Source organism: Mytilus trossulus, chromosome 2 (assembly GCF_036588685.1).
Source record: "Mytilus trossulus isolate FHL-02 chromosome 2, PNRI_Mtr1.1.1.hap1, whole genome shotgun sequence".
Classification (NCBI taxonomy): Eukaryota; Metazoa; Mollusca; class Bivalvia; order Mytilida; family Mytilidae; genus Mytilus; species Mytilus trossulus.
In genome coordinates, this window is record NC_086374.1 from 28,549,366 (window position 1) to 28,693,544 (window position 144,179).

The following is a 144,179-nucleotide window of genomic DNA, read 5'->3' on the forward strand; positions in this document are numbered from 1 at the left end:
GAAAAAACATTAAAGGTCAAAGAACGGTCTTCAACATGGACCCTTGGCGCATACCGAACAGCAAGCGATAAAGGGTAAAATAATCTGACTAGTGTAAATTCATCATTAAAACAGGCCGAAAGTCAAAATTCTATAATGAGAAACGAGATACTTATGAACCACATAAACAAACGACAACTACTGAACATCAGATTCCTGACTTATATATACGAGAGGTGAAGTCCTATATAAATCAAATCAAATAGCATATGACCTCAGGGGCATTATTTACTATTTCTATTTACTTTTCCTGATGTTTTTTTACTATGATCTACTATCAATGTGCCACCCAATAAAGCGGGTTTAAACGTTTTAATAGCGACCAACCTTCACCCTTACCCGAACTAATAGTGTAACATCAAAACAGAGAAAGAAGTCCCGAATATATATTTTTTTTAAGGTTTATAGGTTTAATACTATTACAATCGAGGGAGGGTCCAATAAAAGAGGAGTCTCATTGTCCATAATTGTATAATTTCTGGCGACCGTAGAGAGTAAATTTGTTTATTTTGAGATTTCATACACGAAATTGTAGTAATAATTCTGAAAAAGAGGGTGAACGTTTTCTGTGTATCCCAATACTACAACTGAAAAACTTTCCGGGTTTTTCTAATTCGCAATTACCTTTTCAATTAATTGATGCATGTCGTTATCAAAATGTTTTTTTTTAATTTGTTTTAAATTATATATACGTACATGTATACAGTGTTTTTTTGTGATTCTTTGGTACGGATTAAAATCTTGTATGCCATTTATATTTTTTGGGGGGAATTTCTATAAAAATACTGAAATATATGATTGCCAATGAAGGAGACAACTATCTAGCAGACTTAATTCAAATGCAGAGGGTATAATTAAGCAATTAAAGGTCACCGTAACAATGCAGTCTTCCATTCATCAGCGGTAGCGATGAAGTGAAAACATATATATATATATATAGGGTAAATGAAAGTAAAGTCAGTTTATAGCACAAATACTATGGAAATATAACATTGTGTGGCTCTTGATATTAAAAGTTTAAGGTAAGTGCAGAGGAGCATGTGCTATATGTACGGTATATCACAAATTTCATGTTTTAAAATATCGATGAAATTGAAGCTAACATCGCTTTTTATGAATAAAAGCGATGTCGTGGGTAATTAAGGTATATACGTAAATAAGGCAGCAACTAATAAACGACAGAAATAAACAAAATCAGCTATTTTTGGGTTAATTTGGAACGGTTCAAATCTGAATTCGAACCACAAGGGCTGAATGGGATATAGAAATATGATCATCCGTGTAGTTTGGCTTTGCGGGGAAATACGCAGCCAAGTCAGTTAGGAATGGGGACCATCACATTCTTATGTATGATGTTTACCACGCTTATGCACCTTAAGGGCATACGATACGGTTTTGATCCCGTATTTACAGTTTGATGACAATTTCCATATACACGACCGACACTCGTCTAACCGAGAGATTGGTCGGTTAATCTATATTGAGTATGCGGCTATATCGGCGGGTTGTCTGTTAATCGGGTTGGCTAACGTCTGTTAATCATGTGTTATCGAGAAAATCATTGAAAGTTCAGCATGTTTCATTGTACAACTTTTTTTAGATATATGTTGATCGTAAAAATCATTTATGTCTAACAAAACAATATAATGTACTGAATCCAGTGGTGTAATTATTATTTTTGTAGCTTCGATGTACGATCTATATTTAAAATGAAAAGGCGTGTTACTCCTCAATAAATTTAAACACATTTAACACACACAAAATGTACACAAAATGACACGTTGGTTAAATTTAATTGCATGTAATATTTTAAACATCGAATAAAGACAGGCATTATGTGTGTTAACTATATTGATATCATTGTGTGAAAAATGATCAAAAATCTACGCGAAAATCTGTATTTTGGTGACATAAATCAATCTTTATTTAAAACCTTGTCTGTTTATGGGTCGGATGTATAAAACCCGGTCTGTTAATTGGTCTGTTAAGAGTTATGAATGGCAATAAAAGAATATTGTTATTGCTATATTGGGTGTTATCGGATCAAATGGGTAGTAAGTAGTAGGGTGCCCAGTATCGAAAAAGACGTCTAGTTAACGAGTTTAAGTTAACGGATAACATACGGCTATATTAATATGCAAACGATTGGAAAATCATTATATTTTTTAATCATGAATGTCGTCGTATGCTGCCGTGGTCACGTTTTTCAAAATTTTGTGGCTTCTTAGGGTACCCACAGATACCTCATCATACAGACCATCTTCAACACGAAAAATAAATTTATTGCTTTCTATTTTATTTGTTCAAATGATACTCATCATTTAGCTTAAAAATTAAATTTATCATATAATTAAAGATGAAAAGATTTATATAATTTAAAAATAAGTATTTCATGATTTTAGTATGGCTATTTTTTTAGTTAAATTTACCACATTTTGAACAAAAGAAAATTTATTACGTGTTACTTTCACGGAATTTTTACTCTGATTACATCAATAACACATGGTTCATATGTGTGCCAAATATCTTTTGTGTAATGTTAATCGATGAGAAGAGAATAGAAATTTAAAACACAAATTTAGTGATAATTCTGCCTTGTTTCAAACACGCCTTTTCTCGTGCCGTTAATCGTTTTGTAGCTTACACTACCAGGTCATTAAGGTTCATCATAAGGAATTGAAAAATATGGCCGTTTTTACACCTCAAAAATTACTATGAGTACAGACAAACTGGTACATCTAGGAAAGTTTTAAGGCATGGCAGGAACTAGATATATAAAAGTTATATGAAGTCTACGTTTCAGAAAATTAAAAACTTACCTGCATTTTGATGTGCATTTTTTTCCAGTCTGCAGAAGATAGCAAAATAAACAAACACCCGAGTTTCATTTGATACGGCCCACTCAGTTACACAGTTTAAACCTGTTAAAACACCTATTGTTTACAGGTGTCTATTGTCCATCTATTGTCCATTTAAATCAATATTACTCACAACATTGATTATATGAGGGGAGCTTCTCAATCGTTTTCACTACTTAGTTAATTTTTGCACCTTCTGCAGGAACGAAAAAAAATGGATAGCAAAATCTAGAAAAGTTTATAATTTTCTGAAACATAAAATGCATTTAAAATTTATATATCTAGTTCCTGCCATCCCTTAAAACTGTTGCAGGTGTATAGGTTAGTCTGTACTCAGAGTAAAATTTGGGGTGTAAATACGGCCATTTTAGCCAAAAGGTTATGATGAACCTTAATTAACTAGGATAATTTTCACTAATTTAATTTCCATTTTTTGCTTGTCGTATGGTCGAATTGTATATTTGGAATATATATATCTTTTATTAGCCTCCCTAAGGAGAGATAGTGATATCAATACAATATTATAGCATAACACAATATATACAAATTTGAATCGAAAAAAATAAAAAAAATAAATACATAAATGAAAAATAAAAAATAGTAATAATAATAATTGAAACTACTTTCAACTTAATTCACATTGTAAATTCGGATTGAGAAGGAAAAAAAAACCAAAAAAACAAAAAAACAAAAAAAAACACACACAAAACTTTGAACTTAATTCATATTGTCAATTAGGAATGAGAAAATGTTTTGCAAAATCTGTAAACATATTTGACACATAAAAATTGAAAACGTTTTTTCTGCTGACAGTCTAGTTCAAATTCGGTTTCGCATGAGAGCAAAATGTAACAGAAATCTTCGTCATTTAAGGATCCAAGAAAGGCACTGAAAGTTATTGGATTTAAGCATAGAAGCTCGCACCAGAATTCATCCCGAATGTCGGATAAATAGTCACATGACGAAATTGCGTGAATACACGGGTCGGTGAAAAGTTTACCACATTTATCGCATAAAATACTATCACTGTTTGTATTGTGGACCAAACAACACAGGGATACTATGTAATTTGCCTGTTTACGCAAATACGGAAAGTCTAATGCAACTGTCCATGCAGGATGAGGCTGAAATACTTTATGTATCTTCTTGAAAATGTTAAAGTCACTATCTATATTTATACGTTGTTGCCATTCGTTAAGTTCATATTCAAAAATAGATCTGTGAACTATTCGCTTCCATATACGCTGGGACGGAAAATTTCCGCTATCCATAAACTTTGTTAAATAGTCTGATAAATGGTATTTGTAGAGTATATCCACACAGTCCTTTGAAAAATCCGATGCACAGTTAGTGTACTCTTGATTGAAGTACTTGAGTTCAAAAAGTTTACGTACGAGAATACGAAATGAAATCGCTCTTTGTGGTAAATTACAAATTCGTCCGAAGAACAGTAACTTTCGTTCATTAATAAAACTGTCTAGGTTTAACCAACCAATGAGAGAAAGGCACATATCAGTTCTTGTCCGTCTAGGTAATCCTTGAATGAACTTGCAAACATAGTGATGCGTCCGTTCTAACATAAGTGTTTCTGTTTTAGACAGCTTGCCCCAGATCTCGCATCCGTAAAGAGCTTTTGGGTAGCATACTTGGCGAATAATCTTTGCACATACTATAGGGTTGAGAACAGCAGGGTGAATACCAGAGCGAATCACAGACGCAGTGGTTGCTCTTAATGTTCGACACGCTTTCAGTGTACGATCCATTGTTTTCATTGAAGTGTCTAGTGAAATGCCAACATGTGTTGCACTTTTAACTGATAGAATAGGTTCGTTGTATAAGAATATATCTGGACCTGTTAGTTTTTTGCCGAATTGAAGCAGTTTGCTTTTCGTGGGTGAAAAGGAGAAGCTCCATGATTCGCTGTATTGTTCACAAATTGATACCATTTTCTGAACGGATTCGTGATTTGTGGCAATGAGAGAAATGTCATCTGCCTGGACGGGAGAACTACTATTAATGTCATATAAGAATGCTCCTTTGTTGCTAGATTCAAGTTCATTAATCAAATCGTTAATAAAGATCAGATATAACTTTGCAGACAACGCACTACCTTGGCGCACACCACGGTTTAGTTTAAACCATTTCGAAAGTTTTCCACCAGACAGAATAGCACTTGATAAATCTGTGTACATGTTATCTAATAGTAGCCATAATTTTCCGGTCGCACCATATTCAAAGAGTTTAATACGTAATCCATCAGGAGGTACTGTGTCAAATGCTTTAGTGCTGTCTAATAAAACAACTATAACTGTTCCGTTCTTTTTTATATGATGAATAGTTACTTCATTAAGATTGAATGAAGCGTTTAAACTAGACAAGAGTTTTTGGTAAGCTACCTGTTGGACATTCGGGAAGTCAGTACGCAATAAGGTAAGTAGCAAGTCGACCATCTTCTCGAAGATCTTTGTGACACTCGGCACTAACGAGATGCCTCTGTATGAGTTTGTATCTGTTTTTGACTTGTTTCCACCTTTATAAAGAAGTATTATCATACTCTTTCTCCAGTCCTGACTTGGTACAGGCGTAACACTGTATAATAGTTATGTTTTGGCATTTAGCTTTTAGTCTCACCCACATTCTCTCATTTACTGGTTCCCATTCCATCAGGCTCTTCTTTGATGTGTTTGAAAGCATTATTGCAACTCTTTTAGTGTGGTAATCATTTTCATTTGGGTTTCCTGAGTATAGAATCTCCTCACCCGTTACCTGTGTCAAAACTCCACTTTGGTTCCATCTTGCCTCACTTATGCCAAGTATGTTTATATCATAGTATCTCATCTCCTTTGCTATCTGAGCACATTTTCCACATTCATACAATGTGCGTACATTCCATTGCGCAACTTTGGTGACTTTTTTGGGCGAAAACAGTGGTATCGGTTTATTAGACGTCATTCTCTGCATCACTGGCGGTCAGTTGCATTAAAAACAACTTCTGCTCCAACCCTAGAAGGGCAAGCATGTATATCGACTGTATTAGTTTCTGTAATCAACTTTTTTTTACAGGGCAAGGTGATTAGCCTGACAGGAGGGCCAGGGATTTATTAATAAAGGTTTCCTTCCTCTAGATAAGCTGCTAACCAAAGCTTATGACTCCCATTTAGCCATTGGTTTTGTATCAAGTTGTCCTTCTCTTAGATGAACTGCTTTAACAGAGCTATGATCCTCATCTGACCAACTATTTACCCATAGCTGGGGCAAGGTTGATGAGTGCTAGGGCATATCCACACGCCGGTGGGCCTACACACTGCATCTCTGGGGCCCTTGCTGCTCCGAGATCCTCTACAATTATGCCTAGGGTACTATACCCTAGTTACCGTGTGGTGTCGCGTGGAGGCATTGCAGAAGTCTTGAATAGTGCAGAGGCTATGTACTGGCAGAAGACTTACTCACTCGGCTTTCTTTTTCACCTGCAAGCAGGCTAGCCAGCGGTGATATAAAGCCTATGGCTCTACCACACTAGACGCATGCACAATCCTGTGGTACAACCACCAGCACACGTGTAAACTTGTAGGGTACATTATTGTACCAGGAGGACAAGTTTGTTCCTGACCCAGGACAAATTTGTAATAGTACAAATTTGTAAGAGTACAAATTTGTACCAGTGTATATATTATATTTGTGTAGAATAGTTTATAGATAGTTTATTTAAGATTGCAAAGGGCAGTTGTACATATTTTGGTTCATTGACGTTGATATATGAATAAAGACTGTTTGTTATACATTTTGTAAATAGAGCAATTTTGGATCCAGTATCAAACTGGTAACGGACACATTCTAAATTGGAATAGACACGCTTACCCGGTGTACACGTTACACTGAAATGAAATAATTTAGACCTGTTTTGTATCAAATATTCAACCAATAAGATGTTGCCCACTAAGGAGAACCATTTAAAACAAAACGTTACCGACCAAATAATATGCCATATATAGAAGTAACGTCAATCAGTGTAACTTGTGAGGGTGGAACTAAGGTTTTCCCCTTACCGGATACTTTATTCTTACATCAGAACTTGAACATGTCAGAGCATTCCAGGCGGCACATGCAGATTTTAGGTTGATTTTTTTTTATCATGTATCAATTTTGATTTGATTGATTATGCATCTTTGTCATGTTTATCAGACTAAACAATTCCAATTGAACATTACTGCAAATGATTACTGCTTTTAAATGTTGAAAAGAGGCGAAAGATACAACCAAAGGAGAATAAAAACTCAGATGTCGAAAACAGTCAATGCCATAGCAAACCAGATGATCCACAGGGCGCAGCTTTATACGACCGCAGAGGTCGAACCCTGAACGGTTGGGACAAGTATGGACACAACATTCAAGTTGGATGCAGCTCTGAATTTGGATTGTGATTAAATAGTTGACACAGCATAGGTTTCTGACACAGAATGAATGTGGTATAATGACCTAATGGGGGGGGGGGGGGGGGGGGGGGGGGGGGCTTTCAGCAATTTACTTTGCTGCTGAATATTAATTCTCTCAAATAAAAAATATTTGAAGAAATTTTCTTTTCTTTTTGAATTCTGAAATCTGAAATGAGAAAAAAAAATGACCCCCACCCCATTTTTTTTTCTCACTTCCCCCTTTCCTTTATTCCAAAAATGATATTAACTCAAATTTCAATGGAATTTGCAAAAGAGGGACGAAATATACCAAAGGGACAGTCAAACTCATAAATCTAAAACAAATTGACGACGCCATGGCTAAAAATGAAGAAAAAAAAAGACAAACAATAGTACACATGACACAACATAGAAAACTAAAGAATAAACAACACGAACCACACCTAAAACTAGGGGTGATCTCAGGTGCTCCGGAAGGGTAAGCAGATCCTGCTCCACATGTGGCACCCGTCGTGTTGCTTATGTGATAACAAATCCGATAAATAGTCTAATTCGGTAGGTCACATTCATGAAAGGGAAAGGGATTGTAGTTACGACGTAAGGAACATATCCGATATCATTTGTGAAACGGTTATTCCATAACGGTCATACAACTCGTGATGACGTTATAAAAGGACATAACTCAAGAACTGTAAAAGTGAAGCTGCAAAAAAAATGAACTTAAACTGAGTTTAGAGGTAATAAGCATTATATAGACATTTCATTAAATTTAGTTTAGACAAACAGAAACTAAAAAAATCTTCATTTTTTCCACTTGTAAAGGGGCATAACCCTAGAATGATAATCAAAGTGCTTGTAATCACTGAGGTAGCAGGTACCAGTTTTGGTGTACCAGAACATGTGTCCCACGCAGAAATTTTGTTATAGTAAAGCATTGAGGTATATAATTGCATCATGTGGACTAAAAAAATAATTGAATGTAAATTCTAGGCTAGTATACTACACAAGTAAGTAGTTGCATACACAGGTTTGGGATTTCCTTCACACATGGGTCCAATCAGATGTCAAAATTGTGGTCTCCTCACTTGACGGCATCCAATCAAAGTAGAGAAAATATTCATTTTTTTGTAAACAAAAATATCTTGAGATTTTGATGGTAAGGATAGGTTCGGACAAGGCTCTAATTCACTAAATATCCTTTATCTCTTGAATTTTGCCTAAAATTCTTGTCGGCTTTTAGCAGGATTCTGCAGGTGAGCAATAGATTGGTATCAGAGCATCACATTTTTTGCCTTATTTACAATGCATTTATAAATTTTTAAATCTCCATGCTGGACAGACACCCACATTTAAAGGTTTTCTATATATTTACATAAGCACGCACACATCTTGGTTCCTTGAAACCATACATTTTATTTGTATATAAGCTTGAATGAATTTTCAAGAAAATAAAATCATAAATCCATGAAATTCTAAAGATTTATTGTAAAATAACTGGTTTCTGCCACCTGAATGTTAAAGATTGCTTTAATTTATCAGTTGGTAGTAAATTGAATATTGCATTGTATTGTATATAGCATTGATTTAAGTTGATTCAACTTCCATTCTGGACAAAGAAAGATAACTCCAATTTTTAAAGAAGATTATATAAAGCATTGGTTTTTAGGTTATTCAACAACCATTCTGGACAAAAAGATAACTCCAATTTATTGACTTGAAACTACAAAAATGCTTGTTTTTGACCCCTTTTTGGCCCTTCGTTCTTCGACTGATTGCCCCATAACCCTTTAAATATATCTCAACCTTCTACTTATGGTATTAAACATTGTGGTACAATTTCAGAATAATTGAAATACTTATACACAACTTATTGTTCTGACACTAGATAAATGCTATTGTTTTGCCCTTTGGGCCCCTTATTCCTAAACCTTACGGACCATAACACCCAAAATCAATTCCATGCTTCCTTGTGTGGTTATAAACATTGTGTTAAAATTTTATTGATTTCTGATTACTCAAACTAAATTTCCGGAAACCGTCCGTCTTCGGACGACGACGCCTACGTGATACCAATAAAAAACGAATAAACAACAGTACTTACACAAAACAAAAAAAAAACAAAAAAAAAACTGAGCAACACGAACCCCACAAAAAACGGGGATAATTTCAGGTGCTCTAGAAGGGTAGTCAAATTGTAAGAAGGCAGGCATTTGTTTGTCTGTTGCAGACTGAAACAAACAAATCTTATTAACATTTTTAGAAAGCTACTGACCTGTGCGTTGCTATAGGCTTGATTTTCTACACATTTCTTTGTTTGGTTATATTGCGTATTACTAGAAGGTGGCACTGTCGCTGTTGGCAATACGAGAACTGAATGGAGAGCACGATGAATATGTGGATAATTCTGTTTCGCTTCCAATAAGATATTGTCGGCAATCTCAGTATGGCCATTCTTCTTAAGTGCATCAACAAAACTGACAAAACTCCGAGTGCTTCTGCTTCCAACGATATCCACCAATTTATCAACAGCTTCGGTGTTTGTCTTTTGTGTGATAGTAATTGACTCTCTGTCAAATTGTGTCAGACCCCAAACCTCGCGATAAATTGCTGTAGCATTTACATTGTTACGAAGGGTAACAAAAAATTTCTGTAATATTTTCTTGGTATCTTCCGACATGATGACTTTCGTTTTCACTCATAAAATTATTTATGACGTAAGATGTATGACTGGTTTAAAACTAAAAATATACACATGGGTTTCCAGGCTATTTTTAGGTTATAAATTCCAAAAATTCTATAAATAGCGAGTATTTGTTATAAATAAATATAAGAAGAGTGCCAATGCAGGCGCGGATCCAGAGGGGGGTTCCGGGGGTTGGACCCCCTTTTTTTTGACGATCCATAGGCGGACTTAGGGGGGGGGGGGGCAGCCCCCCTTTTTGGGAAAAAAATTGGTTGCTTATATAGAATCACTGAAGCGTGACTGGAGCGGGCCCCCTCTTAGGTCAGTCAGTGGATCCCCACAAAATTTCTGGCGGATTAAATCAAATCAAATCAAATATTTTATTGTCATATAAACTTTACAGTTTGTGACCAACATATATTAATACAATAAACACAATAAACATATATACATACATATTAAACACACAAAATATGAACAGCATTAAAATTTATAACAACAAACAAGTTGTTAAGAGTCCCCTGCCCTCAGTTCTAATGACTTTTTCAAGAAGGATCCTAACTTATTTGTTTGTAAAGGCGATGATGGATTTAGTAAGTAATGAATTTTTTCTTCTTCATTTAAATTATTAAAGTTATTATTTTCTGCACATATGTGATGAAAAAGTCATTTCTTAGAGGATCAATGCATTTGAATGGGGACATGTAATTGGACCCCCCCCCCTTTTGTCCTGGGTTAGGAACCCCCTTTTTAAAATGGCTGGATGCGCCCCTGCAATGAGACATCTCTTTATATCCAAGACACAATTTGGAAAAGAAAAAACATTAAAGGTCAAAGAACGGTCTTCAACATGGACCCTTGGCGCATACCGAACAGCAAGCGATAAAGGGTAAAATAATCTGACTAGTGTAAATTCATCATTAAAACAGGCCGAAAGTCAAAATTCTATAATGAGAAACGAGATACTTATGAACCACATAAACAAACGACAACTACTGAACATCAGATTCCTGACTTATATATACGAGAGGTGAAGTCCTATATAAATCAAATCAAATAGCATATGACCTCAGGGGCATTATTTACTATTTCTATTTACTTTTCCTGATGTTTTTTTACTATGATCTACTATCAATGTGCCACCCAATAAAGCGGGTTTAAACGTTTTAATAGCGACCAACCTTCACCCTTACCCGAACTAATAGTGTAACATCAAAACAGAGAAAGAAGTCCCGAATATATATTTTTTTTAAGGTTTATAGGTTTAATACTATTACAATCGAGGGAGGGTCCAATAAAAGAGGAGTCTCATTGTCCATAATTGTATAATTTCTGGCGACCGTAGAGAGTAAATTTGTTTATTTTGAGATTTCATACACGAAATTGTAGTAATAATTCTGAAAAAGAGGGTGAACGTTTTCTGTGTATCCCAATACTACAACTGAAAAACTTTCCGGGTTTTTCTAATTCGCAATTACCTTTTCAATTAATTGATGCATGTCGTTATCAAAATGTTTTTTTTTAATTTGTTTTAAATTATATATACGTACATGTATACAGTGTTTTTTTGTGATTCTTTGGTACGGATTAAAATCTTGTATGCCATTTATATTTTTTGGGGGGAATTTCTATAAAAATACTGAAATATATGATTGCCAATGAAGGAGACAACTATCTAGCAGACTTAATTCAAATGCAGAGGGTATAATTAAGCAATTAAAGGTCACCGTAACAATGCAGTCTTCCATTCATCAGCGGTAGCGATGAAGTGAAAACATATATATATATATATAGGGTAAATGAAAGTAAAGTCAGTTTATAGCACAAATACTATGGAAATATAACATTGTGTGGCTCTTGATATTAAAAGTTTAAGGTAAGTGCAGAGGAGCATGTGCTATATGTACGGTATATCACAAATTTCATGTTTTAAAATATCGATGAAATTGAAGCTAACATCGCTTTTTATGAATAAAAGCGATGTCGTGGGTAATTAAGGTATATACGTAAATAAGGCAGCAACTAATAAACGACAGAAATAAACAAAATCAGCTATTTTTGGGTTAATTTGGAACGGTTCAAATCTGAATTCGAACCACAAGGGCTGAATGGGATATAGAAATATGATCATCCGTGTAGTTTGGCTTTGCGGGGAAATACGCAGCCAAGTCAGTTAGGAATGGGGACCATCACATTCTTATGTATGATGTTTACCACGCTTATGCACCTTAAGGGCATACGATACGGTTTTGATCCCGTATTTACAGTTTGATGACAATTTCCATATACACGACCGACACTCGTCTAACCGAGAGATTGGTCGGTTAATCTATATTGAGTATGCGGCTATATCGGCGGGTTGTCTGTTAATCGGGTTGGCTAACGTCTGTTAATCATGTGTTATCGAGAAAATCATTGAAAGTTCAGCATGTTTCATTGTACAACTTTTTTTAGATATATGTTGATCGTAAAAATCATTTATGTCTAACAAAACAATATAATGTACTGAATCCAGTGGTGTAATTATTATTTTTGTAGCTTCGATGTACGATCTATATTTAAAATGAAAAGGCGTGTTACTCCTCAATAAATTTAAACACATTTAACACACACAAAATGTACACAAAATGACACGTTGGTTAAATTTAATTGCATGTAATATTTTAAACATCGAATAAAGACAGGCATTATGTGTGTTAACTATATTGATATCATTGTGTGAAAAATGATCAAAAATCTACGCGAAAATCTGTATTTTGGTGACATAAATCAATCTTTATTTAAAACCTTGTCTGTTTATGGGTCGGATGTATAAAACCCGGTCTGTTAATTGGTCTGTTAAGAGTTATGAATGGCAATAAAAGAATATTGTTATTGCTATATTGGGTGTTATCGGATCAAATGGGTAGTAAGTAGTAGGGTGCCCAGTATCGAAAAAGACGTCTAGTTAACGAGTTTAAGTTAACGGATAACATACGGCTATATTAATATGCAAACGATTGGAAAATCATTATATTTTTTAATCATGAATGTCGTCGTATGCTGCCGTGGTCACGTTTTTCAAAATTTTGTGGCTTCTTAGGGTACCCACAGATACCTCATCATACAGACCATCTTCAACACGAAAAATAAATTTATTGCTTTCTATTTTATTTGTTCAAATGATACTCATCATTTAGCTTAAAAATTAAATTTATCATATAATTAAAGATGAAAAGATTTATATAATTTAAAAATAAGTATTTCATGATTTTAGTATGGCTATTTTTTTAGTTAAATTTACCACATTTTGAACAAAAGAAAATTTATTACGTGTTACTTTCACGGAATTTTTACTCTGATTACATCAATAACACATGGTTCATATGTGTGCCAAATATCTTTTGTGTAATGTTAATCGATGAGAAGAGAATAGAAATTTAAAACACAAATTTAGTGATAATTCTGCCTTGTTTCAAACACGCCTTTTCTCGTGCCGTTAATCGTTTTGTAGCTTACACTACCAGGTCATTAAGGTTCATCATAAGGAATTGAAAAATATGGCCGTTTTTACACCTCAAAAATTACTATGAGTACAGACAAACTGGTACATCTAGGAAAGTTTTAAGGCATGGCAGGAACTAGATATATAAAAGTTATATGAAGTCTACGTTTCAGAAAATTAAAAACTTACCTGCATTTTGATGTGCATTTTTTTCCAGTCTGCAGAAGATAGCAAAATAAACAAACACCCGAGTTTCATTTGATACGGCCCACTCAGTTACACAGTTTAAACCTGTTAAAACACCTATTGTTTACAGGTGTCTATTGTCCATCTATTGTCCATTTAAATCAATATTACTCACAACATTGATTATATGAGGGGAGCTTCTCAATCGTTTTCACTACTTAGTTAATTTTTGCACCTTCTGCAGGAACGAAAAAAAATGGATAGCAAAATCTAGAAAAGTTTATAATTTTCTGAAACATAAAATGCATTTAAAATTTATATATCTAGTTCCTGCCATCCCTTAAAACTGTTGCAGGTGTATAGGTTAGTCTGTACTCAGAGTAAAATTTGGGGTGTAAATACGGCCATTTTAGCCAAAAGGTTATGATGAACCTTAATTAACTAGGATAATTTTCACTAATTTAATTTCCATTTTTTGCTTGTCGTATGGTCGAATTGTATATTTGGAATAGTCCAGTTAGTTTGTAGATCGTTGTTTTGTAATTGGAAATATTTTTTGTTGGTTTTCATAACTTTAATTGTTTTTTTTTTATTGATAGTTTTGATATTATTGTAATATACAAATCAAATCCTTCGATCACGTTTCGGACCCGGAATATGACACACATTTACAGTCCTGTTAAACTAAGCTAATCAAACCATAAGCGAAGTAAGGTCAAGTAAGAATGAAATACAGTGGCGGATCCAGAAATTATCATAAGTGGGGGCCCACTGACTGACCTAAGAGGGGGCCCGCTCCAGTGATATAAGCAACTAATTTTTTTTCCAAAAAAGGGAGGACCGGCCCCCCTGCCCCCCCCCCCCCCCCCCTAAATCCGCCTCTGAAATACAATGGGATAAGTGTGTTATATGTCAAGGTTCTTTTACTGAATTGCTTATTAATAATCGAGTAATAAGCACAAACAAAATAGCTTTATCGAGGCTATGGGAGCACGGAAATATTTGAGTTTATTGCCTGATGCATCAGACCTAGACCATTTTCGTACTGATGATTACAAAATGTTGTAGCATCATTCTTGCTACAAATCTTACACTAGCAGACACAACTGAAGTTTTTTTTTTTTTAAAGCTGAATGAAGTTCTTGATCGTCTGTTAAAGTGTTTATAAATAAAGGAAGATGTGGTGTGAGTGCCAATGAGACAACTCTCCGTGCAAATAACAATTTAAAAAAGTAAACCATTATAGGTCAATGTACGGCCTTCAACACGGAGCCTTGGCTCACACCGAACAACAAGCTATCAAGAGCCCCAAAATTACTAGTGTAAAACCATTCAAACGGAAAAAAACAACGGTCTAATCGATATAAAAAACGAGAAACGAGAAACACGTCTAAATTACATAAACAATTGACAACTACTGTAAACCTGTCTACGAAATATGTAAAAGTCTCGGGTTTGCCATCTGTAATTTTCTACCACATTTGCTGTTACATGATGCAATACAACGGTATTGGACCCTGCTTAGGATCAGTAAGCGCACTGTGTTTTAGTCTTGAAGGACAGCCCAGATGATTTTACCGATTTGTCAAACCTTTCTTATTGTGACATCGCTGAACCTATAGATGCAGATCGATGATCGTGTTGTCAGGTTGAATGATCTCAAGTCAAACTAAAAATAGATCACTGCGACCTAAATAATTTGAGCGTAAATTTGGCTACAATTTAAAATTTCTCCCTCGTCAAACTTCCACCTTGTGAATCTACTTTTAAACAATATGTAATAAGAGTTTCACTCCAGACGCAAATTGTATGTCTTCCCGTGTAGCAGAACTACACCTTAGCATTCCCCTCTTCAAAATGGGCAATGACTTGTTCCTTTCTATCTCGGAGGTCATATGTCATCCGAATTTCTGCAAGATTTAGTTTCTACTTGTAAGGGGAATTCTGTGTTTTCAAAGGGTTGCATTTTCATTGATCAAAATCTATCATGTATATAAGAATGCCCGTGTCAGGCAAATGACATATGTCGTGATGGCGTCCGTAAAATTTACGAAGAGATGATTTCAATTTTACCATTTGGAACTCTTGATTTAATAGCTTCCTTGTGAGCAACAACACAATCTAAATCAAATTGACTAATTTAGATTTTCAGTGCGTGCTTGCATTTTCTATCATGATTTTCTTGATATAGTGTTGTTGCCAATCTAATTGAAATATTGATCTCTGATTACGTTATACTGCATATGAGCAATCTAATTGAAATATTGATCTCTGATTACGTTATACTGCATATGATATCTCATATGCAGTATAACGTAATCAGAGATCAATATTTCAATTAGATTGGCAACAACACTATATCAAGAAAATCATGATAGAAAATGCAAGCACATGCATGAATATCGTATTAATTGGGAGATATATACACCGTATGTAGATGCTGCTGGAATGTTGCTACTTAGAAATGGAAAGTTCACAATTGGAAAGCTGGAATCATCTCTTTTGTCGTAAAGTTTGTTTTCAATCGACCCTCATTGTCAATCTCTAGATGCAAGTCAAGATATGAGGCCGTCTTAACTGTATCTGTTGTATCTTTTCTCTCTAGTTCAATGGTAAAGATGCGTTCCACATATAGTCACCAAATTTAGGATTATCTAGTGAAAGAACATGATCTATTTAGCGAAAAGTCGAGTTAAAGGATATTGCTAACCTCTTATATCTCTTCCTAAAAAGTTCCTGTATGAAATCAGCCTCATAAAAGTAAACAAACAAGTCGACAAGAAGAGGGACAAAATTCGTTCCCATTGGAATGCCGATAACCTGTTGAAAAACACGTCCTCCGAACGTAACAAATATGTTGTCAATGAAGAAATCAAGCATCTCGATAATGTCAGTTTCTGAGAATGTTTTGTTTGAATCAGAGTGATCCTTCACAAAGATTGGAAACGTAATGTTTTGCTGTATATTTATCATGTTGAATGTGGTGAGACTTTAATAAACTATTGAATCTGAATCTGAATCTTGACATGAATGAACTCGCCTGAAACCACACTGAACTATATGTACCAATTTTTATTAGTATTCAAAAATTCATATAACATGCATGTTTCTCAAATTTTTTAGATAGGGTTTTAAAATATAGATTGGACGATAATTTGAGAGATCATCTGTTGGTCCTCCTTATGTATAGCATATTCTCTAGCATGTTTCTTTTCTTTTTTTTTAGAGTTTGATGTAATAATCTTTTGTTTTTTAGAAAAGTTATTGATGGTAATATTATCACTGCACTTGGGACCAATTCCATCTAAACCTTAGTAATATTAATGTGTTGTAGTAGTGTACAAACGTCTCCCACAGAAATGAGGTTAAATTAACATTTTCGTTTTTTCCCCCAATTATTTCTCAGAAAAATTTTGCAGTATATAACTCCATATCTGAAGATTGAAAAATATCATCTATTTTTGGATTTGATTCCAAAGTTCTGTACTATTTTTTGAACTAGTCTATCGCGTATTGATTATATTCCTTTTTTTTGCATTAAATATAAATGACGTTGTTTTATTTCGCCACTTTTTAAAGTTTATCCAATCTTTTTTTGAATGACATATATATTTCTGTATCGGATGAAAAGCGGTATACTAAATTGCCTTTATTTAGCTGTACAAAATAATCATTTCTGTGACTTACACTCCTTTACGATAGATATTTAGCTAACCTGCAATCAATTCAATGTTCATGCTTAATATATCATGTACTGTGACAGTGTTACAACTCTAGATTCTACTGACTAGGAAAGGTAACACTTAGCCATCAAAAGCTGAATTGTTAGATAAGTCAATGTGGCTGCGGGGTCTAGAGTGTTGGACACAGTGCAGGCGGTGTTGTCTTGATATTCTAATAGCATAAGTTCGATTCCCGGCGTAGGAAGAACACAAATATGCTTGAGCAAATTGAGATATCCAACAGGGTTGTGCTGATATTTATAGTAGTTGTATATAAGTAAAATACAGTAAATTGCACGTGAATATTTTTGAGTCAAATTGTTCTATTGGTTAAGCCAATAATGTTTTTATGATCATTTTATGAGTCCTGCATTCAGATTTTATATGACAAGGTTTCACAGAATGAAATAACGTGTTGGATTTGATGTAAATATATGTCGATTATGAATTAGGGGTAATGTGTGTTCTTTTAATTAGAAACCATGCGCTAAATCAAGACTGCAGACGTATTTGGCGCCATTTGATGCGTCGAGCGCTTCTAAAATCCGTGGTAATGGGTATGCGTCTTTTCTGGTCTTTAAATTTAGGAGTCCGAAATCTACACAGTCACACATATATGCTTACTATGCCATTTTTCTTTGAGATGATGACTACATGTGCAAGCATATGTACTGGAAGACTCTTGTAAAAAACCCATCTTGAGTGCATTTTGAAGGTATTCTAACTCGCACTTCCGACCACTGGTTTGGCGGAATACGTGTGTGTGTGTGGAATAATAACTAGTATGTTATCAATATCAGCAACGAAAGATGGTGACATATCATACCTTTGCTATATTGAATGCAACCTGAGGGCCTTAGGTTATACTTGAGGGCCTTAGGATAATATGGGATTCCTTGTAGTAAAAGATCAAAGCGAATATACACTAAAACAGAGAAAAAGAAAAGTACTTGCAATTGGTGTAACAGGCTAGCTCCAATATCGTAGTTTCAAAAGTGTGAAAGTTATATGCGACGATATAGAATTTTTACCGAAAAACTGGGGAAAATTTAGGCCCTTTTTGAAGAAATGTATGAAAACGATAACCGATAACCGTAGGAAAGATAAGAATACAAACTCGTAATTCAACAATTATTCCAGCAGACAGTGTACAGTAATAGAGGCACAAACGAAACTAGCATCAAGCACAGGCGCTTGGGTCTATGATACAGATTTTTTTTTTTTTTTTTTTATTAAAATATTCAATTTTCTATATCTATAATACATATCTATCACTTCTGTGCATGTTTCACCTAGTTTCGAGTGATTTAAACGACCCAGAGAAAATACCCAATTTTACTATCCATAATAAGATATGTATTATAAATATAGAAAATTGAATATTTTAATAAAAAACAAAAAACAAAAACAAAATCTGTATCATAGACCCAAGCGCCTGTGGCATCAAGGGGACAAAAATTGTAGATTGTATAGTGGAAGAAAAAAACGGATTATAACTTTCATGACAAGTTTAGTTAATAAGTTCCTAACCAACACTGCATTCGGCAATTAGGTCTCAATGTAACAATAGATAATGAATAATAGAGATGGGTATTTTTTAACATATACCAAAGGAAACTTCGTGCAAAGCATTATTATTTATAGTAACAGTTTCAACTCACTCGTTTTTCTATGATGTGCTAGCAGGCGCGGATCCAGAAAAGGGGGGGGGGGTCCGGGGTTGGAAGCCCCCTTTTTTTTGGACGATCAATGCATTTGAATGGGGACATGTAATTGGAATCCCTCCTTTGACTGGGTTAGGAACCCCCCTTTTTAAAATGGCTGGATCCGCACCTGGCTAGTATCTATTGTTTAGAAAAGTCCTAAACAACCTTAAAATTCCGAAACACCTCGTGCTGAGTCACTACAGTGAAGTCAAGCGCACCCTAGAAGGTGTACTTGAATTGGTCCATATCTATATTTATTTTCACCAATATCTTAATTTATAAACAGCTAGTAGATTTATGTTTTCTATTTGATTTTTTATTTCACATGTTTCAATTCTATGCATTGCATATGCTATTGTTTATAATGATATTGTTCGTATGATATATAACTTATAAGCCCATTGTTTGATCTTATATATATATAACGTTATATATAATGGTTATTCTATACAGGCACTGTCTCAGGAAACAAAATCCTATATACCTTAAAGAAAAACAATGCTATATACGGTATATAGCCTGAGGATTTTTTTCTATGACAAGTGCCTGTGTGATTCGACAAATTATGTCTCTGGTATAAGAATACTTTATTAATCCAATTATAAATGTCGCCTTTGCCCACGGATGCAATGGGCTTCATAAGTGTTTATATGTCTCGGATTATAGTATACCTCCGGTGGGACAAAAATATGGAGGGTTGATTCGTATAGAAAGCTTGAGAAGAGAAAGGCCCGAAGCGTTAAAATTTTGTTTTAACATTACAACACGTGGACCGGATGTTTACAATAGGATGTTAAAAAGGGTTGTCATGAAAGGGTAGATAACCGTATACTAAACAAATTTCCTTTGTCCAGTGATCAGATTGTTTTTTAAGCTAAGAAAACGAATGCTTATGTTTTCTTCTTTTCAATGTCATAAGATATGAAAATCTACAGTAGAGTTTTCTCAAATACAAAGAACTAATGAATAAATTGTATTCTAACAGGACCACTCAGGTGTAATTATCCAATGAAATGCCTAATAGCAAGTCACGTGAGATACGACACACATTCTTGAGGACACCGATAATACACAACCGAACGCTTGTAAAATTATGTAAAATTCCTACTGTTTGACAATTAATGCAAAGGTGCATTTCGAGTTATTGTAAGACAATTTATTTGACAATATTTGAGCGTGAATTTCATTGAGAAATGTCATCACAAGGTTCTCAGAGAGGACGGCTAAATTTGTCACCCTCTGCGATGCCATCCATGATGAGACCTATGAAAGCAGTGAAGCCGTTCACGTTGAAAGGCAGTCCTACAAGAAAAAGTCCAGTTTGTTCGCCAACACCGATTGCAATTGGTCATCGGAATTCACCTGAACGAAAGTCGCCTATATCGCCTAGTTTTAAAGGTGAGGGAATTGTAAGCCGGCAGAGGTTCTATAGCGTCTTGAAAACTGGCACCTTGCCAAAATTAATAGTTTTACTATTTTATTTAGATTTAAAAATTTATTATACCAGTCTTCTGTTTGAAAAAGATAGTTCAAACAATTTGAATTACCAGTGTAAGAGATTGGATAACCATTTGGTATTGCTTTGAGTTTGGAAAAGGGGGGTGAAGGGATATGTAAGGCAAAAAAGTGTCCCATGAAATTGTGTCCTCTAGAACATTATTTCACAGTTCAGCTGTGAAATTTTGTTCATGGGACAAAATATCACATTTGTAAACCATAAAATAGTGTCTCCCGTAGTGAAAAATTGTCCCTAGTACTTGCACATAATTTCATGGATGTTTTATAAAATTATGTCACAAAGGACAATATTTCATAGTGTAGCTATTTTTTTCTGTCCCTATAGAAGGGAAATAATTTAGAAATCATTGAAATGTTTTTATCAATTAGTTTAACCATAATCAAAATTTAATTAAAGACAACACAGATGTGAACAAAAATGGAAAGTGATGAATATGAACAGCTGTATAACATTATGATTATGTGTCTGATGGTCAATACCCTCCAGAATTTGAAAATAATGATAGATCATTCAGAAGGAAGGCAAAGCAGTTTCAAATTAAAAACAATGAAATGTATTATTTACATGTTGACAAAAAACACAAGAGCAAACATTTAAACTTGTAATTCATAAGGACAAATTAAAACAAGTGTTGTATCTATGTCACAATGAGAGTGGATGTCATCTTGGGGTTAACAAGACCTGTACTTAGATATGCCAGAATTGATGCCTGTGATGAATATGTGACATTATTGATCATTAAAAAGGATAATTCAAAGATGTTGAAACAATTCATAGATTCCTATTGCTTATTTAAATACAAATGTCAATTTAGTCTTATTATTTTTTGTTAAATACATTTTTTGGTATTAGACAAGACTTTTATGCAATATGGACATGATTTCACTATGAAAACATATCCAAAGAAGGTCACAATGGTATCTCTTGTCAATGGACACTTTTACATAGAGGTGGACAATATTTTATAATGAAATTATGTCCTGGACCAAATTTCATAGATCATATCTGTGAAATTTTGTCCATGGGACATAATTTCATGAGGGACACTATTTAATCCTACAGATACACCTTATCGCTTATCCCATCTGACCTGGCCGCTTGAACTTTTGACGTTAACAACAATCACTTTTCCATTGTGGCTTCAGATATTTTTTTTATGATGTCAAAGTTTTACTGGAACCTGTGTGATTTTCAGTTATGGCGGACAAATACACCTTATCGCTATTTGTCCGCCATTACTGGATATCACACAGGTTCCCCTAAAATTTTGACGTCATAAAACAAAACATCTGACGCCACAATGGAAAAGTGATTGTTGTATGCGTCAAAAGGTCAAGGGCCAGGTTGTCCGGACAAGTAGTCTAATAGCGATAACGCGTATTGGAATCCATGCGCTCCCATTCTAGTTAGCCCCTTTCAGATTTGCACCCATTTATAAAGGTTTTGTGTTGAATTAGTTTTGCTTTAATAGTTAATGATTGCTATAAAAATTAAAAAAATAGTTTTTTTGTTGTTTTAAAATATTGTGACATTCTAATTTTTTGCTTTAGTGAATTATTTTAAATTGGACGAATGTATTATGATTATTGACATGTCTGTGATGATTAAAGACCAAGTCATTTGCTTCAGTTCAAGACTTGTAATGTCAAGGAATATAAGTTTCTTCATAGTACAAGTTCCAAAAGGAATAAATATTCTGGAATATTATTTCCACAGGAATAAATATTACACTATATGTTTCTAATGGAATAAATAGTGTAGAATATTTGTTCAAACAGGAAAAGGTATTATGACATTATTTATACATTTAATAACGTTTGTAGTGGAACTTTTGTCAGGCGGAACAAATACTGTAAACCAACTTATTTTCGCGGAGACTTAATTTCGTGTTTTACCTTTTTTATACCATTTGATTTTCTGAAGTTCAATAAGGAAATATTCAAGTATTAAATATTTGCGACGATTAATATTCACGTTATTTTTCTACTCGCGAAAGTCACAAAAAAAAAGTTGGTTTACAGTAAAAGAGACAGAAGACTGCAAATGACTATCTAACTTGTCACAAGCTGTTAAATGATTTATCTTCCATTTTTTTAATATAAATCTTCATTGAAAGGGTGTCGGAGGGGTCCTGGTCCTGAAATCCTGGGCTTAAAAACATGAAATCTCATGGTCCTGAATTTTAAGAAATTTAAATAGAAACATACGGAAATTGGAAAAAAGAGTTCACATATCCCGAGAGGATCAATCCAGAAATCCTGAGCTTAAACACACCCAATCCTGGAGTCCCGATAACAGCCCCCCCTTTTCATTGTTTTACTGCTACCAAGCTAACTGCTTGTATTTTACTTTACACCAACACATAACAATAATACCAAAATACTTTATAAATTTATATCAATAAAGGGTAATCTTAAATAAACTAATCATATATTTCATTTAAAAAATTTACAAAAAATATATAGGGGAGGTTCTAGGTGCCCAAAATCACAATTGCTCCCATTCTCTTTCGCCCCACACTGGAATGACTGGCTCTATTTTGTGTTTTTCATTATAAATAAGTTTTTCATTTCCTTTCTCAGTTGTTAACTCACCAAACGCATATTTCCATGATTTCTACAAAACACAGAACACCTTTGAATTTTGTGGCATCATAAGCGTGCAAGAGTTATCCCCTTAACAAATAGAAAAATTACAGAAGTTTTCATTTCTCAAGTTTGCCTCAATGAAATGTTATGAAAGTTATACACAAGGCTTTTTACCACAAAACACAGGTCAACTTCAAGTTTTCATGACGTCACTTTTACAGTTTTCGTTTCTCTAACTTAAATAAAATTGAGACAGGAAATGGGGAATGTGTCAAAGCGACAACAACCCGACCATAGAGCAGACAACAACTGAAGGCCAACAATGGGTCTTCATTGAGCGAAAATTCCCGCACCCGTAGGTGTCCTTCAGATGGCCACTAAAAAATATGTAAATTAGTACAGTGATAATGGACGTCATACTAAACCAGTCTTCATGAAGAACTTTTAAATCTACAGGCCTGCTTTTTGTGGTTAGATTCTGTTGGCCTGTAGATATGATTTTTACAGCCCGTGAGCAATTTTACTAGCATGGGCTGCCACTCAGCATGAAGACTGCTAAACTCCAATTTATACACAAGAAACCAAAATTAAAAATCATACAAGACTAACAAAGCCTAGAGGCTCCTGGTTTGGGACCGGCGCAAAATTGCAGCGGAGTAAAACATGTTTATGAGATCTCAACCCTCCCCTATGCCAATGTAGAAAAGTAAACGCATAACAATATGTACATGTACATTAAAATTCAGTTCAAGAGAAGTCTTGAGTCCGATGTCAAAAGATGTAACAAAAGAAAATAAATAAAATGGTAATAATACATAAATAACAATAGACTACTAGCAGTTAACTGTCATGTCAGCCTCAGACCTCAATTAAACTGATTGAAAGATTATGTCTTCATCATATTAAGTTTGTCTCAACTTAATGTTATGAAAGATATAAATTGTACATAATGCTGAAAATGTACATTTTTTATTAGCATGAAACACAGATCAAGTACAAATTTGGGTAGCGTCACTTTTACAGTTGAGTTATGTCCCTTAATAATGTTACAATGTATATGGACCATAATTTGGTATTCGGCCTTTGGTTTCTTTTTGTATCCTTTTTTATAAGTTCTAAAATTTTAACTTTTATTTTGTGGATTGTGTTGGTGTTAGAATAGTATGAATGGAACAATTGAGTTTTTCGAGAAAAAATTTATACATTTTGTTTCACCGTTTACGTGACAGGAAACCAAACAGGAAACCAATCTTTATTTTCTTTATTTTGCACAATATAATTCAAAAGGCATAAATAAACACCATTACTAGTGTTACTTGCTTCATGTTAATATTTAAAATCTATTTTTCAATGTTATATTAAATTTTTTTTTAAACGTAACAGGAAACCATAAGAAACCGAAAGCATTTTTTTAGTTTTATTTTATTGCAAAAATCTTATTTTATTGCAAAATCTGCTTAAAATAATCTGAACAGTATACTTTTTCTTAAAATCCATCTTAAATGTAACAGTATTATAAAACTCCTAAATATGTGCTTGTTTTGAAAACAATTAGTACAATTTATTCAGAATTTTCCATATTTTCTTCATTGATACAGGATACCATAATCGTTGTATCTTGATGTTTTGGCCAAAAAAATATATTTATATTTGGTTTTGAAATTCCAATTATATATAATTTATTCCAAATCATTGGCAATGTAAAATTCGTTAAATCCAGTAAAGAAAAAAACTTTTAACTTGGAATTAAAATCTTTAAAATAGGCACCATGTGATATTTGTGACCTGTACACTATCTGCATGGTTTCCACATTTTAACCTACTTTAGTGGGCTAAAATCAATAAAGTACTTCCTTTCAAGTCATGCCTGGTAAAAGTTTACTTTTCCTTTGACAAGTTTATTGCTCTTCTGAAAAGTGTTTGCAGAACATGAATAAAAAAAAATAATAAAAAATTGTGACAAAGTTACCAACTTTGTACATTCCAAGTGTAACGGTATATTAACATGCATTTTTCATTTAATTATCTTTATATACCTAAAATATCCAGTAATATTTACTGCTGAAGCAAAATCAATCCAACGAACATCGGCACCATGATAAGAGACGTAATTTCGATTGAATTTTCCAAGGACCCTTTACATCGTTATTGGGAAACGTAGTGTGTTTAAAAGTCGGTCAAATCTGAAATCGATTTTGTCAAGTCATTGGGCATTTATTTTCACACAAGATCGTATGTAACATTATGCACATAGGAAAAATAATAGACCCCCGGCGCAATCTCTTTGAAAATTGTATTTTCCTTTTTTAAACAAGTCGAAACAAGTCTACAGTAACAGATTATGTTTGCTAACATCCCGTTGGAAACAAAAACAATGTTTAGAACTAGTATATCGTATGTCCGGCTGTAAGGGTGTGATCACATGTTAGTCACATGTTTCACGTATGACCGGAAATGATTAGAACTTAAGGACAAAAACAATTTTAATAAATAACTGGACTAATTATTACGAAGATCAAAACAAGAATGTAAATCATCTCTGATTTACCTGTTTGAACATCTCACGAGAGTTCATATTTGCATATTGTTTTTAAGAATTCTATTACAACAAAGCAGATTACATCATCTAAAATTTGCGCTACGAAATCGGACACAAAAGTCAGGCCACTGTTCTTACATCTGCTACATAAATACTTATAGTTCTCGGCATTTTCTTCTGACTATTCTTATTGGTCGATGTTCTTTGTTATTTGAAAGCAAAAGTTACGAATTTGCAGGTGACGATTATCTATAAATCAGTCAGCGTTATGCTCTTCGGAAGCAAAAAGTAACGCGAGAAACGACACAAAAATACAGTTGTAGAATCTTTAAAATTTGTATATTTCAATTTTTTTTCTAGGGAAGAGTAGCATACACTTGTATGTTGATAAAGATAATGGCATCTTTAGATGTAGTTACAACTTTTCTTACAGTAATTCACAATCACTTTTCTATAGTTATAGGAAACGAGCCCAATAGCAAATTATGGTCCATATGCAAGTTGGGGTATCATCTGTGTCAGATATTCATGGACATATTATGACATTCCATATTTAGTATTATTTTTAAACTGGAAAAAATTAATTCCCCTTTTACAGTATACACCATAAGAGTGAACAAGCTGAAATGTCTCACCTGCTTATTTATTAATCATAACTAAATATTTTAAAATTATAAGGTCAAAGTCAAATGACCCCTACTAGACAGTCTTTATAATCTTACAATAATTCCATTCACCTAATTTACCTTTAGTTGCCTTCTTGCTTCATGTAAATGATAAGAAAACTTAAATCAAATGAACCATGAAAATGAGGCCAAGGTCAGATGAATCCTCTAAGACTGGTACATTGTACATACACCTTACAATCATTTCATCAATAATATAAGGTTTACCTGTAGCTACTGCTTAAAGTATTTCATTAACTGATGAAACCTTGAAAACTAATTATCATTGACTTATGAAAATAAGGTCAAAGTCATTAGTCAATTTTGTAAAAAGTATAAATTGTGATTTTAAACTCTATTCACATTCATATAATTGTAGTAGAGAAACCCCGTGCAGTGAGAAGTAATGGAAGCCCATCATTAAGAAGAGCTGGATCATTGGAAGCTATTTACAATTCATATCTAAGTGGTAAATGGCCAACTCCAGAAGTTTTATCACATTTTATGGTGGATCAGACTACCCAGGTACAATGTACTAAAAAAACACAATATACTGTTGTAATAGTTAAGTTATTGATGTTACTTTTGTATAATATATGATTAATGATGATGTTTCTTGGTGATTTTGATTTAAATGTACCAATTGCAAGTCATCATTAAGTTTGTTCATGTCATTTCAAAATAGCCAAAAAATTAAAGTTTTGAATCTATTATTGTGACACATTTTTAAAAGAGGGACGAAAGATACCAAAGGGACAGTCAAACTCATAAATCTAAAACAAACTGACAACGCCATGGCTAAAAATGAAAAAGACAAACAGACAAACAATAGTACACATGACACAACATAGAAAACCAAAGAATAAACAACACGAACCCAACCAAAAACTAGGGGTGATCTCAGGTGCTTCGGAAGGGTAAGCAGATCCTGCTCCACATGTGTTGCTTATGTGATATCAAATCAGATAAATAGTCTAATTTGGTAGGTCACATTCATGAAAGGGAAGGGGATTGTAGTTACTATGTAAGGAACATATCCGATATCATTTGTGAAACGGTTATTCCATAACGGTCAACCAACTCGTGATGGCGTCCGTAAAATTTACGAAGGGATGATTTCAACTTAACCATTTGAAACTCTTGGTTTAATAGCTTCCTTGTGAGCAGCAACCCTCTATCAAGAAAATCATGATAGGAAATGGAAGCACAGGAATATCGTATCAATTGGGAGATATATACCCTGTATGCAGGTGCTGCTGGAATGTTGCTACTTAGAAATGGAAAGTTCACAATCGGAAAGCTGAAATCATCTCTTTTGTCGTAATGTTTTGTTTTCAACCGACCCTCATTGTCAATTTCTAGATGCAAGTCAAGATATGAAGCCGACTTAACTGTATCTGTAGTATCCTTTATCTCTAGTTCAATGGGATAGATGCTTTCCACATAGTCACCAAATTTTGACATAACTGATTATTTATTATACATCCCTAATTTGGTTTAAAAAACTTGAAATTTCAGGGATTTGACAAAATCACTATTACAAATATTTCTTGTTCATTGTCACATTAAACATATAAATATTAAGATAGATAATAATTGTTTTTTTACAGACTCCCGACGATTGGGAAATAAACAGTCAGCAGAAAACAAAGAAGAAAAAGAAAAGCCATGGACGATCTGCATCATTTGGACAAGGAGATCATGTTGCTAATGCTAAAAATATTCATGTAAATATTTTAGAACATGTTTACAAGAAACTCAATAGGGCCTTAAAGTATACCTGTGTTTCTCAGAACCTTGCATATCCTAATTTGACCATATGCTCCTGCCTGATATTTTTTATGCCCCACCTACGATAGTAGGGGGCATTATGTTTTCTGGTCTGTGCATCCGTCCTTCCGTCTGTCCCGCTTCAGATTAAAGTTTTTGGTCAGGGTAGTTTTTGATGAAGTTGAAGTCCAATCGACTTCAAACTTAGTATGCATGTTCCCTATGATATGATCGTTCTAATTTTAATGCCAAATTAGAGTTTGTACCCAAATGTCACAGTCCACTGAACATGGAAAATGATAGTGCGAGTGGGGCATTCATGTACTGGGGACACAAGTTTCTATCTGATTTAAATTTTTTTGTTTGTTTGTAAAAAAGCGTATAGTACTATTAATATTGTCTACATTTATGTATTCTAATTTCTTTACAGTATATTAAGCATAGGTTACAGAAGACTAAAGAAGGAAGTAGACAAAATGGAAAACAAAGTCCAGTCCCAGGAAATCATCAGGCATTATCATCAACAGCTCCAGCAGCCTTGCAGGGCTTACAGAGGGCATCTAAACCACAGGGCATTCCTAATCACATTCCTAAGTCTAGTAATCTGTCTAGATATCAACGTAACAGTGTAGAAGGATTGAATACAGTGAGTTTTGACGTAAACATGGAAAAAATACCTCATTGATTATGATATCAAGCTAAACAAAACATAACACTTGACTACATGTACTGAATTCAATTAAAGTAAACATGGCATAGATTCATAAATAGGAGGCAACATATAATGCATGCAATCAGAACTCTGAAATGCTATGTTCTTCCTCCTGTCAATACTTATGTTTTGGCAGTGCACAATGTCATATTTTCCTATACTATTTAAGACGACTGTACACTAAATCCATTGGATGTGTACTGATCGGTAATTTAAAGTTGGGGGTATAAATGAATATTCCTATGAGGCCAAGAAAAAAAAGACCCGTGTTTCCGTTAACCCGACCGACCCTGATTTTTAGCCCCGACCCTAACTTTTTTATTGGATCTTCAAAAAAAATTTAAAAAAAATGTATCAACCGACCCTGTTTTTGACACAGGCTTCTGATAGATGACATAATATTTTTTCTCTCTTGCTTCTTCTTGCATAGAAAGCCAGTAAAATTTTTTATTAATGTCAAAAGGTATTCCAAATAGGTTAAAATCCAAGAAATTTGCACAACAGGTGCTTCAAAAACATTGCAAATGGCACACTTCTGGTTTTTGAAACCAATTACGGATCTGGACTTGGAAAAACCATGATAATTTTCCGGATTTTATTTACGATGTCAAAAAAAAAAAAAAAAAAAAAAAAAAAAAAAATCCGACCTACCCACCCTATTTTTCAAAATGATGTTATCGGAAACACATGTCTTTTTTTTTTTAGGCCTGAACGAAATACAACTATGAACAGAGCAAGATATCTCTAAATGGCTGCCAATGATTAATGCAATGAAATGTTTGATTTTAACTTTCCACTTCAAAATGTATGCACTCATTACCCTTTTACTTTTCTTTCACAGTTAATCTGAATTATAAAGAGGGATTTCTTACCAAAACATGGACTTTGCAATAAATGAATAAGCAAATTAAAAAATGAATTAGCAGGGGTAATTTAAACCATTATTAAATGTATTACAGGAGATAGAGAAGCTAGTACTACACAGCAGAGAAGAAGAATTGGACAGGGTATGCTCCCCTGATACATTGAATTTGATATCTATACTGGTAGGCAAATCATCATCACGAATCATCTGCATCATCAATCCACCAAATGTGTTTACAGCAGTATACAATATTGATTTTACAAATATTTCCTAACTTGGTCATTTCTTCATTGATTTCATGCTCCTTTAAAAGCTGTAAACACAAATATTTCATTCATTAGCAGAAATGTGGTGAAGGTTTGTTTGATTTTCACATGCACATGTTTTACTCACATACATTATTTTCATATCATTTTACACTCATTTGTTGTTGGCAACAATTTTAGTTGAATTGTAGTTGAAAGTGAAGATAGTTTAAACTAGTACACATGTACGCATATTTCATGTATTTATAAATACCTTAATCTTAAGGTCATTTCAAGTATTTCATTGAGAATTATCTCTGCATATGTTTTTTTAATATAATATTTATTTTGATCTGCGATTTCAATTTTTCTTTTTACATCTTTAAATAAGTTGCAGTGATAATTGTTAAACACTTTTTCAAAACAAATATGATTAAAAACATAATACTTATACTGACAGCAGATTTTACTTTGTACAATGACAAAGAATGTATAATTAAATATTTCTTTTTGTAATTTATACAGTCACAGTATGCATATGATATTCCTGATGGACATAAAGCTCCCTGTCCTGAACTTGTAAACAGAGGTAGTAGTACCAGAAGTATAGATACCCAGACACCAGGCACAGGAAATCTCAGCGACAACAGTTCTGGTAGTAGATCTCATTCAGTTAGTCCGGCCATTCCAATAATTCCAGGTCATATGGATTCATCCCGTCCATCTAGTGAATCTTCACCAAGGCGTCCATCTAGTGATTCTTCACCTAGACGCCCATCCAGTGAATATTCACCAAGAGAAATGGAAAAGGGTAATTATTGCAAAAAGTTTTTTTATATATTAATTGATTATCTTGGTTTCCAAAGAGGCAAGATATTGTTGTTTTCATCATCAATCCAAGTCCATTTCATCAAAAATACATGATGTTGATAACTAGTTATTTTTGGTTACCATTTGCATTTGCTTACATTCATTTAAAAACTGCATGAAGGAAAAGAGCTGATCAAGTGCATGGAAATTAGAATACTTCAGTGACTGAAATTTTACAAGGTCTATGATGTGTATAATTTATATATCATATATTTATCAAGAAGTAGTATTTATAAGTGGTATTCGAACTTCGACTTTATAAGCATTGTAATATCTCATTTTCAGGAAGAACTTGCAACTCTTGCCATTATATTGTTCAATAATATTTTTCTAATCAGTCTTATAAGACCTTGATTATTTATATTTTTTTCACTTATTTGTATGTTTAGTAACACAGCATCCTCTGAATATACATGTATGTTTTGATTTACTTCTGAATAGCAGTCATCTATATATAACACATTTGATTGTCAGCTTTCTATAATTGTTTCTACAGTGGAAGGATGTGAATCTCCTGATAGTTTACAAAAGAAAATATCTAGTCCAGGACCAAATAATTCCTACTTGTTTGTAAGAGAGCCACCAGATGGCTGTGAAAAGGTCAAAGTTATTGATGAAGATACGTGAGTACCAAGCATTTACAGTGTTTTATTCTCAGATATTGTAAAGAATTGGCAAAACTATATATATTCAACTTTTTACATTTAAGTTAATTTAATGGATTTTATTGTATTGTTTGTTAAAAAAAACATTTTCAAGAAGCATGTCTTCACAAAAATGCAAAATTCCAAGAGCAAGATACAAGACTTAGGTCAGAATCAGTAGACTTGGGGTGTGAAACTTTTTTGCAAAGTGCATATCCCTAACTGGAGCATTGATGGAATGACACACCATAAGAACAAACTGAAAATCAGTTGGAAAGTCCTTGACTCATAAGATTGGCATCAAACACAGAAGACAAAATACACCAAGAAGCGATCTAAGAGTACTCCAGTTCAAAGACAGTTACAGCAAATTAGACTAAAATGTCCATTAGTACATATCTGAAAGAATTTTTTAGACTATATACACTCTGAGGAAAGCATGACCCTGTACAATGCCAAAACAGAAGTATTGACAACTTCTAAATGTATATAAATCTTCTGCTAATACAAAAATATCTTCTTTATTTTCAGGAAAAGTCATCCGACCATTAAAGAACCATTGTTGTATTGTCCAATCAAGCCATCACAATTTATTTTAAAGCCAAGTGTTGATTCAGCATTTTGTCCATTACGCAAGATGTACACACCAGAAGTTACTATTAAATCTCAGGGAACACAGAGCACCCAGACGTCTACCTCTGTTAGCCAATGAAATCAGTGCTCAATTCCTGTTTCAACTTTCAATTCTTCATTTAAAAACAAAATAATGAATTTATTATAAATCATATGTAGGAATTGTATCAATGTGATTTTTGTTTCACCAAAGAAAATCAATTAGGAGGATTTGTTTTGTTATAAACTTCCTTACGAATTTAAGTTGAATACATGTGACAAAATTTTCCATCAAGTGCTTTTGTTAAACCTCAGGTGTATTTTGATAAGAATCTAAAGATGGAGTTTATTATAACTTTTTTCTTCTTTGAAATAGAATTATAAATAGTAGCATAGATAGTGCTAATTAATTGCATTTTATCATAAATTTTCCATTTGTTCACTTATAAGAAATTATTTTAAGTACATATACATGTGTAAAAAGGACTAGTTTTTTGTTAGTAAGTAATATTAAAAGATAAGTTTAAAGAAATAAGAAGAAGGTTTCAATTGTATTATAGTTTATTTAATTACACTAGATCATTTTTAGAATGTTCACGGTAGTAAAGAAAGCTTCCATTATTTCTTTTTAAACATTATTTATTGCAATAATATTTTTACACATCTGCTTTGATAAAATAAATGTTTTTCCTTATATTATTGAAGAATATATAGATTTTTGCCATCAAATAATATAATTGAAATATGAATAAAAATGTGAATATTTGTTATTATTTGACATTTTAGTGTACACATAATGAATCATGGCTGTAAATCATTAATATTTTGACATACAAGTTATTAAATAGGTCAGTCAAATGTGTCTCGTTGTAACCGTCCACTTATGTTAAATATTTTATATACATCTCTTAATACTAGTGATATGTTTGATCTATGCTGTTAGTCAAAACACAAACAGAAATGTACATGTCAAATATTTGTTCTTTATTATAAATAAGTGTATTTTCTACATTAGAAACTCATAATCTATTTGTATTGCTGACATCTCTGAATGGATAATGCTTTAATTCATTAAGATGGAAATTTTGTTTGCTTAAAATAGGCTTTATTTATTTTTCATACTTCAGAGTCATAGATATAAAAAAAAAATTGATCTGATAGTTAACTTTATAATTTTACCTATTCTAACAGTGTCAGCTGTCTTATTTAAGGCTTATCCTAACAATTTAAATGTATGATTTTGATTTAAGTGAAATATTTCTTACAGGCAGCTATCAAGTTAAGATAGCCATGACAATATCTCTTCCCAATCTTATACCAAACTTTTATCGTTTATGGTGGGTGCATAAACAAGCTGTATTAGTTTACTATTGATTTACTATTGTTTACACTATGCATTCCTGAAAACACTTGTGCTTTTCACAAAATTCAAATATAAAAGATCAAACTTCAATGTTTTTTTTAGAATGAAATCAAGTATTTAGAAAAACAAATAATACACTTATTCTAAATGTATTTCAATGAAAAAGAATTATAATTGTAAAGAGATGTCTTTAAATCAGTCTTTAAATATCTTGACAAGCATAAATAATGTTTAAGGTGAATGTATTTTAGAACAGTATTGTTTTAAAAGATTGTTACTATATTTCCATTCCTGCCATTTATCAAATGAATATAATTGTTTCTTCAGGGATCATGCTTGTTCATGTATCAAGTAGGGCTGTAGAATCTCATAGATGAAAAAGACATTGTCATTACAGATAATTACTATAGTGGTTTAAGGGACGTCTGATGTCTATTTTGATTCTTTATAAATGGACTTTAAAAGATATTTAAGGCATAAAGATGGATTCTAAATAGAACAAAGTTTAAGTGATACAAGCACATTTGGCAAGTTTTCTTTACCTGATAAGTTTATTTTGGGAGAACTTATTTAGTCTATAGAATCAAAAGTGAATCATTTGTCCATCAAATTGTTTTAATGAACATGAGGCCCATAAGTTATAATTTTCAAATTTTGGCTCACTTTACAATTATTAAGTAACACAGTTATACAAAACAGTTTTGTTAAATCATTATTAAAACTTTACATTGAAAGATAGTACACAAAAGAAAAACTATCAATGCTTACATCAGTTTTGACTTTGTCTTCTTCATCCAATTTAGTTGTGTTCAGTTCAGTATTGTACATTGCACTAGTCTCTCTGTTTTCCATCCAATATTTTTTTCTGACGCCCATTTTGTATATTTTTATGAACAATATGTAACTATTTTTTCTTATATCCCCTTGTGCCATAACAGTGATGACATATCTCTGTTGTAGTAGATGTTGGTTATTAATATTTGAGTATTTGTATATGATAATGCACAAAACTGAATTATTAAAATCTTAATTAAGAAGACAGAATCAGAAAAAAAAGGAACTCACTTGCAGGAAATTCTATGGCATTTTGAAGCATATTTTTACATTTTGTATTCATCTCTTCTTCATTTTCATTCATTTAAAATTCCCACCTTGCTATTACATGTATCTAATGTAATATATTTAGTACTTGCAATATATTGTGATTTAGTGAGAAAATTCTATTTTAACAAAAGTTTGCAGTTTTTGCTTTAATTTACTAAATAAATTTGTTTTGTTAAAATAACAGTAAAAACCTTGGATAACTGGAAGGGATCTGTTTAAATTTATCTGAGATTTGAGTCATTCAAGTTGCTACATACATGTTTTCCTGTTTCAAATATTTTTTACCATGTATTGTCAACTTTGTATGTTATTGTTTAAAGATACAAAGATACTTTATATTGCATAAATACTAGTAAATAATAGTTTCAAAGTGACTATAGAAAATTAGCTTGTCTGAATTTTTTTTTTGTACTTCATGTAGATGTCGTAGATGATTTTTAATACATATATTCAGAGGTCTTAGAACAAGTTTTCATTTCAGTAAATTTCTGTTTCCAAAATTTTTGCAAGACGCTGCAGTTCAGGGATTTCATGTTGGCTAGGGTTTTCTAATTTAAAATTTCAAAATGTACTTGAGGTTACAGAGATTTGGAAATAACTCAGTAAGACTCATATAAGTTTAAAATCATTTCAAATTTTTTTTTAACAGGAATACTAAATCCCTATGATTTTAACCACAGAAGAAGGTTCCATTGTGTTATTGAAAGAATCCATGCTGCAGCTACAGCTTTCATTACAGCATAGCCAATTATAAAATAGTAAATTAACCTTGTACTTCAAAACGATACAGTAATTTGACTCAGTAGGCAAAATTGTACAATAGATTGAAAAGTTTTCGAAACAAAGAAGCTACTGTATTCTTAATCCGTAAACATGCAAATATTAAATAACCCTTTATATATTTAAACTATTAAAAAAATCATCAATTTAAGTTTGGATTTTGTTGTAAAGATCTATATAAATAAAAGTCCATAGTGATACCTGGATAACCTTCTGTATCAACAGGCCATCAATATTAGTCCTCAGGCAATCCAAATGTATATAGTATATGGTACATTTTTGCCTTGTATTATTATTCTCTATTAAGTACTACAAACTTGTCCCTGTATGTTCTATTGTAATTTTAATGTAATAAGTTGCAAGAATCCCTTTACTTTGGTGATTTTTATGTGTTTCTTCTGTTTAGTGATTAATTTATCTATTTATTTATAACAAAATGGCATGATATTTGGTAGTGCTATGTGAAGCTGCCTTTCTATTTATATATAGACTTTTCATGTTGAATTTTCCAGTAACACAGAAAGTATGTATTCCTGACCATTTATTTGTGTGCTAAGCAAACATCTGTTTAATGGAATACCAAAGGTTGTAAGACAAGAGTGATTTTGTGTTACTAGATAATTCAATTGGAAATTGATAGTTTATCATAAATGCTTATTGTAAGATGTTTACCATTAATGCTTATTGTACAATGTCACTTAAATTAAATATTGTAATTGCTCTTTTCTTTCAGGTTAGGATTTTTTTTTAAATAACATTATCCCTGGAGAAGGACATTAAGCATGTACGATAAACTTTAAAGATAGTTTGTGTCTATTTATTTGTTAAAGATTTGTTAAGACTGATACTGTACATAGTTATGTTGTATATTTTGTTTGAAAAAGAATAAATTGTTATCTTTTCTAAATCAGACTTGTTTATTTTATAAACTGTTTAGGATTGTGGTTGAATATTGTTTTAAAAAATCATGTTCTTATGTAGACATTTGCATAGTTGCCACCAGTCCTTGTGTCTGGCAAAAGAATAAAACAATCTCAGTTCTTGGATTTTAAATAAGGAATGACTAATATTTATTCTGTCTATGAAGAAATAACATAAAAAATTTGGTGCACACTGAATAACGTGCGTAGCGAGTTATTTAACAGTGTGCACCACATTTTTTTTGTTATTTCGAATGGACAGAAAAAATATTACAGTCATTTCTTTCTAAATTCCATTTTAAACCATAGAAAACCATGAAAAAGCGTTGATGATTTCATGGTCACATGACTAAATGATATCTTTGGGCTGATAACAAAATAACGTCAGCCAATCAGAAGATGCGTTACATCCGCAATTAAATTATTGAAACTTGTAGAACATATACATATGGAAATTCATACCTGTTTACCAAAAACTGATAATGCATGAACATGCATTGCATTTCTGTTCCCCAAAGAAAAATGTGCAAGAACTCTTTTTGACAGGTCAGTTTTCTAGTTTATACCACTAACTGTGAAAGTGCTTTTAGTCATTAGGTACCTTTTTTCATTGTTTTTGTGGATGGTTTTAATTGTCATAGGAAAATCATTGGAAAATAAATATAATTTTATGTTGACCAGGCAAGGCGCAAACAAGACTACATTATAGCCCATAATTTCTCAGCTTAATTAGAATGTCAAATTACACCAAACATTGCAAGATTGAAATATGGAAGCTTCTGCACATATAATCTGTATTTGGTTTGAGAGAGATGGGTACTTCATTCAACGAGGTATCTTTGTATTTTATAAGTACAATGCAGACAAGTTAACTTTGGTTCTTATTTGGGTGAAAGATTTTTTCCTCTGAAACATGGATATACTGCAACAAACTTCAACCCCTGAATTAAAGGCTCCTGACTTTGGACAGGAAATGCAGAATGTGGTGGGGTAAACTAATTAGATGGCCCCAAACACTCTTGAACTTGGGATAGTAGTGCAACAGCACTAAACAAGAATATACTTTACAAAAATAAACAAAAACATATTGATAAAGAGCAACAAACAACAACCACTCAATTACAGGCAAATATAGAATGTGGAAGGGTTAAACTGGTTTATAAACATATGTACAGCTCAATAAAGCTATTTTTTTAACATCTATAAAGCTTATTTATAGATATTCTGTGCACCCCAAAATAGTTCATCTATCAGTGTTTAGATAATGTGAATCTTTAAATTCCAACTATTAAATGCCTTTTTAGCTCACCTTGCCCAAAGGGCCAAGTGAGCTTTTCTCATCCCTCCCTGTCATTAACTTTTACCAAAATTTTCTCTGAAACTACTGGGCCAATATTTAACCAAACTTGGCCACAATCATCATTGGAATATCTAGTTCAAAAAAAATGTGTTAGTAACCTGGGCAACCAACCAAGATGACCACCATGGCTAAAAATAGAACATAGGGGTAAAATGTAGATTTTGGCTTATAACTCTGAAATCAAAGCTTTTAGAGCAAATCTGACGCAGGTAAAAGTTGATCAAGTGAAGATCTATCTGCCCTTAAATTTTCAGATGAATCGAACAACTGGTTGTTGGGTTGCTGCCCCTGAATTCTTAATTTTAAGGAAATTTGCCAGTTTTTGGTTATCTTGAATACTATTATAGATAGAGATAAACTGTAAACAGCAATAATGTTCAGCAAAGTAAGATCTACAAATAAGTCAACAAGACCAAAATGGTCAGTGGACCCTTTAAGGATTTATTGTCCTTTATAGTCATTTTTACCAATTTTTCGTAAATTACAAAAATCTACTCCTCTGAAACTACTGGGCCTAATTTAAACAAACCTAGCCACAATAATTATTAGGGTATGTATCTTGTTTAAAAATGTGTGCGGTGACCCAGCCAACCAATCAAGATGGTCGCCATGGCTAGATAGAGATAAACTGTGAACAGCAATAATGTTCAGCAAAGTAAGATCTACAAATAAGTCAACATGACATAAATGTTCAGTTGACCCCTTAAGGAGTTATTGCCCTTTACAGTCAATGTTTAACAATTTTCATTACTTTGGTAAAGTGTAAATTTTTACAAAATATTTTTCTATGTAACTAAAGGGCCAGGTTTATTATAGATAGAGAAAATTTTATGTTGCAAGAATGTTCAGTAAAGAAAGATGTACAAACACATCACCATCACCAAAACACAATTTTGTCATGAATCAATCTGTTTCCTTTGCATGTATGCCAAGGTGAGCGACACAGGCTCTTAAGAGCCTCTAGTTGTAGTAACAAACACTCTGTATGTTTTCAGCAATGAAAAAAATTACCAATAAAATGATATTTGAGTCGAGGCCTGCAACTTTTGTCGCAGAAAGCTTGACATACAGATAGTGATCTGGAGCAGCCTTTTTAGCTATCTTTTCAAAAGCGTTATATTTTAGAAGGTGGAAGACCTTGATGCATAATACTTTGTATGTAAATGCCTCATGTTACAAAGTTTCCGTCTGTCACATGTCGATTGTCCATGACCTCATTTTCAAGGTTCAGTGACTACTTGAGAAAAAAGTTCATTTTTTTGTGATGTTTATTTCTCTCTTATCATTTTCATGGTTCAGTGGTGGTAGTTAAGTTTTTGGGTGTTGATCTGTTGTTTTTTTTTAAAACTATATGCAATAGGTCTACTATATTTGGTATATGGAATGATTGTAAGATGTACATGTCTAGCAGGCAGGTATCATCTGACCGTGACCTAGTTTTTAATGGTTCAGTGGTCAAAGTGAAGATTTTTAGTTTTTCATGGTTCATTGCTCAGTGTTAAGTTATTGTGTTTTGATCTTTTTTATTTAAACTATAAGCAATAGGTCAACCATATTTGTTGTTTGAAGAATTGTAAGCTGTTCATGTCCGCCTGGCATAGTTCATCTGACTGTGACCTCATTTTCATGGTTCATTGGTCAATGGTAAGTTTTCTTGGTTTAGTCTGTTTCTTAGAAACTATAAGCCATAAGTCAACTATATTTAGTGTATTGAATGATTGCAAGGTGAACATGTATTTCTTTTTTGGTTTATATGACTAGATCTCATTTTCTTGGATCATGTTAAGTTTATGTGATAGTTGAAGTAAATCTTTATATTTCGGACCATCAACATAATATTAATGATTAGTAAAGATGGTGAAACATAGTGTGTGCACAAAAAAACATATCTTGAAACTATAAATTTATTTTATCATTCATATCAATATTAAATTAATAATTTTGTTGTTGCAATATAAAACTAAATATTAATAAAAGTAAAAAACTATAAATATACAACAAATCACATATATAACAGGTGGGTTTAGATTTTTGGAATGCAAAATACAACATTGAACAATAAACTAACATAATTAATCACTAAATTATAAATTATGTCTGACTTTTCGAGATATTTTGATCCTTTTGGACAGCAAACACCGGTAAAAGTTATCTACAGTACTCTTTGACATTGGTCTCTATTAATTTATATCACATTACTTTTGTTTTGTTAAGTTTGCTCTTTTGAAGAGTATTTTTCACTGTCCTATGTGATGTGTAACATCAGTTGATTGCCTGATTACATTGCATGTATTGAAGGCACATAATGCATTAATTATAACATTCTCCATTGATCAAGACTTTTGTGGTCTGCGACTTGACAGAGGTAAATGAGTTCGTTCTCGTATCTGTTCCAGTTCAGCAGTATGATTATGGTGGTCCTTTAAGCCTTGTTCCATACGTCTCTGTGACCTTATTAAAATCTCAGTTGAAAAGGATTGTAGAGACTCTAAAAGTTAACAAGCAAGCTTTAGTTCTGTTACAAATATTTGGTAAATATAAATAGCTAGTAGTGTTGCCCTACCACATTAAGCTGTAATGACAATTATTATTGATCACTTTTTTTGTTTTGTTTACTTTTGACTGATGAACAATGAAAATGAGGTCAAGGTCAGAAAAATCTGAGATGAACAGGAACACCTTAACAATCATTCCATATGTCAAATAAAGTATATACTGTTTTACCTACTGAAATAATATGAAACAGGTGCAACCTGTGTAAGTGGATGAAGTTTGTATTATTTTCGTAGTTTGTATTGATTTCATAAATCAAGCTCATTTCATCTTACTTTTATTTGTCCTGATGTTGCACTGTAGGTTAAGGAGAGGGACACTTGCTTACCGATTTAACCTGCCACATTCTGTAAGTGAGGAGCCTGTTCACATTGACATTTGTTGTGTTATATCTTATTTGTTTTGTAAAATAAATCAGGTCTTGTGTTCTCTTGTTTGCATTGTTTTACATTTGTCTTTTCTGAGATTTTTATAGCTAGCTATGCTACAATAGTTTTGCTCATTGTTAAAGGCCAGACAGTGACCTATAAATGCAAAGTTCTGTGTCATTCTGTCTCTGAATACTAAATATCACATTAACATGTGCTGTTATTGTGGACTTATATAAAGCGTTATACATACAGTCAACATGCTGCTACCTCTGGTGAAAAATTATGAATGGAACTATAAGCCCTTAAATATCATATCAAATAAAATCAATCAACCCATATGCATGTTATAATCAATTCCTTTCATTAAACAGAATTATACATTTTTAGAATATATACCTTTCTCTTGAGGCTTTTTATTTGATGACACTAATTCTTCTTCCTCTACTTCTTCTTCTTCCTCTTCATCACTACTGGCCTCTAATCCTACTTCTCTTTTCTCTTTAGCTGAAATTTCCACTTCATCAAGTTGTCTCAGATTAACCAGTTCTTGAATCATTCTTCCTCTGAAACAAAGTTTTCAAAAGTTGTTCAAATGTAAAGTTATAAATCATGCATATAAAACTTCAAGATATTACTTCCTGAGAATATAGAAAACATTAACAAGTTGTTCTTTCATTGCAAACACCATTCTATCTTGAAAGTGGTTAATTCTATTCTTTAGAACAATATGATAACAAATAATCTATTAGTAGAATAAAGAATGGAAGCAAGGAATGTGTCTAAGAGACAACCCAACAGAAAAGCAGAAAATAGCACAAGCCACCAATGGGTCTTCAATACAACCTCAGAATCCAACAGCAAGAAAATCCCCAGAGTCTGGTACAGCTAGCCCCTTACCAATAGGGATGGGGGTAATTGCAATCTCTAATTGTAACTGATTGTCATAATTGATTTTATTTTTTCGAGTAATCCACAGTAATCTGTAAATAACAACATTGTGATATTTCAATATCTAATTGTACTTCTGTATAAAACTATAAGCATTAAAATTTAGCGATTATAACATGAGATGAAAATATAAGAATTGAAAGCTTCCTATTGTAATTCTATAGGGAAGTAAAAGCGTTGATCATGCAATCATTTTAATAATGAATCTGTGCTTCCTACGAAATGCTCTTCATGCAGTCAACCCTTTAACACCCCAACAAGAGGCTGTCAGCTTGACAGCAAACTGAATAATCCTGCAAGAAAATAACATTTGCAAATCTGGACCCCCATACCAAATCAAGTAAACAGTTTTATGGAAATAAACTGTGTCCATGCTAATTAACACATCTACATACCAAGTATCATCAACCTACCACCAATTGATCTCCTTAAACTATAACCTAATCACAATACACTATTGCTGCTGCTGCCAAAAACAACACCCAAGTATCGCTTTTTCTACCTTGAATGGTACAATGTATTATTATTAAATTTATTTCTTTATGATAAATTTCAAAGAAGGATCAAATGACAAGCTAATTACTTCGCTTAGTTTTTTTTATAAATTCCTTTATCTGTTCTACTTAGCATTCCAAATTCCCTAGTGAAAATATAGCTATTGTATTTTAAAAATATTTGACATTTTCACAAAAAAAGTCTTACAATTAATGTAACTTGTAAGTTTGTATAACTTATGATAACCATTGATGCTTCTTGTGAACAGAGCTACATAGAATTATAGAATTAAAGCTTTGGTAGCTTGCTGCTAAATCCTGTAAATTGTTCTGTATGTGTATTTGATGTACTTTGTATTCGTTATTATTCATGGGGTACTAATTTTCTTGCATTTTGAAACCAACAAGTTTAAATTGTTCAACAAAGTATAAATTTTACCTGTGATCAGGATGATTGCAACATGGATTCCCTTTTAAATTCAGAATAATCAGACTCTGTGGAAATTCATCTGTAGAAAATAAAACAGATGATATACAATGTATTCAATACATATGGAACACTGATATGCCACATATCAAATGTCAGATAAATGATATTTTTTTTATTTCTATTTAGTGAACGTTTTGATAGAGGCTTTAATAGCCTGATACTAGTAATAAACATTCTATACAACCATTATCTTGTAAGATGATAGTGTGAAAATAGACAAACACATATAAAACAATCATATAAATCCATATGACAAAAAACTTCTGTCATCAAAGTAACATTAGGGCTTTTTGTGCCTAAAGCCTTTGGCAAATATATGTACCATGCACGGTTATGCATGATCATTTACAATGATATAAAGTTAAATGTAGAATAATCAATTGCATCCTAAACCTTGTATGTAAAAATTTCAAATTTGACAATCCCATTATCTCAACAATCTTTTTAAAATCTTTAAATAACCATCTTTTATATTCTGAAATTACTCAAAACAAATATTAAAATATAGTACACGTATCAGCTTTTGAGCAAAGACATTACACATATTTCAAAATGTATGTCGATGGACAAAATATTAACAGTTTTGACTGACTGGTACAGAATGAAGTATTTTGAGTATTAAGGCAAAAATCCAAAATATAGATAACCTGATATTGAAACTTGTAAGTACCTATGTCAAAATTCTGCTGTGAGACACAGTTATGAGACAAATCCAAGAAATGTAGTTTTGGTAAACAGTTGAGATTTTCAACCCTCCTAATTCTGTTATCAGCAAGTGTCAAAAATGTCAGATTCTTCAGACATTCGAGATTCTCTATCTTTTCTATCAGGTTCTGTAAAAAAACCAATGAGATTTCTGAACTCCACATATTTTCCTTTTGCACTAATATTTTTTTTCCAATTATGTTTTTTTTTCATAAAAAACTGCTAGGCAATTCAGTGTGGCTTAAAAGAGATTGACCAGAAAACCAAAATTTACCCCAATTTTCTTTTTTCTCTTTCCCAGGAACATTTATATCCGCTTTACAAGGAAATGATTGAATTTATAATATCTTCCTAAAAAACTGATCTTAAGAGATATATTAAAGTTTTCCATTTCATTATTTTTTCACAACTTTGTTTTTGAATTGTTTTTGAATGCGATATGCCACCTTAATTTAAAGTCTTCGTTGAAATTAATATTAATTTTAACTGAAATATTTAAAGTCTATGATAGAAGTGCAGGGGTATAATGTTTTCTGGCCTGTGAGTCAGACTTTCCTTTAATCTCTTATAATAAGTCTGTACAGATTCGGGTCAATGTAATGTCAAATCAAAATATAGTTATACAATGTATATTACATGAAAGAAACAGAAAAATGTTATGGTCATCAAGACAACCAATAATGAAATCAACAATTTTCCAAACATAGGTCACTGAATGTTACAACAAGTTAAGTCAAAATGAAATAGACATTTTACAATAGATGTTTAAATCTGTTAGTTAGGATAATAAACAAAATCCTCCAGGATTGCAATTGTACAAGTCAATAACAATAGGCTGTTTTACTTATATGATATAAGATATGATGACAAGAATTTTAAAGCAATCTACTTCTACGGTCAGTACTATTTACCACTTGCAGATAGAGGTTGGTGACTTTTGGTCCCAGGAGTTCAAAGCTATCAATTTTACCAATATTTGCTCTGTCTAATCTAATGCGTGATATTGCGTTCAGTTCTTGCAATCTATAATATACAATGTATAGCACAATTAATATTTACCTGGAAAACTGAATAGAAAACATACATTATAATCTATACTACACTGAAAATATTTTAACACATCATAATAATTTATTATTCGTCAAATGTAAGTTTCTGTTGTGTTCACTTGAACTTAATACCTGTAAGTATGCTGCAGTTGTCTTAAAACCTTGGGAAAATGATGATACACAAAGACACAACATCCTAGATTACTAGGATTGTTTTTTTTCTAAATTGTATAAGTTTCCAAATTTACAAACATCCAGTTTACTATTATTTTCTGTAGAAAAAAGCACTTGAAATGTTTAATGGTTTTCTTTTTAAGAAATAAGCCACAAGTCTTGGACTAATCTATGAATAAAAGAAATATTGCTATGGGAGACAACTTCTAAAAAATTATGTTCAAGTTAAGGGAGATTTAATTTCAATTAAGGTGGCTCGGGTGTCTTCCTCCATCTTGGATTTTAAATAAGCAGATATCTTTGGTCTATATATTTGATGAAATGTGCAAATTTTGAGAGTTGTATGTAAATTATGTAAAAGACTTTTGATATAAATATAGAAAATTGTGTGTTTTAACATAACTTCAGTTGTAATTTTGTAAAAACGCCTTGTTTGTGTTTGATTAGATTTTTTCAAACTTTGCTAAATAAGGGGAGATAACTCCGATAAAGTAAATTTTACAATAGAAAGTGTTATGAATTTACCTATTTTGATATGTAGCAAGAAAACAAGTTCGGTGACCCCATTTTTTCTTTTGCTTATTTGAAAGCATGTTATAAGAGCAATATTCTCACATTTTATCTTAAAGTTCTTATAGTACGTTTTCGTTTTATCACACAAATTTTAATTTTCCATGAATAATCTATACAAAATCTGACAATTTTGCGCAACCTGTAGCGTGAAAAAAAGTCCGGTGACCCATACTTTTTAATACAGTTTTGAAAAAAGCATGATAAAAGCTTTATCTTGACAAGTTATCAAAAAATTCTGTCAGTTTTAATTAAGACGCCCCAGCCACCTTAAGCTGGATATTACTGCAATTTTTCTAAATACATTTTACAAATACAAATTTGATGAATACATGTATGTATTAAATTCTCTTTCTTTTTATAATTGTGTTTTTCTTCAATTAATGTTTCTTTTTCCAGTTTTCAACTCTGCCCTTTTTGCGAGGAAAATAAGAAAAACATATATAAAATATAAATTTTAGTGTCTACTGAATTCTAATAAAAGTCAAAACCACCTTTTACCAAGTCATGGACTTTAATTTGTGTAAGTTTCACCATCACTTATCATGCTCATACTGTTACTCATAAATTACATTATTTCTAAAGCACTCAACTTACACTTGATCATGATCATTTTCATCATACCCCAATGGTAAGTTTCTCTTAGCTATCAAATGGAATGTTAATCTGACTGGCTTTGGTTCCTCTAAAAATATAATAACAATGCAAATATAAACAATTGTTTAAGATAATAACTTTATAATGGTATACATTCAAATAATAAGTTATCTAATATAATAAAATACTGTGTAGATTAATCAAACCAAGGACGTATAACTAACAACTAAAATACATCAGATACCCAGATAAACGGGTACCACGATTTCCTGAGAACTACGAGAACAACATAATATCCCGAAAACAAGATTATATATCCCGAGAACACGATTTTTTATGGTGTTATATGTGTTTTTTGCTTAAATAAGTGTAACAGCATACAATGATTAAGGTTTATGGCGTTCATAATTAATAAAAGTACACGCAATCTTCAGAAAATAGATTTGTATGAGGCAAATTCCTTATTCCTTAAAACAATATGGCGGACGTTATATTTTGTCAGTTTTTATATGAATTTTTAACATTTTTTTTTAATAAAATCTATTCTTTCAGTACATTATTGATACTTTTCTTTTCTGTCAGTTCTTCTAAGATCTTCTAATACTTTGATTTTCTTAAGTTGTCTACCTTAAGAATGTCCGCCATATTGTGTTCAACAAGGATTTTGCATACAAGACATAGAAATCGAATTTTTGACCTAAAATTGCATTTTTATTGAATAAAAACGAGTATTATCTCTTATTAGTATTCTTTATTATTGTAAAAAGTAGTAAAAACACTATAAAAACACCTATAACACAATTAAAAATCTTGTTCTCGGGATACATAATCTTGTTTTCGGGATATTATGTTGTTCTCGTAGTTCTCGGGAAATCGTGGTAGGTATCAGGTCCGTTCGCGCCCAATATACTTTCGCACCCTACACGTTCGCACCTCGCACGTTCGCACCCAAGGTCCGTTCGCACTCTACACGTTTGCGCCCAATTTTAATTCAAATTCCAGTTGAATAATTGGAAAATCATGATTGTTGTTTTTAATTGCTTTCGTGTAGATACTGAATGTATTTATAGCTTGGTATGAGTAAAAGATTGAAGATTTTAAATAAAAAACACAAAAGATAATTGTTTTTTACAGCTTGGTCCCTTTGATCTGAAACAATGAAACAATAAAATATATATGTCTCTGATAAAATATTAAAATATAGCAATACACTGTTATAACCAAAACATGATCAAATATGATAAAATTTATTCAACACACAAAAAAAAAACAACGTCAGAATCTCACTTCATTTTGAAACAAGTCAATGAAACAAAGTTATACATGTAGCAATACACTAACCAAAACATGATTTAGAGTTATTCAACACAAAATCAAACGTTGACAGATTCCCATTTTATTTAGAAAGGAATATTTTTTTTAACAATACACTATCCAAAACATAATTAGGATTTATTCAACACAATAAAAAAATGCTGTCTAACTTTATTTTGAGACAACGAAAAATTATACTTATAAGAATAGAACTGGCCAAATCTTGATTACAAGTTATTAAACCAAAACCAATTAAAATTGGGCGCGAACATGTAGGGTGCGAACGAACTATGGGTGCGAACATGTGGGGTGCGAAAGTGAAAGGGGGCGAACATGAAAGGGTGCGAACATGAATGGGCGCGAACGGACCCGGATTCATCGTGGTACCGCAGATAAACTTAATTTGTTGTTTACATTGTTGTCAAGTGCATTCTGAGTTTTTCTTTTCAAATTATATGTATTCCTTGTGTATTTTTCGACGATTTTGAATATTAAAAAGTTTACTATAAGACTATATACTTAAAAGATTACGTAAAAGATGATATAAGAAAAATCTTTAAACCTAATTTAACTTCTGTGTCTTCAAAATCGTCGATTTCGTTCTCAATCATTTTTATTTTCTAATTTACGAACCGGTTCCGGACAGACACTGACTGGTCTTAATTCAGGACAATAATACGAATGTTTGCTCGACGACTTACGGTGATCAAGAGAGTTTTACAGGCTGTCAATACTGGTACATATCAATTCATTAATTAACCATTATACATTGAATTTTACATTAAACATTTATGCTTATCATACATGTTAAACAGTTAAAAAACACAAAACACACTATAGTATGGTCATGATATGGTACTGGTATAAATATTAACAAGAGATATCTAGTACACATGCCTGGTTCAAGTGTTTAGTATATTCTTTGATCATTTTACATTGTACCAAACTATGTTGTGAATTTAATGTCAAATAATAACTTCCTGCAAAAGCCGGTTAGTGTTAAGGTGGAGTTTTATTTTTCAGTTGTTATAATGACTTAGCTAACTTGTTATGACGACTAAGATAACTTGTTATAACAACTTAGCTTAACTTTCTCATCAAAACATCACAGTGAACTTGTTTTAACAACTTAGCTTACTTATGTAAACAAATTAGGTAACTCGTTTAAACAACTTATCTAACTTGTTATAATGACTTAGCTAATCTAACTTCTTATAACAATTTAACTAACACGTTATAACAAATTAACTAATTGTTTAAACAACTAAGTTACCTAGTTAAACCAACTTAGTTAACTGGTTTAAACAACTAAGCTAAGTCGTTACAACAAGTTAGCTAAGTTGTTATAACGAGTTAGATTAGCTAAGTCGTAATAACAAGTTAGCTAAGTCCTTGAGTACCTCAAATTATTTTTATAACTGTAGGATATTTATATTAAATGGGCCTGAAATGTTGCTGCACAAATAAAGTCCTGAAGTACCTTAAATTATTTTCATAACTGTGTGTATAACCATAGATGTAATCCTTTTTCGACTTACATTAGCTTCAAATTGAATAAAATTTTAAGTGATTTATCAAAATGTACTCATTGTGAATGGTCATATTCTCAAATAATCATCTGTTTCTTTCAAATTTTGGAAAGATTTTTTTTTTCATTCCTCTTAAGTCAGTTGATTTTTTATAGTTATAAAGAAAATGTATATTTAAGTGTCATGCACCAAAAATTACTATTTATGTCAATTGGCAAGATTTAACTGTTATTTGTCATGCAGGTATCCCCCATCACTACCCGTACTCTTATATATGAATATTTCAGCATAAAAAGAATAAGACATTTGTCTCAGAAACTTCAAGCCAGCACTTCCTGTGCATGGTGTTATACTGTGTGACACCATTTCAGATTCATTACTCATTAATATTCTGTCTACCAAATATTCTAAACATAATACTTAATAGAAATTTGTTTTCTGGCTTCATGTCAACATGCTATACCATGTGCCATGGTTTAAGATTCATCCCTCATAAGCTTCCTATTTAAATTTTGTCACATTTTTCTAGGGATTACAAATCACAGCTTCCTGCAATTTGGTAGATGGCTTCATGTCAGCCTGCTTTACCATGTGACTTGGTTTTGTATTCATTGCTCATCATCTTATATTTGCCAAATACCTTTACATTCTTAAAATTATAGTCATGTATGAAATTTTTATCACATATTTCTAGGGAACTACAAATAAAACCTTCCTGAAATTTGTAAAGTGAGGCTTTATCATGTTTATCTGAACATGATTTAGTGGTTGATTGGTTTTACAGAAAAAATATAGATTCAACTTCCTTTTTAAACGAATATATTTTGAAGCAGGGGTATCATTAGTAAGCACTTGCTCACATTTCTAACTGTTTATTCTGTTCAGAACAAATTGCCATCATTTGTATACTTATATAATATATATTATGTTTTACATGTAATTATTCAGAATCTGTAAGATTTTGTCACAGTAGACCACAGCTTACCCAGTTTACAGACATGAAGATTCAGTTACTTCCTGCCCTTGAGGATAACTACATGTATCTACTTATTGACGAAGAAACAAAACAATGTGCTGCTGTTGATCCGGTAGAACCAGAAAAGGTAAACTTTAAAAATCAGCAGAATTTTGATTAAGATGGATTTAGCTGTTATTTATAGGTCCTTTTTTGGTCATAAAGCTCCTCGACTGTTTATGTTCTCACATATCCATGGCTTTTAAAATATCAAAATATTCAGCTTTGAGGGTTGCTGATGAAGGTAAATCCAAGAAAGCACCATAGAGGCATACAATTGTTTTAATATTACCGGTACTTTGTTTTAGCATTAATTTAAATTTATATTCAACACATGCATGTTAAAGGATTAGAACTTTAGAATTTTCACTAGTGAGACAAATGTGATAGTCTCCTTTATATACCATAGCACAGGGTACTAACACATTCTTAATTGGTAAAAAAAAAACCACCAAAAATTCACCCCCCTGTGACTCACTGGCTTCTGATTTAATACAGACATTAAGTATTACAGGAAACTTGGTGAACATTTGATAATTAAAACATGTTTTCTGTTACCTAAGTTTCAAAAGACATTAAATTAAGGTAGCTACATTTCATTTTGAAATAATGTACTTCTCTAAAATGTATATAAATAATGTATGATATTGCAGGTACTAAAGGCAGTGGAGGATGCGGGTGTTACTCTTACCAGTGTGCTTACAACACATCATCATTGGTAAGATTTAGTTTGTTTATGTTTTTTAACTGAGAAGCAGATTACTTTTAGTAGTTATTGCATATTTTTGTTGTTGGTTTGTTTTTGGTAGGAGTGTGTTGTCAATTATTAGCAAGTTTTTACCGATAGTAATTACAGTTGATGTGTTCTAATGAAATGAGAGTAAAAACATTGTTTTATCTCAGAATAAGTCTGCCATCCTCAATCACAGACTGAATAACACTTAAGGGGTTTACCCAACACTTTGACTAAAATAGATTTGGCTCGTTTAATTTTCATAATGTTTTGATAAGATATATATATATTTACTTTGACATGTTTACAAAAATATGAAAATTTCTAGAAATTTGAACTGTCAAACTAACAGGAGTAATTTTGTTGGCTCTATAGCAGTTCAAAAGCTAGATGTCTCCACATTAATAGCAGTTGATTAAAACAATCAGCTGACTTTTAAGAGATTATAAACTCCCTTAGGTATTCTGTACCCCCTTAAAGGACTTTTTTAATTTGAATTCTAATAATAGTCGTCTATCAATCATCACTCTATCTATACAGATGACTTCAAGCTAAATTAGGTTAATATGATTGTTTCCCCTGTGTTTGGTAAAAAAAAAATGAAATTGTACATGTAATAATTTTTTTTGGACTACCACTTAATTAGTTAAATTCAATATGAAATTTTTTTTTGACTCCATGCTGCATTTTTCTCTCAAAGATTGACAGGGCAATGATGACTCTTAAAGTGTTGAAATGTTGCTTGGTATAGGCAGTTGTATATCTTCTTGCCTTATTCTAGTCTCTATGGAGTATATCAAAAGAATTTTACCTGTGTGAAACATTATGAGAAATTTGAGATATGCTCATTTACTTATTAATAGGGATCATGCAGGTGGAAATGAAAAGTTTATAGATTTGACGAAGAAAAGAGGACTGAATGTGAAAGTGTTTGGTGGAGATGACAGGATAGGTGCCCTTTCTAATAAAGTTAAACATGGAGACAAATTCAAGGTATTAATAAGTGAACGATAAGTACAAATTACGTTAGAAAGGGAAAATTAAAAAAAACAAAATTGTTGCCCTTCCTGCAATGAAAATCAACAAAGTGTGATACTCTATTTTGTTTCTTTTTCCATAAATTTTTGAGACATTGATAACTTTGTTTAACCTTAATTCAAAGTTACAAACTTGGACAGATTTAAAAAAAAAAACACATTATATTTCACTTTTATACTGGCAGTTGCAATATTAGTAGGTAGAACCCATTTTAAAAATAACTTTAATAAATGTTTTAGACACTAGTTGTGTGGGTACTTTGCTGGTATAATTATTTATTGCTAATTTATACCTAATTATACAAAAAGTATATACTTTATTTTCAGATAGGCAGTTTAGACATTGAGTGTCTATTTACACCATGTCATACATCAGGCCATATTTGTTACTATGTAACCAGTTCAAAGGGAGACCAGCCAGCAGTATTTACTGGTTAGAAAGTCTTATATTGTTAAAAGCTTTGAACCAATAATATGAATTGAGATCACATGGCTTTAAATGGCTAAGACAGAATAAAAAGTAGGATTTCTCTATCTATGCTCTTTCAAAATGCAAACTCTTCAGTTTTTATCTACAATCAACATTTTTTTTGTCAATTAGAATAGAATAAACTTCTGTTTGACACATTCCCCATTTCCATTCTCAATTTTATTCTTATGAAGTGTATTTTACTCCACAGTAGTTTTCAAGCTTAACAAACTCTTATATATATTTGTAGAGAATGAAATGGAAATATGAATTTCTTGCTTCTATGCAAATTAAGAAACTGCCAAAAACACTTTTATGGGGTTTCTCATCACCTATGTCTTCCTGGTCTCAGCTATAGTTCATAATTTTAACTTGTGACTTGACTGTCACTGGTTATTTTCACATATTAAAATTCTTTAAAAATTCTGACACATTTGCAAATTATTTATTTCATCACATCAAATGTACAACTGGTCACAAATTTTACTAAACTACTAAAGAAGATGATAGATCACATTCATCAATGTTTGTAGTAAATGGAATAGATAAATTTATATATAGATTAAATTTGAATTTATATGAAAGGAAGGGTAGTTGGTAGTTTTTTAATTCATCTTAAAATTTAAACTTTAATCTTTTGGTTCTTTCCTAATTTAAATGGAAAATTCTCTGTATAATATACTTTCTACTAAGATGAGTTTTCATGACGTTTCAAAGAGTGTAAGACAACACAATCTCTGGTTCGTATTAAATCAGTTTTATATTAAAAGGGGGAGATAATCTGAAGTTATCAGATTATCTCCCATTGAAACAGATAATAAAATGACACACAACAATTAGTTCACTACTACTTTTACCAGAATGATTCCAGTTAATAATTTTTGTTTATTGTAATTTTATTTTCTATGAAGAAAGATATACTCCTTACCAAGTTATGAATTCTTTTTTTGCAAATATTGTAGGTGACACATTATTCATGGCTGGATGTGGCAAATTCTTTGAAGGAAGTCCAGCTCAAATGTACAAAGCTTTGGTAGAAATTCTGGCAAAGTTACCACTGAACACAGTATGTTAAATTAGTGAAAATAAATACACAGAATGATTTCATACTTACAGTATGTTTAATTAGCTTGTCATTCATATCTATGCAACAACCCCTTTAACTTACTTTGCATCTATTTCATTATAATTTATAAATTACACATAAGTCTAGTTACTATACAGTATAGTTGTGGCTAAGAAAAGAATGAATATTTTGCTGTATTAAGGTCAACATCTTGTATACTATAACATTTCCTCAATTGTTGAACCCTTCTTCATGTTCTTGAAGCATTGATAAATAGAAGTTGGTAATTTGTCTTTCTTGGATTCTGTCTTATTTACATATACCCACATTTCTTTTTATTCATACATGATCTTCTATTCATAAGCAGTTGTGCATTTCTTCATGGATATTATTTTTAAATATCACAAAGCAATTTGACATGATGAGTTTTGCTACAAGGAATTGGAATGTATTTTTTGCTTTCACTAACTTGCATAGCTACTTATACCAGATGTTGCTTCTTAATACAGCAATATTCTTGTTTATTTGTTATTGTGATTGTTAAATATACAAGATATATTTTTAAACAAGGCTGCATGCATACAATAATGCTTTCAATATCTATCTTTATTTTTGCAACACCTATCCTGTTGCAGTGTTCTTGAAAATAAAAACATCACAAAGATGTCTGAATTATAAACAATAACCAACATTCATTACAGAGAGTATTTTGTGGTCATGAGTACACAGTAAACAATCTGAAGTTTGCTGCACATGTAGAGCCTTCTAGTGATGAAGTAAAGACGAAATTAGCATGGGCAACTGTAAGTTTATCTGCTTACATTTTATGTCGATGCATTGTACTAGATTAAGTTTTATAAATTTTATACAGTTTATATTCTTAGACTTTATTAAGAGGAATGCCTAATGCCCGTGTCACACTGTCCCGATATTTACGCCGATGGCAACATGATTATGGAAATTTTCAAAATCGGGACTGATATTATCCAGATCAGGCTATTTGTAGTGCCATCTTTGACCATTGTAGAACCATCAGCCACTTTTTCTAGCCTTCGGGGACAACTTCTGGAAGGGTTCTAAATTTTTTAACATGTTAAAAAATCCCTGATGGTGCGTCCGATGTTGAGGGTTCGTATTGAGTTCGTATCACCATCCTCACCATCGTAATATCACCGGGAATGCATCTTTGAACATCCTATTGTATTCGTGTTTCCATCGTTTCCATCGGGCAGTTTTGACATTACAAGGGCAACACGACTTCGTGAAGTCCGCGTTATCCCGTCGTGTTGCCATCGAATAAAAGTACGAAGGCGACAAGATGGAACTACAACGGCAATAAATCCAGCTAAATGTAAGTTAATTTTCGCGCTAAAATACATTTAAAGTGCCATGCGCAATATGCGCTGGCCAGTCTAATATGACAGTTAAGAAAGACGTTCACAAAACATGGAGCTCATATCATATGATTCTATGAGAACAAGGAAGGCATTGTTTCTATTAATTCAAATGGAACAAGAAGAGCAGCTATTTCAGGCTCAGGATTTACTTTTACAAGAAAAATATTATTTTTTGTCAATTTTTTATATCAAGTGTCATAATGAAAATCATAAACACGCCTTGTACACCAACACTGCATGAACACATATATAGGGAAACCAACTTTTTCTTCATTATTCTGATTTTTTATGTATCGTCGGAGTTGTTGTCACACGAATGTTTACTCCATAACCACTTTGTTTTCTATATGTCATGTTTTGCCGCATTTGTTGCTTTCCCCACATCCTTCATTTTGACTATATTATTAGCTCACCTGGCCTAAAAGGCCATGTGAGCTTTTCTCATCACTTGGCGTCCGTCGTCGTCGACGTCGTCGTCGTTGTCGTCGTCTGTCGTCGTTAACAATTTTTCAAACATCTTCTCCTCTGAAACTACTGAATGGATTTGAATGAAACTTAGCATGATTGTTCCTTAGTATATCCTGCACAAAATGTGCGCTTCGATTTTTGATCCGTCAAAAAACATGGCCGCCGTTACTTAAAATAGAACATAGGGGTCAAATGCAGTTTTTGGCTTATATCTCAAAAACGAAAGCATTTAGAGCAAATCTGACATGGGTAAAAATGTTCATTAGGTCAAGATCTATCAGCCCTGAAATTTTCAGATGAATCAAACAAACCATTGTTGGGTTGCTGGCACTTAATTGGTAATTTTAAGGAAATTTTGCTGTTTTTGGTCATTATCTTGAAAATTATTATAGATAAAGATAAACTGTAAACAGCAAAAATGATCAGCAAAGTAAGATCTACAAATAAGTTAAATATGACCAAAATTGTCAATTGACCCCTTAAGGTGTTATTGTCCTTTAATGACAATTTTTCACAATTTGTTCATCATATTTGCTAACTTTAAAAAATCTTCTCCTCTGAAACTACTGAATGGATTTGGTTAAAACTTAGCATGATTGTTCCTTAGATTATCCTGCACAAAGTGTGTGCTTTGATTTATGATCTGTAAAAAAACATGGCCGCCGTTACTTAAAATAGAACATAGGGGTCAAATGCAGTTTTTGGCTTATATCTCAAAAACAAAAGCATTTAGAGCAAATCTGACATGTGGTAAAAATGTTCATAAGGTCAATATCTATCAGCCCTGAAATTTTCAGATGAATCAAACAACCAATTGTTGGGTTGCTGCCACTTAATTGGAATTTTAAGGAAATTTTGCAGTTTTTGGTCATTATCTTGAATATTATTATAGATAAAGATAAACTGTTAACAGCAAAAATGATCAGTAAAGTAAGATCTACAAATAAGTTAAAATGACCAAAATTGTCAATTGACCCCTTAAGGGGTTATTGTCCTTTAATGACAATTTTTCACAATTTGTTCATCATATTTACTAACTTTAAAAAATCTTCTCCTCTAAAACTACTCAACTAAATTCAACCAAACTTCAACTGAATGATCAGTAGGGTGTATAAAATAAAGTTTGTGCTTTATTTTCTATTTCGTCAAAAAACATGGCCGTCATGGCTAAAAATAGATCACAGGGTAAAATGCAGTTTTTGGCTTATATCTCAAAAACTCCAGCATTTAGAGCAAATAAGACAATATGTTAAAGTATTTATTAGCTCAAGGTCTACCTGTCCTGTAATTTTCAGACGAATTTGGGTAACTGGTTTTTCAGGTATAATGCCCCTGAATTGATGATTTTAAAGAAATTTTGCAGTTTTTGGTTATTATCTTGAATACTATTATAGATACAGATCAACTGAACATTTAATTAAATTGAAAAGCCAAAATAATCATTGATGAGAGATTTAACCAAAAAAATTAAGGTGAGCGATTCAGGCTCTTGAGAGCCTCTTGTTATGATTTTCTCCTGGAAAGAGCTCTTTTTGAATAAAAAGGATCAACGTTACGAACCCATTACCTTACCTTTAAGATAGATCAGTAAACATGGGCATAATTATGGGTGATTATTCAGACTAGTGCACACATTTTACAGTTCAAACAAGGCAATGCCGAGCGTGGCATCCCCTCGTATGTAACATATTGGGACATATATGGACACTATATTTGTATATGACACGTGCAAAAAATGGTAAATTGAATATGCATTTTTGATACATAAACTATTTTTTTTAGAAATCAACCAAAACATTCAGTAATGGAAAGTCCTTTAATATTGTCTTTAGAACCAGCAGGTAAAAAAATAAGCAACCAATTTCCTGTGTATTATTCTTTTTCATGGAGAAAAAACAAGTCCATCTGCATGACCTTGACATTTGGCCTTGAACGTAAAAAATGTCAGATCATTACAAGGAGGAACAATATACCAAATGTGTTTTTGAAGCATATTGGTTTTAGAATGTCCACAAGGGTGATATTGCCTCGTATTACAACTGCTACTGTGACCTTGACCTTTGAACTTTAAAATCAAAAGCGCTTAAGATAATCAATTTAAAACGTGTGATGCCTTGGGCATATAATTTAAATGCATCCTGAGCTGTACACGAAGTCTTTTAGACATCGTATGGCCATCGCACGATCATCGTAATCCATCGTGTAGCCTTCGTGATCCATCGTGTAGGCTTCGGCTGAGATATGAAGCTTAAATACCCTTCTTCGGTTAACCTTCGTATGTCCATCTTTTGCTATCTTAGATAATTTCGGCACCATCGTACATACTTCGTTATTCATCGTACTTGCTTCGGTTACTTTTTGGTATTTTAACGAGATCTGGACCAACTTCGTACAAACTTACAATTTTTGCATTCGGTTGTCCGTCGTATAAAAAAAATCGGGACAGTGTGACGCGGGCATAATGGTATGTAAATGAAAATATAATAAAAGTCACATAGAATAAAGTAAAATTAAAAAAATACTGCACTCCAAAGAAAAGTCAAAACAAAAAGTCTGTAGTCCAATGGCAAAATCAAAAGTTCAAACAAATCAAATCAAAAACGATGACTTGGTACAGGCATTTTTGTATGTAGAAAATGGTGAATTAGAAAAGGCAGTTACAATGCAACTCTGTAAAACAAGTAAAATAGAAAACAAAAGTGCTTCTGAAAACAATGATAAACAATACAGTATCAAAGATTTTATTCACAGTTACAAAAAGTAAGCTTGATCAATATACTGTATTCACTGTTAAGAAAACATATCATCCTATATTCTAGATTCACATGTTATTATAAAAGTATAATTCACTTATTTTGTGTTACTCTATTGTAATAATATTTGACATCTGTTGTCCCTAAATTTTCAAAAATTGTGGTGAAGATTTTAACATGTGATTTATTGTTTAAAGTCAAAACAGAATTCGACAGCAAAATATTTAAGTGACAAAAGATAATGAAAACAAATAAACATATTAATTTCAGGCACAAAGATCAAAAGGTCTTACAACAATTCCCTCCACTATTGAGGATGAATTAAAGTTCAATCCATTCATGAGAGTCAAGTAAGTACTTTAAAGAATAAGTTTTTAAGAGTAATTCTGGGATGGTCTTCTTTTTAATAATTTTAAATAGTTTTCTTGCTAATTATGTGAATACACAAACATTCATCATTTATAGTTTGAATATCTTAGTAAACATCAATGGCTTCACTATACCATATTATAGGGTTATTGCATGAATATTGTCCCGAGTAGAATTATATATTGCACAAGCTTGCGAGTGCAATTTATGTTCTACGAGGGACAATAGTCCCCAAAATTCATGCAATGACCCCTTTTGTAAAGCAATAAAATATTTGAAAATAAAAATTGGTTTAAACTTAGATTTTGTCGTTAATGACGTCCTGAATTTCGAAGATTTATTGCACTAGTGCAATATTGGAATTTATTGAACACTAACCTTTGGTTACTTTCTGTGGAAAATATTATATTGCTATACAATAAAATGTGTTGTTAGAAAACATCGATAGAAAAGAGGTTGAAATATAGCTAACCATCCAGTGACTATAGGAATTCAATTGGACTTTTTGAAGTCTGAAAAGAATTGTTCTAAGGTAACGTTGTGAGTCATATAAATTAAATAGTTATATCTGATATCTCCATAAAAAATCTTTTATGAAAAATCATATGTTTGCAATAGAAATATTGTTTTGTTACAACTAAAAAAGATGTGACAAAAAAAACTTGTGCAAAGTAAAGCATTTGTCACTATAAGTATAAGAAAATATTATTATATACGATTTTTACTTTGCTTCAGAGAGAGTATTGTGCAATCTCATGTTGGTAAAAAAGATCCAGTGGAGACAATGGGAGCCTTGAGGGCAGAAAAAGATAACTTCAAAGGGTGATGTTGACATCGTGCAATACATAATTAGAAACATTTATTATGAGTAACAACTGTACATTAAATGAATATAAACTTTTTAATAGCATTATGTTTATGTTCTTACTAATAAGGTGGGGCCTTGAGGCTGAATGGTCAAAGTAATTGAATTTCTGTATCCATGGCCAGTATACACTGAAGTTCCAAGTACAAATTCTGCATTTGGTAGGTGTTTTACTCCAATCTTAAATGACTTGTACTCAAGTACCTAAAACCGGAAAATCTTAAGTTTTTTGGCCCCCTTTTGACCCATAATTCCTAAACCCTATAACCGAAAGATCAATCCATACCTTTCTTTTCAGTAATGGAGCTTTGTGGACAATTTCATATAGATCCATATACTTAACACCAGGTTTGTACAAACATGAACAACAAGATGGGTGCAACATGTGGAGCAGAATCTGTATCATCTAAGAAACTAGAAATCACCCCTGGTCTTTGGTGGGGTTTGTGTTGCTCAGTTTTTTGCTTTCTTTGTTGTGTTTTGTATACTGTTGTTAGTCTTTTGGTGTTTTTTTCTTATTTTGTCATAGTCTTGTCAGTTAAATTTCAATTTGTGGGTGGGAGTGTCCATTTGGTGTATATTTCACCTTTCTTTCAACTCCTATAGAGAACAAGCCTATGATTTTATTCAAATAACCATTTTTGTAGGTTTTGTATGCTGATCATGTTGCTGTCTACATTCTATGTCTTAATTGTTTTGTTGGTCATTTTGTAGTCTACAATTTTGGATCTTGTTTTGTTGATTATTTGCTGTCTACAACTTTGTATCTTGTTTTGCTGATCATGTTGTTGTCTACAATTTTGTATCTTGTTTTGTTGATCATTTTGTTTTTTTAATTTTGTATCTTGTTTTGCTCATTTTTTTATTGTCTAAAAAATTTGTTGTATCTTGTTTTGCCTACATTTTGTTGTCTACAATTCTTTATCTTGTTGTGCTGATATATTGTTGTCTTTCTGTATCTTGTATTTCGATCTATCTATTATAGTTTTCAAATTTATAGGCAAAATACTAAAATTGGCAAACATTCATCATTCCTGGGCAATAAGACTCTCCTTTCAGGCATTGTCTGAATTGGTACATATAAAAGAAGGTAGATTTTAACATCCTGAAGATTTTTGACCTATTAGATTTTCTGAATGTTTTATGTCTTTCAAGATATTAGGAAAACCATTTTTTACCATGTGTTCTATTTTTAATCATGTGACCAAGTTTGTAGATGGAGAGGCACAAATTTAACAAACTATAATCTATATACCATAGGAAGTTTGATTTAATCTGGGTCAGTCCTTTACTGGAATGAGTTAATGAATAGTCCATGCAAAGTGATAGCAAAAGCTCATACAGATAACAGACTGAGAAAATAACAACGATTTCTTATTACATTTCTTTAGTTTGAAAAAAAACACCAACATATATTTGAATAAATACTCAATATAAGTCTAGCACCAATATAACTTTTATACACATGATCAACATAATTGTTTTAACAATAAGATATACATGTATAGATAATAAAAGTGAACATAACAATGCTAATTTCTCTTAACAAGCAGTTAAATGAGTTTCTTTTCAATTTTCCTGATTTCAATATTACAATTTTGTATTTAGAAATTTTAGATTATGTTAATACACATATAAAGCAATTTAATGTTTACATCTACCCTTACTTTATCACAACAGGAATCACATTAAATTCAGATACAAACTGTTATTGCAAATACCCGGTAGAAAATATTTTAGACAACATACAACTTACCAAAGGTTTATAATTTGTACTAATTGTACAACTAGTTTATTACAGTGAGTGAAGTGTAAAATGTAATTTACAATTATTCCAATAACCATCTGCAAATTCTACATATTACTTAGTAAGTGCTTCTTTTTCAATTTAGAAAGCACTTTACATGTAAACACTGAGGGCTATACCTGAAATAGGGTAATTAAATTTGCCATACATTTAAATGATAACACTCCACTTTGCATAGTACATTATCTGATGAAAGGGAAGTCAGAACCATTAATCATAGCTGTTACACTGAGATATAACAGAAGTGCACAAGTTGAAATGTCTCACCTTCTTTACTGACCATGATTGATTTAATGTGTAAAGTCTTTAAAAAAACTTTAAGAAATAATTCCTCATGTCATGCTCTATGCTCATTTTAACATGGGTAGGCATTATATTTGTAGATATTTTACACTGATTGTTAGTTAGGTGTAAAATATGATCAAATATAATGCCTACTCATGTTAAAATGAGCATAGAGCATGACATGAAGGAATTATTTCAATTTTAATCGGACAAATACAGTATTTTTATAGTTCAAAGCGTACGCAAATTCCTTAAAAGTTTTTGGCTGTTCTCAATTCCTTCCTGTAGAATCTGTACATTGCATTTTCATATTTAATAATTATATATATATAAGTTACAATACTAAAAGCAGGGTAAATATATGTTTTTATATAAACAATATATAATTAAAGTTTATGTAACCTGCTTAAATATTTATATTTAATAGTCAACAATGAAAATAACGTGAATATAAACAGTAAATTTGTGTGCATTTGTCAAACATATTTTGTGCTCATTAGCAATACTTAACCCATTGCTTATGGAATAAAAAACCGACTTATTACCTAGAAAACTTATTTTTGACCAATCAACCATGAAAATGGTCTAATGAACCATGAAAATGAAGTCATGGTCAAATGAAACATGTCAAACAGACATGTACAACTTTTAATCATTCTCTTCACCCAAAAAAGCTGACCTATTGCCTGTAATATTCAATTCTGCTGAAATGGTGTCAAGGACAGGTGAACCCTATCTGGTAGACTTTGCAAGGAACCCATACACTTTTTAGTTTGTGAGTCTGGTTAACAGTAGATGGTGTCAGCTAAGCAACCATTATCTATCTATAACATTAGATAAAGATTTGACGAGTTGTTCCATGCACTTTATAGCTTGTGAGTCTGGATGTTCTATCACTGGATTTCGTCCCACTTCACAACATGATGTCACTCTCTGAAATATCAAAAGAAAACAAAATGTTAAAGTTCAAGAAGAGTATATAGTCTTAGCAAGCATTTTAGTTATACATACTATAATATAAAGCTATCATATGGGTTGGTTAGCGTGACAGAAAATATGCCTAACATATTCTTTTGAAAATCTATAAAAAAAGAACATCAAAACATGTTTGAGTTGCAAGATATGTATATCCAGATTGTTGTTCAATGTGAAATATTAACAAGTTATCCTAGTATATCAAATTTAGACTTAATAGTCATAACATATTGACTTTCTCAGATCAAGTGAATTAGAAAGAGGGAAAATCAACCCAAATAATGAAACTATACAAAATCATGTTATTAATAATTCCTGTTTTATCAATAGCTCCTTTGACTTGTGTAAATCTTTAAAAATTAAAGATTAAGAACAAAATTTTTCCATTACATTACTTATTTTTCAGTGAATATTCACCTGTGAAATATTCAAACACTATTGTATATGAATGAAATGTACTACTAGAGGCAATACAATGGCTTTTGTGGTCAATACCTGTGCCACCATATATATATATATGCATAAGTTGACTTAGGAAATATTTTTTTCTAAAAGAGATTAAATGAGCAACTATTTTTTTCAAGTGATTAAAATTCTAGAAGCCATTGTTCAAGTTTCTTTAACAATGAGAATATATTGGATATAAAATAATTTTCCACCTGTGATTATTAATCAAGAAAATTATGAAGATTTATATAACTCCCATAAACTTTACAGTATATTCATTAATTCTTTTCATGTTAGTACATTTATCAATTTTTAGAAAATTTTATTCAGGTTCTCAACATTTGTCCCTTTAAAAATAAACAAAACATAATATTTGGTTAAGTATTGAAATTGGTGTTTCCTTTATCTGAAAAATGGGTACACCACAAACATTAATGAATCTGCAGTTTATGTGTGTTCTCTCTATAAGTATTTTGTATTGAACATTGATTGGTGTATTCAAATAAATTTTATTTTAATAATAAGAGTCTATTTTTTTGGGGCGAATCAATGTTGAAGTTACTCTTAAAATTTGTAACAATCAATGCTTTCTTCGCATATGTTACATTCAAAATCTGCATATAATAACTACACAATAGTTATGTATTAGTAAAGGAATAATGGATATTTCATATAAATAGTCTAATAAAAGGAAAATTGATTAACATTATCCATAACTGTATTAACATGGCTATGACAACAAAATATGTATATAATATACCGTGTCTACAGGTATCCTCGCTAATATAGGTATCTTTTGTTCCTCAGCAAGTTTCTCTATCTCATCCTCTGGGAATAGGTTTGTCACTTCCTGCAAGAACCAAGATGTGAATGATTTCTTATATTATTACAACTATTTTGTTTTATTGTTATTTTATATTCTTTAAAAAATATACTGTATAAAACACCTTATACAGTGTGTCAAAGCAGTGAGTTGGAGATAAACTTTCAGTTAGATATAAATGTTACATTGATCAAATGCAATGAAAATAACTTAAAAACTGTCGTTTGACCAACAATTTTGTTTATAAATTATTTGAAAAACAGGGAACAAATATGAAGCGAGACACCCTAAGCATTATTATGACTAATGACTAACATCTTGTAAAATTTTATAGACGAACTATGAAAACAAGTGATGGGACTTAGTTTAAACTTCTTGACAACAATTAGCTTACATCACAACAAGGACACATAAATGTGCTCATATTAACAACCAATCCCAATATCTTCACACCCATCTTCCTACAGAAGTTAACCTCTCTCCTAACTGTTGCTATAGATACACCCTGAGATGTTGTAACTATGATGGCTCCATCAGGCTTCACATTTTTCAAAACTTTGATAGCTGTAAGATGTTCATCACTTGTACCTGGAGGAGTATCTGAAAAAGTTTTAAAACTACAAATGTATTTTCATAAACTTTTAGACTTAGTGAGAGTACTATGTTAAAAAGAATTTAAATTTTAAAATATTATTGAGGAAAAAGAAAAATATAAATACACATTTAGGTTTTTATCTTTTCAAGTGTGTCAGAGTTTGAAATAAATCTTATTTTCATTCTTTTCAAGCTTTGAGAACAAATCCTAACAAAGTTTTGTTAAGCTAAACTTTGATGAACAAAATCAAAATTAAAACTCACCACATATTAAATAATCAAGTTTTCCCCAGAATGTGTCCTTGAAAAATCTCTTTATTAAAACTGAAGATATGAAAAAAAAATATATAAAAACATTTTGTAAACTCATTTAAAAGAAACAGCATTTTCAAATCTTTGATATTTATGGAAACCTATTATTTTTTTACTTTTCAGGCTAATACCTAGTACAGATAAGAAGATACTTATTTGAATAATTAACATATAGATTTCAAACCACCAAAAGTGTAAGGTAATTAATGGTCTATAATTAAAATCCAATGGTCGAAAAAAACATTGGATTACATCATATTTATTAATACATATTCTATTTGTTTCCACACAAAATTTTCTCATGTTTTTCGGTATTCTCTTCTTCTTTTAGCTAAATATAAATACTGATTAACTGTACACTAAGATAAATTGCAAAACATAGGATAAGTTTTACTCATATGTAGCCAATGATGATCTATACCTTCTAAAGTCAACACCACTGCTCAAAGACTTTTATAAATAATAAAAGATTGAAACATGCCCATAAATATTTTGATCCCAATCTCCTAAATTAATTTCAGTTTAAACCATCCTGTTCCTTTTTTTAAAGAGTATCTTCTAAAACATTCTGTCAGTATAATTTGAGCTGTTATGTATTTATCAAATAAACAAATAACATCTCTACCCAGTTATATGCATGAAAGTTAACTCACCATTAACCAGAATACATTTTGGACACATGCAAACACACCTGTTTTTCTTGGTCCTCTAAACACAACAGAATCCCTGTCAGATTTTAACATAGCACCAACTGACATCACTTTTATACCATTATGTGGTGATCTGGAATGTAAAAATATATATTCTCTAGAACTAAATTGTCCTGACACATTTATGGCACTAGATTCCCTTTAGGGACAATTGCATCCCTCCTGAAACATTTGATCCACCATTGAATAACACCAACTATGTCTTTTATTCATCTTTTTAAAGCTATAAATATCCGTTATGTTTTGGTGATCGTTGACGTTTGTGAGTGTTTTTCTTTGTATGAATTTGTTGTGTCTATTTGCAGTTTTAAAGACCACAAAGCAAAAAGTTTTTCATAGATTAATATGCCAACTTATAGTTAAACTTTGCATGCAAAATTGGAATGCAATAAATACATACAATAGAGTTTTCCATCCATATTCTGTGTTGACTACAACCTGTTCCTCTACTGAGAGTAGTTTAGGTATACTTGGTCCACAGATATCCAAGTCTACTACACCTACTTTGCAAGATTGAGAGGCTAATACTTGAGCTAACATACATGCAACTGTTGATTTACCTACTCCTGAAAAAATATCATAGGAGAACACTTCTGAATTCAATGAGTTAAAATAAATTTAATTTCAAAACAGTTTTAAGGCATATCATAAATGACCTATGCAGATTGGTCAGAGACCCCTAACTTTGACAGTATGACAGTATCAGTCCTAGATTAGTTTCAGTCAAGTTGAAATTACTATATTTTTAATTTAAAACAAATAATTACTTTAATAAGCAATATTGTACGTATGAGTTATACAAGGTAGCGATGAAGGTTAAGCTGTCCCTTTGTCTTCTTATGAGATCTTAATGCATTGTCATGATAGCTTAAGACTTTTCATATTAATTAAAAGTTTGTTTTATGCCAAAGTTTAGTTAGCTTCAGAGTAATTATCTAAATATTCCTGTACAATATATAACATTGTTTCCATTGTCAAATTTGGATATTTTTTTGCTTACTAGATTAAATTACTATAAAAAGTAATAACACTGCATCAGCAGGGTGGAATAAAAATAGGTTTATTGTTTTAAACCATAAAAACTGCAACAATTGGTAAGTGAATGCTGTTTCTAGCTATTTGGTTATTTGCATGCAAACAAACTCTTTTGAATTACCTCCCTTTCCTGACATAACCAGTATTTTGTGTTTAATTGGATTCATCCTTATGTCAATCATTTCTTGGTCTGGGTCAACTCTTCCTGAAAATTAAGGTGAAAATATGAGGTTATAAGTCAGTTAGTCTGTAACTTCTGTCAAAGTTTAGAGAAGACCTGACAAGATTTTTGAGAATAAACAAAAAATAATACTAATTAAATCACTCATTATATACTGACCTGTGTACAAATTAATTGAAACAAGCATTCTGAGAGAATTGCATGGTAAAACATAGTCCTATACTGGTTAAAAATTCGTTGTTTGAAACAAAATGAAAATTTGATCTATACCTTTTCATGGTGTATATGTAACAGTTTATTTCTTCCTCTGTGATATTTGATCCTGAGGATATTTTTTCACAGTAATTTATTTCCAGACATGGTATTTCACAGGTAGATTTTTTCCAGAGGATTAAAAATCTGTCTGTGTTATTTGGCTATTATGTAGGGTATATATTTGCCGTACTATATTTCACAGAACCTTGTGAAATAGAGTCCCATCAGCTAATATGTAAGTTACTCGCAATAAATATGCAAGAAATATATACCGGACTATAATTATAAAATGTTTCACAGAGGTAGAACAAATTTGCATCATTTATGAAAGGAAGGTAATTATGAGCAATTTATATTTTAAAGATATCAATATAACATATTCCTGAATTTATTTCATAGTGAAGTTTTACCTTGAATCTTATTTTAAGCTCACCTGGCCCGAAGGGCCAAGTGAGCTTTTCTCATCACTTGGCGTCCGGCGTCCGGCGTCGTCCGTCGTCCGTCGTCCTGCGTCCGTCGTCGTTAACTTTTACAAAAATCTTCTCCTCTGAAACTGCTGGGCCAAATTAATCCAAACTTGGCCATAATCATCATTTGGGTATCTAGTTTAAAAATTGTGTGGCGTGACCCCGCCAACCAACCAAGATGGCCGCCACGGCTAAAAATAGAACATAGGGGTAAAATGCAGTTTTTGGCTTATAACTCAAAAACCAAAGCATTTAGAGCAAATCTGACATGGGGTAAAAATGTTCATCAGGTCAAGATCTATCTGCCCTGAAATTTTCAGATGAATCAGACAACCTGTTGTTGGGTTGCTGCCCCTGAATTGGTAATTTTAGGGAAATTTTGCTGTTTTTGGTTATTATCTTGAATATTATTATAGATAGAGATAAACTGTTACAACAATAATGTTCAGCAAAGTAAGATCTACAAATAAGTCAACATAATCAAAGTGGTCAGTTGACCCCTTTTTGAGTTATTGCCCTTTATAGTCAATTTTTAACCATTTTTCGTAAATCTTAGTAATCTTTTACAAAAATCTTCTTCTCTGAAACTACCAGGCCAAATTTAAACAAACTTGGCGGCAATCATCATTGGGGTATCTAGTTTAAAAAATGTGTGGCGTGACCCGGCCAACCAACCAAGATGGCCGCCATGGCTAAAAATAGAACATAGGGGTAAAATGCAGTTTTTGGCTTATAACTCAAAAACCAAAGCATTTAGAGCAAATCTAACAGGGAGTAAAATCGTTTATCAGGTCAAGATCTATCTGCCATGAAATTTTCAGATGGATCGGACAAACCGCTGTTTGGTTGATGCCCCTGAATTAGTCATTTTAAGGAAATTTCGCCGTTTTTTTTTATTATCTTGAATATTATTATAGATAGAGATAAACTGTAAAGAGCAACAATGTACAGCAAGGTAAGACTTAAAAATAAGTCAACATGACCTAAATGGTCAATTGACCCCATAAGGAATTATTGCCCTTTAAAGTCAATTTTTAACAATTTTCATAAAATTTGTAAATTTTAATTAACATTTTCGACTGAAACTCTTAGGCCAAGTTCAATATAGATAGAATGTTTGTAAGCAGCAAGAATGTTCAGTAAAGTGTGAAAAATTGGTTATTGGTGAAAAAATTCTAAGGTTGAGGATCATAAGCAAGCTTTCATAAGAACAGATTGAAATTTGAACTTGAGCTGTAACTTGTTATGGTAAAAATATATACCAAATATCAAATTCAATATCTTAAAGCATAATTGCTTTAAGATATTGAATTTGATATTTGGTATATATTTTCACCAATAACCAATTTTTCACACTTTTTCCCTTCACATTTAATGATAATGATTTGATATTTCTTTCATAGTTTATGTAAAGCAAAATTATATCCGGGTGACATTTGATCCTCGATAATGTCACGTAGTTGTTGTTATTTTTTTATCGGGAGGAAAATATTTCCTTGGGAAGACGCATTTGAATTCATGACAAAATTGTGTTTTGGTGATGGTGATGTGTTTGTACATCTTACTGTACTGAACATTCTTGCTGCTTACAAACATTCTATCTATATTGAACTTGGCCTAAGAGTTTCAGTCGAAAATGTTAATTAAAATTTACAAATTTTATGAAAATTGTTAAAAATTGACTTTAAAGGGCAATAATTCCTTATGGGGTCAATTGACCATTTAGGTCATGTTGACTTATTTTTAAGTCTTACCTTGCTGTACATTGTTGCTCTTTACAGTTTATCTCTATCTATAATAATATTCAAGATAATAAAAAAAAACGGCGAAATTTCCTTAAAATGACTAATTCAGGGGCATCAACCAAACAGCGGTTTGTCCGATCCATCTGTAAATTTCATGGCAGATAGATCTTGACCTGATAAACAATTTTACTCCCTGTTAGATTTGCTCTAAATGCTTTGGTTTTTGAGTTATAAGCCAAAAACTGCATTTTACCCCTATGTTCTATTTTTAGCCATGGCGGCCATCTTGGTTGGTTGGCCGGGTCACCCCACACATTTTTTAAACTAGATACCCCAATGATGATTGCCGCCAAGTTTGTTTAAATTTGGCCCGGTAGTTTCAGAGAAGAAGATTTTTGTAAAAGATTACTAAGATTTACGAAAAATGGTTAAAAATTGACTATATAGGGCAACAACTCAAAAAGGGGTCAACTGACCACTTTGATTATGTTGACTTATTTGTAGATCTTACTTTGCTGAACATTATTGTTGTAACAGTTTATCTCTATCTATAATAATATTCAAGATAATAACCAAAAACAGCAAAATTTCCCTAAAATTACCAATTCAGGGGCAGCAACCCAACAACAGGTTGTCTGATTCATCTGAAAATTTCAGGGCAGATAGATCTTGACCTGATGAACATTTTTACCCCTTGTCAGATTTGCTCTAAATGCTTTGGTTTTTGAGTTATAAGCCAAAAACTGCATTTTACCCCTATGTTCTATTTTTAGCCGTGGCGGCCATCTTGGTTGGTTGGCGGGGTCACGCCACACAATTTTTAAACTAGATACCCAAATGATGATTATGGCCAAGTTTGGATTAATTTGGCCCAGCAGTTTCAGAGGAGAAGATTTTTGTAAAAGTTAACGACGACGGACGACGCCGGACGCCAAGTGATGAGAAAAGCTCACTTGGCCCTTCGGGCCAGGTGCGCTTAAAATAAGATTCAAGGTAAAACTTCACTATGAAATAAATTCAGGAATATGTTATATTGATATCTTTAAAATATAAATTGCTCATGATTACCTTCCTTTAATAAATGATGCAAATTTGTTCTACCTCTGTGAAACATTTTATAATTATAGTCCGGTATATATTTCTTGCATATTTATTGCGAGTAACTTACATATTAGCTGATGGGACTCTATTTCACAAGGTTCTGTGAAATATAGTACGGCAAATATATACCCTACATAATAGCCAAATAACACAGACAGATTTTTAATCCTCTGGAAAAATCTACCTGTGAAATACCATGTCTGGAAATAAATTACTGTGAAAAAATATCCTCAGGATCAAATATCACAGAGGAAGAAATAAACTGTTACATATACACCATGAAAAGGTATAGATCAAATTTTCATTTTGTTTCAAACAACGAATTTTTAACCAGTATAGGACTATGTTTTACCATGCAATATAACAAAAACTGAGAAAAACTTAGCAGAAAATGTCAGAGTTTAATATTTGAAATTGTTCCAAATAAATGCTTGAAACTGTTAGACAGAACTTAAATTTATTAATGGTTTACATAAGAACACACAATACCTCTTTTGAATATACGACTGCAATACACATTCTTAGGTCACAGAAAATCAAAAAACAAATTACCTTAATTTGTTTATTCTGTGTGAACATGTATCTTACACATGAATACATATATTCCTTAATCTAGGTGTGTTTTATTAAGCAAAAATTATACCTTGCGACTGGCACAAAGCTTGTCCAGGGCATCCTTCACAGATGCTTGCTCTTCCTGCCAAATCCTAGAAATATACAAATCATAAAAGGTCAATACAATGACAAACTCTTTAAACAACAAGAGTGGAGAAAATGAAATGTCTCACCTGATCAGAAATGAGAAATGTCTTGGAAGTTTATTTATACATGACTTTTATATTATTAGCAACATCATTATCCATACCACATGGATATGGACATATATTAGCTTATGATTCACACATGTCATGGAACTAGTTGTTATTGGCTTTGAACTAGCTATCAGTAACTGTTCTTGAGTATCTTTTTGTTGAAAGGATGTCTAAATACCCAGTTTGTTTTTGTAAGACATGTTAGATGTTTTTCTTGTTTGTATCAATCTGATGAGTTAACCCTTTTTTACTAATTTTTATAGTTTGTTTTCATGCTGCACTGTTATACCACTGTCCTGGGTAAGAGATAGATTTTGATGCTAGCAAACTTATTTGAACAACAACTTTGTTTCCTTCATAATATTATGGTGCCGTGACCAGGATCATAATGCTGTGAAGGAAACAAAAGTTTCAGATGTATATTATTTTACATTTGCGATATTGAGGTATAGAGCAATAACTACATAAAAGAATGACATGAGAAAAAAGTTCCATAATGACTTCAACGTAAAGTCACATTAGTGTCATTAAAGTTCGTGTGTTTTTCAACATTGATATCTACACAACATATACATGCTATATTACGCATAAATACACAATAAGCAAGTCATTTTAATGCATGAAAAGCACTTCTAAAGGTACACATCTACACATGTTTAAACAAGGTTCACATGACATCAGTCATTTAAAAATATATATAATATATATATGGCACTGGCTACGGTTACATGGAAATGTAACAATAATAAAAATATTATTGTTACATAGGAGACTAAATGCCGGAATTCAAAGTCGGGTAAGGAACCGATTAATTACGAATGTAACAATAATTACTGAGGCTACGGTTACATAGCGTTATTGTTACATGAAAAATAGCAATATACGATGGGTCTATTAAAATGTACTAGATAATAAAAATTAAAGACATTTATTTTATATTTACAATATATACAATTATTAAATATAAATTCGTTAATTATTTATTTGCAATGACATTTTCTACATATCCAGTCTATAAGTGGTTTTTGGAGCATTACTGAGTCCGACACATTTTTGGTGAAACCACTCCAAGCAGCCATCACACACCAGTGATGCCGCACTGTGAACGTCCGTATCACATACTGTACAGTTCCATTCTGCGATATCCCTATTTGTCACAAAACAAACATTTGATTTTGATTTCACATATAAAAATGTTTCAATGAGCACCATATTGAATGACTTAACTTACATGCGTAATGGGTCTTAGACCCTCTGCATTTAAATGATGTAGATGTAGCAAATATGTCGTTGAAAGATGACAAAAAAGAGTTGGAGACTTTGTCTGTGTCAATTCGTTTATAGGTTAAAATAACTTACCTTTGGTTTGGACGAGCTCCGTCTGATCTTGAAACGAAATTACGTCCTCCGTGGATACATGTATACAGAAGTTCACAGTATTTTACTTCACAGTTAGCAAACTTTGTTATATATGAATCAATTTTTTTAGAACTGCGTTTGTAAAGCTGAATGAAATTTGTGTCTTGATATTGTTTCAGTTTTGTTTCAAAAGAATCCCAAGTTTTAAATTTTTCACCCACAACAAAATTGGTCACAAGTATCTCTTCATCCATTGTGCATTGAATAATGACAGTAATACGAGTAGGTGTGCAGTTAAATACTTAAAGTGGACACTTTTCTCAGCCCGAGTTCTCAACAACAAACCATTGGTCTATATTTTCGCCTTTGGCACTACTTATCAAAAGTAGTATCTTTAAAACACCAAAACCATTTATACGTTAGAAAAAACAATTTAAACACCATTTGTTAACGATAATATTTATTATTTATCATTATTACAAGTATTATTTCGTACATATGCAAGATTAAGGCAACAAAACTATACAAGATTTAAGTTTAATGATTGCTGTTTTTCATGTAACAATAACGCCATGTAACCGTAGCCTCAGTAATTATTGTTACATTCGTAATTAATCGGTTCCTTATCCGCCTTTGCATTCCTGCATTTAGTCTCCTATGTAACAATAATATTTTTATTATTGTTACATTTCCATGTAACCGTAGCCATTGCCTAGATATATATGTGGAAAAACTTAATTGTATTTTATCTACAATGTTATCACATTTGTTGTTTACAACTGTTCGGAACTTAACAGCAGGTGATTTTTATGATTTAGAAGATTGATTTTATCAGACTTGAAGATCGCAGAATTGAATAATCGATATGAAGATATTTTTTAAAAGGTACGTTATTGTTTGTTCTAATTGTCCTATGATTTTGCAGGTATTCGACACTATCATCAATAAAAAAAAACTCTTTCTAGGAACCCTAAATGTATTTCAAACGCAACAATTGAAACCCGAATAACTTATGTAATAATAGAAGAAAGGCTATATATGCTTGTTCGTCTCTCATGGCTGTTAGTTTTACCGATTCCGCAGGGCATTCTGTTAACTGTTCCATAGCTCACACCGTTTGGCAATCTCCGGAGCAGAGATCCTATCCGTTCCGTTTAATTTTCTTGCTTTCACACGTGCTTCCGGAATAATGTAAACAAACAAAGCGAAAAAAACTATCAGAATTTCGTTTTAGAATGCAGGAAGCTTTACAACATGTTAACTGTTGTCAAACAGCATTTTTAATGGAAAGGACCACTAGTTCTAGTTTATTCTCAGCATTGGAACTGGTACTCTGTTTTAAAGTTGCTCTGAATTAGTGATATTTTTTTATTTGGTGTGGGGGAGGGGGTGTTGGTATTGGCTGAAACCAGAGACATGTTGCAAAGATTTAAGTTTTTAGCCCCAAGGCACTAGCTTGTCTGGCAAACCACTGTTAGACGTCAGAGCAAATTATCTTGGGACTAGAATGTATTAAAGTACAGATATTAAATATCATAACCAGAATGGAATCCAGGTCCATTTGCACTGATTCATGTTCGCCCTAGTACCTGTTCGCCCAGTGTCCATTTGCCCTGGGTTTTTTTTATTATTGACATTGTTGTCTAAATTGTAGTTGCAATATCAGGTTCATTATTTGAACATCTACATTGAGTACTTGTACATTTACATGTATGTTACAGTATGTGGAAAATTATGCAGAATATTTGTATCGCTGTAACAAAATATGTTCCTATTTATTTCACTGAGTATGTAAAATGTAAGCCTAGTGCATCTGTATACAAATAACATTTTGCTTGTAGCATTTTTTTACATAAATAAGGCTGTTAGTTTTCTCGTTTGAATTGTTTTACATTGACTTATCAGGGCCTTTTACAGCTGACTATGCAGTATGGGCTTTGCTCATTGTTGAAGGCCTTACGGTGACCTATAGTTGTTAATGTCTGTGTCATTTTGGTCTTTTGTGGATAGTTGTCTCATTGGCAATCATACCACATCTTTTTTTTTATATTGAAAAGAAGTTTATAAATAGGATATTGTTTTCATTCAATCCTTCTCTATCTATTTTCTGAATAAAATAGGTTTAAATTAAATTTTTCTTTTCTAGTATTTTGTTTCCCTATGATACATTGTACATCTATCAGAATAAGACTAACTTAAAAGTGTAACTTTTTTATTACAGCTTGAGATGAACATAGAAGACCCATTTGTAAATTATGGAATAGCAGGAGCCCTCAAAGTCTTTATGACCAACTGTAAAGAAGAGGTAGGATATCACTTATTTTTTCAATGAATACAATTTATATACCAAAAGAAACGGAGATGTGGTATCATGTTGTGTTTAAAGAAAAATGTTATAACATTCCCACACGGGAAACTTTCATGTGGTTGTCTTATGTCAATTTCTTGCATCTTTTTTGTTGCTTCTTTTTTTTATTTGTTAATTTGAGATTTTGTTGCTACATGTACTTGCAGACTTTTGATAATCTATGTTAAATTTATTCAAGAAATTTTCAGGCTACATGTATCTTGACATCTTGTACAATGTATATATACAGACAACTGTCTATAATCTATTATAGACTACTGACATGATACATGTAACTGTGTTGATCTCTTAACTCCTTAAAGTTGTCTTTGATGTTGGGTTATTTTATTTAATATTGACCTTTACACCACAGACAATATATTAACCAATCATGGTGCCCAAAATTAGGGCTATACAATCAAAGGAATTACAAAATAAACCACAGTAAATGATTAGAATAATACGAATGATTAATGTACATTTAAACTAAAAAAACATGGATACACATTCACACAAAGTAACATGATTATAAACTATGTTATTGAAAAACATAGTTATTTTGGAAGCCACTGTATCCTGGAGAAATTACATAATTTTAAAGTCCTAGGTCTATGGGAGACAATTAGTAGGATTTACATTTTCTGTTTGATGTGTTACTAGATACTTCAGTAATAATATAAAAGGTAATACAAGGGAAAATGTTCAATCTATTGTCTTTCTTGTATTAATTTAATAACAATTGTAAAAGCTGGTTGATGGATATTATGTTCAATGACAAAGTTTATGAAGTCAACAGGAGTTTAGAATTATCAATCAGAATTCAGAAAATGAAAACAGAACAATGTAATATTCCTCAATTAAGTTAATTAACCTACATGTAGTATGTGTAAACAAACAAACAATGCTATATACATGTATATTTGTACCCTACATGAGATCTGATGCTCTTTAAAAAAATCTTTTCAATGATATATACATGTATATCTATTGAGAGTACAGCAGCATGCATCTTTCCTTAAAAGAGATTATTAACCCAGCATCATGATCTGATCAAACTTTTCAGAACCAGCATTGTTAATGTTTTACTTTTTGCATATTTGGTTCTATAGAATAAATAAAAATAAGATGTGGTTTTAATTCACAGAAAGTATTTTATTAATAGCATTTTATCTTTAACTTATATTTCTTTTATTTGATTTTTAATATATTTGAAAAAAAATATTACCTGCATTTCAGGCCACAATGAAATCTTTCTCTTTACAACTAGTGGTGAAACTAACAGCTGATCAACCATCCTGGATGAAACTTAGAATCCTCACATGTCTGAATGGGACATTGTCAAGTAAAACATTTGTAGAGATTGGCCAAAACAACATTCTGTTGGATCATATAACAGAAAAATGGAATTGTATTATGACATGTATAACTAATTTTGATTTAGAACTAAGAAATGGCAAACTTGGACAAAAAGAATTGTGTTTATATGAATTTATAAGGCTTTCAAAAAAAGTTGTAAAGCTGATTTTAAAAAGCAAGAAACTGGAAAAAAATTATAGTTTAAAAGAGATTGTTAATTTTTCAAATCTATGGAATCTAATGTTGAAATGTAAAGTGCCAGTATTTACAAAAAGTGTTTTAAAATTATTAAATAGTTTATTTCCATATGGAGATTTGTCTTCCTTGTCGTTGGATATAAATGTGGTGATTAAAGAGACTGCTGAGAGCATAATCACTTTTTTTTATCAACATGGATTTAATGTCATTCCACTAGGACATGGTTGTGGCTTCACAGGAATTTCTGGGAGAGAAAATTCAACAGAACTACAATTAGTGATATTATTGACTTTAAAAAGCATAGCCATTATTCTGTCATGGAAACACTCTGCAGTAGCAGGTAATATAATTACTTTAGTTTTACTCAACCAAATGTGTTATGAAACATATAATAATACTTTATTACCACAGAACAAGTACAACTTTGGGTAGCCTCACGTTTGAAGTTCTTCATTAATATCTGTTTATAACATTATATGTCATGCAAGTGGGAGCATCGTCTGACACATTCCCCATTTATTTTCAAATTTATTAAATCATTTAATCTATTCATATACTCTTTTCCCTGAATTATATGTATAAAAGTAAGAAGATATGGTAAGAAAGACAATGGGTTAACTACCCCATCAGAGACCAAATGATGTGGTTGCAAGCCAATACAGGTCACTATAGCTCAACAGATAAAGCAAAGTAAATGGAACAATAAAATCTTGGCATTAACTTGTGGTCACTTATTTTTCAGGCAATATTATTTCAGCTGATGTTTGTTTGAAGTGTCTTTTTAAGTTAGACTTGTTTGTAAAGATATTTAAAAGTCCAAGTGAAAAGAAACCGACACATGATTGGGTTTGTGAGATGTTTGAAGACCAGGATGACCTATGGATTGAATCACTTGTGGCATTACTAGATATATATAATCAAGTTGTTCTGTTCAGGTAGTATTTTATTCAACCAACATTTTTTTTATACCAATAACAAATTATTTTTTGTGAAAAATGAAAACAAATGCTCTGATCTTAAAAAAGAAATTACAAGGGAAAACCTTGTGACTGGGCCCTTTTATAAGTAAGTTAAGATATTGAAATTGATAAGGAATATCAAACATAACTTAATTTTTTCATTTTGAGAAAATATTATTGCATTATATAAGTTCTGACACCTACTGTATACATTTGCATATATGTTTACCAAAATAATCAGACATCTCCTCATTGGAATTTTTACCCTTTAATGATAATTTATTAACAGTTTTGGTATTGTTTGTATATTTATTTAGAAACTATAAGAGGTTTGATTTAGAAAGAAAAATTCAACAGTACAACATGTCAGCAGTAAAATATTTACACAAATGTCAAATGACTTTAAAAGTCGTAAATTGACCTAAAATTTAACAGCCCTTATTAAAATGACTTTTTTTCCCCACAAATGTAACTATTTTACTGTTATCTTAAAATATTGTAATGGATACATTTGTACTTAGAAAAGGTTAATAGCTTAAATGTTCATAAGAGTGAATTTGGATAAAAAAAAATTGTTTCACAACTTGAAATCAAAACATGTATATATATGACCTGTAAGTTTAAGAGCAGATGTGGTATGATTGCAAAAGAGAAACCAATCCATAAATATCAAAATGTTAAAAGATTTTGAAAATATTAGTTTGCATTAACTACAATGTATGTCAGGTACATGTAGTCTATGATGGGTGATTTCAACCATTAAATTTAATGTTAAGCCATCTCTTGTAATGACATCTGCATTATTATCTTCTTTAACAGAAAGTATATATCTTATAATTTTATGAATATTTTCAGAGAGATTGATTCACTCCCAACAGCACTACAGATTATGATTAACCCACATAGACAGTTCCTGTTATTCATAAAAGCTACAGATTTTGATGAATCAGTTGTAATTGATTTACTTACATCACCTGAAACTTGTTTTCTTCTTTATTTTAATCGTTATCTGAAATTTATGTGTAAGGAATGGAGTTGGTTAATATCAACAGTTAAGCAAATGACTTTGGAGAAGAAAGAAAATGATTTGAATTCAGATAAGTTTGCAAAAGGTTATAATCAATCAAATAAACTGTTTAGTATGACCTCTGAACCTGAAGTAAGAAAGCAGGATGCTGTAGAACATGAGGTTTGTGCCACATCATGTGGTCTAACATTGGTTGGACTATATGATTCCGATAGTAGTGAGGAAGTTATCTCCCCTTGTGATCAAACAGGAACAAGCAATGATTGCATTAATGAATTGTCTGGTTTCAATTCAAATTACAGCAGTTGTGAAACAGTGGACTGTCTTCCCGAGAATTATGATAAACTTGTCTCTTCTGAGGGTAACCTTGCTACAACCAATTTTCTTGAATCAGTAATTTCTTTGAATAGTTCTGTGAATAGTAAGAAAGTGAACGATTTACAATTCTCTCATTCAATATGTAAAAGATGTAAAATTGTTGATCAACAAAATACTTCAGATTCTGGCTTAGATGTAAAATGTATTTGTAATGTCATGAAAACAGACAAAGTTTCTGGTAGTGGTGAGATGTTAGATTTATTGATGTCTTGTATTGTAAGAGTAAGAATGAAAGTTAGTAAATTATGGGACTCTGATTTATTTCCATATAATCCAAAGCCTTTGTTGGCAAATATAAGGAAAACTGAAGAATTATTTGAAACTAATTATATATAAGAAAAATGAAATAAAGAAAACATATTTTCAATTTACAATTCAAAAAGAAACATTTTAAAAATAGGCAAAGTTTGGTTGTAGTTTTTCTTCTTTTTAATATATACATTTACATGTTCAACAGTTGTCATGTCATGACATATAAAAAGTCTTTTTGGTATATGAGGTATTGACTTCTTATTATTCTCTGGATATTATAAAAAGAAAAAAAAAAAGACGTTTGTAGCTACTTTAATAAAGTGTCCTTCATTCATCAAATCAATATCTGACTTTGAAAAATAAAAGTTTTTTTCTACAACACATGGTCCAGTTAAAATTTGTCTTGATTTATTCAAGTAAAGTCTTCTTACAAAGATGTGCCAAACAACCCATTCACAGAAAACATTGCTGCCTGTACTATACATTAAAAAGTCTGCAAAAATGAAGGGAAATCCAACCTTGGAGAATTGATATTTTTATGATTCTATCGAGAATTATTTACAGTTAATGTCCTTATGTGATTGTCAATAAACATGATGTTCACTAATACTCAAAATATTAAGAGAAAAATCTAGTGAACCACTTATCATGCCTATTACATCTGTCACCAAGGTCCACTCGATAGCACTGTTAGATAAGGGGGAGCTAACTCGTATGTGCTGGAACCAAGGGACAGGGGGTCAGTCTATCGCTAGACTTAATGTTCTGATAGGCATAGCTAAAACGCAAGGAAGGTTTTCATAATTTAATTACTGTAACAATTTAAACGAATGATGATAACAAATCAATTAGTAAACAATTCCAAATAATAATAATAATAATCTAAATCAAGTACAAAGTATCAAATCTAAATATCAATTCCAAAGTAAAAACTATTTCTCCTTAAATGTAAAATCCAAAATAAATGCCAAAACTACTAAGACATAAAATGTAATTAATCTCAATTTCAAAATATAAAAGTCTCAAAATAAAAGTTTCTCAAAAGTATTTTCTAAAGTTAAATTTATGAGTCAGAGATAAATTTAGTCTCACACTACACAGTCAACTGGTAGACTGGTAGACAGTTTTATAGGGCCAGTATAATGACATGAGTAGTGTGAGGTTACGCTTCCGAAACACTGACTGACTTCCCAAAATTTACCGACAATATTTATACTAAAATCCAAAATAAATAAATATGTCTCGACATGTTAATAATACTCTCATTAGCAAATTTATACTTTAATTGACAAAGCCTAATCCTGTAATGTTTTGACAAAATTCTTAATTTTCAAAGTGACATGTGTTAATTACACTTAATATTTCAAAATAAAGTGCTTTGAGCAAACTGTGACATTCCGAGTACTAATGCCACAACATAGGTAAAATTAATTAAACAGATTAATTAAAACTTTTACAAAAAACAAACATTAAATTTTCTTTCATAAAATAAAACATATTTTTATCCAAAATAACACTAACACAAATTTAAGCCAAATTACACACCATGACATATTCCCCCCTACTCCAATATGTTTGTCCCCAAACATGATATATACATTCACATATTAACATCTTAAAAATATATCAATACACTCTATACAAATTATATTTAACCTGGCGCCAGAAAAAAAAAATATGCAATAATTGTCAGCTAGCTAGCTTCATTCAACCTTTATATTTTTGTGTAAATCTCCAAAAAAAAACAAGACACTTTTATTAAAAGATGTAGTAATAAGAAATAGTATGTGTGCACTCACACTAAATCCTAGAACTACCTACCCCAAAAAAAAAGTTTTAGAAAAACCAAATAGATTTACATGCTTCTTAAATACTATTTTCAAGTCTCAAACAATGTCCTAACAAGTCACAAATTGTTTGAAACAAATCACCATGGATTTATCTCACTTTGGAACTCTCTCGTTAACTCTTTTAAGAAAGTGTCAATGCACCCGTTCGGTACTTCATCAAAAGTCAGCCATTCTGGTGGCATATTTGGATTCATCCAACTTAATAAAAATTCCGTTTTCCCACTATTGTCAACTCTTGCTTCATGTAATTCATACCCTTGACCACAGATACTAAATTCTTGACTCAATGTTTTCTGGTGTTTTTCACGAAGATAGTTAAATTTCTCTTGCAGCAATCTCTCCTCAAATATTGTTGTAAAGTAGTCTATAAATTTGTGCGCATGATTACGGACGGATGTAACTGAATGCCACTTTTGGATAATTCCAGATTGAATAAGATAATAAGCCTTTTTATTTATTAAACGCACTGCTAGTAATTTTTCAGGTTGTGAATAATCCAAAGAAGGGTTGTTATTGGTTGATAGCACATTTACAGATTCCTTTTGCGAATTGGTATTAGTTTCGTTATTTTCTTTATTTCCTGGTTTGTCAGATTTATTAAAAAATTTATGCTTGGTTTGATTTAGAGGTCTTTTTCTCTTTTTCCCGCTTATTGTTCTGTCCGCATGAAATTGACGCACTATATTTGTTGGAATTTTGCATGGAAAATGCCACTCTGTTTGTTCTTCTTTTGAATTTTATTTTGTAATATAGTGTACCATTACCTCGATTTGAAGCCATTAGACGGTCAATGTTTTCTTCACTAAATGGAGTACAATTTCCACGTTTACAATCTTGACACGATGGTTTGGTGTTGCCAACAGGTGGATTGCGTGGTTGGTTCTGGTTGTTGTTACCAATTCTCTGGTCTCTGTTTGGTTGTTGTCTATCATTGTTGTTATCCTTTTGCTGTCCCCTGTTCTGTTGTTGTCTGTCATTGTTGTCTCCATTTTGCTGTCCTCTGTTCTGTTGTTGTCTGTCATTGTTGTCCCCATTTTGCTTCCTTCGATTTTGTTGTTGTCCGTCATTGTTATCTTGTCGACCTATTTCATCTGGATCTTACTCATCTTCATCATTTTCATGTTCTTGAGGTGGATTAGTTGGGCGAGTGTTAGGGTCATAGTATGGTTTCAACCTGTGAGCAGTTACTAGTGACTTCACTTCTTTGTTGTTCGCACAATTTCTGATTCTATATGTGTGGTTTGATCTGTTCACAAGAGTTATATAATATGGACCTACCCATTTACGATGCAACTTTGGAGCCTTTCCTACGGGAACTTGTGTACAATAAAGCCAAACTCTTTGGATAGGTCTAAATTCAGGTTCTTGTGCTGTCTTGTCATATTGGCGTTTATTTCTCTCTTGGGCTATCTCTATGTTTTCTGACGCAATTTTCCTAGTTCTCTCTAAATTTTGTAGAATTCTTCCTAAGAATATCCTGTGATCTTGGGCCAAATGTTCCTTAGGTATTAAAGAAGTGTCTATTGGTAGACACATCTCTCGTCCAAACAACAAGAAGAACGGTGAGAAATCAGTTGATTGCGTTGCAGGAGTGGCTCGGTATGCCATCATGATTCCTGGTAATAGATGAACCCAGTCATCTTGCTGATCCTTAGCATAACTGCGTATAGATAGGAGAATAACGGAGTTCATTCTTTCAACAGATCCATTGGTTTGCGGATGATAGGAGCTCGTCAAGTGCCTTGTAATCTGAAACATTTCAGATAATGCTTTAACAAGGTTTGAGGTAAAATTCCTGCCGCGATCTGATATGAGAACTCTAGGTGCTCCGTATCGTGAGATAATCTCCCTGTACAGTATTCCTGCTATCTCACCAGCTTCTTGTGTTTTTAAAGGAAATATTTCACTCCAATTAGAATAGCTGTCCACCACTAAAAGTACATGTTCGTATTTGTTTGGAGTTGTAGGTAGACCACTAAGTATGTCCATATGCCATCTACTAAATATGTCATCACTTATTTGTGGTTTAAGAGGTGGTCGTTTAGCACCATAATTCCTTTTCGATTGTTGACACACTTCACATGTCTTAACGTATTGTTTAATATCCTCATACATTGAAGGCCAAAAGTACTTATTGCGAAGAGATGAGTATGTTCTGTCAAAACCTTGATGACCACCGCCTAGAATACAGTCATGGTAAGACCTTAAAACGTCGTCACGTAAAATTCTAGGAACAGATATCTGTTTCACTAAACGCTCATGTCTCGGTACTTGTTTACACCTCTTTGAATAAAAATGTTTTTAAAATTCCGTCCTCTAGTTCAAAATTGTATGATTCGGCCACTATTGTTCTCGCTAAAATTGCATCATCTGGCAATTCTCTATTGAACTTATATTTGTAAATTTCTTCAAAGTCACGACACTGTTTTTGATGTTTGGATAAATTCATAAGTTCTGGTTCTTGAATTTCAGTTCCTTGTATGTTTGAGATTACATTTTCTTCACTCTCTCCTTTATAAAAAAACACAGTTTCAGTATACTCTTTTTCATTGATATTGTACAAATGTTCTCCCAAATCGTTTGAATCTTGTGCTGTTGAATTTGTGTACTGTTGCCTGGATAGACAATCAGCAGTATTCTTAGAGCCTTCACGGTGTATAATCTTGAAGTTGTATCCCTGAAGTAGCAAACTCCATCTTCCTAGACGACCTTGACAGTCTTTGATTTTCTGCAGATACTTAACAGATACATTGTCGGTATACACAGTGAATTCTTGATTTGCCAAATAATGTTTGAAGTGCTGTATTCCATCCACTAGAGCTAGTGCTTCCTTTTCTGTAATATGCCATCTAAGTTCAGAACCACGAAGAGATCTTCCACCATAAGCAATGGAATGCTCCACTCCATTCTGAATCTGACTTAACACATATCCCATTGAATATTCAGATGCATCTGTGGATAATATGAATGGTTTATCAAATTCTGGAAACACTAGAATAGGTGCGGAAATAAGTGCATTTTTCAGAGTATCAAATGCCCTCTGACATTCCAATGTCCAGTTAAATTTTATATTTTTCTTCCATAGTGATGTTAATGGTGTAGCATGTATAGGGGACACAGCCACGTTTACTTTTATTTCTATAGAAGTCGCTCTTCACTATACTACTACCTGTCGATACATTTATTTTTGGCATTGCACAAGTCATGTCTTCTTTGACTATTAATGACGTTAAAATACTAAATCCCTTAGATGTGTTTTAGTCGATTTTAGTCTCTGATGCATGATTTTTTACTATTAATTGGTTTTGGCTTTTAACTAGCTGTCAGTAACTGCGAGTACTCTCAAATCGTATTTTCTTGTTAATTCGACCTGTTGATACTGTTTATAATGCTTTTTTGTCATTTTTTATTTATATGGATCTTTGCTGTATACCAGCTTTGATTATTTGTAATATCTTCAAATATTCACTTATTCTTACAACATTTGTATAAACTTCAAGATTATAAAAAAACGTTTTTTTTCTAAAGTGAACATTGATTGGTTAAATATTTCTCAGTGTGTTTGAATTTGTTTGTTAGCCTTTTGGTCATGAATGTTTGTCTCTAATATTTAATTAACTGTGCATTTGTATTCAGATATCGCAGATCAAATTTATTCGTTCATTGTGTAATCATACGTTTTTTGATTGAGTTAAGTCTGCCAATTGATATTTTATCGTATGTTTTTATATGTTGTGATGTTATGCTATTGTTTCTGAAAAAGGGAGAAGGTTTGGGCCCATTAAAACGTTTAATCCCGCTGCAAATGTTTGCACCTGTCCTAAGTCAGGAATCTGATGTACAGTAGTTGTCGTTTGTTTATGTAATATATACGTGTTTCTCGTTTCTCGTTTTGTTTATATAGATTAGACCGTTGGTTTTCCCGTTTGAATGGTTTTACACTAGTTATTTTGGGGCCCTTTATAGCCTGTTATTCGGTGTGAGCCAAGGCTCCGTGTTGAAGACCGTACTTTAACCTATAATGGTTTAATTTTTGAATTGTTGTTTAGATGGAGAGTTGTCTCATTGGCACTCACACCACATCTTCCTATATCTAGCAATACACGCATAGTCCTTTACAAATTTCCTGTAATAGTTCGCCATCCCTAGAAAACTTTTCACTTGTTTTGCATTCTTAGGAGTTTGAAAATTGTTCACTTTTTCTGTGTTTTCTGGGTTTCACTCTCAAAAAATCTAATCCTAGTATAGCTTTTGCATGTAGTGTTTCAAATATACGGAATTTCTGGTAAATTTTGTATTGTCCAAAAGATAGCTGTAGTACTATTTCACCAATTATCGCATGCACTTCTCCACAGACACCTATTGCACTATTTATCGTTGATTTCTGTATCGCTGTAGTGGTGTTTAGACGGTACAGCTGATGTTGACTGATACAGCTAAAAGATGCTCCACTGTCAACTAAACATCTCACTTGGTGGTCCTCCAGTCCAATTTCGACAAAGTTCCTCTCCATGGTTGTAGTAATCTGGAAACTTGCTGTTCCTGGTATTACACTGGAAAGCTTGGCACATCTGTCGTTTTGGCAGCACCATCCTTTTGAAATTCTCTTTCTACCCATGATGATATTTCTATTCCAATTACCAAATTGAAACTAAAAGCAATTTTTGTCAGTCTATTGTTTATGTTCTATTCTCTCTACCTTAAGTTACTCATCATATTCTATTAATTATGGAAATAAAATCTCTCCTGACCTAAATGTTAAATTCTCTCTACTATGAGTCAAATTTCCAGATCGTATAAAATTATTTGCACAAGTACAGTTTCTCCTGAACTGAATTTTAACTCCTGTAAAGTTTTTGCACAAATAAATATTTATCTAAAGTTTACAGATTTACACCAAAAATTAACTTACATCTATACTTTTCACTTAAAAGTTATCAAAGTGTATTATAATAGGCAAGATGTACTTATCTTTTAATTGTGTGTTGTTTTAATCTGCAACTTGTCTCTCCTGCTACTGGTTCTCTCTTCCTCTCATTGTTTCTCTGGCTGTTGTCTCAATTTTGAAATTTTAAGTTTTAAATAATTTTGAATGCATTTTGTCAACCTACATTCTAGCTATGCAGTTTCAGAATCTAATTTTTATCATGCCCGGGTCCTCCACCATATCTGTCACCAAGGTCCACTCGATAGCACTGTTAGATAAGGGGGAGCTAACTCGTATGTGCTGGAACCAAGGGACAGGGGATCAGTCTATCGCTAGACTTAATGCATAGCTAAAACGCAAGGAAGGTTTTCATAATTTAATTACTGTAACAATTTAAACGAATGATGATAACAAATCAATTAGTAAACAATTCCAAATAATAATAATAATAATCTAAATCAAGTACAAAGTATCAAATCTAAATATCAATTCCAAAGTAAAAACTATTTCTCCTTAAATGTAAAATCCAAAAATAATGCCAAAACTACTAAAACATAAAATGTAATTAATCTCAATTTCAAAATATAAAAGTCTCAAAATAAAAGTTTCTCAAAAGTATTTTCTAAAGTTAAATTTATGAGTCAGAGATAAATTTAGTCTCACACTACACAGTCAACTGGTAGACTGGTAGACAGTTTTATAGGGCCAGTATAATGACATGAGTAGTGTGAGGTTACGCTTCCGAAACACTGACTGACTTCCCAAAATTTACCGACAATATTTATACTAAAATCCAAAATAAATAAATATGTCTCGACATGTTAATAATACTCTCATTAGCAAATTTATACTTTAATTGACAAAGCCTAATCCTGTAATGTTTTGACAAAATTCTTAATTTTCAAAGTGACATGTGTTAATTACACTTAATATTTCAAAATAAAGTGCTTTGAGCAAACTGTGACATTCCGAGTACTAATGCCACAACATAGGTAAAATTAATTAAACAGATTAATTAAAACTTTTACAAAAAACAAACATTAAATTTTCTTTCATAAAATAAAACATATTTTTATCCAAAATAACACTAACACAAATTTAAGCCAAATTACACACCATGACATCTTTACTACCATCAATGTCAACAATTGGAGAACAGATATATTTGACTAAAATTGTTATCCTATTCAGAATGTTATTGCAAACATATGTAAAGAAAATACAACTAATAAATCTGAAAATCTTGTGTATTGCTTATGCCAATATTGCAATCCTCTCCATTGATAAAGATGCAAGCCATTGTCATTATACATAATTTGATGAAACTGAAAATATTTAAGATGACTTTTGTGTCATATAACTGTAGACAGACTCTTTGGAGTCTGAACCTTGAAAACTATGCCATAGTAATATGCATGTCAAAATCTGGTTTAATCTCACAAGGGTGTAAAATCAGCTATGGCCTATGGGTTATTGTCTGTCATCCATCAACTGATATTTCTTCATATTTTTATACGACTCCAAACATTTTTTGGGATCGTATAATGGTATGATGTCGTCATCGTCGTCGTCTGCGTCGTCCGAAGACACATTGGTTTCCGGATAATAACTTTAGTTGAAGTAAATATATATTTATGATTTTTTTTCAGAAGGTTCAATACCATAAAAGGAAGGTTGGGATCGATTTTGGGGATGATTGTTCCATTTAGGAATTAGGGTCACTGAGGCGGATCCAGCCATTTTAAAAAGGAGGGGTGTTCCATCTATATGTCCCCATTCAAATGCATTGATTGTCAAAAAAAAGGGGGGCTCCAACCCCCGGACCTCTCCCTGGATCTGCCAATGGGGCCCAAAAATACATTTTCTAGTTTCAGGATAATAACTTGTGCACAGTGCAAGAAGTGGAGTTGATATCATGTGTTCGAAAATTTTACTGATGCAAACAAAAAGTTGGTTAACATTTATCTGCTTCAAATATGTCTACGAATATGTTTCAATCGTCATAACCCGATCCCGCGTCATTCTTTTCACAAATATGACTGAACGAATAAGGAGGGGGAGGACAGGGGGTACCCTTCTCCCACCCCTCTTCTCCTTTCTCATACCCCCGTTCTCCTTTCTCTCATTAGAATAAAACATCTCCTTTTGAGATATTTTTTCTTGAAATATTAGATCATTTTTTAAAAGGAGAGATATTTTATTTTCTCCTTTCTCCAACTTTTTCTCCTTTCTCCTACCCCCTTTCTCCCTGTCTCCCTTACCCCTGTCCTCCCCCTCAATAAGACTGATCACTGGGTATTATCTAACAAGAGGAACATGTCTGAATGTTTCTTTGGTGTCGCTAAACTGCCCTTTCAGTAACTGCGATTACTCTTATATCGATGCTTTGCGTTTATTGATTTAATATTTTTTTAAGAGTCGCCCCGATTAATCTTGTCAATAGTCACTGGTGGTAAGCGGATGGTCGTAACTAAAAGTAACTAAAAGTTACGACCATCCGGAGATTGGAGACAACTCTAGGGATAAGTTTTTCTCTTCCGATTTTCGTGCACTAAAAGGTTCATATGAACCAAACCGCTTTTCTAGTACATACTATTCGGCAGTCCGGTGATATTAAAACCAAATTTGATGCATTAAAATATTCCAATTTTCATAAAATAGTCAATGACATTCAAAAATTCAAGCATGATGGTCGTAACTAAAAAAAAACAAAAATATTGAGGATGGTCGTAACTCCGTTTTAAATAAGACCGAATAAGGCAAGTCAAGAGTTTTAAACGTGTCTTTTATTATATGCATTTAGTATATATAGTATTTTATATGATGTATTTCTGAAGATTTTTTTTCATTTTTTTTTACATACAATGTAAAATAAAGCAATTTCAAAGCGTGTAACACTTATCAATTAAAAAAAATTCAAAGTTTTCAAATATTAGTTTTGGGGAATTTTGATTAAAGTTCAATTTAAAATTCCAAATTTTTTCAAATGACTTGAACCAAACCAGTCGTGAGTTCTAAACGTGTTTTTTGTTATCATATCATATTATATAAATTGTGAAGTTGTTTTCACCAAAAAATAAAAACTAAATGGAGAGAGGGATACCTGTAAAGAAGAAAATTGGAACGAATCGAACGAAACAATACAAAATGAAATGAACAGTCATATATTCTGAAAATATAATGTATAAAATTAACAAAGAGGCAAATAGTTGAATTAATGTAAGCGGTTAAATTCATTAACAATGTAAATTTCTCAAAAGTGGAGAATTCATTTTAAAACAAGAAACACAGCTCTGGTTATGGTAATTCTTAGTTAGAAATAAAAAGCACAAAATGTATCAAATAATTGTTTTAGTTACAAAATAAAAGAGTTTAAGAAAAAGCATTTTTTTTAACAAATTGGACCACATGAAATAACAGTATCCTGATTTTTTTCCGTTTTGAATTCGCATCTTTTTGAAAACATAAACGTTTTGAGTATGTACCTACTAGTTGATTTTTTTTAAATCTTCAATTTAAGAAAGATACATTAAGTCGAAAGAGCATTAATATAGAGTCAAAATAAGCTTAAAATATTGATAGGTCATGAAGGTCGATATTGTGACTAGAGCATACCCGCGAATTCGCAGGTCCGTACCTGAGTTAAAGAACATACGCTTTATTTTTAGCCTGGATGCTTATACGTCATATTGTTGTTTGGTGAAATCAAGCTGATAATCAGGTGTACAGTAATGTCCAATGAGAAAGTCCATGAGTAGCTTGTAGCTATTCATTCAATGTAAACATATAACTTACACATGATTTTCAACCTGCATACCGGGATTTGTATGTAATAGTTGCCGCAGTACATTTAGTTTGACCTGAGTCCTTGTAACATTATCCTGGCTACAAGCTTAAGCCTGGCTACAAACTAGTATTTTATTTTACTCTTAAATTCAGTGCATGTAGCAGTATACAATATATATCAACAATATTCCTACTTTCGAGATTAACACAATGTTCATTCGACACCATGGATTCAGTTTTCATTCCGTACCACTACTTAGAACTAATATCAATGCTATACAGCAATATGTAATCGTTATGTAATCGATAAAAAATAACGACAACACGTAATAAAATCCTGGGTTGAGTTCAATATCGTAGCGGCTACGTAGCTGCTATCAATATCTATGTAACAACTTGTCTATAGCTACATGTTCAATCGTCAAAATCTACGTAGCAGCTACGATATTGAACTCAACCCTGACTCAGAAGTGCATTTGTGCATTCTATTTCCTCATGAACGACCAAAAGACGAATATTTGAAGGCTAATAGTTTATAAGACAATAACAATTTAAAGTCAAGGAGTAATCAAAGACTCAAAGACTCAAAAACTTAAAAGAACTGCAATAAATGATTTAAAGATGATTGTTCAGAATTGTACGTTTAATAATTTCATCTGCCGACATGATTGGCTTAATGCGAGTTGATTAGTTTTCACTGTTGCTCCTAAATGATGAGCGTTTGAAATCCATCAGAAATGTGTATGTTTAATAATTCTCTAGCTCAATTTCTGCATATCATTACCAGAGTAACAAATTTTATTGTTTGTAGCAAATCATATAGTACATCTGAGTCTTATTACCTTTACAATTAAAATACATAAAAGTTTGTCTAAATACTCGAGTTACGGTCATCTTTCAAAGTTACGACGATCTTGTGTCGGTTACGACCATCATCCAAAATACTATAATTGAAGTTACGACCATCACACTTTTAAAGTAACGACCATCATGCTTGAATATTTGAATGACTATTTTACGAAAATTGGAATGTTTTAATGCATCAAATTTGGGTTTAATATCACCGGACTGACGAATAGAATGTACGAGACAAGCGGGTTGGTTCAAATGAACCTTTTAGTGCACGAAAATCGGAAAAGAAAAACTTATCCCTAGAGTTGTCTCCCATCTCCGGATGGTCGTAATTTTTGTTACGACCATCCGCTTACCACCAGTGATAGTTAGCAAAGATACCAGGATTATTATTTAATACACCATACGCGCATTTCGTCTACATAAGACTCATCAGTGACACTCAGACCAAAATAGTTATAAAGCCAAACAAGTACAAAGTTGAAGAGCATTGATGACCCAAAATTCCAAAAAAATGTGCCAAACACGACTAAGGTAATCTACTCCTGGGATAATAAAATTTAGTTTTTTTAAAAATTCAAAGTTTTGTAACAGGAAATTTATAAAAGAGTTGCCATATAATTGATATTCTTGTCAACACCGAAGTGCTGCCTTCCGGGCTGGTGGTATCCTCGGGGGACGAAACTTCCACCAGCAGAGGCATCGACCAAGTGGTGTGAATAGTAATCAACGGTACCAGGATTATAATTTAATAGGCCAGACGCGCTTTGTTACATAATTTTATGAATAATTCAAAGTTTTGTAACAGGAAATTTATAAAAAAAAATACCATGTAATTGATATTCATGTCAAGCCCGAAGTGCTGACTACTAGACTGGTGATACCTCGGGGACGAAACGTCCACCAGCAGAGGCATCGACCAAGTGGTGTGAATAGTAATCAACGGTACCAGGATTATAATTTAATAGGCCAGACGCGCTTTGTTACAAAAGACTCATCAGTGACGTTTAGATCAAAATAGTTGTAAAGCCAAACAAGTACAAAGTTGAAGAGCATTGATGACCAATAATTCCAAAAAGGTGTGCCAAATATGGCTAATGTAATTTACTCCTGGGATAATACAATTTAGTTTTATGAATAATTCAAAGTTTTGTAACAGGAAATTTATAAAAAAAAAATACCATATAATTGATATTCATGTCAAGCCCGAAGTGCTGACTACTAGACTGGTGATACCTCGGGGACGAAACGTCCACCAACAGAGGCATCGACCCAGTGGTGTAAATATTTATCAGAGGTACCCATTGGCAACGGAGTTTTACAATTGTTCTTGTGTTGTGGTGTTTCATCACTGGTTACAGAGATGGTGAGCGTTTATACTCTGTTTTAACCCCTCCACTTATTTTTTTGTGTGCAAGCTCTAAGCTAAAAAAAAAAAAAAGGAAAGTTCTCAGTTAGTAGCCTACAACTCAGTGGTTGTCGTTGGTTCAATGTTTGACATATTTATTTTTTCTGAAATAATTTATTTTAAATCAGGCGGTTAGTTTTTGTAGTATGAATTGTTCAAGTTCATCAATACACATATGTGAGCGGCTAGATAGTTATCAATATTCTCGAATTAAATAATCACAAATTTTGAGATTAAAAATATATGATGCATGCTATCCATACACATGTCATAAGGAATTAATCAATATGTATTCAAAGAATACTTTTAAGCCATTCCAACTGATATTTTATAGTGTGTCTTTCTATGTTGTGATGTTACACTATTATTTTAGATAAGTTAAGCCATTCCAATTGATATTTTATAGTTTGTATTTTTATGTTGGGATGTTTCACTTTTGTTTCAGATAATGGACAAGTTTTGGTACCATTATAACGTTTAATCCCGCCGCAATTGTTTGCACCTGTCATAAGTTAGGAATTTGATGTTCAGTAGTTGTCGTTTGTTTATGTGATTCATCATAAGTGTTTCTCGTTTCTCGTCTTATATAGATTAGATCGTTGGGTTTCTTGTTTGAATGGTTTTGCACTAATATTTTTTCGGTGGCCCTTTATAGCTTGCTGTTCGATGTAAGCCAAGGACCCGTGTCGAAGACCGTACCTTGACTTATAATGGTTTACTTTTTTTTAAATTGTGACTTGGATGGAGATTTGTCTCGTTGGCACTCATACCACATCGTCTATATCTATTATCTAGAAAATTGATGGCATTGTTAAAGTAATATAAAAAATGAAGTTATCTTCCTTTGTACATATCTATAGTTGAACCGATTCCAAAAAATCTCCTTTCAATGCCTAATGAACTGTTTAATTATAAGTTCCTTTGGTTAATTAAGGAATTTCCGTTTCTGAAATTTCCTTGGAATTCGGTATTTTTGCTATTTGACTTTTTACCCTATGTCATCTTGCAACTATTCATCTTCAGCGGCAATTATTTTTTTAAATAAAAAATCAACAACCTTAAGAGGAATTAGAAAAATAGTATACTTACATTTTACAAATATTTACAAGTAAATGTAGCTCATTTTATCAAAAGAAAAAAAAGAAGATTATCAACCTAAATTTAATGCAATAGTGTTATATCTGCCGCATAATATATTGTATCCAGGTTATAACAAAAGAAAGGTGAAAAGGGTCAAAGGACTCAAAAGTCGACCCAGAAAAATAAAGACTGATACTATGTCAAGTATATCAAGTATTATCTAAGGATTATGATTGAAAATTATGCACCCCCTTCAAACCTCATACATAAAGTTGACTGTTGTACCCCTTATTAATATATTTACCTACTATGTCTGTTTGTTTTATTCACATCTTGATGCCTAAATAATGGAATGTTATGCGGTTGTCATACATGTGAGAGGTTTAGGACTCTTTAAAATCAAGTATAATGAACCATTTTCTACATAAGAAAATGCCTGTACCAAGGAATATGACAGTTGTAATCCATTCGTTTGTTGTGTTTTGTGTTTTTGATTTTGCCATTGGATTATGGACTTTCTTTAATGAATTTTCCTCGGAGTTCTCAATTTTTACTTTTTACTATTTTTATAGATTTGACAGCGCTTACAACAGAAGGTTGTTAGTACGAAAACGAAGAAAATATTTCAGGAATTAAATGCTCTGCAATTTACGAATCTTGCAATGTTGAATGAATGCGACCACTTAAGTCGCAAACTTTTCCCTTGCTAATAGGTCATTATAGATTTATATATATACTGATAATATGGAAATCTGGTATAAGTGTCAGTTTGAAAACTATCCATTTCAGAACAAAAGACGCCAATGTTATCAATTACGAGGTATGCAAATCCATCTCTAGGATACTGTATAAGAAAGGCGAGTTCATACTAATTAATAGGAAAATTGAAAAAAAAACACTCACAGTTTTAGTAGTAAATCACAATAAGAAGACATTACTTTGTCTGTGGAGTCCCATATTTATTGTCAATGTGACAGGTGCGATTCCAAAAGCCACCAGTTCAGTGACAGGCGATCATCTATATATACGGGAGGTATAATTCAATGATATTGCTAGCTCAAAGCATTCCACTGGAACAGTCCGTTTAACAAAGTCTACCTCAAATTAGCGATCGATCCTACCCTAATCGGGGACAGGTGTATAACAACATAACAGAAGAACAGTTTCAATTTGATTAACTCAAAAGATTGGTTTTGGGGACAAAGAGCACTAACATAAAAAAACCAACACCAACCACCGAAATAAGTGTAGTCGCAGTTACTGAAAGGTGGTTTAAAGCCTATTACAACTCATGGATAAATCATGTTTTCCAAGACTAAAGTATCAATCAACACTTATTAGTGAAAAGATGCCATAAATATTCTGAGAAACGCATGACCTCGCAATGCAAGAACATAAGTAAACAGTATCGACAGGAGGTAAGATTTTCAAAAACAAAATAACTGTTAGTACTGATGAAAACAATTCTAAAATATGTTCATAGTGTGTTAAACTGGCATTATTTAGGTAAATTAATATTCAAGGGATTAATTGGTTTCCCTCGATCATGATTGAAATTTGAGGATTTTAAAAACAATATCCTGTGAAAATAAGGATGTAATATCTATGACAGAATTTGGTAATTTGCTTGTGGACAATCCAGACTAAATGATTTACCTGTTATATATATAAGTTACGTTCAATGAAATCTCAAACCAGACTTCAGGCATAGAGAACAAGTTGTGATAGTGCCGAAAGAAACACCAACGTTCAAAAATGGAAGGTAAACAATCGGGAATCGTCTTATTTGTCATACAAAAAAGTACAGAAAAAAGTACAATATCACCAAATTCAAAGGAAAATTCAAAACAGAAAGTTCTATATAAAATGGCAATATCAAAAGCTCAAACACAAATAAACAAATGAAAAATAACTCTATCACCAGCCCGGTAGTCAGTACTTCTGTGTTGACTTGAGTTATCATTGAGATGTTCATAACTATAAATAAACTGTTTACAAAACTTTGAATTTTTTAAAAACTAAGTTTTTTCTACCTCAGGAATAGATTACCTTAGCTGTATTTGGTAAAACTTTTTGGAATTTGTGGTCCTTAATGCTTTTCAACTTCGTACTTTATTTGGCCTTGTAAACATTTTTTTTATTCTAGCGTCATTGATGAGTCTTATGTAGACGAAACGCGCTTCTGGCGTAAATATAAGATTGTGATCCTGGTATCTATGATGAGTTTATCTCATATTCCTGACCTGATACAAACATTTCCTTATGTAGAAAATGTTGGATTAAACCTGGTTATGTATGCTGCAATTTTCTTCAAGTTTATTATCAGGAAAATGCGATGCTGAATCAGCGGCAGAAAAATCCATTTTTGCTAGTTTAACATGAAGTGGTAAATCCTTGATATCAATAAAATATAATAAATGACCTTGATTACAACCTTGAGAAACCGTGCTGCTGTTGTCGATTTATCGTAGACTTTTGATTTCTACTTGGGTATCATTAGGTTTTTTTCATCTTATCATGAAGTCAATTTATCGTAGAATTTTTATTGCTGCTATGGTATCAATCTATTTTGTTTTTCATTCGATCTGGAAGAAGACAGTCTTTAATCCATATAACGTTTCACAAATATTAAAGTGTTGCAAATAGCAAAAAAAAAAGTGTATCAAAGATCTCCAACCAGCATAAACTCCTGAAAACAAAACAAAAAAATCTACCGTCAGCATAAATTCTTGATAACCAAACAAAAACCATCACAAGAACACAAGAACACAAGTAAAATTTTAACATCTGAACACCTTTTTTATTTTTGTCTAAACAAGATTAAACGCCCCGTGTTGATGGCCATACTTTAACGTATAATTGTATACTTTTTACACATTTTGACTTGGATAGAGAGTTGTCTCATTGGTACTCATACCACATCTTCTTATTTCTAGTTAAAAATATTTTAAACGAGATTACTGTTAGTTCGTGCGTGCTTACATAGGTTTGTTGTTTTAGTTAAATGCTCAACATGCCCTCGAGTAATGCATTTATAGGTGGTATGCAATGATATTTATTATTTCTCAGATTGAACAAACAATTCAAATTACATACTAGATTGGTAATCTGCAAGTTGATTTCGTTCAAAGTCGTCATCTTGATTCAAACCAAACATAACATCGGTACTGAAGATAGCTCATACTCATTAGTCTGCCATTCAAAACCAACGTGAGTCTCTATATTCATCTATGCCAATTGTGTAATTGTGATTTAAGGTCAAGTTACAGTAAATGGGCTATGTCACAGATTTCAGTAAAATTTGGCATACAACTCTAACTCGATGAACTTCAACTGAAAATCGAAAAAATAATGCGTTTACCTCAATTATCATTTGAAATATTACTGATTGAATTCTTACAAAATGGGTGAACATTTGTAAAGAAAGCACATAAAATCGGCGAAAACCCTTCTAAAATTTGTCTTAAAATAGCCAAATCTCTAATTCTACTCCATAGATTTTTCTTAAAAAACTATATGTTGTTAATGCATAAATTTCCGTTATAATGATGCAAAATAAAAGATGGGGTCACCGACTTCGTTTTTACGGTATTCATCATTCAAAGTTGCGTTCTTTGTGGAAAAATCCAACAAAACGTCGAAATAATCGTAACGTTATCGCGTTGCAGGCCGTAAAACGTAGATTTTTGACGTTTTTCACTACCAACAAGGTAACAAATTGATTGTTAGAAAAAAACGGAGTCGGTGACCCTATGATAATTTTATATCATTAAAACAGAAATTTATGTGACAACGATATATAGTTTTTTAAGAAAAGTCTATGGAGTAGAATTAGAGACTTGGCGATTTAAAGACAAATTTTAGATGGTTTTTCGCCGATTTTATGTGCTTTCTATACAAATATTCACCCATATTAACAGAAATCAATCCGTATTTTTTCAGATAATAAAAGAGATAAATGTATTATTTTTTCGATTTTCAGTTGTAGTTCAACGAGCCAAGGTTGTATGCAATTTTGTAGTAAAATCTGCGACATAGCCCATTTACTGTTCCTTGACCTTAAATGATATTCTCAGTACAATGTAATTTGCATTTCGTAGATAATTCGTTTAATGATTTAATTTAACCAAAGATGGGTCCAAAGAACTGAGAAAAACTTTTTACGAACGTACTGAATTACATTCAAGATGAAAGTAAATAAGTATAAATCAACAGGTTTTGCTTTTGATTCGTACTGAATCATTGCAGTGACGTATCATTATTTGATATCGAAATCATTAATGCTGTTTTAAAACACTTGGATATGGTATTCCAAGTCTTTAATAATGAGCAATGCAGATCGAGAAATGTGTTTCTTTTTTGTTTATGATTAGAAAACTAGCAAATTGTCGTTACAAGTCTTAATTTTGCTTTTTCTATACCAATGAAAGCTTGTAATTATATTTAAAAAAAGCAACATCACAAAATTACTGAACTCATCTCATATTATGTGTACAAAGGTCTTTATTTGACAGCTGAGAAATGTTAATAAAAACTAACAAGTTTTTTAACATCAAATTTATCAACGTTAATGCTGTTATCGGAGTACTGAGGTACTGGGCTTTTGACAGTCAACCAGTAGATGAATCAACCTTATCCAGTTTAATAAAGAACAAATTTGAAAAGTATTAGGATTAGTATTTCATGTAAACAGTTTATGACCACATCACATCTAAATCATATATATGTATAGTGTAGGGTTTAGATCTAATAAAACATGCTTAACCCCGCTACATTTTAGCGATTGGCCCTCGTCAAGAACCTCTAGCCTTTGTTAGTCATGTGTGTATTGTTTTAGTTCGTTTATTTGTTGTGTTTAGTATGGCGTCCGTTTTTCTAAAAGATTATACCCTCTGCAAAACTCCACCAGTAGTGGCATCGACCGACCGATTGTAAATAATAAACTCAATGTGTTAATTCGAAGAATATTTGGTAAATATATGAATATAGTAGGGCGTTTGCCAAGTAACATTTCACAGTAACACTTTGTAGAATTGAAATTGAATCATATGACGAATGAATATTGTATACGATTTTTTTACTGAAGTGGATGTACAAAAAGATTTAAAATGCGGTAGAAATGATGAAGACATCTTAGGGGAAATACAAATCAAAAGTCACCAGTTCAATAGCAAAATAAAACCACCTCAAGACAATACTCAAATATCTTTACCAACTAAATATCATAAAGGATAAACATGAATCCGAAAAAAAACAAGAGTAGGGGAACTCAAATGTTATGAATTAGAGATAGATCTACTGCAATTAGCGCATTTCGTGTTGCTGATATCAAGTTGAAATTTGGGTAAATGTCACAAATGAGGTAAAACGAAAATACTCATGATCAGTTGAATGTTATTGATATTCGGTCACAGTTAGCCAAGTCCTGATAATTTCAATTATTTATCATTGCTAGAGTGTATTCCCTGTGAGCAACAAAAAATCAACAAAAAATATCATCATATAGATATTGTAGCATCTGCTACAGTATGCACGGTTGTTGAAATTGTTAACTAAAAGTTGACAGTTCAGAATTGGAAAAAGTCCTTTCTTTTCTTTTATAAAGTTAAGTCTTCTACGACCCTCACTGTCGATTTCAAGTTTATAAGTATTGATAAAATACCCCCCAAAAAACATCCGACTTTAAACGGCATTCAGCAGTTTCCTTTATAAAAAAATTATATATCAGTGATATGTTAAATATTTATTTACACATACATTGAATGGTGGTGAGCAAACTAAAATTCACATCAGCATAGACATTTGCTTTGAAAAAGAACAATTTCTTGTAATCACAAAGTTTTATTAGGTAGACAACGTATATATTAAGTGACAAAAACATACAACTTAAAACATGGATAGAACATATTACATACCATTTATACTACACCATACAGGATACAAAATAGACCTCAACATACAACACAAACTAGAACATAGAATTTAAAACAAAGACTAGAACATAAATATAAAAAAAGAAGATGTGGTATGATTGCCAATGAGACAACTGTCCACAAGAGACCAAAATGACACAGACATTAACAACTATAGGTCACCATACGGCCTTCAACAATGAGCAAAACCCATACCGCATAGTCAGCTATAAAAGGCCCCGATAAGACAATGTAAAACAATTCAAACGAAAAACCTTATTTATAAAAAAAAATGAAACATACAACATGGATTAGAACATACAATATAGACTTGCAGAAAGAACTTACAACATGGACTACAGTAAACAACACAAACTAGAACATACGACAAAGACTAGAACATACAACATGGACTAGAACATACAACATAGACAAAAACATACAGCTGGTAATAGACTAGAACATACGACATACACCATAAACTAGAACATAGTACTGCACAAAGTTAAGAAGTCCTGTTTATTCACACGAACCAAAAGAAATAGGGAGGTAACAAATGAAACGCATATGAAGTAAACTCGTGTTTAATAACGCAAAGTAATACAATGTACGAAAATCTTATATGTTTCGTAAAATTTATAAACAGCATTCCTATTTGTTTTGGATATGAAAATTATAACTTTATTAGTATATTCCAAATGAATTTATGATATTTTAACATAGGTTATTTACTCTTACTTCTTATTTAAAGATACAATTGTAAATTGCGTGTAACGTTACGAGCTTTAAATGAAACATTATGTAGAATAATTAACTTTTTTAAAATTCAACAATATACAAAACTATATATTGAGAATCATTAGCATCAATATTTACAAATTTATACAGGTTGAGAAAACTGATTGTTGGTTGCTATTTTGAAATTATTTCAAACAATATTCTTGCATTTAAAAATTTGTGTGAATTAATAATAATTATTCATTAATTTGTATCATCATACATTCGTTTGTTCTCAAGGTTGGTCATTTGTACTTCACCTTTTTATGATCTATTTTACAATCTGTTTTTTTAATGTATAATATCTTACTGTCTACCATCAAATTGATTTCATAAGAAATAAAGATTCTTTTAATCTGACAAAAACATGCAAATGACAGAAAATAATTTTAATTAGCGACCATTTGATGTAAATCATTCTTAGAAGGGGGCCACTATTCGGCCTTAATTTGCATTGACAATGACAAACAAAACTTTAAGTACCGAAAACTACTGTTCGTTTCTTCGACTAGACCCTAGTCTGCATCTTATGTTTTTGCTGATGTTATACAAAAAATTAAGTGATTTTAAGCCTTTCAATGTTAGCTAACTAACTGGAAATGTTTAATGACATTGACTGGCTATACAGCCCTCGCACGGTCGGCTCGGTGCCCGAAGGCGTTTGGTGGGCATTTAAATATTTTCTGCAGTGGATCAGGAACAGGTGGAGGACGCCATTTTGGTAGGTCGCCATCTTGGTTTTGCTGAGTAGTTTTTGGTTTGTTTACTATTTTGATGTTTCTTTACAGTCGATACTCCACAACGGCTATTTTCATGGCCAGGTTGGTCAGCTGGGCAGCACGCTTACCATGACAATGTGTTGTTGGTAGATGTATTATTGACTCTGTAGTAGATGACTACAATTGTACAGTTTACAATTGCAAAACTACGTTACAAGAGCCCTCGCACGTCTGGGCAGCATGTGACACTCATCCATCCACAATGGGTTTCAGAGTGTCGCTGACACTGGTCTACTGTAAAGGATGTGTTAGCTAAGGAGATGCGAAAGACATAAAAGGGATAGTCAAATTCATTTGATGAAAACAAACTGACGAGGCCATCACAAGAAAAGAATAACGACAAAAAGGCAAAAAAAAACCCGTTTACATAAACATCAAGAGAATATACGCCTTTCTTATTGGTTAGTTAATTTTTTGTGTCTCAAAGAAGGTATTTTCACCTTCACAGAACCTACCAAAGCCTTTTTAGGATATATATTTGAACCTGATTAGGAAAAGTTCCATGTTTTGTAATTACCTTTCTACAAAATAAATGATGTTATTTTAAAAATATCTTATAAATATGTTTGAATTATTAAGTTTGAAAAAAAACCTTACGTTATATGGCAACCAACAGACTACAAACACACATGCTAGTAAACCAACAATCGCTGCAAACTTTATCTCCGTTGATCTATTAACCTGTTGGTGGGGACGACCTTTCTGTGCTTCTATAGTACGATGACTGAGCCGAAGAATGGCTACTGCAACGCGGTTAAATGAAATTATGCCCTAAAATATTAAAAACCTAGAATGGTGTAGCTGATGTGGAAAATCTTTTTTGTTAAATTCTCTTGGTAAGTAAAGACGCTGCAGGTGTACGACAGTTTGTCTCGTCTGTAACGTGGGGTTCACAGTGAACCCAAACCAAGATGTGGTTGAGCACAAACAACGGATAGAAATGAGATCACCAAGACATTCGAACGATAGAAGAACGGCTTACAAAAAACTAAAAATCTGTCAATAGCCATCAACAGACTAATGGATCCGGTCAAAAGTTTTATTGTAGGATGTAGAAACGACTTGACTGCACATAAATCGTAAGTCATTGACAATCCCATACGATTGCTTATGTGCCTAAAGCATGACAGACACACCGCTACAAATCTGTGGTACAAAGGGCAAGCAGCAAAACGTTTGTTGTCATTTTTGTCTTCCGCAAGTCCGATAGCAGTAGGATGATGGAAATGAAATTCGTGACAATTCCAGGTTCGTAAATCAGGAACACTGATAGATATAATGTATCATCTGTTGTGCCGGAACCACTACTACTCCTCTTAGGTATTAAGGTTCATGTGGACCCTATGGCTAAAATGGCCGTATTTTCACCTCAAATTTTTCTCTGAGTACCGGCAAACCTGTGCACATGGAAAAGTTTTAAGGCATACCATGCCCTAGATAAATAGAATTCAAATGCATTGTATAATTTAGAAAATTCATAGCTTAACTGGATTTTGCCGTACACTTTTTTTCGTCTCTGCAGACGATGATAAAATTAACAAACAGTTGAGTTTACCTTGATATGGTCCACTCAGGTACACAGTTTAAATAACCAATTATTGTCAGGTATCTATTGTCCATCTAATGTCCATGTCAATTAAAAATGATCACTTTAATTTTTACCTGTGGGGAAGTTCTCAAACCAGTTTCCCAACTTAGTTTATTTTGGCACCTTCTGTAGGAATGAAAAAAAGTGCACGGCAAAATCCTGGTAAGTTTTTATTTTTCTAAAACATAAAACATACTTAAAATTTATTTATCTAGGGCATGCTATGCCTGAATTTTTTTACTGATGCGCTGATTTGTCTGTACTCAGAGTAAATTTTGAGGTGATAATACAGCCATTTTAGCCATAGGGTCCACATGAACCTTAAGGCAATTTTAGCAGTAGTATTGTTAGGAATTATAGACGAATTTTCCATTTTCTCAGCTGAAACTAGGACATTATTAATAACAACGATCTATTTTTTCTATTTAATCAATTGAGCATATGCACAGGAAGATTTGAACGTTCAATTATAAGCTCAAGAGAATAGAAGTGTTTGTCATTCATTAGCTGTTAAATACAACTAATGATAGGATAAGCTGTTACTAGAGATTTCCAATAAAATGACTTTACTCGACATAACCGACCTAACTCAACGTATTTCGTCCTACTGCATTGAAGCATGACGGAGCGGAGCATACACTGTATGCAAGTTTTGCTCTTTGAACACGCATTGTTGCTGGAATATGCCTTCGGTAAAAATAAACCCCAACTATTTTTTTTACTCTTTAAATATTTTGTCATTAAACTTTGAATGATTTTATTGACATAAATACTATAACGGAACAAGTAAATTAGCAACTTGTAATCAAACACACTCATCATTTCTTGTCATTTCACTTGATCCATATTTTAGTTCTTCTCACATGATGAATTTTAAAAACTACCAAGACGACATTTAGCATACAAATATTAAAATAACGAATTCCGAAGCGAAACTGTTGCCTTTTTATTGTTTTAAAAAAATTTAACTTTTAAAGAAAATTCCAACACACCCAAATGTAAAAGGTGTACTCCACTTTTAAAACAAAATAATATTTTTCTATAATTTAATTGAAGATAATTTGATGTGGGCAGAAATTCATATCAATGATATATTTTTCAAAAGTTCTTTCTCGTCTTTACCTATACCAAGTTATGGGGCGAGGTTTTTGTTTAAGTATACATAAACTTGCGTCCTAGGATACAGGGGTAAAGGGCGTACTCCCCCTTTTCGATCGCTAAATAAGTTTAAAGATCTCATGTTTTCCACAATATCAATTTTAGCGTATAATTGTCCAAATTGTTTTTTTGCAGCGCTTCGCTCGTCAGTATAAATTCAATCATCGAAACTACACCCTCATTCAAATATCTTGGATCCGGCCATAATCACGAACTGTATTGCACGAAATGATAGTCGCTTGACTTTGATAAATATTTTTTTTAAACAACAATGTCTGAACATTAGGCATCTCACATGTGATTTAAACGTTTAAGACTACACACTGAATTAGATTTTCACCCGTGATTTAGTAGCTCACTGAATACAGAAATGTGATACTGACGTGTAATCTAATGAACACATGGGCACTACATAAAATCTGCTATACAATTATGAACACTAATGGCCCTACAGATACTCTGTACTTTTTTGTCATGACAAAAGGTCTCGCTTTTCTACACTGTCTATGATTATTTTATTCTTAATTTGTGATATATACAAATATCAAGGTGCAGTATGATTTTCAATGCGGCAACTCCTCACAACAGAACAAATGACACAGAAATTTTAACGACTACTAGTATAAACCAACGAAGGGGTTTCAACAATGAGCAAAGCCCATACAGCATCGTCAGCTATAAGAGGCTCCAAAATGACAAATGTAAAACAACAAAAACTAACAGCGAAATTAATGTTAAAAAAATCAACGAAAACGCAACAACAAACGATAAGCACTGAATTAAAAGCTTCTGACTTGGGACAGTCGCATCCGTACTTGGACAATGATGTAACAGTACGAAATCAATATTATATAAACGGGATAATTATTCTTTATTTATTAGTTGTAGTTGTTTTAAAGATAGTGTTCAGCAGCTGTTGGAACTATCGTTTCGGTACATGGAGCTAATTTGGAAATACTAGAAATGGCTAGCTGTTTGTATGCTTCGTTTCAGTCTCACGAGTCAATCCCTTTCTATCTATTTTAATTGTGATCATGATCATTTGATAAACATACTTCTATGATCTCCATTGGCTAAAACTTGGATATTTATAAAAACTATGTATCATAGATATGCATGCGTAAAATAAGTTCTCGACATAAACTGTCTAAAATATAAAATAAGAATTAAACCTCACGTTATACTTACGACGAAGAAGCCTCAAGCTATATATGATACATGTACTTACGATGAAGATTTAGCCTTAAGCTATAGCACTTATGATGATGATGATACTGATGTATGTCTTTTATCCAGCGACAAATATAACATATATATTGAGGATGATGAAAATTAATTATAATGATAAATACATATATCTTTTTGAACATGCCCGACAATTAGGAGTCGCATTTTCATATGCTAGCTAACAAGAGAGCGTAACCAATATAAAGAAACACTTGTCTTTCTACGAGTAAACCAATACATGCTCATGCTCGCGTATGCATCATGCTTAGTGGAGAAGCCGAAAAATACAGTCTTAAAGTCATTCGATCAGGTGGTCCAACAGAATAATTGAATTTGTATTCGAGGCTAGACTAAAGTGACATTATAGTTGTCTCAAAAAATGTAACAACTATGTAAATTGACATTCTCATCCACTTTTAATTAGAATTACTTGGGGACAGGATATTTTTTAGCCAATTACTATAATAAGTAATAAGTTGATAGTTTACTTACCACAGTGGTCAATGCAGCTTATAAGTTATCAATTGATAATCAAGTACACCTTCTAGATTACAATCTATATAACGAATTGATGTACACATTTATTTACATCAATTTTATCAACTACAATTTTCTTTTTTTAATGTTCGTTGACTTTCATTTGAAAGAAAAGTAAATGTCTACTACTAAAATTTAAAGAAGTACGTGACCTTTAATGTTTTTTTTTAAATATTCACTTCCCGTTGACGTACGTTTTCCCTGTTAAATTTGTTTTTGGAAGATTGTAAATTGAGGAGATTAAGTGCCAGAGGCGGATTTAGGGGGGCCCAGGTTGCTTATATAGGGAATCACTGAAGCGTGATCGGAGCGGGTCCCCTATTAGGTCAGTCAGTGGGCCCCCACTTATGAAAATTCCTGGATCCGCCACTGAGTGCAGAAGAAGAGAAAGTTTGAAATGATACTTTTATTAATAAAGTATGATGCAATCCCAGTTTTCAACTTTAACTGAGACACGTTCTGATTAACATTTTGAGTTCATTTTTTTCTGAAATTAGGACAAAATCTATATAAATTAATACCCACGGAAATTAAATATTATAAAACATTAAAAATCGAAAAGAAGAATCTATCTGATAACGACAAACAAAATCAATACAAATATTAAATAATAGGTTCATTACATTTTCCATTTATATCTGAAAATCAAAGTCATTGTCAAAACCATGAAAGACAACTCCAATGAATCGTATGGTAGGTAAAGATACGTATATATACGTGGTCTTATGACAGTGAAGTTTAGGCGGGAATCTCAATAATCACGTGATATATAAAAATCATGATTTCTTTCATTTTTCATCATCTTAGAAATATTTGGTATTGATAAAATTTATTTTGAATGAGTTTCATAGTTTAGGAATACTTCGTTAAAACTTGAGTAACGCATTTAACAAAATTAAATGGTTATGCCCGCGTCACACTGTCCCGATTTTTATATACGATGGACATCCGAATGCGAAAATTGTAAGTTCGTACGAAGTTGGTCCCGATCTCTTTAAAATACCAAAAAGTGACCGAAGCGAATACGATGAATAGCGAAGTCTATACGATGGTGCCGAAATTATATACGACAGCAAAAGATGGACAAACGAAGGTTAAACGAAGACGGGTATTTAAGCTTCATATCTCAGCCGAAGCCTACATGATGGATCACGAAGTCTACACGATGGATTACGAAGGCTACACGATGGATTAGGATGATGGCGCGATGGCCATACGATGTCTAAAAGACGTCGTGTACAGCTTACGATGCTATTTCTAGCTTCTCCTATAAATTAAAGTATTTCCAGTTACTGAATGTTTTGGTTGATTTCCCCAAAAAATAGTTTATGTACCAAATATGCATTGAAGGCCGTACTTTAACCTATAATGGTTTAGTTTTTAAATTGTTACTTGGATGGAGAGTTGTCTCATTCGCACTCACACCACATTTTCCTATATCTATATATTCAATTTACCATTTTCTGCATGTGTCATATACAAATATAGTGTCCATATTTGTCCCCAATATGTTACATACGAGGGGGTGCCACGCTCGGCATTGCCTTGTTTGAACTGTAAAATGTGTGCACTAGTCTGAATAATCACCCATAAGTATGCCCATGTTTACTGATCTATCTTAACGGTAAGGTAATGGGTTCGTTGATACCTTTTATTCAAAAAGAGCTCTTTCCAGGAGAATATCATAACAATATAAACAAAAGGAAGGATGTTGGGAAAGCAACAAATGCGGAAAAATATAAAATATAGAAAACAAAATGAATATGGAGTAAACATTCGTGTGACAACAACTCAGACGATACATAAAAAATCAGAATAATGAAGAAAAAGTTGGTTTCCCTATATACGTGTACCTGCAGTGATGGTGTACAAGGCGCGTTTATGATTTTCATTATGTTACTTGATATGAAAAATTGACAAAAAATAATATTTTACTTGTAAAAGTAAATCCTCAGCCTGTAATAGCTGCTCTTCTTGTTCCATTTGAATTAATAGAAACAACACTGTCGCCTTTCTTGTTCTCATAGAATCATATGATATGTCATCACTTTAAATGTATTTTAGCGCGAACATTAACTTACATTTAGCTGAATTTATTGCCGTCGTAGTTCCATCTTGTCGCCTTCGTACTTTTATTCGATGGCAACACGACGGGATTACGAGGTCTTCACGAAGTCGTGTTGCCATCGTAAGACCTTCGGGTAGCTTCGTAATTAATTCGTGTAGACATCGTAATGTCAAAACTGCCCGATGGATACGATGGAAACACGAATGCAATACGATGTTCAAAGATGCATTCCCGGTGACATTACGATGGTGAGGATGGTGATACGAACTAAATACGAACCCTCAACATCGGACGCAACTTCGGGGATTTTTTAACATGTTAAAAAATTAAGAAGCCTTCCCGAAGTTGTCCCCGAAGGCTAGAAAAAGTGGCCGATGGTTCTACGATGGTTTAAGATGGCACTACGAATAGCCCGATCTGGATACGATCAGTCCCGATTTCGAAAATTTCCATAATCGTGTTGCCATCGGCGTAAAAATCGGGACAGTGTGACGCGGGCATTAGCAATAACCGGTCCCGTTACGTGCGTACGTCGAGTCAGGTACGTATGTGATTTTATTGGAAATCTCTAGTAAAAATGATAAAACGTGATAAAAACCAAATAAATTAAGTGACATATATTTAACAACTGTTGATTAGAAGAATCAGCACTAATGTCAGGTATACAAATTAGTACAACGAGTATTCATGAACTAGAATTTTGCTAGAAGGATTGGATAATTTCTTTCTAAATGATTTATTATCCTCCAGGAATTTTGTTTTAATAAAAAAAACCCTACATGTTTACGTAATTGTTCTCTAGAATAAATACATATCAATAATTGCCCATATCTATTCCGTCCATTTAATCAATTTGGGATTAACACATGTAAGTTCTATATTCCGAGTGTTTAAATGGTTATTTGCGCGCCAATATAATAAAATTTGCCCTTAAAAAAGATATGTCCGCTTGTGTTACAGGACTTTTGCTCTTTTGAATATAACAGGTGAGTTTTAGTGTTTGGAACTTGGGATCAACAGGTTTGACTTAAAGGTTTATCCTTTCATGTAACATGTTAACGATACAAACATCGTGCGCCCTATCTGCTATATTTCTGATATGTTTCAGTGTGATAACCAGATTAATTAGAAATCCGTCAGCTAACAATGACTGTGTTTGACTCTTTCATGTGAACAGGCTCAAGGAGTTATAGAATTGTTTGAATATTTTCCCACACATAATATTGTATATATATAAAAGAAAATGACATACACGGTTGAATCTCATTGAAACATCAACAGTATAGAACCCTCTTAACAAACACATATGAATTCCTCGTACAATTTCAGTGGGAAAATATTGTTTTCAATATACAATTGATCAATAGCTGTTCAGAAAATGCTCTACTTTTAACCAGACGCTAAGTTAACATGACACTTTATTCATGTGAATAACACTGCAAAAAGTTTTTCCTTATAAAATGAACATTCTCATGTTTTTTGTTGTTGAAATTTATAGAAGACAATTTTGATATTGTTTACAGGTTGGAATGTTTACATGTATGTATGTAGTATAAAACACCCGTATAATTAATCAGCAAATAATGTTTATTTGCAACAAACAAACAGTGGTGAGTACGCCAATTAAATATGACGTCAGTTGTGATGACAATATTAATGACACGTCAATAAATATTTGTTTTTTAAAAGTTAATTTTATAAAAATGACCACAACATTGATATTCATGTCTAAAGCGGTATTTTTGGTTCAAATAGCTCTTAAGAAGACTGAAAAATAAATTCATTCGACTTTTTCAGTTTTTCAGTCACATTTCAGACTTATAAATTGCTGTAAATTCTGTACTTTTCTGACATTTATTTTGCTGTCAATTAAGATCTGTTCAGTGTTTTTACAGACTGTTCAGTAGTTGCAATTGACGAAACGCGCGTCTGGCGTATATACTAAATTTAGTCCTGGTATCTACGATGAGTTTATTTATCTGTTCACATCAACATTATAGTTTATTCTTTAGTTTTCTATGTTGTGTCATGTGTACTATTGTTTTTCTGTTTGTCTTTTTCATTTTTAACCATGGCGTTTTCAGTTTGTTTTAGATTTACGAGTTTGACTGTCCCTTTGGTGTCTTTCGTCCCTCTTTTATACTAAACAGTACTGATTTGACTACAAGCGATCTGTCTGAAACGCACTGTATTTACCGCGATAATAAGCATATAAAGGTGAACATGGGTGAATAATGTATGCTCTGATCAGACTTTTCCGACCCTGTACAAATAAAAAATACCGTTTCAGACTAATGTTCATTTACTAGATAGCTACGAAAGGTACTACGCAAATCAAACGTTAAAAAGAAATTCAACGATTTTGGATTAACGAGTACATGCATATTAATCTTTATTGTTTTTCTTTGTATTGATTTTCTTAAATTTATTAATTAATTTGTCTTTAAAATTCTTCCCGTGAAAATTAATTATATTGGTTCTTTCGTCTATACTTTCGAATTTGAACTCGAAAATACATGAAAACCAATGTCTTTATTTCACATATAAGCAATATTATTTTTGTGTTTGGTTTTGAAGAAAAACCACCAACAATGTTGTTGTGGTTTGACTAATTACTATACTGAATTCCTCAAATTATAATTACAAAATTCACGAACGTATTTACAAGTTTAACATTTCTTCTAAAGAACAGTTGTTGTAACCAGGCAAAGTATGCGTAATTGAGCGATATGTTAGATTTTGAATACATTTTGTATCCATTAAGAAGTTCCTGTACAAAACTGAATGTGGAAGATGGTAAATGATAAATGAATAACATCTATACTTTTAGAAGACAGTCAATTACAAATTTGTGTAAAAAGTCTAAACATGTATAGAATGTCAGTGAAACCGGTCAAATTTATCCATGTTTTCTTTAATGATGTGTTATCGTGAACAACAATATTGACAGGGTCTTTTTATATCTTCATGATAAAATTTGAATTTTAATTTCATTGATGGTGTTGTTCCGATGTTTCTAGTTAAATAATATCAATCAGACCGCTTTTTATGGTAATACAATTCATTAATTTTCAAATTATAAAAAAACTGATGTAGATCTTATTGACATAATGTTCATATTCATAGAGGTAATACTGTTGTTGATCGAAATAAATCGGTTCGTCTGGTACTATATGGGGATGAGCATCTATTTGCTAATTAATAGTTTGAACCAAGAATAATATTATTACTTCTGTTTTTCTGCATTGAGATTACGCGAAGCATGGCACAAAATTCTGTCTTTATGTACTTATTATGACATTTCTGAATGAAATCGTCTACACAAAGGACAAAAGAAATAGGTTTTGGTGTCAGCTTTGAACTCGTCTATCAAAAATTTATACTTCTCAAGTTTCGGAATTGTATAACAGTTGTCTTATGTGAAAGAACGTAGGCATGGAAAAATCTATGGATTTTTTTTCTTCGTTTGATTGCTGTTCCAAAGACTATTCCACATCTCTCCATTTATATGTAACGATGGAATAAAGTCAAACTTCATAAAATTAATGCCTTCACTGATAAAAGTAATAACAACTCGAGTTAACTTTCTTACTGTATATCATTCTTTATTTTAAATTACAAGGGTAAATATCCGGAAATACTGGTGGTTAAACATGGAATCAAACATCAACTTTTGTACAATGAACGGCTGTCAAATAGCGCAAGGTTATAAAGTGTATGAATATTTTCTTCTTCTTCTTTTTTTTTTAACAAACTTTACTATGAAATATATGAATTTTAAACAACAACAATAATAGCAGCAAATTCATGGCTCCTCATGTCTAAAGCTACTACACTTTAGGCGAACACTCCATACAGCTGTATCGTTCGGTTCGTATCAGTTTTCTCGTTTGGATTGTTTTACATTTGTCATTTCGGGGCCTTTTATAGCTGACTATGTGGTATGTGTTCTGTTCATTGTTGAAGGCTTTGTGGTGACCTATAATTGTCAACTTAGATAGAAAAGATTGACCAACTACCAGACTATTAAACCTTAAAAAATGTTTTTTACATTGTTATTGTCTGTCAAAATTTGTCCCTTCAATTTTCAGAGTACTCTTACGTTACGCATTTTGAATAGGCCGGCAAGTTGCGCTTGGTTAAAAATTGGGTAAATCATTGTCGTTAATATGGTCATCATGTTTTAGTGAACACTTGCTTATTCTTTAGTTTTCTATGTTGTGTCATGTGTACTTTTGTTTGTCTTTTTTATTTTTAGCCATGGCGTTGTCAGTTTATTTTCGATTTATGAGTTTGACTTTCCCTTTGGTATTTTTGAGACGGGATTATCTCAGGAAAGTAAGTTGCGGCGATATCCTGGTCCGTCTTGCTCGATTTTGTAGAGGTATTTACAATTGTAATGACATCTATCATTTTTATCAAGTTTTCGGAGTATTTTCCAATAACACGAACCTGTAAACAATCGACTGATGACTAAAACTGCCATTTCTTTGTCGGTTATTGTACATCTTTACCATTTATTTCATAAGCAAGAATCAGATTGTCAAATCAAGAATTACAAATCTGATAGAGAAAAAGGTTGACTTAATTTCTGTAAAGAGTTGGAATCTGAAACAACTAAATACAATATAAAACAATTCAATATGATATAAAACAACCAAATCTAACAAAACTTTGTAAACTTGAAATGTAATTTAGAAATTTATTGAAAAAAGTAAAATCACATATATACTGAACCCCAAGGAAAATTCTATCATAAAGTACCTAATCAAATGGAAAGTGTATGCAACATAGCACAGAACTTGATACCTTTCCACTATTTGCATGATTGTTGAAACATTTTCTCTCTTAAAATCATTTAAAAACAAAAAATAAAAAGTAAGTTTTGAAACCTATGCATTCTTTTCTTCTCTAAGATAAAATATTTTGCTACTATCAAATGTATCATATGTCTTGTAATAGTATCAAATATGTCTTGGTGTTTCTGTATACCTTGATTTCGAGTTTATGTGATTTCTCTTGGAACGGAATCGATTGCTATGTTCCAAAGATATTATAGATAAGGAATTGCATTCAATGAACTTCCTAGTTGAATTAATATATATTTTCATGAACAAGATTTGTAACATTTCTCAATGAAATATACATGTCATTGTTATAGAAGAACAAATAACGTATTTTGTACCAATCAACAAGGCGTTTAGCAATCCTACCATTCCAACAAGGCGTTTAGCAATCCTACCATTCCAATAGCGTGTGTTAAATATTTAATACTTGTAGTTGTCTTGAAATGAGACAAGCAAACGTTAGATCCGTCAGATGAGTATCAATGCTACATTATCAGAACAATTATAACACCTACATAAGTGACACCTGCAACATATTTGTCATTCCAACACTGACTAGACGCGAACCTTGTCATTGTTTTTGTTGGTGCAAATGAAAAAGGTGATACTACAGAATCTACATATCTGTAATTTTAGACAACCTTTGAGGAAGAGCTAATGTTTTACCATCAAGCAAACAAAAAGAAAGTATTTTAAAGAAACTATTTTAGGGGAAATAAATGTTTTAATAACCCACTTAAGAAGTCTCGCCTGTCATCAAATTGTAGTCCCGTAAGTTCTTTTCTTTTTTCCCCAATTTAACACATTAAATCCTTACTGTTGTTTCTTTATGTCAAATATTTAAAATATATTTTTGTGTAAATTGTTCCAGGATACATTGCATTTGCGCCTATCAATAAAAAATGACAAGAATTTTACTGATCAGTTTGGATCCATTGTAATCCAGTATTTTAATACCTTTTACATGTTTTATTGGTGCAAACAAAATGCAATACCTAAGCGCAAAAGTAATATGGATTGTGGCGCAAACAAAAATTGAACAATGTTCGAGATTAGCAATACAAATGGTGGTTTTTTGAAACTTCTCAAAGTAAAAAGGTCATGGTTTTGCTCATTACTGAATTCAGTGCAGAGACCTACAAATGGTAATATTCCTGTTATTTTGTCCCTAGTGAATAATATCTCGTTTACAAACATAGCACATCTTTTATTTTTATAAAACGAAAAAAATACCCAACAGTTTCTTATTGTTTATTAAGGGGCGAACCCCTCGCACTAGAAAAGTACTTTATATTTAATTGATGGACCTGTATTATTAATATCGCATATATTGCACCTTATTCATCAGACCACCACTGTTTTCGAATGCTCACATTTTTAGCCAAGATACCTGCTTGTAAACCGTTGATATTCATCATTTCTGATATGAATAGGTATTTATTCTGATATTAATGTCGTTATTTTGACATTTGGAATGTTTCGATGATTTTCTGTGTAAATGATATAATTTTCAGTAAAAAACCCATGCGCAATATTGCTTATGATTAGTATATAACTGTAATATTTATGTAAGCATAATCACTATACGTTAACAGTAGTTTTGTTAAACATAAATAACGGTTACTTTGAAACAAAATAATACTGTAAAAGTCAATTGTACGTACTTAGTTTAAAGCAAAAAGGAGTAGTCTAACTACTGTTTCACTAGCCAGTCAACACTGTTTGACAGATTTAATTCCAAAGTTGAAAAAAGAAAGCAATGGCTGACAGATGGTCAAAAGCCACAATACAATGAGGTATCGGGTTAAGGTTTTATTTTATTGATTCATTATGGATTCAGTATAATAGTTTAAAATTCCAACATTATGTATTCAGACACTTTACGACAACAAAAACGGAAGCTGTAATTCCATTGACCGAAAAAGGGGGTTTATATATAAAAAAAGAAGAAGATGTGGTATGATTGCCAATGAAACAATTCTCCACAAGAGACAGAATGACACAGAAATTAACAACTATACCTCACCATACGGCTATCAAAAATGAGCAAAGCCCATACCGCATAATCTACTGGACCAATGCCAAGTAGGCCACTATGGTATGCGTAAGACACTAGAGAAAATACGTCAGTCTTACTTTTTGCCTGGTTTGTAAACTGACATTCGGGCATATGTCGCTTGTTGCGATAAGTGTGCTACGAGGAAAACCCCGACGGAGAAGAAACGTGCTCCAATGACCATAGTGGAGACAAGAAGTCATATGTAAAGGTTAGCAATTGAAAGTCTTGGGAACTTCCGGAAACTGAAAATGGCAATCGGTTTAATTAGTTGCTTTACACTTCTATACAAATTCGACAGATTCTTTCCCTATACCCAATGTGGACGCAAATTACTGTTGTCAAATTAATTTTAGAGGAAGTAATAGCTCGATCCGGAGTTCCGACTTGGATTAACTTTCACCAGGGTCGACAATATGAAATTCTAATGCATTTTGGATGTAACATTTTTTTTCCTTGGCTAACAGTTGCCGTCAAATCCACAGTTGACCAGGCGTAACTAAGGAGAGACCAGCCATTTTGAATTGATGAATCAACAAATGTTCGATTACTACTATATAATCAAAAATAAAACAACACCTACCTCGAATTTGCCGTTTTAATGTAATTTTATCCAAATTTGAAGCGTACAGGTAACGAAATAACCTCCAGTTTGTAAGTTTTCGTTTGTATGACGTCACGTTTAGCCATGACGTCTTTGAGCCAAAATTATTCATAAAGTTTCGCGGATTTTTTTTTATTTGACAAATTTAGACATTTTTTCAAGTTTTATCGTATTTTATCTTTTTGTAATGCATTAGAATCGGAATAACAGTACTGTAGTTGAAGAGTTGCCACCGTCAATTTTGATTTGACGGTCGCAAATCTCCGTTTTACGGTCTCCGCTACGCGTCGCCAGTAAAACTGCATTTGCGACCGTCAAATCTACAATTGACGGTGGCAACTCTTCAACTACAGTGCTGTTATTCCTTAAGTATGTTGTTTAAAAAGTTTTGTAAAGTACTATATAGATATCAAGAAAACCAGGAATACATCCTATCATCCTCAATAGGATGATATGGTAGAAATATTCAAAATACAGGGTTACAATGCTTAATGCATGTGTCCAATAAACACCAAAGAGTGGTTACAATGCTTAGTACATATGTCCAAGAACACCAATGAGATAAGAATCATTATATTCCCTTTATTATGATTGCGAAACTGGCGGCCGAACATGCGAAATGGACAAACTCCAAAACCTCTCACGTTTGGTAGGGAAAGGACAACATCTTTGAATATATTGTATGATATGCAACCATCTATTAAAGGTATTCAACGGCATAAGTGGGCTTTGGAACTGTAAGAACGATAATAGGATGTACATTCTTTTGATAGACCAATGTAGCATGATCACAAATCATCAAATGAAAGGTTAAGATCGAGAGATCAAGTACATTGTTACTTCCTTGTAAGGAAAACTTCAAAATCTCAAAAGTTTTTGGAGAGGATATGTGAAGTTGATTGTGGTGTCTGAGGGATCCCTCCGATCATTCATGTGGATAGGATAAAACACAAGCAGGTGTTGAGAGGGGAAACGTATGAAGACATTAATAAACCCCAAGTTACAGAATCACGTGAAATTGAAATATTGGATGTCATAGATCAGGATGACATAATGAGTGTAGAAGAAAGAGGTCGTTGTGAAAGAAAAAAATATTTTTGTCTTATATTTGCAGTAATAATAATAATAATAATAATACTAATAATAGCTTTATTTAAAGAGAGTAACTTATTTGGATTAAACCAAGTACCGAGGTGGCAAAAACTAAAATTACAATAAGAATAAAAAAACAGTAGCAACGTGGATTTGTCCCACTTCATTTGAATGTAAAGATGAAAGAGATAAACATCGTTTTGTACGGAAGACGGCTGTATCTACCATATAGAAAAGTAAAAGAACGTATTGAGACACATCCAGGAGAAATCTTTGGAGAAGAATACAGGATTAAAAGAGACTGGGAGCAAGAAAGGGGACTAAATGGTGTCATCTAGACCAGATGAACGAAAAGTTGTTTGCAACACATAATTCCGTGAAATTATTAGAAAAAAAGACTGCAAACCTGCTGCAAGGAGTGATAAGTACTATTGCTGGATGACTGGGTTCAGAGATTATTTTAAATGGCAGAAAGTATACTGATTGAAAGGGAATACATGCTGACAAACCAAAGAGAAAAAAGGGGAATATAAAGTCTATATGAAGGATAGTATTTACTCTGTTTAACATGAAAGAAGAGGAAAATGATGCTAGTTTAATGTGGAGTTCAAACAGAGCCATTGCTGGATACGATACTGTAAAGACTGAAACAACCTATCGAGAAGGTTCAAAGAAGATCCGTAATGCTGCTGTATAGTTATAGTTAATAAGCAATCTAAAGCTTTTCAGACATTTAGTGGAAATATATCCTAAACAAAAGATATTGATTAGTTTTCTCTCAAATCGATTCATGACTTTCGAATAGCAGTATACTACTGTTGTCTTTATTGATTAAATAAACTTTTATTTATTATATTACTAGTATATCATAATTATTTAATTATGATGGACGCATGTAAAATTAGGTGTGGCTAATGTTATATTCATTGGTCATTGTGATTACAAATAATTAGAATAATCTTATTGTACCAATACTTGTTTAATGTGTTGTGTGAATTACGACGTTTGGCGGGAAAGTCAGTGTTTGAGTCGAAGGGTATGGATGATTGTGAGGAATTCTTATGTTTATAGAAATGAAAATGTTAAGAAAACATCCCAATTTAAGAAGTATTGTATTCACCCTGGAGGATTTAATCGGATGAGATATACAATATTGTTCAGTGAACAAAATTAAGTACGTTACATAGCTATAAGTTATGTAAGCTATTCTGTCTTAACATGAGTTATCATTGATATGGTCATATTATTAATTTACTGTTGAAAAAAAATTAGAATTTTTAAAATACTAAGGCTTTTCGTTCCCTGAAATATATATTACCTTGGATGTATTTGACAAAACCTTTAGGAATATTTGTCATCAAATGCTCTGCAACTTCGTACTTTATTTGGTCTTTAAATTTTGTTTGTTTTGAGCGTCACTGATGAGTCTTTTGTAATCGAAACGCGTGTCTGGCGCAAATTTAAAATTCTAATTCTGGTATCTATGAGGAGATTGTTTACAAAGTCGACGATAACTTTTACAGAGTACATGTTGGTCAAACATAGAGTGTTGACAGAGCAGACTGTCTCACTCGGAAGACATACTGCAATAATTCAAACTGTCTTGTAGTGACAGTCTATACAACTCAGAGGACATGTTTTTTCCCAACCCGCACTGTCTGAAGTAAGACAGATTGTCCCATTAGAACAGGCTGTTTGATAATCATATTTGTGTATATATAATTGTTTCATTGTACATTGTTACTTTTTAGAAAGCAGGCAAATGAATATAATTCTAATTTATCCTCTTTTTGTATTGCAAACAGTCGTGTTTCTTCTGCCAGGAAAACATGGATGAATTGCTAGACTTATATAAGCAACATCAGTCGTATTTCAAAGACGCTGGAGATAGAACCCTACATTTCTATGGAAGTTGTTTGCAATCAATGTCAATGAAAGCTTTTAGAAATTATCAATATGCATGTGTACACTCAGTTAAATTGTGTATAAGAATGTTGTTGTTAAATCCAGTTCTGTCGTCTTATAGGTCCACTTTTGAACTTTCCTATTAGTATAACTTGTGATCGTATAAAGATATACAAAAATATAATTTCTACCATATATGAATTAGAACTGAGAATCACATTAGAGGGTCTGGATGGGGGTCTGTTATTCTTTAAACATTTAATTTTCACCCCTTTTTCTCTTAGTGGGTCTTTCTGTGTTGTGATGTTACACTATTGTTTCATGTAAGGGTTTTAAGGCTTGGTACCATTAAAACGTGTAAACCCGTCGAATTGTGTGCACCTGACCTAAGTCAGGAATCTGATGTTCAGTAAATGTCGTTTGTTGAATGGTTTTAGAGCTCTTATAGCTTGCTGTTCGGTGTAAGCCAAGGCTTCGTGTTGAAAACCGCACTTTGACCTATAATGGTTTACTTTATAAATTGTGACTATGATAAAGGGTTATCTCAACCTATTCTTAAATCTATAAAAAGATTTGCAAATGAGACAAGCACGACCTTCAATACGGAACCTTGGCTCACAAGGAACAGCAATCTATAAAGGACCCCAAAATGACTGGTGTAGACATGGTTTAATAGGCGCCAATTTTCAATACACAGGCAAAAGTAATATGTTTCACTTTTGGTAAAATAATAAGGCGTTAATGTCTTTTGTTTAAAATAATAATATTTAATCAGATATTATATCGTGACAAAAAATTGAAAACAAAACGTTAATAGTTATCAATAGTACCAGTATTATAATTTTAAACGCCAGACGCGCGTTTCGTCTACATAAGACTCATCAGTGACGTTCAGATCAAAATAGTTAAAAAGCCAAACAAATACAAAGTTGAAGAGCATTGAGGACCCAGAATTCCCAAAAGTTGTGCCAAATACGGCTAATGTAATCTACTCCTGGGGTAGGAAAATCCTTAGTTTTTCGAAAAATTCAAATTTTTGTAAACAGAAAAAATATAAAAATGACCATATAATTGATATTTATGTCAACACCGAAGTGCTGACTACTGGGCTGGTTATACCATCGGGGACGAAACGTCCACCAGCAAGTGGCATCGACCCAGTGGTGTAAATAGTTATCAATAGTATCAGGATTATAATTTTAAACGCCAGACGCGCGGTTCGTCTACATTAGACTCATCAGTGACGCTCAGATCAAAATAGTTAAAAAGCCAAACAAATACAAAGTTGAAAAGCAATGAGGACCCAAAATTCCCAAAAGTTGTGCCAAATACGGCTAAGGTAATCTACTCTTCAATAATTTCCGAAGCGCTTTTTTTTTGGATTTACCTTCATCAGGAACGCTCAAAGCAAAACATTTGAAATTCGAAGATGTATAAGTACTGAACCCGTTGAAGAGCTATATGACAAAAATACATAAAATTGATAGTCAAATTCATCTAAAGCCAACTTTGCCTGAGGGAGTTGAAACCTTAGTTTCTTAATAAATTCAAAATTTATAAACGGACAATTTCAGAAAAGTTTGACAAATGATGATAACGTCTACGTTGTTTGCTAGAAATCATTAACACGATTATTTATTACTGTCAGGTATATTGAAATGTATTGGCATTCTCATGTTTCCCTAAATCACTGAACAGAATGTACTGCCAACATACATGCAAGCAATACAAAAAGATCATGAACAGACTTCAAAATAAACTTTTTGTTTTCTCTCAACTAAATTACAGTCTTCATTATTATCTTACCAGCTCGAGACTACAGTGTCAAGTATTAAATATGTTTACACCTGTCCTAAGTCAGGAGCCTGATGTTGTTCATAAGATTTACATCAAGGAACTGCTTTTTGGTTTTTCATATGGACTAGACAATTGGTTTTGCTGTTTAAATGGTTTTACACTAGTCATTTTGGGGACCCCTTAAAGCTTGCTGTTCGGTATGAATCAAGGCTCCGTGTTGAAGTCCGTACTTTTATCTATAATAGTTTACTTTTGCAAATTGTAACTTAAATGAAGTGTTGTATCATTATAACTCATACCACATCTTCTTATATCTATTTACAATAAAATAATGGGTAATTTGATTGATAGATTTTAAAATTATTTCAGCATTATAAATTTCATAAATAAAAGTGTTCTTTAGCTAAGCAGTTCCTTGACGTAAATTCTATTTTAATATCATGAAAAACGCAAGTATGACAATAAACAGATCAATCTTGTTTAACTAGATGCTGTTTACACTGTTAATGTACCATCTGTATATCATGCAATCGTGCACACTCTATTTATTCATTATCATATTCATATGCATTTATTTTAAATCAAGCATTATAATGATGAAACGGAAAAGAACCTTCAGAGCATAACATTATGAGACCAGTAGGATATTTGGTGCATAAAACACCTGGTTCATCCCATCCATTGCCTTTATTTCAAAAGTACACATTACAAATCAGTACTTTGATAGTCAGTCGCAAGTTATATCGGAAATGATCATGCTGCAATATTCATACAGAATACACCTCATTGAATACAATTAACAGTCTTTAATCTGACATTATGACTAAGCATTCCTGATTCATAACATGCAGTGTATAGGCGGTAAAGGTCTTCATTTTTAACTAAAACGTCATTGTATCGACAAATAACCATCCATTTAACATTTTAAACAGTATAGACGACAAACTAGCAAGGTATACATTTGTTATTGTTTCGATGGCATTCGAGCTCTTGTAAACATTGCTATTACAAATTATAAAGATACTGACCTCCGAGGGAAATTCATTACGGAAAGACTACTGAAATGGCTAAATAAAAACCTTAACACATTAAACGAATGGATAATAATTGTCATTTTCCTTACTTGGAACAGGAATTTTCTTATGTAGAAAATGGTGGATTGAACCTGGTCATGAAGCGCTAAATCTCTCACTTTTGACACAGTCGTATCGAATTCCAGTATATTGACAACAATGTGTGAACAAAACAAACAGACATAATAGGTAAAAATGTAAAAAAAAAAAGGGGGATACCGCCATCAACATTATATTTTTATCTTAATCACTATAAAAACAAAACAAATATGTAACGAAGAAGCACAAAATTGCATATAGACCACGAATATTAGCAAAAATTAAAGACAAGTATACACAAATTGACCATAGTATAATAACACAATGATAGGAAGTACAAGTACCGAGCCACGTCAATAGGATATCAATAAAAACAGACTAAACAGTAAAATAAATATAAGTAAAGACACACTAAAGAATAGTTTAACACTTTACTAAGATGATAAACAACGTCAGTACCATGAATCTATACTTCAAAATCGTCGTGTATAATAGTATTTGTGAACTGATCGGAAGATTTATCAATAAGGTCTTGGTACCTTCCGATAAACTTTAAAAAACAATCAATGTTCTTTGACATACCCCTGGTTCATCAACCTTCTGCTCAGACACTGGTGACGTTATTTTTCATTGCATTAGCGACTAAAGCCCATACCGTATAGTCAGCTGTAGAAAGGACAGAAAACACAAATGTCAAACTATTCAAACGAGAAAACTAACGGTTTGATCTAGGTAAAAAAAACAAATATGTACCAAACGACAACTAATTATTTACATGCTCCTGACTTGGGACAGGAACATACGTACAGACTCCGGCGGAGTAAACCATGTTAGCGGAATCCAAACCCTTTCTTAACATGGGACAGTGGTGTAACAGAACAACATAAGAACGACAAATAAAAATCAGTTGAAAGAGGCGTATGTCGTCAGATGGATAAATAGAACTACTACATTTACGGCTAGGTACTTGTACATAGCAACACTAAAAAGACATTACGCACAGATCTGAGAGTCCTCGCAATTAGTTCAATGCTAATAGCAACTTTAGAAAAAAAATCATGCATCTAAGATTAAATTATCAATCAGTGCACATCCAACATCCAATTGGTTTAGTATAAAGACGTTATAAACAGAGAAAATACGTGACATTGTGCAGTTCCAAGATACGGCTATCGACAGGATCGTTTCTAAATTTCCAGGCACGGTAAAACGTAACCATGTGGAGATGAACATGTTCTATCCTGTTTAATTTAGTTTAAACATATTTATTTATAGTGGATTGGGAAACAAGTTTCTACCCTGTTTTAAGCAATTTTTACAATCCAACTTCAAAACTAAATCTTTATATCTTTGGAAGAAATTATATAAGGTTTTAGGTAATCTGTGGTAATGAAATCCCTGATTTGATAATTTACCATTTAAAATATCTGGATTACGTTCGTTAAAATCAAAAACGTCACAACGTACACGGACATAGCGAACGAGTTATAAAAATATAAACACCGTAATGTGGTACCAAAGGAACATCATCATTCAAAAAGGAAAATTAATAATATGTAACTAAAAGTTGTATATTAGTTTACATTTTTCTCATTGTTTTGGCGACTTGCAAACAAATTTGCATAATACATATTGTATTAAAGCTAGGTTCTTTAATTTCACATTCAGATATATTGAGTATGTTCTTTCCATTAACATTCCGAACTGTTCTGATTGGGTTCCATTAATATACCCCCATAACTAGAAACTAAGGAAACAGGCACGGCTTCCTCCATTTATAGACTTATACCTCGACGACTTTGACATCCACAGTCATCCCAGAACCAGAATCTATGACGATTCGAGACGATTTTAAATGTGTAATTATTAATTTTCCCTATCCCTACATTACCAAACTCGGTATTCAAGAGTTTGCAGCTCCTAGTCAGACTTTATAAAACGTCACCAAAAAGTTGATTGGCCAGATCATGTCAAAAAACGTCTCGTCCGTTTTCTAAAAAAAAGTTCATCGGAAGGTACCAAGGCATCATTGATAAATAATCCGTATCAACTTCACATCTTGAAGTATGGATTCTGTGTACTGACGTTAATAACGTGTTAAAGTATTCGTAAGTGTCTTTATGCATATTGCTGTTACTGCTCAGTCTGTTTTTGGAGATACCCGTTTGACGTGACTCTGCACCTATACATCCCGTTATTGTGTTATTGTTTTATAACTTTCAATTTTGCTAATGTGCTTTGTCTATATGGCTTTTTGTGTTTCTTTGATGACGGGGCTTTGTACTTATACATCCCGTCAATATATTTTGGTTCTATGATAAGTGTTGTGCTCTTGTCTTTTATTTTTGCTAGTGTGCATTGTCCGTGTGCCTAATTATGTTTCTTTGTTACAAATGACGTTGCTCTGTTCTTATACAACCCATTTTAGTGCTACATGTATTGAAAATTTTTGTATTGTTGTCTTTCATACTTTCTAATGTGCTTTGACTATAAAATGCCTTTCTGTGATTCTTTGTTACATATTTGTTTTTTTTAGTGATCAAGATTATAACACAATGTTGACATTTTTCCTATATATGACTGTTTGTTTTGTTCAGACATCGTTGTTAAGATAGTGGAAATTGATGCGACTGTCATACAAGAGAGAGGTTTGGCTAGCTATAATCTTTTAATCAACTATTTTCTACATAATAAAATGCATGTACTTGGTCAGGAATATGAGTTGTTTAATGTGTTTGAGCTTTTGATTTTGACATTTGATTGGGGACTTTCCGTTTTGAATTTGAGTTGAGCAGTATCATGATTTTTCTTCTCACATTGTATTAACAAATGTTTAGCCAGATTTACATTTGTATAATTATACTTTATGTTAAAAGGTTCCTTATGTCGGAACTACAATCCCCATTCCCGTTTCACGAATGTGACCTACCGAATTAGACTATTAACCGGATTTGTAATAACATAAGCAACACGACGGGTGCCACGTGTGGAGCAGGATCTACTTACCCTTCTGGAGCACCTGAGATCACCTCAAGTTTTTAGTGGAGTTCGTGTTGCTTAGTCTTTAGTTTTTTATGTTGTGACTTGTGTACTATTATTTGTCTGATTGTTTTTTTCTTTTTAAGCCATGGCGTTGTCAGTTTATTTTCGATCTATGAGTTTGACTATCCCTTTGGTTTCTTTCACCCCTCCTTTATACAGATCATAGCCAAGAATATATTGAACGTTGTATTATAGACATACTAGACAGGTATACATTTTCCATTGAACGGCACAAGTCAATTTATTACATGTTTCAACTTAAAATATTGATGACGCACTAGCCAATATCAAACATGTACATCGTTACGACGACTTACCTATCATGAGTTTTTGTTACATTGTATAGACCGGTATTTAGATAACTATACCGAATACTTTTTGTATGTAGTAAATTTCCTTAACATCGAGCATTTTCTGCTAATGACTACAAATGCATCTGACAATAATTCTAACTTGCTAATGATACTAGAGACTTTTATTTGAAATCTGACATTTCACATATATTTTTTCAATCAAAAAAACCCTATCTTATCTCCATGCATCATAGTTAAGCGAAGAGTAACCTATGTAGATCAGCGGACTAAAAGTCGTTGACTCGAAACATCTTTTTATCTGTTTTGCCCCATATTCCTAAAGATTTCTGAACATAATTAATTAGATTAAACTAATGTCCCAAAATCCAGGTTAATGCGAATATGAAACACAGTTGGTCTCTAAAATAATCACGTGTAAATTTGCACGTCAAAATATTTCAAGGATGTTGCATAATGAAGTTATTTATTTTAATAATGAAGTAGACCCCTTTGAGAGCAATTTTTTTTAAATAACAAAAATAGAATATGTTAGATATGGTACAAGAAACAAAGTTCAGAAAAATAAATCACTAAAACATCACAAGAGTGACTGTATTCTATTTTGAAAACAGTGTTAGCAAGACCAATGACATGATAACCGTTTATGTTTTATATGGAAAGATTTATGTTTAGTTGACCAATATAAAAGCACACTTTAGAAATGATAACTAATGCTTCGCTTAGAATGAGAGCTGATTCTCTGTCCTAGGTCAGAGAGTTATCAGTAAAATATTTGTCCTTGATGCACACCAGTTGATTTATTCAGTTAATTATTATATTAATAACATGTTCATATGTTGTTTGCAGTTGTGTCAATATTGTCTACTGCTAAATTCATGCATGTGCTTAGATTAGTCTAATTATATTCGTACAATAACCTGTCTGAATGGCAAGGTCATATGTCTGTGTATACACAAAGTACTTTCTAACCTTTGTAGGTTTCCCCTTTCTCGGCTATGTGTCAGTCTTTCTCAATATTTCATATTTTCATACTTGAATGTAGCGCACAAACTAATTGGCTAAACCTATCTACCTTTATTATGGGCCTTTGATATATATTGACCAAAATTGAACGACTTTTAACTGGCTTTTTATGACTATCCTACAGTTATGAGACAGTCTGAGTAGATTTAATAAGATTTGGTATTTAAAGACAGTCAGGATCCTACTTCGTCAAAATTATCTCCCCATTACGCCAGTTCATTTTCACAATCGTAAAAATGGAAGCCATTGTAGCGATGACGCGCTACCAATTTTGCTCTTGGAAACCGATAAATTTATCCACATTGCACCAATACGATCCTTATATGTCAGTTATATTTTAAAAGACAAATGTATCAACTAGCTAATGAGCATCAGTTAATGATCTTGTCTGCATTGATTCAACTTAAAACTATTGTCTGATCGGTTGTTAGGTGGAATTTTCAAAAAATCATAAACATTTAAAAAAAATCTAATTAAATATTTCGTGGAAGGGCAGACTAGATTTTTTTAGTGGTTGAAGACTATAAACCCTAGTTATCACACACAAAAAATTAGAATTTTTCGAAGATATGCATTTTCATCATCCAACTTGTAAGACTGTCGTCAAGTACTTTCAGTAAAAAAATAGCTATTCGAACACACCTTCCCTGTTTTTGTGACTCATTAGATAGGTATTTCACTTGACCCATATATTTCATCTTTTAGTACTGTTATTTTTTTGTGTAATAAAGTCAACCTGTAGCTTTAATATATAAAAATGATAGAATCTGAAGCGAGACGATGTATGAAATAATCTTACTTTGAACGATATCAAGACAAAATACTCAACTCAAACACGCCCTAACATAAAAAGGTGCACTCGATTTTCTCTTTTCGATACAATTGTTACCTATTTTTTGGAATTTTTTCTTCAGTCACATAATGGAAGGGCAGACACGAAAATTACTGAACTAATAGATTGATATCTTTTCCGTCCGTGGTAATTTTTTCAAAAAAATCGGAGGTTATGCATTTTTGTCATCCAACTTGAAAGATACCCATGTCGTCGACTTGATATCTAATTGTTCTGCTTAACTATGTACTAGATAAATTGAAAACTTATGCAAATGGTGTTTTTGAAATAAAACACCTCGTAATTGAGAAGAAAATTGCAGTTTTGTTTATTTCTATTAACTTTTAAAAAAAATTTCACTATAGTAAACAATACAATTCTCTAATAGAGAGCTTCGATTCTTTTGTTCTATTTCAACCTGGTTTCCGACTGAAGAGTGCCAATGAGACAACTCTGCATCCAAATCCCAATTTGTAATAGAACCATATAGGTCAAAATAAGGTCTTCAACACGGTCTATAAATTCAGGTTTAATACTCCATTTTGTACAAAAGAAATTCTGTACTAAGTCGGAAATATGACAGTTATTATCTTTTCGTTTGGTTTAAACAATATTTATTCAGATAAATCAACATTAAACGATATTATACAAATTCGTTTCATGTGTTTGATAAGCTTTTGAATTTGCTATTTCATTAGGGACTTTCTGTTCTGAATATTCCAGGATTTGGTTCGGTATTTTTGTTATTGTTTTAACAGTTTGATGACTTATTGGCATTTCGGAAACTCTACTGCACTGATAACAAAACATGAAACAAGACTACTACTGCGGGGTGTTAAACCACCGTGACTACCCACAAGGGACCAGCACGGTCAATATATTTTGTACTGTATGAAGAATTTAAAAACATGTAAACTAAGTTTGATCGCCGGGTTTAGTGTTGTGTTTAAGTCCTTTTGGTGTTATTTTGCTCAAAAATAGTTATACATTGGCTTGTCTTACATTTTTAGTCGTCTTACTTTGAACCTGTGCTATATATAATTGCCATTTAGAAATCCCTTTAAGTTGGATAATTCTATATCATTTGTAAGTTGATACATGTAATAAATTATGTATCCGTAGTATTAATAACAAATACAATAGAGACAATACCACATGAATCACGAGTTTGCCATTTACCACATCAATATTTTATTTCTTCGTGATTTCTGAAGACCGAACGTACTTATTTCAAGTTCTTAAATCCTACATGAAAACCATTTCAAACCTCAACTGCACTAAACGGCCAAAGATAATCCCAATACTGCTATAACTTTCTTTATTGTCAAATCGAAAAATAATGGTTTTAGCATTTTAGTTGAATGTTGCTACAAACTTTCGTGTGTTCATAAACAGTCACATTTTTGTGCAATGTTTTATATAAGTAATGGTATTTGCAAACATTGAATGGTTTTAAACAAGTCAGTTGTGTGGTCTTTTACAGCTTGCTGTTTGGTGTGAGCCAAGGCTCTGCGTTGATGGCCGTACTTTGACCTTTAATGTTTTACCTTAAGTTTACAAATTGTGAGTTGTATGGAGAGTTTTCTCATTGGCACTTATACCACATCCTCTTATATCTATGGTGAAACATTACTTATAAGTATTTTCTATGTAAGTATGTAGGTGCACGAAACTGGCAAAATGTACGTAAGGCTTGAAATAGGTACTTATACTCTTCAAAATATTGATATTGACAATGGAATATATCCCTTTTGTGTATGAAATTCAACATCTGTAACAATATGTGTAAACGTTCATTAAAAATTCCATATTCAAAATGATGTTAAAGACAAATCTTCAAACAGTATTGTTTTTGTGTGCAAATAAAATCTATAAACCGAAAATGAAGCATGATTTTCTTTCACTCTACTTGATACTCAAATTACAGAAGTCTTCTTACAAACAGTGTTATAGCTTACTCTTCTATATAAATTGTTCCATTCGACCTATGTGTATTTTAAATACTAACATTTATTCCATTGGCAATTAAAACCGAGCTTCATAGTTACCAATTCTATGAAACTGTCGACTCTAGGGGCAACAGGAATGATATATTGGAATTTCTAAAAATCTATTAGAGTATATATGCAATACATTTTTGTAAGTCCCTCTTCTCGTACAAAGAAAACAAAAGACCAGCAGTATTCTTAATTCTAAACTAATAGACAGAATTGAAAGAATAAGACCAAGTTTGTTTTATACAAACGAATCGTCAACATAGGAACTGATTTCACCCATTAAGTACCAGCTTATGCAGTGTATACATATATCCCAAAAAACTATATTATTAGAATAGTATTCTAGGGCTTGCATTTCATGACTGTACTTTTTTGACAAGTTTTGAAATGATATGCATGAGTTCCTTTGAAACTTTAACGGACTTCATCATGATTTTGTTGATTATTTGAAATATCTAGATGAGAGATGACCATGATTGAATGCCGTTTGTTATTGCTACAATCACGCCATCTTTCCTTCGATCATGATTGTAACCAAACGTGACTTAACCCGAAAATTGTCATATATTACAAGACGCGTGCTTCAACTGAAATAGACATTGCTAACCATTCACGAGCACTTTCATTCAATCCCAGCTGTGATGGTATATGTCAATCTTCAGTTTTAATAGTAGTGTTTAATGACGATTTTTTTTGTCGTTACATCATATTTCTATTTTTCAGTGTCTGTCTTTTTTCAAGTTTTGACTTTTGATTGCTCCCCTATGCATCTTCATTTTCCTTTGCTTTTTGTAGTCTGTTTATAATCTAGAAAATTTAAATAAGTATACAGAGTAACCTATGGGAAATTCTTCACTATCAGATGACCTTCGTCTTATCGGTATGTTAAGTACTTTTGAACATCTATATATATAATTGTTTATTTGTAATGAATAAAATGTGAAATATTACAGATATTTACCGTCTTCCTGGTGCTATATGTGTAGAAAATGGATTTTTTTCTTCGCCGACCGGCATTAGAACTAAAAAATAATTGTACCTATATACAAAATATAGATAAAATTATAAAAAGGGTATTGTTTGAAAGCATTTATTTTTCCACATTTTGCGCAGCCTTTCCAAATCATTAACGGAAAAAAGGTTCAAAACCTAATTAACCAGAATATCAATGTTTTCAATATACCAAGTATTCGAAATGGATGGCAACAAAAGTATTCAGTTGGTGATTTGGAAAGAGATGCTTACTTTATCAGGGTTCTACAAGTTTCGTGGTTTAAACCAATTTTCATTCACTTCAAGAAGTTTGGGGAAATGGTACGGCTTATAGTTTGAGAACCCCTGTGTAGATTTTAACAAAATGAAATAATTTTATTTAAAACTATTGTAAATTCTAAATGCTACAGTATTTTGTTTCAGACCAACTATGTAATTTCTGAGACAAATACGATTTCAAATACCTACTAATATGTGGCATCATTGCCACCCGAAAATATCAAATCTTCTCAAATGGTCTTACAATTAACATTTATAGCATGGTATGTGGCAGCATTGCCAACCGGAACTAACAAATCTTCTTAAAGGGTCTTACAATCATCATTTATAACATTTTGTTGACATTTTTGTTTCAGTGGGAAAAATCGAAAAAAAATCAATAGTAGCAATAGGTTGATTTCATGAAAAAGAAGACAATTTGTAATTTTGTAAACCACCCTTACATCATCACTCTGTCTATTTGTATCGTTGCTAGGTCCGTAGCTTTAGAGAAGATTTCATAAAAGGTTTCGGAAGAACATAGAAAGCACACCTAAAGGTACACTGTACCAACTTTGAGTCACTGCTTTTTAATTACTGAACTGGAGTCTTCAATTATAACGTTTCTTATTTATTTGTTTCGGATCAATATTACATGAAGGAATTAGTTTCTGTTGTCCCGTCCTGTCTTGTTGAGATTACATCACTCAAACCTAATTCTCCTTGTACTGTAATACGTAGCTTTATTTAAAAAAGAATGTGTCCATAGTACACGGTTGCCCACTCGCACTATCAATTTCTGTGTTTAGCGGACCGTGAACTTGGGGTAAAAACTCTTATTTGACATTTAGATTAGAAAGATCATATCACAGGGAACATATATACAGAAAGATCATATCACAGGGAACATATATACAGAAAGATCATATCACAGGGAACATATATACAGAAAGATCATATCACAGGGAACATATATACTAAGTTTCAAGTTGATTGGACTTCAACTTCATCAAAAACTACCTTGATCAAAAACTTTTTCCTGAAATTTGCACTATCATTTTCTATTTTCAGTAGAGCGTGAAATTGGGGTCAAAACACTAATTTGGCATTTAAATTAGAAATATCATATTATTGGGCACATGTGTACTGAGTTTCAAGTTGATTGGACTTCAACTTCATCAAAAACTACCTTGACCAAAAGATTTAACCTGAAGCGGGACGAACGGACGCACAGACCAGAAAACATAATGCCCCTGTACTATCGTAGGTGGGGCATACACTAGATTTTTTTAATAGTTCATTTATTTATTTCATTCATATAATGGACATGTAGATCATGGTTTATATTTGAAGATCAATTGTCGCCATTCAATTAATAAAAAAAATAGTCTTATTTATTTTTAATAAGCATTTTATTCGCTCTAAAAATTGCTACATCTCGAATTTGTATATCGTTACAAGTAAGAATTCAGTGCTTTGGATCTTTCTGCACTCATAAATGCACAAAGAAGAAGGAATAAATTGAAATAATTGAAATGTTTGGAAAAAATATCGTGTATAAGCAATAAACAGTCTAGACTTTAAAAAAAATATAAATAAATTTATTGTTCCTATAAAAATTTCGGGAGCTATCATTATAAATCATTGACTTGCTACTGCAAAACATTATCTACTAGAATACGTAATACCTCGTCAAGATAGAAAACACTCAACTTACACTGCCGCGTTCTTTTTAGTAGAGGAATCAGCAACGAAGCACTTTACTCCATCCTAAGTGCTGAAGGTGCAGACTTATGGAATAGTATAGTATTATAGTCTCAAGAAAGTGAGTATTGTTTGTGTTTATACAATATTTGTCTTAGTTTGATGTTCATAATACAATACCAATGAAAACACAGGAACATCAGTTAGTATTATTATCCAATGCAATGCTATAAATATTGCATTGGTAATATTATTGGCATTAGAAATGTGTATTCAAATGTTAAAATATATTTTATTTTAGGTTGCGGTATTATTTCACTTGAAGGAGATAAAACGCGATTTTTTAAAAGAATCCATTGATACTTTCCGATTGTATATAATAAATAAAAGTTTACTGGTATACATGTCGAGCGCTAGATTATTGACTGCCATTGACACCTAGTTTCTTTATTTTGGAGTTGTGTTTTAGTATAATATTCATGCGAGTGTCTGTTTTAGACGCGGGGTGATTTAGAACTTTTTGATTCTTGTCTCGCATTAGTAACCGCATGCCGCACCGAGATATGATTGTTATGTTTACCCCATAAAATATTGGCATGCTATTAGCTTTACTGTCCTGTCGTTACTGGCTTTTAAATTCAGATACAATATAATAAACTATGGTCTCTTGTGCATAACAACTATAAGTATATAAGTATTTAATAAGTACAATCTTGATGAAGCGTATCCGTAATGGGTAATTTATAGAATGTTAGTCATGGGTTAGAGTAAAATAACTCACTTGCATTAACCAATCAAAATCTGTCATTTTAACATGTCGTACCAGTAACTTAAGCGGCGTTTTGCATTTGCGCCGATTTTTTTTACAGGTAAATTACAGGTAATTACAGGTGAATAGATATAGGAATATTTGGCAATGAGACAACTCTTCATCCCAGTCTTGAAAGGCCCACTAAATGCATCTCCAAACTTTTTCCTTGACCGTACCCGTAGTTCTTTAGCCTCGGTCAGATATAACCTTTGCCTACACACTCAATGCAATCGGCTGTAAAGGGTTGCTGCTTACAAAAGATATACTTAATTATCCCGTAAAAAAGAAGATGTGAAATAATTGTCAATCAGAGAACTCGTCACTAGAGAATAAATGACACAGAAATTAATAATTGTAGGTCACCGTACTACCTTCAACAATGACCAAAGTCAATAACACAGCAATAAAAGGGCCTGAAATCACAAATATATTTTTTTTCTTCAAAATATAAAACAATTCAAACGAGAAAAACTAAAGGCATAATTTATGTCATAAAAAATTAACAAAAACAAATAATTGTATGTAACAGAACAACAAACGACAACCAACGAACTACAGGCTCCTGACTTGGGACAGACACGTACATACAGAATGGGGCGGGGTTAAACATGTTAGCGGTATCCCAACCCTCCTCATCACCTAGGATATTGGTGTAACAGTACAACATTAGAAATTAGTTGAAAAAGGCTTAACTTGCGATAATCAGATGGATATAAAAAGAAATACATCAAATAAAGACACAGAGTAGACGTGGCTGGGTACTTTTACATCCCAAACAACAATAAGACAATAAGAACAGATCTAAGAGTTCTCGAATTGACTGACAGCTAGCTCAAAACAAATAACAAGTAATGAAAAATCATGTATCTTAGACTAAATTATCAATCAGTGCACATCCAACATTCAATGGTTTTAGTGTTTAAAAAGTCATAAACAGTGAAAGAAAGAAAAAAAAAAACGACCTTGTGTCTTTTAACTGATACTTTTAGATACATTGAATTACGAATGAATAATAAATGTCAAATTCAGAAACTAATGTTGGAACTGCAATTTTAGGTACGTAATCTTGAATTACGGATTTATTATCTTTGGAATATCTTTCTGAGCTTTCTAATCAGACAGTTTAACGTTGTAATCAACTGTCAAAAGCAAATCTTTTTAGATTCAAACATCTTATGTGTTTGTACATATCAAAACCAACATCAATTCACCTATAACCATCAACCAAAAGAGTTTTTTTCTAAAATAAAATAATGAATGGTTTCTCTACAACGAACATTTCACTTCATTCTATTTCTAGAAGACAGAAATAATGAAATTCAAGGTTGTACTTTTATTTCGCGAGTAGAATAAATTATGCTCTTCTGTTTAAGTGGCCGTTAAAAGGTCAAGTTATGTAAAAGTGATAAAGAATGCTCTAATTAAACTGCTCTAAACAAAATGATGTATTTTCAATGAATCCATAGTAGTGCAATAGACAACCAGCAAGGCCATACAGCACTTTAGAAAAGCATTCCAATTTCTAATTTCAAGTAAAAGTCGTGTGCGTCGTTCCAAGTTCAGCAATTGAAAATAATCTATTCCCTGTGTCAAAATGAACTATTTTGTGGTTTTTATTTTAATGTTTCTGAGTCATATACTATAATATTTTATATTAAGATCGTTTTCCATGATATATATGCATTCTCTGTGGACCACCAGACCTCACTCAGTTTATTTTCCCTCTCGTGTTTATAACAGACTAATGAGATATTTGAACGTCAATAAACTCACTTTATATTTATTTTCTATATCTGAAAAACTATTTTCTGATAAAATACGTAAGAACAATAATATTATTATTTGTTATCAGACATAATATGTGAGGCCTTATCTCCTCACATGTGATGTAGGTTATATCTAAACTATTTATAGATAGTTCAATAATCTTAAAACTAAATTATAGACTCGGGTTTTTATATTAAAAAAAATAAATATTTCCCCTGTTATTATAGCAAGAATTATTTTTAGAACATTCCGCATACTGCTACTGCTTCATATCGCCCAAGTGGCTATGCATAAAATAGCATATCCTATCAAATAGAACAAAGGATCGCACACATTCTAACTAAAAGACTTTTAGTTAACTGGGATGAATGCCCTTTTTTGTTCTAAATGCAAAGCTCGGTGCAGACGGGTGCTAAAAAAATAATCTTTCTTTAAAAAGCGGGAATTATGTTGATAAACTTATAAAAAGTAATTTTACGAAGATCACAAATACGATGAAGACTTTACTTTATTATTGCTCATTGTTTATTTTTTGGAGGTGATGTTCCGTTGGAACTTATATGGAGTAAATCGATTTCACTACAGGGATCTCTAACATTTAAACGATTGCTATCACTAGAAATCGTTTGCAGCTGGGGTGCACAGTGGCGGATCCAGAGGGGGGCCGGGGATTGGTCTCACTTTTTGGACGATCAATGCATTTGAATGGGGACAAATAGTTGTAACCCCCCTTTATCCTGCGTTGGGAACCCTGTTCTAAAAATGGCTGGATCCGCACCTGGGTGTTTTATTAATAATTCATTGGGGAAAACGTTTACAAAAACTCTACCAACAGAACTAAATAATAAAAAATGTTACTACTATTAACGAAACACTAAATTGTACATTCAAATATTTGTGTCTTACTGCATGTGTCTTTGTGTGTAAAACAAAAGGCGGAAGATACAAATGGAACAATCGAGGTTGTACTAGCGAGAGAATTATGAAACGAAGAACGCACATAAAAATAATAATAATTATATTAATTTGAATTGGTTTTGACATGCAGTAGATCGTGAGAGAATGTATTTTTCTAAGCGAATAGAATTGGATTATAGGTTGCAGTCTTGTAATTGACTGACATAGGCTTACATGCAAAACAGCTGATCTTTGAAAATAAAAAAAATAAATAAAAAAAGCTACATAGAAAAAAAATCATGTTCATATCATGTATGTACTAATGCGAAATTGTGATTTAATCGAAAAAAAAAGTGGGTCATGCCACGGAGAATAGAAAGTCAAAACATTTTTTTTCTTCAAGATTTTTTAAAAGTCTATATATATATATTTCAATTCAGCATAAACCTATAATCAAACCGAAAAAATTTAGTTCAGAAAAAAATTCTGAAAAAAGCACTATTTTGTTACCCTCCATGTTTTGCACCGGAAACTGGAGTTGTAATACAAGACTGGTACCTATATCAAAATATAATGTAGCGATCATGACATCCAGTAGTTATTTTAATCGGTTTGTCATGACAAAGATGTTTGACAAGTAACAAGCATTAGCCTGCCAGCTATTAACACCTTCTCTACGCATTCATCAAATACACATGCTGTAATAAGTGTCTGGAACGAATACCAACTTACAATATATGTATAAACTGCATGTCTATAGAATATGCCAAATAGGACAAACACTCAATTTGAAGCAAGCACTCACTAATGCGTTAGAGTAATTTTAAGTACTCTCTTTAAACAATTTAAAACTGCATGTGATATAATAGTCAAGTGCAATAAACGTTGGAACGCTGTCCTCGTCATTGATTAGGTTTTAAAGAATTGTTTATTCAGCATCGTTTATATCTATTTCCCATAAATACATTGCATTACGTACAAAAATGCACTTCTGGAACTTTTACTGAGATTTCAAAAAGATTCTTGGAATTCATATCTGCATGCATAATCTTATTGTTTTAAATAAACCTTTCATCTTTCACTAAGGAGAGTAAAAGATATAAAATGTTGAAGTTCAATTCTTGAACCAATCAGCAATCTATGTAACAAAAGGTCACAGCTAAGTAATTACAAAAGTGTATTCCAGAAATCGCCTTTATTCAGAGTCTAATAATCACGTTCTATCGCCCGGAGAAGTCGTTTCCGACCCATCGTATTTCTTCGCGAAGAGCTGATTTTGGAATTTGACCACGTCACAAGTTTTGGTGACATTTTTCTTACGCCGATGTAATGGTTTTTAGTATTTTACCGACTCACTACTAATTTTTTAACCTAAGTTAGGGGTTTTCATGGTACTTGACTATGATTGCGTTAAAAGTATCCATCTTCTCGTGAATTATGAGGTTAGATCTGATCTATTACTTATAAAAGAAGATGATGTGGTATGATTGCCAATGAGACAACTCTCCACAAGAGACCAAAATGACACAAAAATTAATAACTATAGGTCACCGTTCGGCCTTCAACAATGAGCAAATCCCATACCGCACAAAGTCATCTATTAAATGCACCGAAATGACCATGTAAAAGAAGTCATACGAGAAAACTTACGGCTTTATTAAGATATGACCAAGTTCGGGCTTTTCCATTTTTAATTGACCCGTTACTTTTTTAACCATCGATGCAATGATTTTGCATTCGCTAGTGGCCCATTACTTATCTAGTATCTTGTTAAGAGATTTTCGTGTTATTACTTTGCAAGCACTGAAGACATGACTTTAATTGGTGTTCGGGTGAGCCAAGGCTCCGTATTGAAAGCCGTGCATTGGCCTATATTGACACCACATCTTCCTGTATCTCTTTAGTGGGTTTTCAAAAAAACGGCAAAGACTCTTACTTTGCTTCGGAGGGTTATGTTTTAACGCGTTATTGAATAAGTGTACTAATAATTACAACTGCGTAACAGTACCTGAGTAACATATGTTTATGTTTTGGCAACCCATTACGACCAAGTTACTTGGTTTCCATGGTTCATGATCAGTAACCCATTTACTTATCTATTGCCATATAAATGGATGTCCATGTTTCAGTGACCCATTACTCAGCTATTATCCTGTTTATGGATGTGCATGTTTTAGTGACCCATTACTTAACTATGCCCGTGTTAATTGGTTAATATGGTTCAGTGACCCATTACTGAGCTATGACCGAGTTAATGGGTTTCCATGTTTTAGTGACAATTAACTTAGCTAGGACCAAGTTAAGGGTTTTCCAAATTTTATATTGGTGAACAAGCATTGAACCTGTGCTCAGTTTTAAAATAAAGCGCTTCCGTGGCAACGTTTTTACAACTTAACTAGACAATTACCTATATCGTCTTATGGTAGATTAACTATTTCCGATTTTTATTCGTATCAAAATTAAAATCTTTCAGAGTTTACCATCATTATTCAAAATGAAAAGGTAAAATCCAGTGTAATTGCCTATATGCTTGCCAGTCACAAGATAGGTCTTCCAACTTTCTTATCTTCATAGCAGTTCAAATCTTTGAATCAACAATGTTGTAATTGTTTTATAATTATATGAATGTTATAATGTGATTCAGTACATGACTTTTTTGTACTTCGTGCTTAAGTTTTACAGGAGTACGGTATGAATAAGTGAAAAATACTAACTTAAACAGCAAAAAAGCATATTAAAAAGTTTTACAATCCCCAACAGAACATTTATGACAAAACGCTGTTAACCAATCGGTGTGGATAATGAATCACAGTATTAACAAGTCATAATCACTTACTAAGAGAGAAAGAATATAAACAAGTGTAATAATTAGTAACTTTGCATCTGGAGACTGCCAGAAAGCTTTAATTTCACCACGGGCATTTCAAAAATGCAGATTATTGCCAATGTTATACTTAAGTGGCAGTTTTGAAATTTTATCATCACTTAATGCCTTTAAATAGATATAACACGTTCACACAGAACTTAAATCTGACGTAACTATACAACAGCACCAACAGAATTAGTTCCGACAAGACTGTCTTAATTAGATGCTTTAAACAATACAACAGCAGGCAATTGTGACAAAAAGATAGTTTAAATTTACCTGAGGACTTCTATACATGCAATCTGCTAACAGGTACGTTCTTTCAGTTTTTATTATTAAAACAGCATGATCCATACATTTGTACGCAAGGAGGTTTAGATTGTCAATTTAAAAGTCAGTAATCTTGCAAATGATTCCGTTTTAAAACTCAGACAAAGTGAGCTCAGATAGTTCCGACTGTAGACTTGCTACATATCCCTTTCTAATTATGTTTTTTCTTCTTTTTTTCCCTAAATTTTTAATAATGCTACTGCTATAACTAGGATATTACAATTATACTGACATCTGCAGGAGGAAGGGACTTTCTCCAAGGGCAATCAGTAAGTTGGTACTTATCAGTAAACATATAAATTAGTAAAAGAGAAATAATAGAAAGGGAATTCTAGCAAGTATATTTCGACTGATATATACTATTTTTGTCTGACGCCCCAAAATGTTCTTATCAAAACCTGGAAAACGGTGTCCCATGACAAGGTCAAGGCTGACTATTGGGTTGCTTAAATATTAATGCCAATTAATTCGGCCATGGATAATTAATGGGTCACTGAAACATTGAAACCAAATAACTCGGCCATTTACAGCTTGCTGTTCGGGGTGAGTCAAGGTTTCGTGTTGAAGACCATACTTTGACCTAGTATAATGGTTTAATTTTACAAATTTTGACTTGGAGGGAAAGTTGTCTCATTGGCACTCATACCACATCATATCTATTTTTATTTACCTTGTGCCATACAATTAATTGTTGGCCTTATGTTAACCTGCTAAAGGTCATACAAAGAAAATCACCTGTCAGCACTTTTTTCAGCTCAATATTTCGATATAGATCAAAGTCAAATTTTGTACAACAAAATTTTACTGATGCTTAGTTATTCCCAAACGTATACCTTAAATCCATGTCATATTGTGTACCATATATATCTAAAGCCTGTGTATGTTATTGTTGAGTACCATACATTACAGACTCAGTATTATAGTTGAGCCACTCTGAAGCAGATTTCTGCTGCATTAAATATTTCACAGCAACAAAATGTCATAGCTTCTTGATATTTGGCACCAATCTTCATCTGGCTATGACACTATGTGACACAATTTCATGTCTCTTGGTGTTCTACTTGCTGTTTGACGCGACATGTCTTTTAAATGTCAAGTAGTTAAAAGCGCTTTAATTTACTTTTTTGTGTGTGTTTTGTTTAGTGGTGGATGTACTGATTTTGAGTCATGGATGGAAACCACATGTACTCGTTGTTTTTCTATTACATATATGAAATGTTCGTGCCGGTTTGCTAAAAAACTACACCTCCTTCCATTTTGTATTACGACACAATGCTCCATCTGGTTATGTCATACTGTTTCACATGTTTTCATTCTTTCCCTGAAAAATTGATTTAACATTGAGTGAGGTAAACACCTGGTGTGAGCCAAAGTTCTATGTTGAAGACCGTACCTAGATATATAATGCTTTAGTCTTATTAATTGTTACTTGGATTGAGAACTGTTGTCGCATTGATACTCATACCACATATTTGTATATCTACCTTTATACTTGTTTAACAATTGTTTGCATTTCTAGGTAAAAAGTAAATAATTGGTTCATGTCCAAAACAACCAATGTTATCGTACAACACTTTATGAAAACGATTAAATGAAAACTTAGGAAATGAACAACTGATGTACCTTACGGCCTGTGAAGCATGTCGGAATATACAACCAACACAACAATCTTGTGTTTCTTTTGTTTCCGTTTGTTAGGGTTTATAAATGTGGAAATGCTCATTTTGTTTGCTATTAAGTGAATGCATGTGTTTGCAGTTAAAACGACACTATATGACTTTAAAAAAAAAAAGATTTGACTGCAATATTGCAACCTTTATATACTTCTTTAACATAATTAAGCATACTTGAATATGAATGAGATGCATTGCCTTTTCTTTTACTGATTAGCAGATCATTTAATTAACACTAAAAAGCAAAGCGTTTTCTTCGTCAAAATTGTTAAATCGTGTCTTCGTGGAATTACATTATGGTCTGAAAATAAAATATATGTAATAAGTAATATATTGTTTCGTGATATAGCAATTGAACTGTCATTACTCCTTATTGTTCCGTGATATAGCAATTTAACTGTCATTACTCCTTATTGTTCCGTGATATAGCAATTTAACTGTCATTACTCCTCATAAATTATAAACGTTCACTTTATAAATGTCAGTACAATGGTGATGTAACCCTGCATTACTTGTTTTTGTCGGTACAATGGTGATGTAACCCTGCATTAGTTGTTTTATGTCTGTACAATGGTGATGTAACACTTCGGTACAATGGTGATGTAACCCTGCATAAGTTGTTTTATGTCTGTACAATGGTGATGTAACACTGTATTAGTTGTTTTATGTCTGTACAATGGTGATGTAACCCTGCATAAGTTGTTTTATGTCGGTACAATGGTGTTGTAACCCTGCATTAGTTGTTTTATGTCGGTTCAATGGTGATGTAACACTGTATTAGATATAGGAAGATGTGGTGTGAGTGCCAATGAGACAACTCTCCATCCAAATAACAATATAAAAAGTAAACCATTATAGGTTAAAGTACGGCCTTCAACACGGAGCCTTGGCTCACACCGAACAACAAGCTATAAAGGGCCCCAAAATTAATAGTGTAAAACCATTCAAACGGGAAAACCAACGGTCTAATCTATATAAACAAAACGAGAAACGAGAAACACGTATATATTACATAAACAAACGACAACTACTGTACATCAGATTCCTGACTTAGGACAGGTGCAAACATTTGCAGCGGGATTAAACGTTTTAATGGATCCAAACCTTCTCCCTTTTTCTGAAACAATAGCATAACATCACAACATAGAAAATAATACGATAAAATATCAATTGGCAGACTTAACTCAATAAAAAAACGTATGATTACACAATAAACGAATAAATTTGATCTGCGATATCTGAATACAAATGCACAGTTAACTAAATATTAGATAAAAACATTCATGACCAAAAAGCTAACAAACAAATTCAAACACACTGAGAAATATTTAACCAATCAATGTTCACTTTAGAAAAAAACCGGTTTTTATAATCTTGAAGTTTATACAAATGTTGTAAGACTAAGTGAAAAATTGAAGATATTACAAATAATCAAAGCTGGTGTACAGACAAGATCCATATAAATAAAAAATAACAAAAAAGCATTATAAACAGTATCAACAGGTCGAATTAACAAGAAAATACGATTTGAGAGTACTCGCAGTTACTGACAGCTAGTTAAAAGCCAAAACCAATTAATAGTAAAAAATCATGCATCAGAGAGTAAAATCGACTAAAACACATCACAGGGATTTAGTATTTTAACGTCATTAATAGTCAAAGAAGTATGTCTGTACAATGATTATGTAACCCTGCATTAGTTGTTTTATGTCTGTACAATGGTGATGTAACCCTGCATTAGTTGTTTTATGTCTGTACAATGGTGATGTAACACTGTATTAGTTGTTTTATGTCTGTACAATGATGATGTAACACTGTATTAGTTGTTTTATGTCTGTACAATGGTGATGTAACCCTGCATTAGTTGTTTTACGTCTGTACAATGGTGATGTAACCCTGCATTAATTGTTTTCAATGTGTTTTCGACAACGTACCAAATCTTCACTCTAACCAGAACCAGTGGTTGATGGCATTTTAAACATCATGATCCGCGTTATAAAAAATCCAAATTTGGACACAGAGATAAAGAATAGTAATAAAAACGATGTTCTTTTGATCCGAGCTTTCTCGTTGTTTGTTGGTTTTGTTTGTCCTGGGTTTCTGAACCTTAGCCCTTTTTCTTCAAAGAGTTTGATTTTGGTTTCTACTTGACATAAACAAACCTCTATCGACTGACAACTGATCAACTATATTTATTAAGTGTTTACTCCATTTCTTTACAGTTCTGCTCAATTGAAATGTGTACTAATTTTCTCTGTATTGTAGCAGACATTACGCACATTTCTTGTCATGACAAAAACTAAATATTTAATCCAACATCTTTCATGTTTCATGAGTTCTTTTGTGGAACAGCGAACACTTTGGGGGTACAATATTTCATATTATTCGTATATAATTATACCCACTGATTTTTTTTAAGTAACTGTTTAAGCCTTTGATAGACATTTTGTATTATTTGTTTGATTGAGGAGAATTTAACCAGCAGAGTGGATTTACAGAATTTGACAAGCAATTTTCAGCTTATTAACAGGTTATGTAAAACCACTGCACCTATTTGACTGGATGATAATTTGATGATCTACGTCTGTTTGATCATCTTTAGATATACATGTGATAAATTAGTCTATTACAAGAACACGGTGTCTACATGTATAATTAAAACACTGGCATGTATTTTTAAGATGAGAGCAGTTTGCGAATTTTTAGATATAAGTACTTTATTATGATAACAGTCAATTTGGTATCAAACCAGAGTCAAGGAATGCTAATACATTGATCAAAAAGGATTAAATGTAAAGAGAATTTTATTAGGTCATTCTACTTTTTCTGTCAATAAAATACCGACGAAAAGGGTAATTTTTGTCACTCTCCTTCTGGATGCCACAAAAAATAGATATACAATGGTTACCTTAGAATGCGATGTGGTCTTTTAAGATAGCTTTAAATTTGGCCGAACCTTTAAGTTTGGAAACTGCATTAACATATTGACGAGCCGAATTTATTATGACGAACATATGTTGCATTTGTGTAAAATAGTCAATGCAATGGAAGCAAACGAAATATAAAATATGAAAATAAATATAGTACAACTATGTATCACCCAAAAAGAGACCTTCCGACTTTAGGGTTTTGTGTAGGATCACCAATTAACCAATCCCAACTTAAGAGTGCTTTGTGAAACAGCTATATTTACAAAATGCTGCCAATATATATAGCTGCCGCATAGATTTTATAAGAAATATATACAATAACAATAGAATACATCAGTGTCATATTTAAAAAAGGGTTCGAGTCACATCCAGCTTAAAGATACAATTTTTATTTTTGATTTTGCCTACGTTAAATAAAGACGTCTGTCTATACTACACAATTGCATAATTTCTATACTTATGTTGGCATTGCATAGTCTGTAAATCACCGCATTCTTAGCTTAGAAATAACAAAATGCAAAGCGCAGCATGAAATAATCTCTAAGATATAGATATATTTTTATAGATATGTAAAGTATTTTGATTTTGGTAAGATACGAGCGGTATAATAGACACTTTCCTTGACTTACAAACTGTTATAGGTTATGTAAACAGAGATTGAGCTATTATTATCTTTCATTGCGTATTGGTGTTGATATGTCTGTCAGAGCTGTATCAATGATAACACCATCATAAATATCAAACATACAAATTAACGCAAAATACTAAATACTAGGTAGCCAAGAAATCAGTTGAAAATTTTGAAATAAATTGACCTGTCTTGTGGTTTTTATGAGATATAAAACTGTATGAATATGTGCCATTTATAAATGCCACCGTTCATGTCTAATTGATCTTCACACTAAATATCTGTCTACAGATTTGAAGCATTTCTCAATAGAAGCACTTTGTATTTTCAATACAATTTATGTGAAAGATGTTGAAAGTTTAACATATTTAGATCTGTTCGAGGCACTGAGTGAATGGAACTTTAAGGGACCCACAACCAGCAGAGGCATTGACCAAATGAACAGTGATGTCATTATATTCTTTATTTGTCAACTTGTAGAAGTAAATAGTTTTTGCTGTTTGATGCAAATGTGTATTTTAAAAAATGGATTATTCGAACGAAATATCAGTTATAACAATCGTTGTATTATTGTGTATCAAACCATACTTTTAGTGTTAAAAAAACCCACAAAGATGTGGTGTCCATCCATGACACATCAGCACATGGACAACAAAGCACAAACAACACACCTCCACACTAACACATGAACAACAAAGCACAAACAACACACCTCCACACTAACACATGAATAACAAAGCACATCCAAATACACCTCCACACTAACACACGAACAACAAAGCACAAACAACACACCTCCACACTAACACATGAACAACAAATCATAAACAACACACCTCCACACTAACACTTGCATAACAAAGCACAAACAACACACCTCCACAGTAAACGCGAAGAAAAGCGCTTTTACTGCGTTTTTTTCGTATCAAAGTCACAGTGAGATAAGAAGCATAAAAAAATTACTTTTAAATTAGTGTTCTGTACCCTCTTAGCACACCTTTTTTTCTATCACAACAGACTGAATGCCGTATTACTTTTTTCACTCTTAGGTTAAAAAAAACAAACCCAAAACATCGACTCTGTAACACATGTAAAGCCTGGTTTTTTTTAATTTGCAACTTTTAATTACACTTCAAATGCATTTAATTGAACTGCTTTGAATTAAAATTAGGTTTATTCTGAGAACGAAGTCATTAAAAAGGTAAATATAGAAAACTGATCAACCTAAATTTAACGTATCAATTAACAGATGCATGGATTGTGTATATATTTTGAGGTTCATTTTAACGAATTGAAAAAATGTTGTATACAAATAGCTTGTTCCTATCTCTCAAAATAGAAAGTGTTTATAAATTTTATAATTATTTAATTTTGATTTTACTTTGGAATTCCGGTGTTAATTTGCCACGTGCGAAATCTGCACTTCTTTGTGGTTGTAATGAGTTTACATCTGAATTTTGAGCATAGCATCACGCACACAGTTTTTTTTTAATTAGTTAACAAGTATATAATAAACATTCATTTATATGCTCAGCTTACACGAAACATGAAACTTTACTGCCATACGAAACAATCATGGAACTAAGGAAAATACGCGTGCAGTTCCCGGGTGTAATGGGTAGCAGCGGCCGAATATATGGGTTAGCAACACCCAGGTGCTAAGGGTTTTATAACGACGTGCGCTAACCTATCAAAATCATACAAATATACTAAGCAGGGAGTATCTTATACGGTATCTGGTATTGTGTTGACCGAAATATTATAAGATTTGAATGAACTCAACAAGTAACATTTGTATTTAAATTTTCTATGAATCCAGATATTTTTCCTTTATGTTTGTAGCTACCACAAATGACTTACTTTTGAATTTAGCTTTGAAAAGTTGTAAACTTAATATAGCATCATAAATGATTATCTGCCACAATAAAAACAGATGTGGTATGATTGCCAATGAGACAAATCTCCACAAAACACCAAAATGACACAGAAATAATAGAAAACAGTCTTACACAGAATTGTATATTAGGTCTGTTATCTATTTCTACGTTTTTTTTCTTTCTTTCAAATCTTCATTATTGAATTATACATCTTTTTATTCATTACAGGGCAACCACCATAAATGGATGCAATATATTTTTATACCTTATTCATGGTTATGTCAATTTCATCCACCCTACAATTTGGTTCTTTTCCTGCCATACAAACAGACTTGGAGAGATTTAAAAAGCTTGCAGCTATAAAAGTGAGAATTCTAAATAAGATAGGACTAAACGATCGACCATTCGTCGGGAAACCTATAGCATCAGGACATGTGACTGGAAAATTATTCGGTCGTCGTCCTATTAAAAAAGATGTAAATCATGTCAATAAACCAAGAGGCGAATACTATGCTGAAATTCAGGAAGTTGTTAGTCATTCACAGATTCCAGGTAAATATAAATAGAATAAAGATATCAATTGCAAAGAAACATTCAAATTCATAGTTCGAAAACAAACTGAGTGACAATGACTGAGTGACAATGACATGATAAAAAACAAGAGCTATCTTTAAAAAAGATATCCGACGTTTTAAATTTGAGTATATGATTGGTTCAGTATTCTCGGTCCTCATTCACCAAAACCCCGTTCTAAAACATGTGTTCTAAAAGTCATGTACGTTCGTACAACAAAGTTTACATTAAAAATTATATAATTGTCCCGAATAAACAGCTGTCA

At 32.3% G+C, this 144,179-nt stretch overlaps 6 protein-coding genes across 9 annotated transcripts in view; 4 read left to right on the forward strand and 2 right to left on the reverse strand.

Annotated features, from left to right (window-relative positions):
- The first annotated feature begins 20,117 nt into the window (after positions 1–20,117).
- Positions 20,118–36,273, forward strand: LOC134706925 (protein FAM117B-like). Of its 2 annotated transcripts, none has more exons than XM_063566294.1 (8): positions 20,118–20,488; positions 26,781–26,926; positions 28,012–28,128; positions 28,602–28,817; positions 29,843–29,929; positions 30,519–30,804; positions 31,360–31,486; positions 32,039–36,273. In XM_063566294.1, the coding sequence occupies exons 1-8, from the start codon at positions 20,284–20,286 to the stop codon at positions 32,217–32,219; spliced, it is 1,365 nt and encodes a 454-aa protein (XP_063422364.1). In that variant the 5' UTR covers positions 20,118–20,283; the 3' UTR covers positions 32,220–36,273. The 2 variants fall into 2 exon arrangements, with proteins under 2 accessions (XP_063422364.1, XP_063422365.1); XM_063566295.1 differs by having other exon boundaries at positions 29,843–29,890.
- Positions 36,274–39,536: 3,263 nt separating this feature from the next.
- On the reverse strand, positions 39,537–47,553 carry LOC134706927 (leucine-rich repeat-containing protein 46-like). The gene is made up of 7 exons (XM_063566297.1): positions 47,474–47,553; positions 45,598–45,685; positions 44,119–44,230; positions 43,173–43,335; positions 42,452–42,521; positions 40,967–41,133; positions 39,537–40,134 (listed from the first exon to the last, which is right to left on the reverse strand). Exons 1-7 carry the CDS (start codon positions 47,520–47,522, stop codon positions 39,980–39,982), a joined length of 804 nt encoding a protein of 267 aa, XP_063422367.1. The 5' UTR covers positions 47,523–47,553; the 3' UTR covers positions 39,537–39,979.
- LOC134706926 (hydroxyacylglutathione hydrolase, mitochondrial-like) lies at positions 47,550–58,652 on the forward strand. Its single transcript, XM_063566296.1, has 9 exons — positions 47,550–47,647; positions 49,389–49,543; positions 50,109–50,173; positions 51,052–51,181; positions 51,553–51,658; positions 52,657–52,760; positions 53,462–53,563; positions 57,649–57,728; positions 58,483–58,652. Exons 1-9 carry the CDS (start codon positions 47,593–47,595, stop codon positions 58,571–58,573), a joined length of 888 nt encoding a protein of 295 aa, XP_063422366.1. The 5' UTR covers positions 47,550–47,592; the 3' UTR covers positions 58,574–58,652.
- Positions 58,653–60,020: 1,368 nt separating this feature from the next.
- Positions 60,021–87,182, reverse strand: LOC134706930 (cytosolic Fe-S cluster assembly factor Nubp2 homolog). 2 transcript variants are annotated; one of them, XM_063566300.1, is made up of 9 exons: positions 87,122–87,182; positions 69,993–70,056; positions 65,722–65,805; positions 64,966–65,131; positions 64,547–64,638; positions 63,808–63,867; positions 63,344–63,549; positions 62,887–62,976; positions 60,021–61,637 (listed from the first exon to the last, which is right to left on the reverse strand). In XM_063566300.1, the coding sequence occupies exons 3-9, from the start codon at positions 65,780–65,782 to the stop codon at positions 61,521–61,523; spliced, it is 792 nt and encodes a 263-aa protein (XP_063422370.1). In that variant the 5' UTR covers positions 65,783–65,805; positions 69,993–70,056; positions 87,122–87,182; the 3' UTR covers positions 60,021–61,520. The 2 variants fall into 2 exon arrangements, with proteins under 2 accessions (XP_063422370.1, XP_063422369.1); XM_063566299.1 differs by lacking the exon at positions 87,122–87,182 and adding an exon at positions 72,593–72,670 and having other exon boundaries at positions 60,023–61,637.
- LOC134706929 (uncharacterized) lies at positions 72,678–78,701 on the forward strand. Its single transcript, XM_063566298.1, has 5 exons — positions 72,678–72,848; positions 73,742–73,825; positions 75,104–75,761; positions 76,164–76,356; positions 77,236–78,701. Exons 1-5 carry the CDS (start codon positions 72,756–72,758, stop codon positions 78,119–78,121), a joined length of 1,914 nt encoding a protein of 637 aa, XP_063422368.1. The 5' UTR covers positions 72,678–72,755; the 3' UTR covers positions 78,122–78,701.
- Positions 87,183–129,545: 42,363 nt separating the features above from the next.
- LOC134706931 (inhibin beta B chain-like) overlaps positions 129,546–144,179 on the forward strand; it is a 16,325-nt gene continuing 1,691 nt past the window's right edge. The window contains exons 1-2 of one of the 2 annotated variants that reach the window (XM_063566302.1): positions 129,546–129,683; positions 143,570–143,893. In XM_063566302.1, the coding sequence (XP_063422372.1) occupies positions 143,584–143,893 (310 nt within the window). In that variant the 5' untranslated portion in view covers positions 129,546–129,683; positions 143,570–143,583. Of the gene's footprint in view, positions 129,684–135,903; positions 136,216–143,569; positions 143,894–144,179 lie in introns of those variants that run through there. The other variant, XM_063566303.1, reaches the window with a different exon arrangement.

Excerpts from the sequence above, each read along its gene's own strand:
- LOC134706925 (XM_063566294.1), top strand. The coding sequence starts at position 20,284 with ATGTCATCACAAGGTTCTCAGAGAGGACGGCTAAATTTGTCACCCTCT. Across the intron at positions 28,818-29,842 it reads GTGTAGAAGGATTGAATACA|GAGATAGAGAAGCTAGTACT; the intron begins GTGAGTTTTGAC and ends AATGTATTACAG. Across the intron at positions 29,930-30,518 it reads TGAATTTGATATCTATACTG|TCACAGTATGCATATGATAT; the intron begins GTAGGCAAATCA and ends TAATTTATACAG.
- LOC134706927 (XM_063566297.1), bottom strand. The coding sequence starts at position 47,522 with ATGATTGAGAACGAAATCGACGATTTTGAAGACACAGAAGTTAAATTA. Across the intron at positions 43,336-44,118 it reads CCAACCTCTATCTGCAAGTG|AACCTGATAGAAAAGATAGA; the intron begins GTAAATAGTACT and ends GTTTTTTTACAG. Across the intron at positions 40,135-40,966 it reads TAAAAAGCCTCAAGAGAAAG|AGTCTCTACAATCCTTTTCA; the intron begins GTATATATTCTA and ends GTTAACTTTTAG.
- LOC134706926 (XM_063566296.1), top strand. The coding sequence starts at position 47,593 with ATGTTTGCTCGACGACTTACGGTGATCAAGAGAGTTTTACAGGCTGTC. Across the intron at positions 51,182-51,552 it reads AACATGGAGACAAATTCAAG|ATAGGCAGTTTAGACATTGA; the intron begins GTATTAATAAGT and ends CTTTATTTTCAG. Across the intron at positions 53,564-57,648 it reads CGAAATTAGCATGGGCAACT|GCACAAAGATCAAAAGGTCT; the intron begins GTAAGTTTATCT and ends TATTAATTTCAG.
- LOC134706930 (XM_063566299.1), bottom strand. The coding sequence starts at position 72,625 with ATGGAACAGTTAACAGAATGCCCTGCGGAATCG. Across the intron at positions 65,806-69,992 it reads AGCTTTGTGCCAGTCGCAAG|GAAGAGTTGACCCAGACCAA; the intron begins GTATAATTTTTG and ends CTTAATTTTCAG. Across the intron at positions 62,977-63,343 it reads TTATGTGTCCTTGTTGTGAT|GAAGTGACAAACCTATTCCC; the intron begins GTAAGCTAATTG and ends TGGTTCTTGCAG.
- LOC134706929 (XM_063566298.1), top strand. The coding sequence starts at position 72,756 with ATGCAGGAAGCTTTACAACATGTTAACTGTTGTCAAACAGCATTTTTA. Across the intron at positions 72,849-73,741 it reads TATTCTCAGCATTGGAACTG|CTTGAGATGAACATAGAAGA; the intron begins GTACTCTGTTTT and ends TTTTTATTACAG. Across the intron at positions 76,357-77,235 it reads AATCAAGTTGTTCTGTTCAG|AGAGATTGATTCACTCCCAA; the intron begins GTAGTATTTTAT and ends GAATATTTTCAG.